Source organism: Lepisosteus platostomus, chromosome 21, assembly GCF_059453375.1.
Source record: "Lepisosteus platostomus isolate fLepPlt1 chromosome 21, fLepPlt1.hap1, whole genome shotgun sequence".
Taxonomy (NCBI): Eukaryota; Metazoa; Chordata; class Actinopteri; order Semionotiformes; family Lepisosteidae; genus Lepisosteus; species Lepisosteus platostomus.
In genome coordinates this window covers 6,024,600-6,168,778 of record NC_142631.1, presented here as the reverse complement: position 1 = coordinate 6,168,778, position 144,179 = coordinate 6,024,600, and the positions used below count along the sequence as shown (strand labels likewise).

Below are 144,179 nucleotides of genomic sequence, written 5' to 3'. Positions count from 1 at the left end.
AAAATTATTTAAACTGCGACACTGATCATTCATCTCTAAATAAACTTTATTTTATATAGCGTTTTAAGCGAATAGGTAATTAGATTGCTCATAAACTTAATCGCTTTTTCTACATAAACACAGCGTGATTGCTCTCTGAAAATGCTTTTCCTTTATATTTACAGTAGGCTCAGATTTCAACTATAGATCGTATTATTAGAAACTTTCTTGGAAAAATGTATTTATGTAAACCATGTTTGCTATTAATTCATTTAGGGCTAAAATACGTTCATTGTCTTCCAATCGAGTCGAGTTGACATTGGAAGCTTGCCACACCCGGACTGTTAAACCAACGCATTAGCACGTCAAAGACCATTGAGGGTATTGAGCCAGAATTGGCTTTAGTATTCCCCCCCTCTCCCCTCAATTCAATTCAATTCAAGGTGTTTTATTTGCATGACAGATGGGTACAAGCAGTGTTGGGTATGTATATTGTAACGCTTACTGCCGACAGTATTGTATTTCATTGCACTTTGAAAACCAAGTAATAACTTAACTATACAGTACGTGCAAACGTTTCCTATGTTGCTGTCGTGAATGCCTGTGTACCCATAAGTATCTTATTTGCCTTGAGTCCTGTCTATCTCTGTCCCCCCCCCCCCCTCTCCCTCAATTCAATTCAATTCAAGGTGTTTTATTTGCATGACAGATGGGTACAATTCTTGTTGGGAATGTATACTTTGATATTTACACCCGGCGCGGCACCGAGGGAGCGTCTGCATTTATAACTTAGTTTTTAAAATTAGTCAAGCAATATGAAGCATCTCCTTTTACTTTTAAGTCCCTTAAATACATTGAGCACAGCTTTCTCACCATCCTTACACAAAGCAGAAACTTTCCGATGACTCACAGTACAAGTGGAAAGATTACAGATTTTAATCGTCTTTAATTTTGTCTTTAATTTTGCCTGTGGAGTGTATCTTATTAAGCTCTAAATTGCATTTTGAGCGCGGTTTTTGACTTTTTTTAAATTGCATTTTGGGCGCGGACAGCACATACAAGGGTTAATGAACTGCGCCAAGAAATTTAAAATAGTATTCTTTAGGTGTGAGGGTAGGAGTGGACCGCAGCAGGCATAATCAGCAAACCAGGAAAACAAAGAACAGGACAGGTGAGATGTGTATCCAGAAAGCAAGTGATCAGAAAAAGGAAATGGAAAACGCAGAAAAAGGAAACGCTTTACAGGATAAAAACAATAACAACAGTAGTGGCTGGGCAAACGATTTTTTTGATCGAAATACAAAATGAGATACTGTATAATGATGTGCATGAACAAAGGTATACTGCAATTTTCCTTAGATACGCGATTAATGCTTCGTAGGAGGAGGCGCTCTTTTCCTCTAGTCTAACAGTCGATCATGTTGCGATATTTTGAAATATAAAAGTCAATTGGTTGTCCATAATATCGCTATTCTATTTTTTCGAAGAAATGTTTGTTAAAAGAAAAGTCCAGTACCAGCTGGATTCAAACACACAACCTGTGTTGTTAGTCACTCACCTAGACCAGTAGGCTACAAGACAGCTCGCATGAACAGGCAGGCGAAACAGCCCTACACAGCCCTGTCGCAGCACACGAATATAATCATACCGTTATTAAATTCTTTAGATACGCGATTCCATATTATATTAGCAGAAAAGCTTAAAACTACCACTTTTTCACACGTTATTTCACACGCTAGTTAAATACTTCGATGGTTAAAATCGTTAGGGAGAAATGGAATACCGGTGTGTATTTTTCCTTTAAAGTGTCGATTCCTGGAATCTGACTGGCTGACACCCCTCTGAAGTGGTTCCATAAAATCTGGTATACGGAAAAGAAAGCGTTGATAAATACAAGTGTCTTTTAATACACTCTTTGCTGTGCTCTTGAGGATCCTTGTGATATTTTAAGCTCTAGTTGAATGATAAGTGTCGCATTTTAAATCATTTTCGTAGTTAGAAATTATGAAACGCCCTGTTAAAAGCAAGGAAGTTTTTATGCCCGTTGAAGTAAAACAAAATGCCTGACAAAGTACGGCTTGGACAGATTCCAAGTGCTTGTACAAATGTGCTAAAGAAATTATACTTTGAGTATACAGCTTGTCCAAAGTCATCCATTATTAATACTATTAGTAATTCTTCAGTAAAGGCTTTGATGCGTAAATATTTCTGATAAAGGTAGGTTGTGTACTTTTGTCCAACTGAGCAATCTTGCTTTCATAAAATATACCAACATTTTAATGACTGATGATTAACATGCTGTAATACACAGTTCAGAATTAAAGGCTCAAATGCTGTACATGAGAGGTTAAGCTCCCCCTGGCGGTTTTACAAGGCGACGCCGGATAGTTTCCGGCAGAGCGTCAAATGACGCGTGATTAACCTCGTGACACCACGTGACACTGCATGATACCTTGTGATACCACAACACGCCCACCGGGGTATGCCGCGAAATACCTCACCCATTTTGAATGGCTGCATCTGTAGTTGCATTAGGATGCTCAAAATTGCCAGAATGCGTTAATCTCGGCTGAAAAACACGTTTTGACAACTTCTCCACAGTGGGGCTAAGAGCTGACTTAGTAATAATAATAATAATAATAATTGCTTACACTTATATAGCGCTTTTCTGGACACTCCACTCAAAGCGCTTTACAGGTCATGGGGACTCCCCTCCACCACCACCAATGTGCAGCATCCACCTGGATGATGCGACGGCAGCCATAGTGCGCCAGAACGCTCACCACACATCAGCTATTAGTGGGGAGGAGAGCAGAGAGTAATGAAGCCAATTCATAGATGGGGATTATTAGGAGGCCATGATTGGTTAGTGTTGATCTTTTGGCCACAGTAGTTGCATTGGGATTCTCAAGATTTCAAAAACGAGTTTATTTCGGCTGAAAACACGTTTTGACAACTTCTGCACAGTGGGCTAAGAGCTGACTCAGTGTGCTCATCTGGTCCCAGTACTTACATGGGGATGCTCATGTTGCCAAAACGCGTTTATTTCGGCTGAAAAACAGGTTTTGACAACTTCTGCGCAGTGGAGCTAAGAACTTACTCAGTGATCTCTTCTGGCCCCCGTAGTTGCATTGGGATGCTGAAAATTGCCAGAACACGTTAATCTCTGCTGAAAAACAGGTTTTGACAACTTCTGCACAGTGGGGCTAAGAGCTGACTCAGTGATCTCTTCTGGCCCAAGTAGTTACATGGGGATGCTCATTTTGCCAAAACGCGATTATTTCAGCTGAAAATAAGTTTTGACAACATCTGCACAGTGGGGCAAAGAGCTGACTCAGTGTGTTCTTCTGGCCCCAGTAGTTGCATTGGGATGCTCAAAATTGCCAGAATGCGTTAATCTCTGCTGAAAAACACGTTTTGACAACTTGTGCACAGTGGGGCTAAGACCTGACTCAGTGAGCTCTTCTGACCCCCGGTAGTTACATGGGGATGCTCATGTTTGGCAAAACGCGTTTATCTCGGCTGAAAAATACGTTTTAACAACTTCTGCATAGTGGGGCGTAGAGCTGACTCAGTGAGCTCTTCTGGCCCCAGTAGTAACATTGGAATGCTCAGATTTGCCAAAACTCGTTTATCTCGGCTGAAAAACATGTTTTTTGACAACTTCTGCACAGTGGGGTTAAGAGCTGATTCAGTGTTGATCTTTTGGCCACAGTAATTGCATTGGGATGCTCAAGATTTCGAGAACGCGTTTATTTCGGCTGAAAAACACGTTTTGACAACTTCTACACACTGGAGCAGAGAGCTCACTCAATTAGCTCTTCATGGCCCAAGTAGTTACATGGGGATGCTCATGTTGCCATAACGCGTTTATCTCGGCTGAAAAAAAACGTTTTGACAACTTCAGCACAGTGGGGCTAAGAACTGACTCAGTGAGCTCTTCTGGCCCTAGTAGTTACATGGGGATGCTCATTTTGCCAAAACGCGATTATTTCAGCTGAAAATAAGTTTTGACAAAATCTGCACAGTGGGGCAAAGAGCTGACTCAGTGTGCTCCTCTGGACCTAGTAGTTACATTGGGATGCTCAAGATTTCAAAAATGCATTTATCTAGGCTGAAAAACACGTTTTGATAACTTCTGCACAGTGGGGCTAAGAGCTGACTCAGTGAGCTCTTCTGGCCCCAGTAGTTGCATTGGGATGCTCAAAATTGCCAGAACATGTTAATCTCTGCTGAAAAACATGTTTTGACAACTTCTGCACAGTGGGACTAAGACCTGACTCATTGAACTCTTCTGGACCTAGTAGTTACATTGGGATGATCAAGATTTCAAAAATGCGTTTATCTCAGCTGAAAAACACTTTTTGACAACTTCTGCACAGTGGGGCTAAGAGCTGACTCAGTGAGCTCTTCTGGCCCCAGTAGTTACATGGGGATGCTCATGTATGGCAAAACGCGTTAATCTCAGCTGAAAAACACGTTTTTTGACAACTTCTGCACAGTGTGGCTAAGACCTGACTCAGTGAACTCTTCTGGCCCCAGAAGTTACATTGGGATGCTCAAGTTTAAAAAATGAGGTAATCTCGGCTGTAAAACAAGTTTTGACAACTTCTGTACAGTGGGGCTAAGACCTGTCTCAATGAGCTCTTCTGGCCCCAGTAGTTGCATTGGGATGCTCAAGATTTCAAAAATGAGTTTATCTCGGCTGTAAAACACGTTTTGACAACTTCTGCACTTCTGCTAAGAGCTGACTCAGTGAGCTCTTCTGGCCCCAGTACTTACATTGGAATACTCAGATATCCCAAAACGAGTTTATTTCGGCTGAAAAACACGTTTTGACAACTTCTACACAGTGGGGCTAAGATATGACTAAGTGTGCTCCTTTGGCCTCAGTAGTTGCTTTGGGACACTCAGATTTCAAAAACGCATTTATCTCGGCTGTAAAACGTGTTTTTTGACAACTTCTGCACAGTGGGGGAAAGAGCTGACTCAGTGTTGTACTCTGGACCCAGTAGTTACATTGGGATGCTCAATTTTCAAAAACACTTTTTTTTCAGCTGAAAAACACGTTTTGACAACATCTGCACAGTGGGGCTCAGAGCTGACTGAGTGAGCTCTTCTGAATCTAGAAGTTACATTGGGATGCTCAAGATTTCAAAAATGCGTTTATCTTGGCTGTAAAATTCGTTTTGACAACTTCTGCACAGTGGGGCTCAGAGCTGACTCAGTGAACTCTTTTGGCCCCAGTAGTTACATTGGGATGCTCAAGATTTCAAAAAAGCGTTTATTTTGGCTGAAAAACACGTTTTGACAACTTCTGTATAGTGGAGCTAAGAATTGACTCAGTGAGCTCTTCTGGCCCCAGTAGTTACATGGGGTTGCTCATGAATGGCAAAACGCATTTATCTCGGCTGAAAAACACGTTTTTTGACAACGTTTGAACAGTGGGACTAAGAGCTGACTCAGTGAGCTGTTCTGGCCCCAGTAGTTACATTGGAATGCTCAGATATCCCAAAACGAGTTTATCTCGGCTGAAAAACATGTTTTGACAACTTCTGCACAGTAGAGCTAAGAACTGACTCAGTGAGCTCTTCTGGACCCAGTAGTTTCATGGGGATGCTCATATTGCCAAAACACGTTAATCTCGACTGAAAAACACATTTTGAATACTTCTACACAGTGGAGCTGAGAGCTGTCTCAATTAGCTCTTCTGGCTCCAGTAGTTACATGGGGATGCTCATGTTGCCAAAACGCGTTTATTTCAGCTGAAAAACACGTTATGAAAATTTCTGCATAGTGGGGCTAAGATCTGACTCAGTGAGTCACAGTGAGGTCTTCTGGCCCCAGTAGTTGCATTGGGATGCTCAAGATTTCAAAAATGAGTTTATCTCGGCTGTAAAACACGTTTTGACAACTTCTGCACAGTGCGGCTAAGATCTGACTCAGTGAGCTCTTCTGGCCCAAGTAGTTACATGGGGATGCTCATGTATGGCAAAACGCGTTAATCTCGGCTAAAACACACATTTTTTTACAACATCTGCACAGTGGGGCAAAGACCTGACTCAATGAGCTCTTCTGGCCCCAGTAGATATATGGGGCTCCTCAAGTTTGCCAGAACGCGTTTATCTTTGCTGAAAAACACGTTTTGACAACTTCTGCTCAGTGGGGCTTAGAGCTGACTCAGTGAGCTCTTCTGGCCCCAGTAGTTACATTGGAATACTCAGATATCCCAAAACGAGTTTATTTCGGCTGAAAAACACGTTTTGACAACTTCTACACAGTGGGGCTAAGATATGACTAAGTGTGCTCTTTTGGCCTCAGTAGTTGCTTTGGGATGCTCAAGATTTCAAAAACATGTTTATCTCGGCTGAAAAACATGTTTTGTCAACTTCTACACAGTGGGGCTAAGACCTGACTCAGTGAGCTCTTCTGGCCCCAGTAGATATATGGGGCTCCTCAAGATTGCCAGAACGTGTTTATCTTTGCTGAAAAACACGTTTTGACAACTTCTGCTCAGTGGGGCTAAGAGCTGACTAAGTAAGCTCTTCTGGCCTCAGTAGTTACATTGGGATGCTCAAGATTTCAAAAAAGTGTTTATCTCGGTTTAAAATACGTTTTGACAACTTCTGCACAGTGGGGCTAAGACCTGACTCAGTGAACTCTTCTGGCCCCAGTAGTTACATTGGGATGCTCAAGATTTCAAAAAAGCGTTTATTTTGGCTGAAAAACACGTTTTGACAAATTCTGCAAAGAGGGGCTAAGCGCTGACTCAGTGAGCTCTTCTGGCCCCAGAAGTTACATTGGGATGCTCAAGATTTCAAAAATGCGTTTTTCTCTGCTGAAAAACACGTTTTGATAACTTCTGCACAGTGGGTCTAAGATCTCACTCAGTGAGCTCTTCTGGACCCAGTAGATACATGAGGATGCTAATGTTGCCAAAACGCGTTTATCTCTGCTGAAAAAGACGTTTCAACAACTTCTGCACAGTGGGGCTAAGAGCTGACTCAGTGTGCTCTTCTGGCCCCAGTACTTACATTGGAATGCTCATTTTGCCAAAACACTACTTTCGGCTGGAAAATACGTTTTGACAACTTCTGCACTGTGGGGCATAGATCTGACTCAGTGTGCTCTTTTGGCCTTAGTAGTTGCATTGGGATGCTCAAGATTTCAAAAACGTGTTTATCTCAGTTGAAAAACACGTTTTGACAAGTTCTGCGCAGTGGGGCTAAGAGCTGACTCAGTGAGCTCTTCTGGCCCTAGTAGTTGCACTGGGATGCTCAAAATTCCCAGAACGCGTTAATCTCGGCTGAAAAACATGTTTTGACAACTTCTGCAGAGTGGAGCTAAGAACTGACTCAGTGAGCTCTTCTGGCCCCAGTAGATACATGGGGATACTCAAGATTTCAAAAACACGTTTACTTCGGCTGAAAAACATGTTTTGACAACTTGTGCACAGTGGGGCTAAGAGCTGACTCAGTGTGCTCCTCAGGACCCTGTAATTACATTGGGATGCTCAAGATTTCAAAAACGCGTTTATTTCGGGTGAAAAACTTGTTTTGACAACTTCTACACAGAGGGGCTAAGAGCTAACTCGGTGAGCTCTTCTGGCCCCAGAAGTTACATTGGGATGCTCAAGATTTCAAAAATGCATTTATCTCGGCTGTAAAACACGTTTTGACAACTTCTGCACAATGGGGCTAAGACCTGACTCAGTGAGCTCTTCTGGCCCCACTAGTACATTGGAATGCTCAGATTTGCTAAAACGCGTTTATCTCGGCTAAAACACACGTTTTTTGACAACTTCTGCAAAGTGGGGCTGGGAGGTGACTCAGAGAGCTGTTCTGGCCCCAGTGGTAGCATTGGGATGCTCAAGATTTCAAAAATGAGTTTATCTCGGCTGTAAAACAAGTTTTGACAACTTCTGCACAGTGGGGCTAAGACCTGACGCAGTGAGCTCTTCTGGCCCCAGAAGTTACATTGGGATGCTCAAGATTTCAAGAATGCATTTATCTTTGCTGAAAAACATGTTTTGACAACTTGTGCACAGTGGGGCTAAGACCTGACTCAGTGAGCTCTTCTGGCCCCACTAGTACATTGGAATGCTCAGATTTGCTAAAACCCGTTTATCTCGGCTAAAACACACGTTTTTTGACAACTTCTGCAAAGCGGGGCTAAGACCTGACTCAGTGAGCTCTTCTGGCCCCAGTAGATACCTGGGGCTGCTCATTTTGCCAAAAATTATTTTGTTCGGCTGAAAAACAAGTTTTGACAATCTACTGCAGAGTGAGGCTAAGAGCTGAATCCGTGTGCTCTTCTGGCCCCAGTAGTTGCATTGGGATGCTCAAAATTGCAAGAACGCGTTAATCTCTGATGAAAAATACGTTTTTTGACAACTTTTGCACAGTGCGTCTAAGAGCTGGCTCAGTGTGCTCTTTTGGCCCCAATAGTTACATGGGGATGCTAATGTTGCCAAAACGCGTTTATTTGGGTGAAAAATATGTTTTGACAACTTCTACACATTGGGGCTGAGAGCTGACTCAGTGAACTCTTCTGGCCCAAGTACTTACATTGGTATGCTCAAGATTTCAAAAATGCTTTTATCTCGGCTGTAAAATACGTTTTGACAACTTCTGCACAGTGGGGCTAAGACCTGACTCAGTGAACTCTTCTGGCCCCAGTAGTTACATTGGGATGCTCAAGATTTCAAAAACGCGTTTATTTCGGCTGAAAAACACATTTTGATAACTTCTGCACAATGGGGCTAAGATCTCACTCAGTGAGCTCTTCTGTACCCAGTAGATACATGAGGATGCTAATGTTGCCAAAACGCATTTATCTCTGCTGAAAAACACCTTTTGACATCTTCTGCCCAGTGGGGCTATGAGCTGACTCAGTGTGCTCTTCTGGCCCCAGTACTTACATGGGGATGCTAATATTGCCAAAAGGTTATTATTTCAGCTGAAAAACATGTTTTGACAACTTCTATACAGCGGAGCTGAGAGCTGACTCAATTAGCTCTTCTGGCCCCAGTAGTTACATGGTGATGATCCTGTTGCAAAAACGCTTTAATTTCAGCAGAAAAAAACGTTTTGACAACTTCTGCATAGTGGGGCTAAGAGCTGATTCAGTGAGCTCTTCTGGCCCCAGTACTTACATTGGAATTCTCAGATATCCCAAAACGAGTTTATCTCGGCTGAAAAACACGTTTGGACAACTTCTGCACAGTGAGGCTAAGAGCTGACTCAGTGTGCTCTTAAGACCCCAGTAGTTGCATTGGGATGCTCAAAATTGCCAGAACGCATTAATCTCGGCTGAAAAACACGTTTTTTGACAACTTTTGCACAGTGGGTCTTAGAGCTGACTCAGTGTGCTCTTCTGGCCCCAATAGTTACATGGGGATACTCATGTTGCCAAAATGCGTTAATTTCAGCTGAAAAACATGTTTTGACAACTTCTGCATAGCGGGGCTAAGAGCTGACTCAGTGAGCTCTTCTGGCCCCAGTAGTTACATGGGGATGCTCATGTATGGCAAAACACGTTAATCTCGGCTGACAAACACGTTTTGACAACTTCTGCATAGTGGGTCTTAGACCTGACTCAGTGAGCTCTTCTGGCCCCAGTTCGAATGCTCAGATTTGCCAAAACGCGTTTATCTCGGCTAAAACACACATTTTTTGACAACTTCTGCACAGTGGGGCTAAGAGCTGACTCAATGAGCTGTTCTAGCCCCAGTAGTTGCATTGGGATGCTCAAGATTTCAAAAATGAGTTTATCTCGGCTGTAAAACACGTTTTGACAACTTCTGCACAGTGGGGCTAAGACCTGACTCAGTGAGCTCTTCTGGACCCAGTAGTTACATGGGGATGCTCATATTTCCAAAACACGTTAATCTCGGCTGAAAAACACGTTTTGACAATTCTACACAGTGGAGCTGAGAGCTGTCTCAATTAGCTCTTCTGGCTCCAGTAGTTACATGGGGATGCTCATGTTGCCAAAACGCGTTTATCTCTGCTGAAAAACACGTTGTGACAACTTCAGCACAGTGGGGCTAAGAGCTGACTCAGTGAGCTCTTCTGGCCCCAGTAGTTACATGGGGATGCTCAGATATCCCAAAACGAGTTTATCTCGGCTGAAAAACACGTTTTGACAACTTCTGCACAGTGAGGCTAAGAGCTGACTCAGTGACCTCTTCTGGCCCCAGTACTTACATTGGAATGCTCAGACATCCCAAAATGAGTTTATCTCGGCAGAAAAACACGTTTTGACAACTTCTGCACAGTGAGACTAAGAGGTAACTCAGTGTGCTCTTCTGGCCTCAGTAGTTACATTGGGATTCTCAAGATTTGAAAAACGCGTTTGACTAGGCTGAAAATCACGTTTTGACAACTTGTGCACAGTGGGGCTAAGAGCTGACTCAGTGAGCTCTTCTGTCCCCAGTAGTTGCGTTGGGATGCTCAAGATTTCAAAAATGAATTTATCTCGGCTGTAAAACAAGTTTGACAACTTCTGCACAGTGGGGCTAAGACCTGACTCAGTGAGCTCTTCTGGCCCCAGAAGTTACATTGGGATGCTCAAGATTTCAAAAATGAGGTAATCTCGGCTGAAAATCACGTTTTGACAACTTGTGCACAGTGGGGCTAAGACCTGACTCCGTGAGCTCTTCTGGCCCCAGTAGTTACATTGGAATGCTCAGATATCCCAAAACAAGTTTATCTCGGCTGAAAATCACGTTTTGACAACTTGTGCACAGTGGAGCTAAGAACTGACTCAGTGAGCTCTTCTGGACTCAATAGTTACATGGGGATGCTCATGTATGGCAAAACGCGTTTATCTCGGCTGATAAACTCGTTTTGACAACTTCTGCACAGTGGGGCTAAGAGCTGACTCAGAGAGCTCTTCTGACCCCAGTAGTTACATGGGGATGTTTAAAATTGACAGAACGCGTTAATCTCGGCTGAAAAACATGTTTTGACAACTTCTGCAGAGTGGAGATAAGAACTGACGCAGTGAGCTCTTCTGGCCCCTGTAGATACATGAGGATGCTCATATATGGCAAAACGCGTTTATCTCGGCTGAAAAACACGTTTTGCAAACTTCTGCACAGTGGGGCTTAGTGCTGACTCAGTGAACTCTTCTGGCCCCAGTAGTTACATTGGGATGCTCAAGATTTCAAAAACGCGTTTATTTCGGCTGAAAAACACATTTTGATAACTTCTGCACAGTGGGGCTAAGATCTCACTCAGTGAGCTCTTCTGTACCCAGTAGATACATGAGGATGCTAATGTTGCCAAAACGCATTTATCTCTGCTGAAAAACACGTTTTGACATCTTCTGCCCAGTGGGGCTATGAGCTGACTTAGTGTGCTCTTCTGGCCCCAGTACTTACATGGGGATGCTAATATTGCCAAAAGGTTATTATTTCAGCTGAAAAACATGTTTTGACAACTTCTATACAGCGGAGCTGAGAGCTGACTCAATTAGCTCTTCTGGCCCCAGTAGTTACATGGTGATGATCCTGTTGCAAAAACGCTTTAATTTCAGCAGAAAAAAACGTTTTGACAACTTCTGCATAGTGGGGCTAAGAGCTGATTCAGTGAGCTCTTCTGGCCCCAGTACTTACATTGGAATTCTCAGATATCCCAAAACGAGTTTATCTCGGCTGAAAAACACGTTTGGACAACTTCTGCACAGTGAGGCTAAGAGCTGACTCAGTGTGCTCTTAAGACCCCAGTAGTTGCATTGGGATGCTCAAAATTGCCAGAACGCATTAATCTCGGCTGAAAAACACGTTTTTTGACAACTTTTGCACAGTGGGTCTTAGAGCTGACTCAGTGTGCTCTTCTGGCCCCAGTAGTTACATGGGGATACTCATGTTGCCAAAATGCGTTAATTTCAGCTGAAAAACATGTTTTGACAACTTCTGCATAGCGGGGCTAAGAGCTGACTCAGTGAGCTCTTCTGGCCCCAGTAGTTACATGGGGATGCTCATGTATGGCAAAACACGTTAATCTCGGCTGACAAACACGTTTTGACAACTTCTGCATAGTGGGTCTTAGACCTGACTCAGTGAGCTCTTCTGGCCCCAGTTCGAATGCTCAGATTTGCCAAAACGCGTTTATCTCGGCTAAAACACACATTTTTTGACAACTTCTGCACAGTGGGGCTAAGAGCTGACTCAATGAGCTGTTCTAGCCCCAGTAGTTGCATTGGGATGCTCAAGATTTCAAAAATGAGTTTATCTCGGCTGTAAAACACGTTTTGACAACTTCTGCACAGTGGGGCTAAGACCTGACTCAGTGAGCTCTTCTGGACCCAGTAGTTACATGGGGATGCTCATATTTCCAAAACACGTTAATCTCGGCTGAAAAACATGTTTTGACAATTCTACACAGTGGAGCTGAGAGCTGTCTCAATTAGCTCTTCTGGCTCCAGTAGTTACATGGGGATGCTCATGTTGCCAAAACGCGTTTATCTCTGCTGAAAAACACGTTGTGACAACTTCAGCACAGTGGGGCTAAGAGCTGACTCAGTGAGCTCTTCTGGCCCCAGTAGTTACATGGGGATGCTCAGATATCCCAAAACGAGTTTATCTCGGCTGAAAAACACGTTTTGACAACTTCTGCACAGTGAGGCTAAGAGCTGACTCAGTGACCTCTTCTGGCCCCAGTACTTACATTGGAATGCTCAGATATCCCAAAATGAGTTTATCTCGGCAGAAAAACCCGTTTTGACAACTTCTGCACAGTGAGACTAAGAGGTAACTCAGTGTGCTCTTCTGGCCTCAGTAGTTACATTGGGATTCTCAAGATTTGAAAAACGCGTTTGACTAGGCTGAAAATCACGTTTTGACAACTTGTGCACAGTGGGGCTAAGAGCTGACTCAGTGAGCTCTTCTGTCCCCAGTTGTTGCGTTGGGATGCTCAAGATTTCAAAAATGAATTTATCTCGGCTGTAAAACAAGTTTGACAACTTCTGCACAGTGGGGCTAAGACCTGACTCAGTGAGCTGTTCTGGCCCCAGTAGTTACATTGGGATGTTCAAGATTTCAAAAATGAGTTTATCTCGGCTGTAAAACACATTTTGACAACTTCTGTACAGTGGGGCTAAGACCTGACTCAGTGAGCTCTTCTGGCCCCAGAAGATACATAGGGATACTCAAGCTTTCAAAAATGCGTTTATCTCGGCTGTAAAACACGTTTTGACAACTTCTGCACAGTGGGGCTAAGACCTGACTCAGTGACCTCTTCTGGCCCTAGTAGATATATGGGGTTCCTCAAGATTGCCAGAACGCGTTTATCTTTCCTGAAAAACACGTTTTGACAACTTCTGCACAGTGGGGCTTAGAGCTGACTCATTGAGCTCTTCTGGCCCCAGTAGTTGCATTGTGATGCTCAAGATTTCAAAAACGTGTTTATTTCAGTTGAAAAACACGTTTTGACAACTTCTATACAGTGGAGCTAAGAGCTGACTCAATTAGCTCTTCTGGCCCCAGTAGGTACATGGTGATGCTCATGTTGCCAAAACGTTTATTTCGGCTGAAAAACACATTTTGACAACTTCTGCATACTGGCGCTAATAGCTGACTCAGTGAGCTCTTCTGGCCCCAGTTGTTACATGGGGTTGCTCATGTTTGGCAAAACGCGTTTATCTCGGCTGAAACACACGTTTTGACAACTTCTGCACAGTGGGGCTTAGAGCTGACTCAGTGAGCTCTTCGGGCCCCAGTAGTAAATTGGAATGCTCAGATTTGCCAAAACGTGTTTATCTTGGCTGAAACACACTTTTTGACAACTTCTGCACAGTGGGGCTAAGAGCTGACTCAGTGATCTCTTCTGGCCCAAGTAGTTACATGGGGATACTCATGTATGGCAAAACGCGTTTATCAGGATAAAACACACGTTTTTTGACAACTTCTGTACAGTGGGGCTAAGATCTGACTCAGTGAGCTCTTCTGTCCCCAGAAGTTACACGGGGATACTCATGTTTGGCAAAACGCGTTTATCTCTACTGAAAAACATGATTTGACAACTGAGAGCTGACTCAGTGTGCTCTTCAGGTCCCAGTAGTTACATGAGGATGCTAATGTTGCCAAAACGCGTTTATTTCTGCTAAAAAAAATGTTTTGACGACTTCTGCACAGTGGGGCTAAGAGCTGACTCAGTGAGCTCTTCTGGCCCCAGTAGTTACATGAGGATGCTAATGTTGCCAAAACGCGTTTATTTCAGCTGAAAAACACGTTTTGACAACTTCTACACAGTGGAGCTGAGAGCTGACTCAATTAGCTCTTCTGGCCCCAGTACTTACATGGGGATGCTCAAGATTGCCAAAACGCATTTATCTCGGCTGAAAAGCACGTTTTGACAACTTCTGCAAAGTGTGGCAAAGAGCTGACTCAGTGTACTCTACTGGCCCCAGTAGTTACATTGGGATCCTCAAATTTGCAAAAACGCGTTTATTTCAACTGAAAAACACGTTTTGACAACTTCTTCATAGTGGGGCTTAGAGCTGACTCAGTGAACTCTTCTGGCCCAAGTACTTACATTGGTATGCTCAAGATTTCAAAAATGCTTTTATCTCGGCTGTAAAATACGTTTTGACAACTTCTGCACAGTGGGGCTAAGACCTGACTCAGTGAACTCTTCTGGCCCCAGTAGTTACATTGGGATGCTCAAGATTTCAAAAACGCGTTTATTTCGGCTGAAAAACACATTTTGATAACTTCTGCACAGTGGGGCTAAGATCTCACTCAGTGAGCTCTTCTGTACCCAGTAGATTCATGAGGATGCTAATGTTGCCAAAACGCATTTATCTCTGCTGAAAAACACGTTTTGACATCTTCTGCCTAGTGGGGCTAAGAGCTGACTCAGTGTGCTCTTCTGGCCCCAGTACTTACATGGGGATGCTAATATTGCCAAAAGGTGATTATTTCAGCTGAAAAACATGTTTTGACAACTTCTATACAGCGGAACTGAGAGCTGACTCAATTAGCTCTTCTGGCCCCAGTAGTTACATGGTGATGATCATGTTGCAAAAACGCTTTAATTTCAGCAGAAAAAAACGTTTTGACAACTTCTGCATAGTGGGGCTAAGAGCTGATTCAGTGAGCTCTTCTGGCCCCAGTACTTACATTGGAATTCTCAGATATCCCAAAACGAGTTTATCTCGGCTGAAAAACACGTTTGGACAACTTCTGCACAGTGAGGCTAAGAGCTGACTCAGTGTGCTCTTAAGACCCCAGTAGTTGCATTGGGATGCTCAAAATTGCCAGAACGCATTAATCTCGGCTGAAAAACACGTTTTTTGACAACTTTTGCACAGTGGGTCTTAGAGCTGACTCAGTGTGCTCTTCTGGCCCCAGTAGTTACATGGGGATACTCATGTTGCCAAAATGCGTTAATTTCAGCTGAAAAACATGTTTTGACAACTTCTGCATAGCGGGGCTAAGAGCTGACTCAGTGAGCTCTTCTGGCCCCAGTAGTTACATGGGGATGCTCATGTATGGCAAAACACGTTAATCTCGGCTGACAAACACGTTTTGACGACTTCTGCATAGTGGGTCTTAGACCTGACTCAGTGAGCTCTTCTGGCCCCAGTTCGAATGCTTAGATTTGCCAAAACGCGTTTATCTCGGCTAAAACACACATTTTTTGACAACTTCTGCACAGTGGGGCTAAGAGCTGACTCAATGAGCTGTTCTAGCCCCAGTAGTTGCATTGGGATGCTCAAGATTTCAAAAATGAGTTTATCTCGGCTGTAAAACACGTTTTGACAACTTCTGCACAGTGGGGCTAAGACCTGACTCAGTGAGCTCTTCTGGACCCAGTAGTTACATGGGGATGCTCATATTTCCAAAACACGTTAATCTCGGCTGAAAAACACGTTTTGACAACTTCTACACAGTGGAGCTGAGAGCTGTCTCAATTAGCTCTTCTGGCTCCAGTAGTTACATGGGGATGCTCATGTTGCCAAAACGCGTTTATCTCTGCTGAAAAACACGTTGTGACAACTTCAGCACAGTGGGGCTAAGAGCTGACTCAGTGAGCTCTTCTGGCCCCAGTAGTTACATGGGGATGCTCAGATATCCCAAAACGAGTTTATCTCGGCTGAAAAACACGTTTTGACAACTTCTGCACAGTGAGGCTAAGAGCTGACTCAGTGAGCTCTTCTGTCCCCAGTACTTACATTGGAATGCTCAGATATCCCAAAATGAGTTTATCTCGGCAGAAAAACACGTTTTGACAACTTCTGCACAGTGAGACTAAGAGGTAACTCAGTGTGCTCTTCTGGCCTCAGTAGTTACATTGGAATTCTCAAGATTTGAAAAACGCGTTTGACTAGGCTGAAAATCACGTTTTGACAACTTGTGCACAGTGGGGCTAAGAGCTGACTCAGTGAGCTCTTCTGGCCCCAGTAGTTACATGGGGATGCTCATGTTTGGCAAAACGCGTTTATCTCTGCTGAAAAACACGTTTTGACAACTTCTGCACAGTGAGGCTAACAGCTGTTTCAGTGTGCTCTTCTGTCCCCAGTAGTTGCGTTGGGATGCTCAAGATTTCAAAAATGAGTTTATCTCGGCTGTAAAACAAGTTTGACAACTTCTGCACAGTGGGGCTAAGACCTGACTCAGTGAGCTCTTCTGGCCCCAGAAGTTACATTGGGATGCTCAAGATTTCAAAAATGAGGTAATCTCGGCTGAAAAACACGTTTTGACAACTTCTGCACAGTGAGGCTAAGAGCTGACTCAGTGAGCTCTTCTGTCCCCAGTACTTACATTGGAATGCTCAGATATCCCAAAATGAGTTTATCTCGGCAGAAAAACACGTTTTGACAACTTCTGCACAGTGAGACTAAGAGGTAACTCAGTGTGCTCTTCTGGCCTCAGTAGTTACATTGGAATTCTCAAGATTTGAAAAACGCGTTTGACTAGGCTGAAAATCACGTTTTGACAACTTGTGCACAGTGGGGCTAAGAGCTGACTCAGTGAGCTCTTCTGGCCCCAGTAGTTACATGGGGATGCTCATGTTTGGCAAAACGCGTTTATCTCTGCTGAAAAACACGTTTTGACAACTTCTGCACAGTGAGGCTAACAGCTGTTTCAGTGTGCTCTTCTGTCCCCAGTAGTTGCGTTGGGATGCTCAAGATTTCAAAAATGAGTTTATCTCGGCTGTAAAACAAGTTTGACAACTTCTGCACAGTGGGGCTAAGACCTGACTCAGTGAGCTCTTCTGGCCCCAGAAGTTACATTGGGATGCTCAAGATTTCAAAAATGAGGTAATCTTGGCTGTAAAACAAGTTTTGACAACTTCTGCACAGTGGGGCTAAGACCTGACTCCGTGAGCTCTTCTGGCCCCAGTAGTTACATTGGAATGCTCAGATATCCCAAAACAAGTTTATCTCGGCTGAAAATCACGTTTTGACAACTTGTGCACAGTGGAGCTAAGAACTGACTCAGTGAGCTCTTCTGGACTCAATAGTTACATGGGGATGCTCATGTATGGCAAAACGCGTTTATCTCGGCTGATAAACTCGTTTTGACAACTTCTGCACAGTGGGGCTAAGAGCTGACTCAGAGAGCTCTTCTGACCCCAGTAGTTACATGGGGATGTTTAAAATTGACAGAACGCGTTAATCTCGGCTGAAAAACATGTTTTGACAACTTCTGCAGAGTGGAGATAAGAACTGACGCAGTGAGCTCTTCTGGCCCCTGTAGATACATGAGGATGCTCATATATGGCAAAACGCGTTTATCTCGGCTGAAAAACACGTTTTGCAAACTTCTGCACAGTGGGGCTTAGTGTTGACTCAGTGAGGTCTTCTACCCCAGTAGTACATTGGAATGCTCAGATTTGCCAAAACGTGTTTATCTCGCCTAAAACACACGTTTTTTGACAACTTCTGCACAGTTGGGCTAAGAGCTTACTCAGTGAGCTGTTCTGGCCCCAGTAGTTACATTGGGATGTTCAAGATTTCAAAAATGAGTTTATCTCGGCTGTAAAACACATTTTGACAACTTCTGTACAGTGGGGCTAAGACCTGACTCAGTGAGCTCTTCTGGCCCCAGAAGATACATAGGGATACTCAAGCTTTCAAAAATGCGTTTATCTCGGCTGTAAAACACGTTTTGACAACTTCTGCACAGTGGGGCTAAGACCTGACTCAGTGAGCTCTTCTGGCCCTAGTAGATATATGGGGTTCCTCAAGATTGCCAGAACGCGTTTATCTTGGCTGAAACACACTTTTTGACAACTTCTGCACAGTGGGGCTAAGAGCTGACTCAGTGATCTCTTCTGGCCCAAGTAGTTACATGGGGATACTCATGTATGGCAAAACGCGTTTATCAGGATAAAACACACGTTTTTTGACAACTTCTGTACAGTGGGGCTAAGATCTGACTCAGTGAGCTCTTCTGTCCCCAGAAGTTACACGGGGATACTCATGTTTTGCAAAACGCGTTTATCTCTACTGAAAAACATGATTTGACAACTGAGAGCTGACTCAGTGTGCTCTTCAGGTCCAAGTAGTTACATGAGGATGCTAATGTTGCCAAAACGCGTTTATTTCTGCTAAAAAAAATGTTTTGACGACTTCTGCACAGTGGGGCTAAGAGCTGACTCAGTGAGCTCTTCTGGCCCCAGTAGTTACATGAGGATGCTAATGTTGCCAAAACGCGTTTATTTCGGCTGAAAAACACGTTTTGACAACTTCTACACAGTGGAGCTGAGAGCTGACTCAATTAGCTCTTCTGGCCCCAGTACTTACATGGGGATGCTCAAGATTGCCAAAACGCATTTATCTCGGCTGAAAAGCACGTTTTGACAACTTCTGCACAGTGTGGCAAAGAGCTGACTCAGTGTACTCTACTGGCCCCAGTAGTTACATTGGGATCCTCAAATTTGCAAAAACGCGTTTATTTCAACTGAAAAACACGTTTTGACAACTTCTTCATAGTGGGGCTTAGAGCTGACTCAGTGTGCTCTTGTGGCCCCAGTACTTACACGGGGATGCTCATGTTGCCAAAACGCATTTATTTCGGCTGAAAAACACGTTTTGACAACTTCTGCACAGTGGGGCTAAGAGCTGAGTCAGTGTGCTCTTCTGGCACCAGTACTTACATGGGGATGCTCAAGATTTGAAAAACGCGTTTAACTCGGCTGAAAATCACGATTTGAAAACTTCTGCACAGTGGGGCTAAGAGCTGGCTCAGTGAGCTCTTCTACCTCAGTACTTACATGAGGATGCTAATGTTGCCAAAACGCCTTTATTTCGCCTGAAAAACACGTTTTGATAACTTCTGAACAGTGGGACTAAGAGCTGACTCAGTGAGCTCTTCTGGCCCCAGTAGTTACATTGGAATGCTCAGATTTCCCAAAACGAGTTTATCTTGGCTGAAAAACACGTTTTGACAACTTCTGCACAGTGGGGTTCAGAGATGACTCAGTGAGCTCTTCTGGCCCCAGTAGTTACATGAGGATGCTAATGTTGTCAAAACGCGTTTATTTCGGCTGAAAAACACGTTTTGACAACTTCTACACAGTGGAGCTGAGAGCTTACTCAATTAGCTCTTATGGCCCCAGTACTTACATGGGGATGCTGATGTTGCCAAAACGCATTTATCTCTGCTGGGACTCTGAAGCCCATGGAACTTTCAGCCAATGAATGAGCTGAAGTTCCTCCAGGTAAAACCAGGCAACACAGAGGGCCTGAGGGGATTCTGTGGACTTTTCTAAAGAGGATTCAAAGGAGAATTCCAGGGCAGGACGGCCCAGGAGCAGAAGGCTCCCAAGGGCAGGACATTCTCGCAGCGCGCCTCCTGACCATCCTGAGACTCAGCCCGGACAACCACGGAATGGCCAGTGTGTCCGAATGCCAGAACTTTCCTTTGTTCTAAGAGTTTAGAGTGGAGGTTGCCAGAGAGTAACCAGAGGATCCACCCGAGGTTAGCACCAGGAGCAGGCCTCTTGAACAGGTCGGAACTGTGGACAGCTGAATCACTATTCAGAACTAGCGCTTCATCAGGAATGAACCGGTCCTCTTCCTGACATGCTGGGATTCACAGTCATCTTTTCTCCTGTGCACAAAACTTTGCTAGTTAAAGCCAACACTAACTAGCTGGTCAATGAGCATCAGCAGCGCACCGTCGCAAGCAGCACAGCACAGCCTGGCATGCAGCCAGAAAGCGCGGATTGGACAGCAACAGCCTGCAACTGTTTCTTTGTGCCCGCAGGAGATCTGAATCCCCAGAGATTGGATGAGTATTCAACTTCACTGCATTACTGCTCGAGAATTCAATTGTTATCCCAACCAGTTGATATCAATTTAATTCCTAAGAGTTATGTACTTGTTTTGACTATCTAATGTAGAAGTTATAACCAAATTCATTTACGAAACGGTCTAAATGAATGATATACTGAACGTATGTCCTCTTGATATATGTAACTCTTCGTAACTGAATGAATATATATCTTTTGTATTCTGATAACCCTCATGATAAGATCGGTTAGGTTTACATGCATATTCTATGTATTAATAAATGTATCCTCGTGTATTAGTACCTGTGTGTGTGCGTTGTTTGAGTTATATCGCATGGTTGGATTCTAAAGCCATCAAAAGAATCAATTTTGTGATTAACTGCTACAATTAATAATTGTCCCAGTAAATGCCCTAACCTTACAGAACTGGTGCCTTCAGAGAGCACACTACACATGTCACACGCTGGGTGTTCAAATCCAGCTGGAGCCATGACTTCTTTTTTTAACAAACATTTCTTTGAAAAAATAAAACGTTTCCCTGGGTCAGAGATTAGATTAAATAAAACTTCACTCGCACCAAACAAATTTATATTTCTAAATATCACAATATGTTCGAATTTAAGTCTTAATAACAATGAATAGTCACCTATGTGTTACAATATAAATATTTATATTGATTTAAATTGTTTTTTGATTCAAATTGCAAATGCGTGTTTAAATATATGTGTTTTTTTATTCACAATCAGACAAATGCAACATAAATTGATATCTTTGTCTTCTAAGTATCTTAATAAACTTTCAGCATAGCTTTCTCCCCGTTTAGATTTATTTTTCTTGGGATCTTGGGATCAAACATGGAAAGATTAGATTGTAATCGTTTTCATTTTTTAAATACATTTTAGAAAAGTGTAATCTATACTAAAAAGCTGTACACCACCTGCTATAAAGATACATATTGTAATACTTTCGGGTTCAGATAGATCGGACACAAGAACTCAGACTTCAGAACTCAGAACTCAGACTTGCGGAGTTAAAGCAAGTTAAAGTTAAAGCACCTTGAATTGAATTGAGAGAGAGAGCACAGCCAGGACAGACAGGCAAATAACATACACTCCAAAGACATTCACAAAAGCGACATATCATAAAACGTTTGCACATATTGTTCAATTATTACTTGTTTTTCAGGAAGTTAAAAAAACACTTGAATTACTTATCCAGTCTCTCGAAATAAAATTATTTTTCAAGCAATGCAGCTAACGTTGGGCAATGTGTTTTTTTTAATCCGACATTGACAGACACATCTTAAATCTTGTCAGTCAGCTCTTTCCTTCCTTAGTTTTCCTGAAATTGTCAGATTATGAGTGAATAAAAGCATTTTATTAAAAACACGTTTGCGTTTGTTTGAGAGCTATATTATGTATTTTTCATATGTAAGATATAATGATGTGTTCCTGCTTACACATCGCACGACTTTAAAACCTAGAAAAACAGGTTTCGATTCAGGTTTCGCCCGGACTGTTACACCAACGCATTAGCATGTTAAAGCGATTTCATTGAGGAGCCTAGCCTAACTAGTAAGTACTGTACTTACTGGGTTTTGGAGGGGGGGAGGTGTCTTTCGCTGGAAATCTCGCCCCCTTCTACTTTGAAAATACCTGTGAAACTGGTTTAATTTGTCACAGCCAGCACTCTCGCAGAGAGGGGGGGTTGTACTTGCAGTGCATCAGTATAGATGGGAAAGCCAGAGCCGACCGCTACGCCGTTCCCGTGTTTGGGGATGCTTATCATTCTCAGTGCATAACAAGGAAGATTAATAAACATAAACATAATCTCATGGTTAAATAGTCAAGTCTAGCCATGTGTGAGTCTAGTCTCACAGAGCTTCAACAGCAGATGACAACTTGTGAGTTTGATTAAGAATGAATAAAAGCATTTCATTAATAACGCATTTGCGTTTGTCTGGGTGCTGACAAAGTAAAAAACAATTACTTTTTGACAATGAAGAACTGTGTGTGTCTCTCTCTCTCTGCTGGCGTTTGTAATCGGTTTTATTTTTAAATAAATTTTAGCAAAGTAATGTTCCATAAAAGTATTGTGAGACATATTTGGGTTAACATGTTCAGTGTTCAGTGTGTGGTAATTTGTTAGGTGCGTGTAAAGTTTTATTTAATCTCTGATTAAATCTCAGTTATTCTCAATTGTCATCTGTTGTTGAATCTCTGTGAGTTCGGTGACTTTGAGACCACTTGTTATCCCAAGTTGTTTGAATTGCCACAATTCAAATAGAGAAAAAAGAGCTGACTGACAGATTTAAGATGTGGCTGTCAATGTTGGATTAAAAAAAAACACGTTGCCCGACGTTAGTTGCATTGCTTGAAAAATAATTTTATTTCGAGAGACTGGATAAGTAATTCAAGTGTTTTTTTAACTTTCTGAAAAACAAATAATAATTTAACTACTGTATATGTGCAAACGTTTTATGATATGTCGCTGTTGTGAATGTCTTTGGAGTGTATGTTATTTGCCTGTCTGTCCTGGCTGTACTCTATCTCTCAATTCAAGGAGCTTTAACTTTAACTTGCTTTAACTCCGCAAGTCTGAGTTCTGAAGTCTGAGTTCTTGTGTCCGTCCTATCTGAACCTGAAAGTATTACAATATGTATCTTTATAGCAGGTGATGTACAGCTTTTTAGTATAGATTACACTTTTCTAAAATGTATTTAAAAAATAAAAACGATTACAATCTAATCTTTCCACGTTTGATCTCAAGATCCCAAGAAAAATAAATCTAAATGGGGAGAAAGCTATGCTGAAAGTTTATTAAGATACTTAGAAGACAAAGATATCAATTTAAGTTGCATTTGTCTGATTGTGAATCAAAAAACACATATATTTAAACACGTGTTTGCGATTTAAATCAAAACGCGATTTAAATCAATATAAATGTTTATATTGTAACGCATAGGTGACTATTCATTGTTATTAAAATAACTTAAATTCGATCATGTTGTGATATTTAGAAATATAAATTTGTTTGGTGCGAGTGAAGTTTTATTTAATCTCTGAGCCAGGGAAACATTTTATTTTTTCAAAGAAATGTTTGTTAAAAAAAAAGTCATGGCTCCAGCTGGATTCAAACACGCAACATGTGATGGAGGAGTCAGGAACCTAACCCACAGTGCCACCAGCAAGGTCACATAAGGAGGGTTGAAAAAGCCCTACAAACATTATTAACAGACATCGTACAACGTGTACTATTTTTGTGTTGCGGTACATGAATATAATTATATCGTTATTAATTTCTTTTGATACGCGATTCCATATTATATTTCCTTTTAATCAAATTCTAAAAGTATGCTTGTTGACTCCGGTATCACGTTAGTTAAAGACTTCGATGCTTAAAATGTTTAGGGAGAAATGGAATACTGGTGTGTATTTTTTCTTTAAAGTACCGAGACCAGCCATATACTGTATGTTTATGTTCCAAAATTAATATCGTTTATGGCCTTCACACGCGTTGCAGTATGCTCCTATTCTTTTTATGCTCAGCTACAAAGATTTCCCTTCAGTGGAAAAATTCCATATAAATATTCAATACTTAAACGGGCACAGTAAAGACATTAAATATACATATACATACTGTACACAGTACAGTTTGCATACAGTAATATGTTTATGATCCTAAATCAATCTCTTTTATGAGCATGTGAAAGGCATGGTGAATCGGAGATTCTCAAAAATTACTGTACTTTGCATGATTGGAAACAAATGCGTGATTGCGAAATGCTGTGGTGTTACTTTTACAAAGACGGTCAATAAAAAAAAGAATGTGGACCAGGGCAATACTTTGAGTTTACAGCTTGTCCAAGGTCATTCTTTATTAATACTATTAGTAATATCTTTGTTAAAGACTTTGATGGCGACAGCTCAAACATGAGAGGTTGAGCTTTATTAGCTCCACCTTGCGGAAATTCCGGATACTATTATTTTACTTGCGGTAGTATAGGAGAATTTACGGTAACTCGTGGTAGACTGCGTAAAGCGCACCGCAAAATAATGCGGTATCGTCCGCTTGTTTAGAATGGCTGCATCTGTACCAAACGTCCTTTTCAACTCAAATAAATGCTTTTCTGCATTTGAACGGCACAGTAGGTCAGCTGTTGTCAACAATGTTCAGAATGCTCCAAAACTTCGTTTTCACCTAATATAAACTCTTTTCGGAACCATCTTACATCCAACTGTAACTAGAGTTACCAGAACTTCATACAGAGTCAGCTACTATCAACAATGTTCAGAATGCTCCAAAACGTCATTTTCAGCTCATATAAACACTTTCTGGAACCATTTTACATCCAACTGTAACTAGAGTTACCAAAATTTCATAGAGTCAGCTACTATCAAAAATGTTCAGAATGCTACAAAATGTCGTTTCAACTGAAATAAATGCTTTTCTGCACCGTTTTACATCCGTTTTTAACTAGTTTTACCAGAACTTCATACAGAGTCAGCTATTATCAACAATATTTTACATCCAACTGTAAATAGTGTTACCAAAACTTCATTCACAGTCAGCTATTATCAACAATTTTCAGAACGTTACAAAATGTCATTTTCAGCTCAAATAAATGCTTTTCTGCACCTCTTTACATCCAATTGTAACTAGTGTTACCAGAACTTCATACAGAGTCAGCTTTTATTCTTAATGTTTTACATCCAACTGTAATTAGTGTGACTGGAACTGCATATAGTCTGATATTATCATCAATGTTCAGAATGATATAAACTACTTTGTTGACTCTCACACTCTAGGTCTGTTAGGAAATCAGTAACCCCTCTGATGACATTAAGATCAAAATCAAAGTTTTATAATTGCTTTGCTGCCTGTACTTGAGGTGGAATGCAATTGCATACAGAGGAGGAAGTATAGCACAACAAAAAGAACACAAAAAACAATAAAAAATCTCTTCTAAAACCACAGGAGTACACAAACACAACACAAACTAGAACGGCACATAGACAATAATCTGTAGCAGAATATCTGCATATGTTCTTTGTGAATGTTTTTGGATGTTGTATAGGCCTTGGCAACTCTGTGATTTAACAGTCATAGTAATAAAGCATTTTGAATCTCTATGTGAGTGGAACCTGTTGAATATTAGTTCAGATGGGTAGTTGCTTCAGCATGTGTAGGCTGCAAAGGATCAAGTAATAGTTTAATTCCATGCTGAAAAGAGAAGAAAGAAAACACAACATTTTGGCTGTGGAGTCTTCTTCAAGTGTCACAGCTGAAGAAGGCTCCACTGCCGAAATGTTGTGTTTTTTTTCTTCTCTTTTCAGCATGGAATAAACCTATTACCTGTTAAATATTAGTTACACTTGGATTTTGCAATATAATACAACCAAGAGGTATTGTTATTTTTAAAATACTTTTACAGCAATCAAGCTGGCATAATCTGATATCTGAGACACAGTTTAATACATAATTTTTCTCTTGAACTTTCAATCTGTCATGAACCAGATTCATCTATTTTTACCTCTCTACAAATCAGCCTTCAAAAGCTTAACTCATTTACAGTAGCTGTAATGTACAACATTAAAACGTTTTTGTTTCTCTGTGTGGCAGGTGGAGTGCTGAGAGTGCACGCGCCAAGCTGCTTGCTCCTGTAAGGAATTAACAATGTAAAGATTAAATTAAATGATAAATAGGCCTCACATGGTACATAGGGAGTTGTGGGACATGTTGTGTTTAGAAGGAATTTAAAAGTAAAAAGTAAAGCCTGAAATTAACAAACTGTGCCATGAGAGACCAAGGTAAGGCATGTTTGTTACTGTTTGTTTTGTCTGGTTATTTAAACCATTCTGTCTATTTCATACTTAACCAATATTGGATTGGGAAGACTACAAGCTGTGCAAATGTCCAAATCTGTAACATCATTTCAAGGGTGTATGATAGATCATTCACAAGAGCACACGGCTATATGTTATTATTGTAAGAAATGTAGTTCACAACTGTACTTTTGACTCTTGAGCTTGCATCATACAGCCATTGGGAGTGCATTTCGAACCTACTGTAAGAGATATCCAACTGATTCAACCTTTCTGAAAAATGTTAAAAAGGTTGTGACTTTTGGCAAAGTTTTTTGCAACATTATTAGTTTAATGAATACCATTCATCTCTATAACAACTTTCCTGTCCCCTGAACATATGTTTTAAGTTGCTCGATCCCATTGGGTGCAACCTTTACATTGTATTGTATTCGTAATGTGTTGTTTGCATTAGGAGTGTGTTAAATAAGCAGAAAAGAAGCCTGTTTCTTCTACTGCTTCTGATCTTATACAGTGGTCAGAATCTCTCATCCAAAAGCTGTTGAGGGGAAAACATTTTTAGTACAGATGCACAATCCATAAAAAACCATTAAAGAGCATAAGGGTTTTCATCACATGGACTTGTTCAACTGTTGAGGATTAACATTTTGGTGGCGGATAAATTAAAGGACAAAAACCAGAAACACCATCTTCGGTCTTTCCAGAGCTGTAAGCAGTCATTCCAAGTTTATTAACTTGTCTCTGTTTTTGTATGTACGTTTCAATAGCCACTGATGTTATTTACAACAGCTATTTAAAAAAAATGTTTGCATCTTTTTGGACTAATTTTAAAGAACTGGCACATTAGGCGGAACGGTGGCTCTGTGGCTAAGGATCTGTACCTATGGCTGGAAGGTTGCTGGTTCACATCCCATAGTCAGTAGAGGAGTCCTACTCCATTGGGCTCCTGAGCAAGGCCCTTAACCCCAACTGCTCCAGGGGTGCTGTATAAATGGCTGACCCTGTCTGTGTGTCTCATGGAAAGCAAGCTGGGGTATGCAAAATATGAATTCCTGAGGCAAGAAATTGTATATGGTCAATACAGTAATCATATCTTATTGGCACATGGTAATCTCCCAGAAACAAGTAATAGGTTTATTCCATGCTGAAAAGAGAAGAAAGAAAACACAACATTTTGACAACAGAGCCTTCTTCAGTTATGATTTGATTTTTTACAATCATACCCACACAAACTTTGCAATTTTTAAAAATCTTGCAAATACAACCCAGATATGTTGACTTAAAAAAAAAAAATGTGGGGGTATTTTTTTTAAGAAACACATACTTCTTTTCTAGTTTTTTTATGTGGTGACTGTCAGGAATCCTCAGTGAAAAGGTATGCAGATCCTGTGCAGACGCAGGAGCAAGTAGTTATTGAGACAGGCAAATAATCCAGAACGTCAGGCGAGGTCCAAGGTCAAGAGGCAAAAGGGAGTTCAGTAACCAGTAAGTGAGATTCAGAGTAAACGCGAGGTAGAGCTCTCAAAGAGAAGACTCAATACCAAGCAGCAGGAAGCGGTTTGGATGGATAAAATAGTGCTGCGAAGCACGGTAGAGCGTATGCTGATGGATTAAAATGAAAAAAAGCCTGAAGAGCACAGTGAATATTCCCGGGGGGCAAGCTTGTCTGGGACGTCACTTCAAGATAAAAGGGGATTAAGAAAGATTGTCTGTGCCTAAAACTTTCCAAGTATGTCTAAAGGTTGAACAATGGAGAAAAATAGCACCTCTAAAAGGTACAGATGCAGCCATTCAAAATGCGCGGGCGATACCGTATTATTTTGCGGTTTGCTTTACGCAGTCTAACGCGAATTACCGTAAATTCTCCTATAATACCGCAAGCAAAATAATAGTATCCGGAATTTCCGCAAGGTGGAGTTAATAAAACTCAACCTCTCATGTTTGAGCTGTCGCCATCAAAGTCTTTAACGAAGATATTAATAATAGTATTAATAATGAATGACCTTGGACAAGCTGTAAACTCAAAGTATTGCCCTGGTCCACATTCTTTTTTTTATTGACCGTCTTTGTAAAAGTAACACCACAGCATTTCGCAATTGTTTCCAATCATGCAAAGTACAGTAATTTTTGAGAATCGATTCACCATGCCTTTCACATGCTCATAAAAGAGATTGATTTAGGAACATAAACATATTACTGTATGCAAACTGTACTGTATACAGTATGTATATGTATATTTAATGTCTTAACTGTGCCCGTTTAAGTATTGAATATTTATATGGAATTTTACCACTGATTAGACATCTTAGTACCTGAGCATAAAACGAATAGGAGCATACTGTGTGAAGGCCATAAACAATATTAATTTTGGAACTTAAAAATACAGTATATGGCTGGTCTCGGTACTTTAAAGAAAACATACACACCAGTTTTCCATTTCTCCCTAACCATTTTAAGCATCGAAGTCTTTAACTAATGTGATACCGGAGTCAACAAGCATACTTTTAGAATTTGATTAAAAGGGAATATAATATGGAATCGCGTATCTAAAGAAATTAATAACTATATAATTATATTCCTGTAACGCAACACAAGAATAGTACACGCTGTACATTGTCTGTTGATAATGTTTCTGTAGTGCTTTTTCAGCACTCTCCATGTGACCTTGCCGGTGGCACAGTGGGTTAGGCTCCTGACTCCCACATCACACGGTCTGTGATCGAATCCTGCTGGAGCCATGAATTTCCTTTAACAAACATTTCTTTGAAAAAATGAAACGTTTCCCTGAGTCAGAGATGAAATAAAACCTCACTCGCACCAAACAAATTTATATTTCTAAATATCACAACATGATCAAATTTAAGTCATTTTAATAACAATGAATAGTCACCTAGGCGTTACAATATAAACATTTATATTGATTTAAATCGCAAACGTTTTGATTTAAATCGCAAATGCGGGTTTAAATATATGTGTTTTTTGATTCACAATCAGACAAATGCAACTTAAATTGATATCTTTGTCTTCTAAGTATCTTAATAAACTTTCAGCATAGCTTTCTCCCCATTTAGATTTATTTTTCTTGAGATCTTGGGATCAAATGTGGAAAGATTAGATTGTAATCGTTTTTATTTTTAAATACATTTTAGAAAAGTGTAATCTATACTAAAAAGCTGTACACCACCTGCTATAAAGATACATATTGTAATACTTTCGAGTTCGGATAGGACAGACACAAGAACTCAGACTTGGGGAGTTAAAGCCTTGATTTTATATATCACCTTTAAAAGTGGCATCTCAAAGTAAAGTAAATACCCAACACTGATTGTACCCATCTGTCATGCTAATAAAGCACCTTGAATTGAATTGAATTGAATTGAATTGAATTGAGGGGGGAGGGCAAGCGAGAGAGCCAGGACAGACAGGCAAATAAGATACACTCCACAGACATTCACAACAGCGACATATCATAAAACGTTTGCACATATAGTTAAGTTATTACTTGGTTTTCAAAGTGTAATGAAATACAATATTGTTGTTGTTGCTGTTATTGCTGTTTTTATCCTGTAAGGCGTTTTGAGAAGCCACCTTTAAAGGTGATATATAAAAGCGCTGATTCTTATGGAATGTGTTCCGCCGGGGATTCAAATTATTATTATTTTTTTCACGTATCTAAGGAAATAGCAGTATAACCTTGTTCATGCACAAACAGTGGCATGTTACATTATTAATTTGGGTGGCTCCTCTTGCCAGAAAGCTCTAAATTGCATTTTGAGTGCGGTTTTTGGCTTTTTTTAAGTTGCAACCCATAAATAAAGCTGATACTGTTTAGACTTTGAATTATTTTAAACTGTATTACAGCAACACAATGGACAATGCAACGTAAACTGCAAAAATGCACTTGGAATCTGTCCAAGCCCTATTTTGTCAGGCATTTTCTTTTACTGCAACAGACATAAAAACCCTTGCTTTTAACAGAGCGTTTCATAATTTCTAACTATGAAAATTATTTAAACTGTGACACTTATCATTCAACCAGAGCTCGAAATATCACAAGGATCCCCAAGAGCACAGCAAAGACTGTATTAAAAGTATACTAGTGACAAACTAGTATACTTTAGATATTTTTTTCTGAACCGGGGAAAATCTGATCCTGTTTCTCTATAACAATAATAAAAAAGATTATTTTACATATCACCTTTATGTGATATCACCTTAAGGACAGCACATACAAGGGTTAATTGCACAATGGACCGCGCAAAGAAATGTAAAATAGTCTTCTTTAGGTGTGAGGGCAGGAGTGGATCGCAGAAGGCATAATCAGCAAATTAGGAAAACAAAGAACAGGACAGGTGAGACGTTTATCCAGAGAGCGAGTGATCAGAAAAAGGAACAGCTGTTACGCCCGGGTTTTACGCTCTCTCTCTGCTGAATGAATAAAAGCATTTTATTAAAAACGCATTTGCATTTGTCTGGGTATTTACTTTGTAATCTGTGGTTTACATCTACTGTATTGCTTTGAGATGCCACTTTTAAAGGTGATATGTAAAATAAAGTTTTTTATTATTGTTATAGAGAAAAATGATCAGATTTTCCCTGATTCCGAAAAAAGACGATTAAAATCTGTCATCTTTCCACTTGTATGTCATCGGAAAATACAAGAAGTTTCTGCTTTGTGTAAGGATGGTATCAAAAAGTAATCTAAGTGGTGAGAAAGCTGTGCTCCTCAAAGCGCTTTACAGGATAAAAACAATAACAACAATAGTGTTAGGCTAGGCAAACGATTTTTTTATAGAAATACAAAATTAGATATAATGATGTGTTCCGGCTAAGACATTAACGAGTACAACCCCCCTCTCTGCGGGAGTGCTGGCTGTGACGAATTAAACCTGGTTTCACAGGTATTTTCAAAGTAGAAGGGGGCGAGATTTCCAGCGAAAGACACCTCCCCCCTCCAAAACCAAGGAAGTACAGTACTTACTAGTTAAGAAAGCTAGGCTCCTCAATGAAATCACTTTAACATGCTAATGCGTTGGTGTAACAGTCCGGGTGTGGCAAGCTTCTAATGTCAACTCGACTCGATTGGAAGACAATGAACATATTCTAGCCCTAAATGAATTAATAGCAAACATGGTTTACATAAAATACATTTTTTCCAAGAAGGTTTATAATAATACGATCTATAGTTGAAATCTGAGCCTAAATAAAAAGAAAAAGCATTTTCAGAGAGCAATTACGCTGTGTTTATGTAGAAAAAGTGATTAGGTTTATGAGCAATCCAATTACTTATTCGTTTAAAACGCTATATAAAATAAAGTTTATTATTAATTTGCTGGACAGAGCGGTGAACATTATTATGGATAAGACAAAGAAAACGATCCTGATCAGTTTAGAAAGCTGTGTACACTGTAAGGTTTTTACTTCTTAAACTTTTAAAATACACTTTTCAAATAGAAAGAAATCATCTTCCTGGTACAGTATGTATAGCAAACCAGCATGTCTTTTTTCTCCAATCAGAGGGGTTAGAAGCTCTGTTAAAAGCAAAGGAGATTGTCTGTTATAGTGGACATAAAAACAAGAGTTCGCTGGCATTATATCCTAGAAGACACAGACCAGCGCCAGACCGGGAGAATGCCCGCAGCGTAAAAGAAAATGCCTGATGAACTAGGGATTGGACAGTTTCCAAGTGCTTGTACAATCGATGGAAATGTTCAAATAAATGTGCAAAAGAAATAAACAAGGTAATAATTTATTTCTTTATCATATTGGCTAGCTAATGTCCTCTCTTTGCTAGTTAGTGGCTGTGTTTCTGCGTTGGGTAGCAACGGGTAACTGTTCTCAGGCGGAAGATGTAAACAGCTTAATTTTCATGTTAAATAATTTTTTTAAATTAAAATTAATTCTATACAGCAATCGCATATTTGGGTACCGTTTCATAAAACTTTCATGCTTAAAATGTTTAGGGAGAAATGGAAGACTGGTGTGTATTTTTTCTTTAAACTACCAAGACCAGCCATACACAGTACAGTTTACATACATACAGTAATGTTTATGTTCCTAAATTAATATCGTTTATGACCTTCAGATGCGTTATGCTCCTCTTCTTTTTATGCTCAGCTACTAAAATTTCCCTTTAGTGGTAAAATTCCATATAAATATTCAAAACTAAGCGGATTAAAATGTGCACAGTAAAGACATTAAATGACTAAATCTTGTCACTACCAACCAATGTACCACGTGTGCCCCTGTCAGTCATTTTGGCCAGCCAATCACTTAGGGCACCGCGGTGGCTTGTGAGTAGATTACCGTACCGTGGGTTTGTACCGCGCATTTTGAATGGCTGCATCTGTACATCTAAACTAAGATGACCATGGACCCAGATCTTATATAGTGAGTTCAGGAAGATAAATCCTTGCTGCCTAATAGCCTTCAACTACCAATACATCAGGAAAGAGAACAGCAGAAAAAAAAAATTCTGGTGATAAAAGCAGTCTGTACCTTCAGTGCCTGTAATGCAAAATACAACAAGACACAAACCAATGGGCAATGATGACATCACAATTGATGTTGTACGAGTAGGGCAAATACAGCACAGTGAAAGGGAAACAAAATTTCGACAAGCATGTCAGCCTTATCGTCGAAAGATTGCCCATGCCCTCACAAAAGGAATCAGCAATGTGTACTACAGGCAGCTGAGCAGAACTCCGTTTGCCGAAATTGCAGCAGGCAATTTATCCAAGCCACTAACATGGGATGTCCTGAAAGTCATCTCATCAGAGTTCAGGAGCAGTAAACGCCTTCACTATGATACGGTGATTGAATTACATATGACACCAAAATTACTGAAAGAATGCGACTTCCACACTGTCCATTTTCCAGGATATGTACAGAGTTTGCAGTTAGACACATTTGCTGCCTATCGTTACACAGAACAGAGTGCGAATTCTTATTGCCCATCTAAAGATGAAGGAGAAAGTCAGCCTTTATGTTATGGGTTCGGTAATAGGGACCGAACCAGTGAGTGAACCCACTTGCAGGAGCGAACAAAGCCAAGTCGTAGTCCGAAAGCAAACCGTAGTCGTAGGAACGAGCCGAGAGTCCAGGGGAAGCAAGATATCCGAAAGGGAACGAGTACCGAAGCTGAAGCGTGATCCGAAGTCGTAGTCCGTAGAGCAATCCGAGAATCCAGAGGTAGCCAGTGATCCAAAATAGAGCGAAAGTACCAATCCAAGCCGAGATCCGAAAAGCCGAAGTCAAAAGGGAAAAACCGCAAACCGAAATCCAAGACAAACACAGAGTAGATGAAGCGCAACCAGGAAGCTCGAAAGGGAAAACCAATACTGAGCAACGAGGTAGGGAAGGACAGGTGTTTAAGTAGGATGAGACGGGGGTGTGGTGGTGAATGGGAAAACTGATAGGTGAACTGATGGATAGGGGCTACACCTACTTCTGCCTCCTCCGTTGCCGAGAGGCAGGGATCGTAACATTACCCCCCCCTCTACGGGCGGCTCCTGACGCCCTAACGGGACGATCCAGGAAGTTAAGGTGGAAGTCTTTGATGAGATTGGGGTCCAGAATATCCTTCTCCGAAACCCACGAGCGCTCCTCCGGACCGTAGCCTTCCCAATCGACAAGATATTGTAGGGCTCCACGAGACCATCGGGAATCCAGGATTTTATTGACCGTGTAAGCAGGGAGTCCATCAATCACTCGAGGCGGTGGGGGTTTTTGTTGCGGTTTAGACAGGGTGGATCTGTGAAAGGGTTTAAGGAGGGAAACATGGAAAGTAGGATGGATCCGAAGGGTAGGAGGCAAGGCCAGTCTGTAAGTTACAGGGGTAATCTGGGCGAGGACACGAAAAGGACCAATGTACCTGGGAGCAAGCTTGCCAGAAGGTTGCTTAAGAGAAAGGTTACGAGTGGATAACCAAACAAACTGACCGCGTCGAAGTCTGGGTGGGATCCGACGGCGCCGATCAGTTACCTTCTTCTGCTGAGCTGAGGTTCGAAGAAGGGTGGCTTTGGCCTTCCTCCAGAAGGTCTTCAGGTTAGAGATATAGTCCTGAACCGAAGGGACCTCTGTGTTGGGGTGGGAGTCAGGGATCAGAGGAGGCTGATAACCTAAGGCACACTTAAAGGGAGACATGCCAGTAGATGTAGTATACAATGAATTGTGTGCATACTCAGCCCATGGGAGCAAGGACACCCAATTATCATGGGTAGAGGAGATATAAGTCTGTAAATAGGTCAGCAGTTCCTGATTTATGCGTTCTGTCTGACCGTTGGCCTGAGGGTGGTAAGCTGAGGTAAGTGAGACTGAGGCGCCCAGTGACTTACAGAAGGCCCTCCAAAACCGGGAGACAAACTGAGGGCCCCTATCTGAAACAATATCCTTAGGGATGCCATGCAATAGGAAGATATGCTGTACAAACAATTCTGCTAGTTCTCGAGCTGTAGGTAAAGATGGTAGGGGAATAAAATGAGCAGATTTGGAGAAACGGTCTACCACTACCATAATAGTTGTGTGTCCATGGCTGGGTGGAAGGTCAGTAACAAAATCTACTGAGAGGTGGGTCCAAGGACGATCCGGGATGGGTAAGGGTTGAAGTAGGCCCGCTGCCTTCATTCGGGAAGACTTCATTTGGGAACAGATAGCGCAGGCCTGGACATACTCCTTGATATCCTTAGCCATAGTTGGCCACCAGAAGTCTCTGGAGATGAAATCCAAGGTACGGTGGACTCCAGGGTGTCCAGCGAAGCGGGAGTCATGACCCCATTGTAAAACTGCCGATCGGACGGGATGAGAGACAAATAACTTGTCCTGAGGACACTGAGGAGGTACCGTCTGCCCAACCAAGGCTCGTCGGACAATCACCTCAATGTCCCATCTTACCGCAGCCAGGAACTTACCAGATGGAATGATGGGTTCTGGGGTCAATTCGGCCTCAGGGGGGTCATGGATCCGTGAGAGGGCATCTGCTTTGACGTTCTTAGAACCTGGAGTATAGGTGATCAAAAAATTAAACCTGGAAAAAAAAAGGGACCACCTAGCCTGGCGAGGACAAAGACGTTTGGCCGACTGCAGGTACTCCAGGTTTTTGTGATCTGTGTAAATCAAAAAAGGGTGATGAGCACCCTCTAACCAGTGCCTCCATTCCTCCAATGCCAGCTTAATGGCCAAGAGCTCACGGTTACCCACGTCATAGTTCATTTGGGCAGGGGATAACTTCTTGGAGAAGAAGGCGCAGGGGTGAAGAATCTGTTTTTCTCCATGACGTTGAGAGAGAACAGCCCCCACACCATGGCCAGAGGCATCCACTTCGACTACAAAAGGCAAAGTTGGATCAGGGTGTTTTAGGATGGGGGCTGTTGTGAACAGGTGTTTCAGACGCTGAAATGCTTCTTCGGCTTGAGGGGTCCATTTGCCTTGTCTTGGTCCTTTACGGGTCAAGGAGGTTATGGGAGTGACCACCGAGCTGAAGTTTCGAATAAACTTCCTGTAAAAATTAGCAAAGCCGAGAAATCGTTGAATGTGTTTGAGGTTCTTGGGTGTGGGCCAATCAGTAATCGCCGAGACTTTACTTGAATCCATTTCCACACCCTCTGGAGAGATGACATAACCTAAAAAATGAATCCTCGAAGCATGGAAGGTACACTTCTCCAGTTTGACATATAGTTTATTCTTGATGAGCCGGGAGAGTACTTCTCTGACATGGAGAACATGATCCTGGAAGGAATCAGAAAAAATTAGAATGTCATCTAGATAGACCAAGACAAATCTTTGTAGTAGATCACGAAAGATGTCATTAATAAAAGACTGAAACACCGCTGGGGCATTAACCAAACCAAAGGGCATGGCCAAATATTCGTAATGTCCATGGGTAGTCATGATAGCCGTCTTCCACTCGTCCCCTTCCCGAATGCGGATTAGATTATAGGCCCCTCGTAAATCCAGTTTGGTGAAGACTTTGGCTCCATGCACCGACTCAAGTGCTGCTGGAATTAGAGGCAAAGGGTACCGATTCTTGATTGTGATCTCATTGAGACCATGATAGTCGATGCAGGGACGAAGCCCACCATCCTTCTTTTCCACGAAAAAAAAACTGGCACATGCTGGTGAAGTGGATGGACGTATAAGTCCAGCTTTCAGAGAATCCTGTATGTAGACTTTCAGGGCCTCAGACTCAGAACTGGAGAGCGGAAAAATACGACCTTTAGGAGGGATAGTACCTGGCAAAAGGTCAATGGCACAATCATAAGGTCGATGAGGTGGGAGGCTCAAGGCCTCCTGCTCATTAAAGGCTTCCTGTAGATCGGAATATTGAGGGGGTATGGTAGGAACCCCTGAAGGGGACGTCGCCGTGAGTGCAATTCGTACTGGTAGACGACAGCAGTCTTTAATACATCTGGGTCCCCATGCTAAAATTTCTTTTCGGGACCAAGAAATGTTAGGGTCATGCTGTTGTAGCCAAGGAAAGCCCAACACCAGAGGATGTGTTGGGGTCTCAAGGAGATAAAACCAGATGTCTTCCACATGGGTGGCGCCAATCTACAAACTTATAATTTCAGTTTGCCATCTAATGAGTCCTGGAGATACGGGGGAGCCGTCGATCGATTGAACACGAAGTGGTGTAGTCACCGGGGTCAAGGGTAATTTCCAAGTTTGAGCGATGGAGGCATCAATAAAGTTTCCTGCCGCCCCTGAGTCTATAAAAGCTAGAAGAGGTCTCCTTTCATTACCCCAGAATAGTGTAGAACGAATAAAAAATCCAGAGGAAAACTGAGGGGATTGAGAAATCTCACTCACCTTAGGAACTTGAGAAGGTGGGCTGCGCCTCAAGGACGAGTATGAGGCAGGGCAGGCCGCTTTAAAGTGTCCTAATTTCCCACAGTACATGCAGCGACCCTCTCGTTGGCGCCTCTCTCGTTCTTCAGGGGTTAACTGGGTTCGGGCTACTTCCCTAGGTTGATCTGAGTCGAAAGATCTAATAGGAGAAAGCCGAGGAGCCTTTAATATTGAGGTCCGAGATCTTTCAGCACTCCTTTGACGAATTCTGATATCTAATTCCAACACTCGTGAAATTACTTCTTCCAAGGTACTGCCCAATTGCGGCATATTTACCAGACGATCCTTTATTTCTTCACTGAGTCCTTGACGGAAAAAAAAAATAAGGACCTCGTCGTTCCAGTGAGTCTCCGCTGCTGCTACTTGAAAATCTATAGCATAGTCTTGTACAGACCGGCGGCCCTGGCGGATGGAGGAGAGGCGGAAGGCAGAGTCTTGACCAACTACAGGATAACAAAAAACCCCCTTAAATTTTCCTAAAAAGAGATCATAATCCTGAATTTCAGGAGCCTCGTGATCAAGCAGAGCAGTAGCCCATTCCAAAGCGCGGCCGGTTAGCAGTGAAACTATGAAGGCGATCTTGTCCTGAGGAGAAAAAAAAGTTTCCGGATGGAGCCTGAAAACCAGCGCACACTGTGCTAAGAAGCCCCGACATTTCGTAGGGTTGCCGTCAAACCTGTCAAGGTGGAGTTAGTGGAAGAGGTCGAGGGGCAGGTGTAGAAGCTGGCGGGGGTGGAGCCGAAGCGGCAGCTCCAGCGTTGCTTCCTAGATTGCCGATGGGCGGCATTGCAGACAGGTGCGCAGAGATCTGTTGGACAGAAGCCTTGAGCTGGAGTAAGGCTTGTCCGTGCTGATCCAAAGCCGTGCGAATCTCCTGTTGCTCCGCTGGGTCCATGTTAAATGGCTCAGTATTCTCTTATGGGTTCGGTAATAGGGACCGAACCAGTGAGTGAACCCACTTGCAGGAGCGAACAAAGCCAAGTCGTAGTCCGAAAGCAAACCGTAGTCGTAGGAACGAGCCGAGAGTCCAGGGGAAGCAAGATATCCGAAAGGGAACGAGTACCGAAGCCGAAGCGTGATCCGAAGTCGTAGTCCGTAGAGCAATCCGAGAATCCAGAGGTAGCCAGTGATCCAAAATAGAGCGAAAGTACCAATCCAAGCCGAGATCCGAAAAGCCGAAGTCAAAAGGGAAAAACCGCAAACCTAAATCCAAGACAAACACAGAGTAGATGAAGCGCAACCAGGAAGCTCGAAAGGGAAAACCAATACTGAGCAACGAGGTAGGGAAGGACAGGTGTTTAAGTAGGATGAGACGGGGGTGTGGTGGTGAATGGGAAAACTGATAGGTGAACTGATGGATAAGGGCTACACCTACTTCTGCCTCCTCCGTTGCCGAGAGGCAGGGATCGTAACACTTTACCTGGATGCGACAGGAGGGGTAGTCAGAAAAATTCCATTGGAGAACAAAATAATTCTGTACAACAGTCTTACGTTACCTGGAGGTGGAAAAAAAAGCCTCAATTACCAGTGTCTCTACTACCAAGAGAGTGCAGCATGTCGAAACTGACTACAGCAGGGCCCTGATTCACAGTGTTCTTTTTGCCTTCAATGGGGACACCATCCATGCATACTTAAATTGTGCAATGAAAGTCTGCCAAGGCAAACTTAAGTTCACAAAACTTCAGATGTTCACTGTTCTGCACCTTTGCTCTGCCCATGTCATAAAGGCTGTCTCTCAAGCAATTAGGAAACAAACAAGAGACAAAGGACTGCAAGACTTTGCAACATTTTCCTTTGCCATCCTGCAAAACAGCACAACTTTGAGTGTCGCCAAAAATGTTTTCAAATACATCTGCATTGTGCTCTCAACCAGGAGGTTCACAACTGAAGTCTAATGTAGTGTCTGCCTCCTTAATGCTTATATTTCTCAAACAACGATACCAGACCAGATGGAAAAGGAAGCAGAAGTCAAAATCACAGACGAGGTACTGTACCCAAAAATGAGAGGCAGCCTAGGCCACTCTCGTTTCGCTGTGGAGTTTAAAGGTATTTATGAAGACAGCATATCATCTTAAGGACATGATGACTATGGAACAAAACACAATGTGAACCCCTGTTTCTGTGAAGACATAATTAGATTTCTGTTGCAAAGATACATGGCATTATTTCCTCTGTGGAGTGGAATTTTGTTGCGTGACCTGGCAAGATATGCTTCAGACAGCAAAAAAGACATATCAATGTCAGAGGTAGCACAAACAAGAGCCACTAATTGTCATGTTGAGACCTGGTTTGGTATTGTCAAGGATTAAATTACTTCAGCACTGGTGGAAACTGAGGCCAGCAGAGTTTATTATGATAATGAGAAAATCCATCCAAGGCCAGTACAGAACATATAATCCAAAGTGCTCTCCCCAAAAAGGTTTTGACTGCAGCATTGATCACCACTGTAGTTTGCTCTCTGAAGGCACCAGTTCTGTAGGGTTTGGGCATTTACTGGGACAATTATTAATTGTAGCAGTAAATCACAAAATTGATTCTTTTGATGGCTTTAGAATCCAACCATGCGATATAACTCAAACAACGCACACACACAGGTACTAATACACCAGGATACATTTATTAATACATAGAATATGCATATAAACCAAACAGGTCTTATTGAGAGGGTTATCAGAATACAAAAGGTATATATTCAGTCAGTTACAAAGTGTTACACATATCAAGAGGACATACGTTCAGTATATCATTCATAAAGACCGTTTCATAAATGAACTTGGTTATAACTTCTACATTAGATACTGAAAACAAGTACATAACTCTTAGGCATTAAATTGATATCAACTGGTTGGGATAACAATTGAATTCTCGAGCTGTAATGCATTGAAGTTGAATACTCATCCAATCTCTGGGGATTCAGATCTCCTGCGGACTCAAAGAAGCAGTTGCAGGCTTGTTGCTGTCCAATCCGCGCTGTCCATCTGGCACTCCCTAGACAGATAGGCGCCAATGGATGACCATTGATCATGATAGCCAGGCTTAGCTAAGTGCATCCCCCTTTGGGAGCTGTCCCTTATCAAAAGAAAACATCTTTAAATCAGGCTGCTTGAATAGTTTCTCTGTGGCTGCACCACAGAGATGAACAGAGAGATGAGGCCTCATTTGGGAAAGCACCGCAACACTTAATTCTGTCTTATTAATAAGCCTCGCCGCTACACCACTAAAACACGTCATGAACATGCACAGTAACAATGGGCAAACAGAGCACGAGATGTAGGCAAAGAAACAAAAAATAAATTCTACAGCGCACCACAGAAAATTCAAATTCCCCCCAAAACATTCCCCAATAAATGAGAGAACAAGAAAAAAAGGTCAGCAATAGAAATATTGAAACAAGTGAAAAATCACCAGATGAAAGCAACGGCATGCAAGTACAGCAGGGGAAAACAGGAACCACAGAATGTAAAGAATGGCAGCACAAAGAAGAAGGGAAAGTGTCACCCAACCAAGCTGCTGTGGGCATGGCTGAAGTGATCACACCACACTGTGATGCACACCCCATTTCAAAACTTATAAGACAGAAAACAGATTTCAGAAAGAAGGTAGGATTTGTATTTAGAATATTTTGCTGTGTGGACATTTACTTCTTTTTCAAAGCTTATGAATGTCATCTTCAAATGTTTCAATAAAAACAAGTACGGATAACTTTTCTAGGACTGTGGGTGTTCTTTGTCATTTCTCTCTAACTTGTTATACTTGTTGACAGTGGTGTGTAATCTCAATTTTCATTATGTTAGCTCCAGTGATCTCTTGTGTATGCTTTTGGCTTGGTAAATCTTTTTTAGGTTCACACCCTTTGGATAATCAATCCGATTGAATTAGTGGTTGCAGTTTTGCCATCCATGCACAGTGCAGACACATATATTCTCAGACACTCTGAGTTTGTGTCTCTGAAACCAGATGAGTGGCTCATAGGCGAGGTAAAATGAAAATGTTTGATTGCATGCATTTGTTAAGGTTTCTGAGCTTTTGTGTAATCAAATGTGTGTGAGTGCGTGAAATCACATCTTCTTCAATTGTGTTTGCTTTTTCCATAAGACTATTGAGTGTTACTTTCAAGTAGTGAAAGAATCCATGGACTTGGGAAATAAGGTTTTCCTAATGAACCACAACACAACTAGTGAAATCATGTGTGGGAATAGAGAGCTCATGGCTAGACAATGTTTGTCCAAGGTAAGGACATCAAACACAAATGTTGATGGATTATATTAGTGAGGGGCAAACATGGTTTTTCACTAACTGATGATTGTTTTATCAATAGAGGAACAAGGAGAGCTACAATCAATCAAAACAGGTCACAACTGTGCCCATGATGCTGCCTAAAGAAACTACCTTTAAAGTCAGAAATCAAAATTCATGCGAGGCAGCCTGTTGTGCTAATCTTGTCATTCTTTTCATAACAGATCAATTTTGAAAACTATGAAGCCATAATTAGCTTTTTTAACACTGGTGTCCATTGGAAATTGTTGGTAAGTGTGGTGCAGGTAATCCTAAACAGCGTAGGTTTATAATTAGACTTGGAACCATTACACAGTTCAAGTGATTATTCCTGTTGCATCTAAAAAAATTACAAAGTCACAATGTATGTGTTCCTCTCCTGTTAAAAAAGGCGGACATGGATAGTGAGTATCCAAGACAATGGTGACAGTGCACTTTTCCTAAAATATTATTGTGAATACTGCTGTGTAATGAACAGACAACCAAGCAGGTCAAAGTGTCATTTAGGAAAAAAAGTACTGTAAGGTCATTTCCCGACTGTCTTTGCCGAGGGTTGCAAAATATTAAATGTTAAATAATATATACATATAAATATTATATGTAAATAAAATATTAAAATATTAAAAACATTTGTTTTTACAACATAAAACTCCTGAAACTGCCTGTGTGTCTGGCCCCACATTAACTGCAACTTCATGTCTAATGTTGGGCCATTTATTTCTTGAAGTATCTGTATGCTCCATCCCAGAAAGTCTTTGTGGTCGATCTATGGGGAGTGATGAGATGGCAGACTCCACTGCAGCGGCAAAAAGGTTCAGGTAAGAAATCAAGCATTGAAAATGGGCACACATACATTTCAGGTTTAAATTCAGCATGACAAATATTTCCTCATTTATCAATAACCTATTGTTTTGATTCACAGGGACTTTTCAAGATGTGAAGGAACGTCCTAGGAAAGGAAGACTGGTTGAAAATCAACTGGCTACCAAGCGTGATTGGTCACACCAGGCAAGCAGATGCCTCAAGCTGTGGGGTCTTTGTGATGCAGGTCAGCATAACCTTTCCACGCAGAAATTTTGGACTGTCTCAAAACTATTGTATGAGATAATTTAGTGAAAAAATAATTGTGACAAACTTTTGTCTGTTAGATGGGCGCAGACATCATGAACAATTTCCCGGATATTCCAACATACATCGAGATGAACAGCAGCGCCAAAGAAATAAGAAAGTTGTGGGAAGACCTGTCAATCAGAATTCTTGAAGCCTCAGGTATTGTACCATTTGATCCTCATTGCCTTAGTGTATTGGTGTATGTTGTTTTCCTGAAGCATGTTCTGTCTGTATAACAAGTCTAAATGAAAAAAGATCCTCTATTTATTTATATGCAGAACGATTTGGGTATTATTTTAGTACTATCTAACACAGTGATGAAAAGTTAATTAAATCACATTTCGCACAGTTAAAATTAAATGACACTTTGGCCTTCGTCGTGGTTGACACAACCATTGTCTGGGAAAAGTGTGGGTCTTGATTGCCCATAGTGAAACAAGCTGGTTGAACAAAAAAGGGTAACAGGTGTTGACAGGAGTATTCTGAGACATGACAATGTGCAGTTCAAGAAGCACTAGAACACAAAATCAGGAAAGTGCATACGAAAAGGTCTCTATCAAACTGTCTTCAATTATGCAACAATGGTCTGTAGATTACAACATTGGAAAAATCAATCTATTTGGCATGTTTATTATACTGTAGCTCCTCTCCCGGACATGTGTCTGATGTGTGGAGAAACACCGGTGCGGTAGACAAACTGGGTAAGTGAACATAATCTCTATCTGTAAGTGTAATGTATGTGTAATGTACGCACATAATAACAAAACATGCCAGTGAAATGTGATAGATGAACTGATATAAGGTTTACTGTCTGTGTAGATTCAGTGTGACAATTGTGAAAACCGGTTCCATGAATTGTGTATTTCAAAAGAAGAGTATGAAAACGCAAAGAATTAAGTAACATGGATATGTAAATTTTGCCAACCCCAGTTTGGTGAGTATGCTCTGCATGCAAACTATCACTCTGAAAGGGTTTTTTAAGCAGGACATGTAGTGTTAGATTCAACAGAAACATAGGATTACATATTTCAGTGGACGTTATAATTGTTTATTATTGTTAGGAAGTTTGGATTGCAGGGCATCTTCTGGTGTTACTGGTTCTAGATAACTTTTCAAAAAACACACCAAAGAAGGCACACATAAAAGATTACTGATAATCAGTCTAACTTATTATATGACATAGGCATCTCAAAGATAGAATTACTGTGTGTCAGACTGATGATTAGATATGGATGCATCAGATCAATCACTAGGTTTCTTTCCAATAATATAGAAATAAAGGCACGACCATGAACTCCTAAAACAGCTTGCCATTTAACACAGAAACAATACAATACAATACAATACAGTACAATACAATACAATACAATACAATGTCTTGCTGTAAAAACACAAAATAAGAAAAAAGGAGTTTGATTAAGAGAGATCTGGCAAATTCTGCAAATACTTAGATCTTGATCTGTGACCCGTTTATACTCTTTGAATCCTTTGCAGTTTGTAAACCTTCTTATGGTTTCATATTTCAGGCACTGTTGATGAGTGAGCAACCACCCCCTACTCCCAAGCATTACATAATAGACATGTTAGAAACTCAAGAAGACTGTCAACGTGTTTTCAGCAGAATTCGCCTCCAAAAGACACTTAAGTACAAGTTTCAATATCTCCCCAAAGAATTATCTTTGGTAAGAGTCAACTTTCAGACTTTGCGGAAAAAAAAATGAAAAACACTAGAACACAAAAGATCACTAGAAACCATTTGTTATCTATTGCCAGAAACCAAACAAAGTCTGTATGAAAACAGTAAAAAAGTTCATCATAACACAACACAGTCCCTTTTAAATATGATCACTATGCACTGTTAACATCACAGAAGTAGTGTCAAGAATTGGTAATCAACAGTACGTCAACATGACATGATTTATTGAAAGATTTCCAGATTAAATCCATCCTAGAAAGATAGATTAATCAAGAAATTCCACTATCTACCTTCAGACAGGGCACAGTGCTAAAATAATTCAAACTGGAACAATAAAACATAATCACATCATCGAAGTCCAAACCCCACTGGCTTTTCATTTCATACCATGTACATCTCCAGGCTTGGAGACTCACAAAAAAGAACAGCCTAGACACCAAAGTGATCCTTTTCTTCCAGTAAGATTGTGGCATTTGCAGGATGCTGTCTAGATCAATGAACAGATTACATTAACAATAGCGTGCAGGTAGCAGAGCATTTACTGTAGGCACACAGCCCCTAAATTGTGGAAATATATGTCAGACCTTATTAAAGATGCCCCATACCTACAAGCATATATAACAATGCTGTAGTGTTCTAAATCTTCTCTGTAGTCTTCTTTATCCTGAGTGATCTAATTCTTTAGGAGATGCAGAAACATAGATATTAAGTGGGTAGATAGACTACCACGTTGCAATTGTTTTTTCTGTGTCTAACTGCGTCTATTTTTTTTCTCCACACCATGCCTTCCCCTGTTCTCGCTTTGGTGCCTTTGGTTGATATCGAGCTCTGTCCCCCATTACAAGGGATCCTCCTGGATTTCTGAAGCAAGGAACCCAGCCGACATGAGTCCCTACAAAACTCAAGATCCTGTACTGCTCAAGACACACTCAACATTAACATCTAGTCTCACATAATATATGAAGTAGAATTCACAGTGTCAATCTGCAGTGTATTACCTGTAGTGTTATCTTAAAAAAATAAAAAAACAATAAAGAACAGTTTCACAACCCAAAGCAAAGTTGTATGAGGTGAGGGAGCTGTCTGGTGTGTAAGACACATGGCTGTAGTATTGTGAATGTTGTGTTCGAAACGCTATTGAGTCATGAAGAAGACCCCCCTATCCCAGTGTATTATCTGTAGTGTTATCTTAAAAAAATCATTAAAAAAATAAAGAACAGTTTCACAACCCAAAGCAAGGTTGTATGAGGTGAGGAGGCTGTCTGGTGTGTACAACACTTGATTACAGCATTGTGAATGTTGTGCTTGAAAAGCTATTGACTCGTAAATAGCACCCCCCTATCCCCATGTACTGCCTCTCTAATGGTGCCATATTGAAAAATCATAAAAAATAACGAAATGTTTCACAACCCAAAACAAAGATGGGAAAGGTCAGAGGACCTGCCTAGTATGTGAAACACTTAGTTGTAGCATTGTGGGTGTTGTACTTCAAAAGCTATTGAATCATGAAGAAGATCCCACTATCCCAGTGTATTGCATGTCTAATGGTGCCAAATTAAAAAAATAAATAAAAAAGGTTTGACAAGCCAAAGCAAGGCTTGAAACAGTCAGAGGACCTGCTTAGTGTGTAAAACACTTACTTGCAGCATTTTGGGTGCTGTGGTTTAAATGCTATTGGCTTGTGAACAGCATTCCCCTACGCATCGAGAAACCGGACGTTTAAAAAAAGATAAGTAGCTCACTGATAGTTTGATGTAGAGGCTATGAGCATTTTCACAAGTTGTGGTCCTTAAAATGTATTTGGTTTAAAGGTGTTCTGTTTTTCCATTGCAAAGATATGGACAAAAGAATACTCCTGTGTGGTAAAAAAAACAAATGTCATAAAAATGACAAAGAGAAGGCTGAGGAAACATTCACAATGTACTTTATACACAAAGCAAGTGTTGTCGCAACTCTAGGAGGTTTCGAGAAAACACTACAGGTGTGCCAAAATCGTTTTTGAACTTCAAGCTAACTTTACCCCGGTTAGCTTGACTGCGTCCTGCTGCTCGGCTTTTGTTCTGAAGTTTGAGCGAGCGCCCCGTTCAGTGTTTCTTGTGAAGTAAACATGACTCTCTCTAGCTTTGTCACTGTGGTTAGAAAGCATTCTTGATTCTGTACTAGTTCAGGTGGGTAGCTGCGTCAGCATGCGTAGGCTGCAAAGGAACAAGTAATAGGTCTATTCCATGCTGAAAAAAGAAGAAAGAGAACACAACGTTTCGGCCGTGGAGCCTTCTTCAGGTGTCAAGGAAACGTAGTGTTCTCTTTCTTTTTTTTTCAGCATGGAATAAACCTATTACTTGTTCCTTTGCATTCTTGATTCTGCTTGAGCTGCTTCATGAATTTTAGCAACTGAAAGAGCTCTTTCTAAAGTCAGTCCTTCCTCATGCAACAAATTATCATGCAGTCTCTTATGTGCACCTTTTCCCACAAGTTGATCTCTTAACATCTCAGCTTCCAATACTCTAAAGTCACACGATTTAGCCAGTTCTCTTAGTGCAGTGGTTCTCAAACTGTGGTATGCGTACCTGCAGTGGTACGCGGAGTGCCGCCAGGTGGTACTCCAAATGACCCTGGAAATGTGTTGTGTGCGCTGAAAAATCGGGACAGGTTTTCAAATTTTCTATTTTAATACGTGTCAAATACGCAGCCTACGTACTACGGTACAGCGCGCGCTAATACTTGAATGAACACAGAGCTACAATGTAATTCTATACCACTCTATAGGAATGCAGGCTATGAAGTAAGTGACCATTTGTATTTAAAAAAAGCTATCTCCAGCAAATAGGGAGGTAGGAGAACGTGCGTGATCTTGGAACACCGCCAATCTTGTAAGCGTGGGAAAGTATAGAAATGCATGCTATGAACTTAAGTGACCAATTGAATTTAAGAAAAGCTATCTCCAGCAAAGAGGAAGGTGGGAGAACGTGCGTGATCTTGGAACACGCCAATCTTGTTAGCATGGGAAAGCTTGATAGATAACAGAAAAATATTTAAGGACTGTTCTGGGTTAGTTTGAGAAAAATACATCAAGTATCTCTGTTTCGCATCCATGCGCATGAAATAAAAACTTCTGAGATAGACTTCTGACTGCCTTTATAGGGGAAACAGGAAATATTTCTCCAACAGCACCACATTCGTCAACAATTTATTGAAAATGAATACCTCGCAAAAATCAAGTATTATGTCCTGGCTGAAAGGAATAGACACCAAGAGTAATGAGGCCAGCTCCGACAGATCATGCACACCTGTTGAGATTGAGGAGGATTATACAGATGCAGCCATTCAAAATGGGTGGGGTATTTCAAGGTATACCCCGGTGGGCGTGTCGCATCAAATCACGCAGTATCATGCGGTGTATCGCGTCATTTGACGTCATGCCGGAAAGTATCCGGAATCACCTTGTAAAACCGCCAGGAGGAGCCAATTAAGCTTAACCTCTTATGTTCAGCATTTGAGCTTTTAAATTTAAACTGTGTATTACACCATGTTAATCATCAGTCATTAAAAAGTTGGTATATTTTATGAAAGCAAGATTGCTCAGTTGGACAAAAGTACACAACCTACCTTTATCAGAAATATTTATGCATTACCAAATATATTACTAATAGTATTAATAATGAATGACTTTGGACAAGCTGTAAACTCAAAGTATTACGCTGGTCCACATTCTTTCTAACCGTCATTTTAAACAAAAATACTTTTAGTTTTTCTTTGACAAACACCACAGCATTTCGTGGATCTAACTAACAAAGACAGGACATTAGCTAGCCAATACAATAAAGGAATGACTTTTTTTGCTAATTTCTTTAGCACATTTGTACAAACGTTATATGTTTTAGGAATGTTTCTTCAAGGGAATTTTTATATCCGTTGCAGTAAAAGAAAATGCCTGACAAAGTAGGGTTTGGACAGATTCCAAGTGCTTGTACAAATGTGCTAAAGAAATTATACTTTGAGTTTACAGCTTGTCCAAAGTCATTCATTATTAATACTATTAGTAATATATTTGTGTCTAAGCCGGAACACATCATTATATCTCATTTTGTATTTCTTTTAAAAAAAATAATTAAAATCATTTGCCCAGCCTTACAGTATTGTTGTTATTGTTTTTATCCTGTAAAGCGCTTTGAGGAGCCACCTTTAAAGGTGCCATATACAGATGCAGCCATTCAAAATGCACGGTACAAACCTGCGGTACGGGAAAGCCACCGCAGGGCACTGCGGTAAGTGATTGGCTGGCCAAAATGACCGACGGGCACTCGTGGTGCATTGGTCGGTAGTGAAAAGATTTAATCATTTAATCTCTTTACTGTGCACATTTTAATCCGCTTAGTATTGAATATTTATATGAAATTTTACCACGAAAGGGAAATTTTAGTAGCTGAGCATAAAAAGAAGAGGAGCATAACGCATCTGAAGGTCATAAACGATATTAATTTAGGAAGATATACATTACTGTATGTAAACTGTACTGTGTATGGCTGGTCTTGGTAGTTTAAAGAAAAAATACACACCAGTCTTCCATTTCTCCCTAAACATTTTAAGCATGAAAGTTTTATGAAACGGTACCCAAATATGCGATTGCTGTATAGAATGAATTTTAATTTAAAAAAATTATTTAACATGAAAATTAAGCTGTTTACATCTTCCGCCTGACCTGAGAACATAGTCACCCGTTGCTATCCAACGCAGAAACACAGCCACTAACTAGCAAAGAGAGGAGATTAGCTAGCCAATATGATAAAGAAATAAATGTTTATTTTGTTTATTTCTTTTGCACATTCATTTGAACATTTACATCGATTGTACAAGCACTTGGAAACGCCCGTTTTCCATGTAAATAGTTCCCTGGTTCCGCACCCCGCACCCCTGGGTCAGAGATTAAATAAAACTTCACTCGCACCAAACAAATTTATATTTCTAAATATCACAACATGATCGAATTTAAGTCATTTTAATAACAATGAATAGTCAGCTATGCATTACAATATAAACATTTATATTGATTTAAATCGCGTTTAAACCGCCTTTATTTAAAAACCATAAATAAAGCTGATACTGTTTAGACTTTTAATTATTTAAAACTGTATTACAGCAGCACAATGCACAATGCAACATAAATCGCTATCTTTGTCTTCTGCGTAATAATGTTCACCTCTCTGTCCAGCAAATTAACAATAATAATAATAATGAACTTTATTGAAAAGATGCAGCCATTCAAAATGGGTGAGGTTTTTCGCGGCATACCGCGACACGCCCACCGGGGTATCACGCAGTTCACGTGTGTCACGTGACTAACTATCCGGTTTCACCTTGTAAAACCGCCAGGGGGAGCTTAACCTCTCATGTACAGCATTTGAGCCTTTAGTATTGAACTGTGTATTACAGCATGTTAATCATCAGTCATTAAAATGTTGGTATATTTTATGAAAGCAAGATTGCTCAGTTGGACAAAAGTACACAACCTACCTTTATCAGAAATATTTATGCATCAAAGCCTTTACTGAAGATATTACTAATAGTATTAATAATGGATGACTTTGGACAAGCTGTATACTCAAAGTATAATTTCTTTAGCACATTTGTACAAGCACTTCGAATCTGTCCAAGCCATACTTTGTCAGGCATTATGTTTTACTTCAACGGGCATAAAAACTTCCTTGCTTTTAACAGGGCGTTTCATAATTTCTAACTACGAAAATGATTTAAAATGCGACACCTATCATTCAACTAGAGCTTAAAATATCACAAGGATCCTCAAGAGAACAGCAAAGAGTGTATTAAAAGACACTTGTATTTATCAACGCTTTCTTTTCCGTATACCAGATTTTATGGAACCACTTCAGAGGGGTGTTCCAGGAATCGGCACTTTAAAGAAAAAAATACACACCAGTATTCCATTTCTCCCTAAACATTGTAAGCTTCGAAGTCTTTAACTAACGTGATACCGGAGTCAACAAGCATACTTTTAGAATTTGATTAAAAGGGAATATAATATGGAATCGCGTATCTCAAGAATTTAATAACAGTATGATTATATCCGTGTACTGCGGCAGGGCTGTTTCACCTGCCTGTTCATGCGAGCTGTCTTGTAGCCTACTGGTCTAGGTGTGTGACTACCAACTGGCAGGTTGTGTGTTTGAATCCAGCTGGTGCTGGACTTTTCATTTTTATTTATTTATTTTTTAATCACGTAACATAAACATATTACCGTATGCAAACTGTACTGTATACAGTATGTATATGTATATTTAATGTCTTAACTGTGCCCGTTTAAGTATTGAATATTCATATCTAATTTTACCACTGAAGGGAAATCTTAGTAGCTGAGCATAAAAAAATAGGAGCATACTGTAACGCGTGTGAAGGCCATAAACGATATTAATTTTGGAACATAAACATACAGTATATGGCTGGTCTCGGTACTTTAAAGAAAACATACACGAAACATGGTTTCATTATGACCAGAATCGGTCTTGAGACATTTTTAACTTGATTTACAGTATTTGAGAGGTATGTCTTAACACCGATACTACAGTGCTTAAGTACTGCTCACGTATATGTTTCTAGGTTTATATTATGCATTTCATACGGTCAAATTACTTTTGAGCAACTAATAAGAAGCGCGAAACGGTATGCGTTTTAGTTTCGTTTTGTGCTGGGACCCGTGGATTGATTAGAGATATCAAGTACATACAAGTCATTTTTTAAATGTTGTAGTTCGTCTTGAAAAAATGTTACGAGTACATCATCTATCAACAATTACACAGGTTCTGTTTCCATATTGCGGATTTTGGTTACGTAATATTATTTTCTAGATTTCACGTTGTGAATATGATGGGATGTCTGATGGGATGTTTCTAAAAATCCATCCTCTGTAAAACGTCTTCTCTAGTTGTCCTGCATATGTATTCGCTAATGAAGCTGTGTGTTCTGAGCCTGGATCTCTACATTTCTGTATGAACCAGCTTAGAGGGCTAAAGACAGCTTGTGTTTAAATTGAGTGTAAGGCAATTTATGCTTCTAAAGTCATGGTCAGCATTTATTTTTGTACTGTGCTGTAAACTTGTTCTGTGCCAAGTCACATTATTTTATAGCGTTTTTATAGCGTTATCAAATCCGGTGTGTTTCTGTAGTCTCCTGACTCCCATGTCACATGGTCTGTGATTGAAACCTGTAAAACAGGTTTAATTCGTCACAGCCAGCACTCTTCAGGTGTGAGGGTCTTCTGCTCAGAATGAAACGCTAAAATGTTTGTGTATATTCTAATGGTAGTGGGGGCAGGGTGTGTGGGAACAGGTTTGGTTGAAATTGCATTGGAGATCTATGTTCTTCACACCTGAAACATTTTCTCTGAAAGCATTTTCTTCGCAGTTTAACCGATCTTGTTACAGCATGTTACAGTTTACTATTATTAACCATATTAATTTTAAGTGCTTAATGTAAAATCTTGTAAAAATATATTTTCATTGTTCAAATATACATTAAGTCTGACTATCATATAATAAGTTAAATACAAAACTAAAGAAAAAATAGGGTTAAATATAATTCAAAATATTTTGCTAACAATGTTAACTGTTTATGAATAATAAAATGTATTAACTAAGGAGTAGGATGGCAAAGTTGTAAGTATGTTTTTTGTTTTGTTTCTTTTTCATAAATACAACAGTAGTACCTGATGTCTCAGTGGCTTTCAAAATTAAATTATGCATGCAAACCTGTGAACTAGAAAGATAACTAAGATATCCATCCATTATATTCCATAATATCCATGAAATATATGGCGCTGAAATATGTGTAACGCAGTGGTGGCCTGACACGGTGAGGTGCCCTGGCAGCTGTATGATGCAGTGGTGGCCTGGCACGGTGAGGTGCGCTGACAGCTGTGTGGTGTGACGCAGTGGTGGCCTGCCACGGTGAAGTGCGCTGGCAGCTGTGTGGTGTGACGCAGTGGTGGCCTGGTACGGTGAGGTGCGCTGGCAGCTGTGTGGTGTGACGCTGTGGTGGCCTGGCACGGTGAGGTGCGCTGGCAGCTGTGTGATGCAGTGGTGGCCGGGCACGGTGAGTTGCGCTGGCAGCTGTGTGGTTTGACGCAGCTGGTGGCATGGCACGGTGAGGTGCGCTGGCATCTGTGTGATGCAGTGGTGGCCTGGCACGGTGAGGTGCGCTGGCAGCTGTGTGATGCAGTGGTGGTCGGGTATGTAGAGGTGCACTGGCAGCTGTGTGGTGTGACGCTGTGGTGGCCTGGCGTTTTGATTTAAATCGCAAATGCGGGTTTAAATATATGTGTTTTTTGATTCACAATCAGACAAATGCAACATAAATTGATATCTTTGTCTTCTAAGTATCTTAATGAACTTTCAGCATAGCTTTCTCCCCGTTTAGATTTATTTTGGGATCAAACGTGGAAAGATTAGATTGTAATCGTTTTTATTTTTTAAATACATTTTAGAAAAGTGTAATCTATACTAAAAAGCTGTACACCACCTGCTATAAAGATACATATTGTAATACTTTCGGGTTCGGATAGGACAGACACAAGAACCCAGACTTGCGGAGTTAAAGCAAGTTAAAGCCTTGATTTTATATATCACCTTTAAAAGTGGCATCTCAAAGCAAAGTAAATACCCAACACTGATTGTACCCATCTGTCATGCTAATAAAGCAGCTTGAATTGAATTGAGAGAGGGGGGGGGGTATATTTGCTTTGTGTATAAAGTACATTGTGAATGTTTTCACAGCCTTCACTTTGTCGTTTTTATGCCATTTTTTGACCACGCACGAATATTCCTATGTCAGTATCTTCGCAAGGGAATCAGTGTGAATTTTAATACTAATTAAATGACCGCGGGCACTTTCCACCCCCTCTACATTCTCAGAGTAGAACAGACTAACCTTCTAATGAAAGACGGTCCACCCCCCACGGACAGGAAAAGTGCCCACAGGCACTTAAACTTAATATGGTCAGTAACAGTAAACAGTAACATGGTCAGAAGGAGCACGTACAAACGTTTCCGAAATAACCACATGTAAGACTCTGATGCTTAAAATGTTTAGGGAGAAAGTGGAATACTGGTGTGTATTTTTTCTTTAAACTACCAATACCAGCCATATACAGTCTGTAACGCAGGGATTTCTCTATGTCTTTATTTAGTGGTTACATTAGTGACAAAGGCTAAACTTTTAGCTTCAGTAATGTGTACATATCTCCCCTTTTTATAAAACGACTTGGTTGAAAACTGTTCCAGAGCCACTGTTGTTTCATCAGTGAAAAGTACATCATGAAATGCCTCTCCCTGTTCAATCCACTGGAAAAAAGAAAAGGAGCATAAAGCTTATAATGGTCATAAACGATATTCATTTAGGAGCAGCATCAGAGGTATGTTTTTAACTGCACTGCATTGGAGAGAATACCATAGTGTGTTTTTTTTTTTACTCCCTGGTGGAAACTGGCTTCCAGAAGAATCAGTATGGCTCAGAGATTAAATAAAACTTCACAGACATTAACGAAGAGCATAACGCCTGTACTGTATACACTGCAAGTACAACCCCCCCTCTCTGCAGGAGTGCTGGCTGTGACGAATTGAACCGGTTTCACGGGTATTTTCAAAGTAGGAGGCGAGATTTCCAGCGAAAGACACCTCCCCCCCCTCAAAAACCCAGTAACTACAGTACTTACTAGTTAAAGGCTAGGCTCCCGACTACGGCGAAAGGAACCCTTCTTTCATTAGAAGACAATGAACATATTTTAGCCCTGAATGAATTAATAGCAAACATGGTTTACATAAAAGACATTTTTCCAAGAAAGTTTAGCCTTTGTCACTAATGAAACCACTAAATAAAGACATAAATATAAAAATCTTAAGATTTTTAAAATACATGACTTTGCTAAAATTTATTTGAAAATAAAAACAATTACAACCGCCAGGGGAGAGAGAGAACAGGGGAGGGATGTTGGTTTTGCATAAGGGGCGGGGCTATGGAAATTAGGTCTGTTTGGGAATGTGTAGTTACATGTTCTGGCTGTTTGTGAATTATCGTTGTTGAGTATGGAGTGTTGAGGTATTGATTTTGTGTAATGCTTTATGTTGAAAATTGAGGTGGATTTTGTTTATGATAAACAGGATAAACTGGGATGGGAGGAAGGTTTGGTTTTGCATAAGGGGCAGGATTATGATAATTGGAGGACTTTGCGAGAGTAAAATGGTTTGATTATTTGATTTTGTATTGTGGTTGTTAGCTATGTTTTTGGTTGGTATTATGTTTATATGGTTGTTTTTGTTGGTTGGTTGTTATTATGGTTATTAATAATACGATCTATAGTTGAAATCTGAGCCTAAATAAAAAGAAAAAGCAAGTGATTAGGTTTATGAGCAATCTAATTACTTATTCGTTTAAAACGCTATATAAAATAAAGTTTATTATTAATTTGCTGGACAGAGTGGTGAACATTATTATGCATAAGACAAAGATAATGATCCTGATCAGTTTAGAAATCTGTGTACGCTGTAAGGTTTTTACTTCTTAAACTTTTAAAATACACGTTTTGAATAGAAAGAAATCCTCTTCCTGGTACAGTATGTATAGCAAACCAGCACGTCTTTTTTCTCCAATCAGAGGGGTGTCAGATGGTGTCAGCCAATCACCATTCTGAAGCCCTACCATAATCTCTGGTATGGGGAGACCCCAGAATTCTGTCCCATAGTTTAGACAGATGATAGATACTTTTATTGAGCCCGTGAGGGAAATAAAGTAAATCATTTTCATTTTAGGAAATTATAAAACGCTCGGTTAAAAGCAAAGGAGATTGTCTGTTATAGTGGACATAAAAACAAGAGTTCGCTGGCATTATATCCTGGAAGACACAGACCGGCGCCAGACCGGTAAAATGCCTGATGAACTAGGGATTGGACAGTTTCCAAGTGCTTGTACAATCGATGGAAATGTTCAAATAAATGTGCAAAAGAAATAAACAAAATAATCATTTATTTCTTTATCATATTGGGTAGCTAATGTCCTCTCTTTGCTAGTTAGTGGCTGTGTTTCTGCGTTGGGTAGCAACGGGTGACTGTTCTCAGGCGGAAGATGTAAACAGCTTAATGTTCGTGTTAAATAATTTTTTTAAATTCAATTAAACGGGCACAGTTAAGACATTAAATATACATATACATACTGTATACAGTACAGTTTGCATACGGTAATATGTTTATGTTACGCGATTAAAAAATAAATAAATAAAAATGAAAAGTCCAGCACCAGCTGGATTCGAACACACAACCTGCCAGTTGTTAGTCACACACCTAGACCAGTAGGCTACAAGACAGCTTGCATGAACAGCCAGGCGAAACAGCCCTACACAGCCCTGCAACAGTACACGGATATAATCATACCGTTATTAAATTCTTGAGATACGCGATTCCATATTATATTCCGTTTTAATCAAATTCTAAAAGTATGCTTGTTGACTCCAGTATCATGTTAGTTAAAGACTTCGAAGCTTACAATGTTTAGGGAGAAATGGAATACTGGTGTGTATTTTTTTCTTTAAAGTACCGAGACCAGCTATATACTGTATGTTTACGTTCCAAAATTAATATCGTTTATGGCCTTCACACGCGTTACAGTATGCTCCTATTCTTTTTATGCTCAGCTACTAAGATTTCCCTTCAGTGGTAAAATTCAATATCTACAACGGGCACAGTAAAGATGTTTACAGTAAGTCTTTCTACGACAGACCAACGGACCACGAGTGCCCCTGTCGGTCAACCAATCACGTACCGCGGTATTTTGCGTCATCGCGCGTCACGATGCACGACGCCGTAGCCAATTACCTCCGGTACGTGTCTGTACCGCGCACTTTGAATGGCTGCATCTGTATATGGCGCCTTTAAAGGTGGCTCCTCAAAGCGCTTTACAGGATAAAAACAATAACAACAATAGTGTTAGACTGGGCAAACGATTTTTTTTTATAGAAATACAAAATGAGATATAATGATGTGTTCCGGCTTAGACATTAACGAAGAGCATAACACGTGGGCAGCGTAGCGGTCGGCTCTGGCTTTCCCATCTATACCGATGCACTGCAAGTACAACCCCCCTCTCTGCGGGAGTGCTGGCTGTGACGAATTAAACCGGTTTCACAGGTATTTTCAAAGTAGAAGAGGGCGAGATTTCCAGCGAAAGACACCTCCCCCCCTCCAAAACCACCCAGTAAGTACTTACTAGTTAAGAAAGCTAGGCTCCTCAATGAAATTGCTTTAACATGCTAATGCATTGGTGTAACAGTCCGGGCGTGGCAAGCTTCTAATGTCAACCCGACTACGGTGAAAGGAACCCTTCTTTCATTGGAAGACAATGAACATATTCTAGCCCTAAATGACTTAATAGCAAACATGGTTTACATAAAAGACATTTTTCCAAGAAAGTTTAGCCTTTGTCACTAATGAAACCACTAAATAAAGACATAAATATAGAAATCTTTAGATTTTTTAAATACATGACTTTGCTAAAATTTATTTAAAAATAAAAACGATTACAAACGCCAGTGGAGAGAGAGAACAGGGGAGGGATGTTGGTTTTGCATAAGGGGCGGGGAAATGGAAATTAGGTCTATTTGGGAATGTGGAGTTACATGTTCTAGCTGTTTGTGAATTATCGTTGTTGAGAATAGAGTGTTGAGGTATTGATTTTGTGTAATGCTTGATGTTGAAAATTGAGGTGGATTTTGTTTATGATTAAGAGGATAAACTCGGATGGGAGGAGGGTTTGGTTTTGCATAAGGGGCGGGATTATGATAATTGGGGGAATTTGAGAGAGTTTGTGGGCTATTTATGGTTTGTATTACGAATAATTTGTACAAGATATTGAGATTTGTTGTTGTTTTGTTGAGATTTAACTCCGCAAGTCTGAGTTCTTGTGTCCGTCCTATCCGAGCCCAAAAGTATTATCATATGTATCTTTATAGCAGGTGGTGTACAGCTTTTTAGTATAGATTACACTTTTCTAAAATGTATTTAAAAAATAAAAACAATCTAATCTTTTCACGTTTGATCCCAAGATCCCAAGAAAAATAAATCTAAACGGGAAGAAAGCTATGCTGAAAGTTTATTAAGATACTTAGAAGACAAAGATATCAATTTATGTTGCATTTGTCTGATTGTGAATCAAAAAACACATATATTTAAACACGCGTTTGCGATTTAAATCAAAACGTGATTTAAATCAATTGTAAGAGGACCCGGGGAAGGGTCATTTATAACCGGTATTTCCGTAACGAAACACTGAAAATACTCGATATAGACCTGGGCAAGATGGCCACCCAGGATAACCAGCTGACCCGCTATTGGAAAAAGCCCATGCAGCGAAACAAGGAGACACAGCTGAAGTACATAAGGAAACAGGATATAAATGCCCCAGAAGCGATGAGCCGGTGCCGAAGCTGATAAGGTGAAAGCGTTTTGGAGGAAGAAGAGATATTAGGAGTGTGCTAGAAGAGAATTAAGAATAACGGACTATTGGATACGGATTTTGACTAGGATCTTGGATACGACGCAGAGCAGTGTGGACATACGGATTTGGGAGCTTGGATTGTTTAAGGATACTGACTACGGATTGCGGAACAGATTTGGAGAGACACATGGACGAAGAGCACAGAAGAACAGTGTGATGTGAGTTAAAACTCTTTTATGCCTATTTTCCCCCGGCGACATCACAATTGGTGGAGGATGCGGGCAGCTCCCGCTCGGGTTTGAGAATCAAAGAAAGCAAGTTTTTTTTTTGTGTGCGTGCGGGTTTCGCTTTGCGTGTGTGAAGAAAAACCATGGAACAATTAATACAGCAGTTGTCCCAGGCCACCCTTGCCCAATTTCAGGCATTAAAGGGACAGCAAGAAGCTATTGAAGCGCAATGGGAGGCGAACCAAATCCAAAGCGAAACTAACGAACGAATTATAGAGGAGCAAAAATTAGTATCCGCAGAATTGCACAGATTAGGGGAAGAAATCCGGCAGGCCCCGGTAGCAGGGAGAGACACCGCTCCGGCGGAACAAATTGCGCTACAAAAGATGACAGAGCTTGATGATGTGGAAGCGTATTTAACCACCTTTGAAAGAACTGCATCTCGAAATGCATGGCCCAGAGAGCAATGGGCCGGGAGAGTAGCCCCTTATTTAATTGGAGAAGCCCAAAAAGCATATTATGATTTAAAAGAGGAAGATGCAGAGAATTATGAGACTCTGAAAAAGGAGATATTGGCAAGACTAGGGGTAACCATGGCGATACAAGCAGTCCGGTTTCACAATTGGAGATACCAGGTGAACAAGCCTACGAGGTCTCAGATGTTTGACCTGGTACATCTCGCAAAGTAATGGCTCCAGCCAGAAGAATTAAACCCAGGACAGGTGGTAGAAAGGGTGGTGTTGGATCACTTTGTGAGGAGTCTGCCTGTTCACCTGAAAAGGAAAGTAAGTGAAGGGGATCCCCAGACACTAGATCAGGCCGTGGACTTGGTGGACAGACACCATGCCACAGAGGCCCTGATTAGGGAGGAAAAAGGGGACTTTCGGAAGGAGGAGAGAAGAAGCCCCAAGAGTCTGGAAACTGAAGTAAAGTATCGGCCAATAAAGCATACTGATTATAGGGAACCTATACAATTTAAAAAACCCCTTCGGGAGAGGTCTGACTCAAGGCCCCGACCATGGAAAGAAACCCGGTGAAGTTTTAATTGTCAGGAAGAAGGGCATTTAGCCAGCTATTGCCCCGGCCTGCCCGAACCCATGCAGGTAGACCCCAGAGGTGAAGCCAAATGTAACTACCTTACAGCACGGGTCCCGACCTGCGAGGATCCCCATCTTACGAAAGCTGAGATAGGGGGAGAACCCGTCGAGGCCTTGTTGGACTCTGGCAGTACTGTGACCCTGGTGACCCCTACAATACTTCCGGGAGAACTGGAGATTCCGAGAACAGAGGGAATACCTATTACTTGCATTCACGGGGACACCAAGATCTATCCGACGGTAGAATTGAGCATCTCTACAGAACAGGGGACCTACCATTCAATGGTAGGAGTGGTTGAGCAGTTGCCATACCCTGTCGTACTGGGACGAGACTGTCCCCATTTCCTCCAGATTTGGAACACGGTCCAAACAGCTAGGCTAAGACCAATCCCCTGCCCGGAAGACTGGAGGGACGCCCCTACCGATGACCCTGATGAGACGGACCCACAAGAAGGCGGAGCTGAACTTGGAGTTGAGTTTGAAAATATGGATTTACCGGACTGGGAACCCCCAGAACGTCGTGGTAAGTTTGGGCGGCCCAATTAGAAGATGGAAACTTGAGACATGCGTGGGGGCATTTCAAGATAATTGATGGAAAGTGGTGTACTGATCCTAATACGGTGAGTTACCCATATTTTATGACAAAGAATAATCTCCTCTATCAGGTGCAGCAGAAGGGACAGGATGAAGTGGAACAACTCCTTATTCCCTGGGCCTACCAGATGAAGCTCCTCAACTTGGCCCATAGCAACCTCCTGGACGGACACCTGGGGGTAAAGAAGACGTCCGAGAGGCTCCTCTCTAGGTTCTTTTGGCCAGGGATCTATAAAGCCATCGAGAAATATTGTTGGGAACGCCCTGAGTGTCAGAAAAGTGCACCACAACCCTACTATAGAAATCCTTTGATTCCCCTCCCAATTATTGAAACCCCCTTCGAACGGATTGGGATGGATTTGGTGGGGCTTCTGATCAGAACCACCAAAGGTCACCAGTATATTTTAGTAATAGTGGACTATGCTACCAGGTACCCCGAAGCCATTCCGTTGAGAGCTGCCACCGCCAAAAACATAGCTAGGGAGCTGTTCGCTCGAGTCGGAATACCTAAAGAGATCCTAACTGATCAAGGAACACCTTTTATGTCTAAAGTCATGCAAGACTTATGTAAGCTACTGGGTATGCAGCAGATCCGAACCTCAGTCTATCACCCTCAAACTGATGGTCTAGTAGAACGTTTTAATAAGACCCTGAAAAGCATGCTTAGGAAGACTATGCAAAAGGATGGGAAAAATTGGGATCAGCTGCTCCCGTATCTCATGTTCGCGGTTCGAGAAGTACCGCATGTCTCGACCGGATTTTCCCCATTTGAATTATTATACTCGCGGATACCACGGGGCCTATTGGACGTGGACTGGTTCTAGTTCCAACCCCAGAGTGTAAGTTCCTGGCATCCTGGCAGGGGCCTTATGAAGTGGTGGAAAAGGTGGGGCCAGTCAACTATAAGGTCAAGCAACATGACAGAAGGCAGCATCAAATCTACCACGTCAATTTGCTGAAGAAATGGCATGGTTCCGAAGTTCTGCTCACCCACTTTTCCCCAGACCCTCTGGAAGAAGAAACGGGTGCGGTAGCCATGGGAGACCTGGCTCCGGCACAGAAACAGGAACTACAAGAATTCCTAACCCAAAACAAAGATGTTTTTTCCCGGACACCTGGTCGAACCCATCTTATACAACATAAGATCGTCACGGAATCAGGGAAAAAGGTAAGGCTACCCCCGTATCAAGTACCAGAAGCCAAAAGGAAATTGTTTAAAGAAGAGGTGGGAAAAATGCTGGAGATGGGAATAATCGAGGAATCCCATAGTGAGTGGGCTAGCCCGATAGTTCTGATCCCCAAGCCGGATGGAACTATTAGATTTTGCAACAATTTCAAAAGGTTAAATGAGATTTCGCTGTTTGATGCATACCCCATGACCGTATAGATTAACTAATCGAGCGATTAGGTAACGCTCGATACATTGGCACCCTTGATCTTACAAAGGGATATTGGCAAGTGCAACTGCTTTTGCCACACCTGAGGGACTATATCAGTATAGGGTCCTACCCTTCGGTTTGCATGGCGCTCCCGCAACTTTTCAAAGATTGATGGATCGAATTCTGAGACTGTATCGGGATTTTGCAGCCGCCTACTTGGATGACGTCGTAATCCACAGCACGACCTGGGAACAACATCTACAGCACCTGGAAGCAGTGACTGGAGCATTGCGAGCAGCAGGATTAACAGCCAACCCAAATAAATGTTGTCTGGGGGCTAGGGAAGCCAATTATCTGGGTTATACGATTGGGAGAGGATTGATCATGCCCCAAGATCAGAAGGTACAGTTAATTAAGAACTGGCCCAAACCAGCTACCAAGAAGCAAATTTGAACGTTTTTGGGACTGGCAAGTTACTATTGACGTTTCATTCCAGGGTTTGCCTCCATGGCCGCCCCTCTACACGACCTGACGAAGATGAGCTGTCTGGAGAAAATAAAATGGACCGACTTGGAAGAGAGGGCCTTCTGAGACTTAAAAGCAACTCTCTCTTCTCAACCCGTCTTACAGGTACCAGATTTCAATAAGCCTTTCATGGTACAAACTGATGCTTCGGACACTGGAATTGGAGCCATACTCTCGCAAGAAATTGAAGGACTGGAGCATCCTATTCTATATATCATCCGTAAGTTGAATCTGGCCGAAAAGCAATATTCTATGATAGAGAAAGAATGTCTAGCAATCAAATGGGCCCTAAACTATTTGAGGTATTATTTATTGGGAAGACGATTTATATTATACACAGATCATGCGCCATTAACATGAATAAAAATGATAGAATTACACGATGGGGTCTTAGTCTGCAAAGATTTCAATTCCAAACAGTATATTGACCCGGAAGGAAACAAGGAAATGTAGACGCCCTCTCCTGAATGCACTGTTTATTTTTTTCTAGATCGCCCGAGGTCGGGGCTGATCTCAGGGGGAGGGAATGTAAGAGGACCCGGGGAAGGGTAATTTATAACCGGTATTTCCAGAACGAAACACTGAAAATACTCGATATTGACCTGGTCAAGATGGCCACCCAGGATAACCAGCTGACCCGCTATTGGAAAAAGCCCATGCAGCGAAACAAGGAGACACAGCTGAAGTACATCAGGAAACAGGATATAAATGCCCCAGAAGCAATGAGCCGGCGTGGAAGCCGATAAGGTGAAAGCGTTTCGGAGGAAGGAGAGATATTAGGAGTGTGCTAGAAGAGAATTAAGAATAACGGACTATTGGATACAGATTTTGACTAGGATTACGGCTTGGATACGACACAGAGGAGTGTGGACATACAGATTTTGGAACTTGGATTGTTTAAGGATACTGACTACGGATTGCGGAACGGATTTGGGGAGACAGACGGACGAAGAGCACAGAAGAACAGTGTGGTGTGAGTTAAAACTCTTTTACGCCTATTTTCCCCCGGCGACACCACACAATATAAATGTTTATATTGTAATGCGTAGGTGACTATTCATTGTTATTAAAATGACTTAAATTTGATCATGTTGTGATATTTAGAAATATAAAAGTCAATTAATTGTCCATAATATTGCTATTCTATTTTTTCAAAGAAATGTCACAGTACACGAATATAATCATGCTATTCCACATGTTAGTTAAAGACTTCAATGCTTAAAATGTTTAGGGTGAAATGGAATACCGATGTGGTTGTACAAATGTGCTAAAGAAATTAGCAAAAAAAGTCATTCCTTTATCATTCCTTTATCATATTGGCTAGCTAATGTCCTGTTTGTCAAAGAAAAAACTAAAAGTATTTTCGTTTAAAATGACGGCTAGAAAGAATGTGGACCAGCGTAATACTTTGAGTTTACAGCTTGTCCAAAGTCATTCATTATTAATACTATAAGTAATATCTTCCGTAAAGGCTTTGATGCATAAATATTTCTGATAAAGGTAGGTTGTGTCCTGTTGTCCAACTGAGCAATCTTGCTTTCATAAAATATACCAACTTTTTAATGACTGATGACTAACATGCTGTAATACACAGTTTAAATTTAAAGGCTCAAATGCTGTACATGAGAGGTTAAGCTTTATTGGCTCCTCCTGGCGGTTTTACAAGGTGATTCCGGATACTTTCCGGCATGATGTCAAATGACGCGATACACCACATGATGCTGCGTTTTGATGCAACACGCCCACCGGGGTATACCGCGAAATACCCCACCCATTTTGAATGGCTGCATCTGTACAATAAAGTTAATTATTATTACTATTGTTAATTTGCTGGACAGAGAGGTGAACATTATTACGCAGAAGACAAAGATAGTGATTTACGTTGCATTGTGCATTGTGCTGCTGTAATACAGTTTTAAATAATTAAAAGTCTAAACGGTATCAGCTTTATTTATGGGTTTTAAATAAAGGTGATTTAAATGTTGTGATATTTAGAAATATACATTTGTTTGGTGCAAGTGAAGTTTTATTTAATCTCTGACCCAGGGAAACGTTTTATTTTTTCAAAGAAATGTTTGTTAAAAAAAAAGTCATGGCTTCGGCTGTATTCGAACACACAACGTGTGATGTAGGAGTCAGGAACCTAACCCACAGTGCCACTGGCAAGGTCACATTAGGAGTGTTGAAAATGCCCTACAAACATTATCAACAGACATCGTACTATTCTTGTGTTGTGGTACATGAATATAATTATATTGTTATTAATTTCTTTAGATACGTGATTCCATATTTTATTCCCTAAGTATAATATAAGATTCCATAAGTACCGAGACCAGCCATATACTGTATGTTTATGTTCCAAAATTAATATCGTTTATGGCCTTCACACGCGTTACAGTATGCTCCTATTCTTTTTATGCTCAGCTACTAAGATTTCCCTTCAGTGGTAAAATTCCATATAAATATTCAATACTAAAATGGGCACAGTAAAGACATTTAAATCTTTCTACGACCGACCAACAGACCATGAGTGCCATGAGTCAACCAATCACGTACTGCGGTATTTTGTGCGAGGCTGTAGCCAATTACCTCTGGTACGCGTCTGTACCGTGCACTTTGAATGGCTGCATCTGTACTTTGGCCACCAACACAAACTCTGCTGCTGAACCTGCTAGTGTCAGCAAGCGTCGGAAAAAGGCTAAAAAGCGGTACGATCCAAATGATCTAAATTTGGGATTTACTAACACCGGGATAGAGGAAGAGCCAAGACCACAGTGTGTCATGTGCTGTGAGATTCTCAGCAATGAAAGCATGAAGCCAGCACATTTAAGGCGGCACTTTACCACGAAACATCCACTCTTGAAGTCCTACTTACCTTTGTGAGAAAGGCTTCTCTGCTCTCACTGCAATCAAGACAAAGTACCGCAGCAAAATGGATGCTGAGCCAGATCTGCGTTTGAAGCTCACTGTCCTCATTGCTGACATTGCAAGGCTTTACTCAACTAAACAAGCTCACCCCCCTCACTGAAATGGTAAGTGCTCAGTGTTATTTTTAAAAGTGTTTCTATTTTTATTATATGTGTATGTGAGAGTGTGAGCGTGCGCTCATGTTGGTCATTGGGATTTTCTGTGGTTCCTATGGGAAGATGAATTGTAGGTGGTACTTGGATGCTAAGGATTGATCAAGGGTGGTACTTGGTCCAAAAAGTTTGAGAACCACTGCATTAGGGTAATTGAGATGCTTCTTCCATTTGCTTTGTTATGCATTACTAACTTCCTCCCCTGTACTCTCAGTGACAATCAGATTTGAGTGGTCTTTTCAGAAGCTATTAATGGGATGTGGATAATGTGGTAAATCTAAAGAGAAATATAACAGATAACCTCACCAACTCTTACAATACTGATATCCACACCTAGTTTAATATACTGTAGCATTTCTTCAGCTGAGGGAAAGGGCAGAACTGTGACATGAAACATTTTACAAGGGTTGTCTTGGGTGATATTTATTTTTTATAGCTTAGTTATAATGAAGAGACTTCATTATCCCTTTAATGGCTTGAATAGCTAATATTTTTCTCCAATTGCCCTGTGAAGTCCATTCTAATAGAAAGTCTCTAAGCTTTCAAACTTTTTAAACAGTTTATGATGTTCCTAGCAGAATTAATACTGGAAATATTAGCAAGTTCAATGTGCCACCATATAATATTTTACAAATGTGGTACTGTACCTATATTTTACTCTCTATATTTAATTTTATTCTCATTGCTAAGAAAATAATCAGAAAATGGAAAAGACTGTGTTAAAATATAGGAACAGTCATTTAAAAAGAAATATGAAAGTGTATATGAAAAGTACTGTGTGCATATCTGTATGTGTATCTTTTATATATGTGTATCTTTTATAGACTGCAAAGGAACAAGTAATAGGTTTATTTCATGCTGAAAAAAAGAAGAAAGAGAACACAACCACACCTGAAGAAGGCTCCACGGCCGAAACGTTGTGTTCTCTTTCTTCTTTTTTTCAGCATGGAATAAACCTATTACTTGTTCCTTTGCAGCCTACGCATGCTGACGCAGCTACCCACCTGAACTACTACCTTTTATAGACTTACTTCCAGTATGTAATGTTTTTTATATGTTAGAATCCTTAGGCTACCTCTGTTTGTATTAATGGAGTGAAGACTAATATACATATCTTATATTCTTATATTTTTTCTCCTGAAACAGTTGGGGAAACTATTTTTGGGCTGGAAGAGAAACTGATGTTACCGTGAATAACTTTTAATATATGACCATTATGTGAGTTTTTTTAATAAAACTTTAATCCTCTCTTCTTTATCACTTCAGCTCAAAGTCCATTTAATGTCATCTAAAGTCAAATAGATTTAATGGAGGTGTTTTTGACTTTTTGTTCTACATTAATGGCTTTTTAGGAGCTGCTCCCATTTCACTCATGCAAAGAAATTATATATACTTCTAGTGGACTGAAAAAAGGGCTAAGTATATTAATTGTTGAACCATCTTGTTTTAAAGGCATAACATAATTGTAACCTTGTTAACATCTCTGATTAATACGAAGACAAGAGAAATTATCTAATAATCTTGCAGAGAACAAAAAATGGAATAGACACAAGTTTATTGTATGGGATTATATTAATCGAATTGGACTGTACTGCATATGTATTTGAAAAGCACTAAATGTCCTAAATATTTAATAATATTTCAAATTAAATGTTAATACATCTGAGATCACTTTTCACACCTCTTTGATTTTAACAGTTTTTAATTGTTTCAGGTAATTTAGATCTGGGTCCTGATACCTGATGTTCCCATTAATAATGACTAAATGTTTTAGAAATGATAAAGAAAAAAAAACTTTGTTTTCTATTTCCTTGTCTATGTAAACAAGGAATCTCCAGGAAAATAAAATTCCTGAAAGACAGAAATAACTTATATTAACTTCCACACGCTCATGAACTGCAATTTGTTTATTTTTTCTTCTTTGAAATGATTTTTGGACAGGTACTGTAGCCTTCAGAGCATTAGCTACAAAAGTCAGATAAATGACTTATTTTATTAATGTTAAGTGACATATTATTCCTATTTTGGAACAGACCTGATGATTTTGTGAACAGATTCCTTGAGTTTCATTAATGAACTTTAAGTTATGCGGTCCAAGTTGCCAAGCAAGATACTAGTTCTCTAAAGTGTATCAGATTTTTCTTTCTAGGCCTGAGCATGTATGAGATAAGCATGCATGAGAGATAAGCTAAGGGCGGCGCAGGTGGACACTCACCTGCTGTCCTTATAGACTATTTGACCTGCAGGCCACAGTATGTACGGCTACAGAGCTGTGTGTTCAAACAGGCCATTAGCAGTACTGGGGCTCTACAGGGGACTGTCCTTGCTCCATTCCTATTCAATATAGAATATAGAAGCTTCATTACCAACTTTGTGGAGTGGTGTCATCTTAACGATCTCCAGCTAAACACCAGCAAGACTAAAGAAACGGTCATGGACTTCCAAAGGAATAAGTCTCTGCTGAACCCTGTTTACATCCAGGGTTAGGACATAAAGGGGGTACAGTCCTACAAGTACTTAGGGGTAACCTGGATGATAAGCTGGAGTGGTCTGTTAACACTGACACCCTGCACAAGAAAAGTCAGAGCCGACTCTATTTTCTTAGGAGGCTCAGGTCCTTTGGTGTGTGGAACACTGCTACACATTTCTTATGAATCAGTGGTGGCAGCAGCCATCTTCTACACTGTTGTATGCTGGGGCAGCAGCATCATGAAAAGAGATGCAAATATGCTTAATAAACTTATCAAGAAGGCTGGCTCTATGTTGGGGCTGAGCCTTTACCCCCTGGAGGTGGTGGCTGAGAGGAGAATGCTGACCTAGCTCACAGCCATCATGAACAATGCCTCTCATCCGTTTCATGGGACTGTACTTAGGCAGCGGAGCACTTTTAGCAACAGACTGCTCCAGCTACGGTGTTCAAGGGAACGTTTACGCAGGTCCTTCCTCCCGGCGGCTGTCAGGGTGTATAATGCTGCCCTAGGCTAGGACTGTTAGCCCTTCATTTTCTCGTCTTTGGACGGCATGTTGCACCATTGTACTTTTTTTGAACACTCAATCTGTATATACCTATACACATTTTGCACATATTTTTATTGTTTTTACAGTGACTATGAGCATATTTTGCACACACCTATGTATTAATTTTATATTTATTTTGTATTACTGTACGTATTTTAATTTTTCGTATGTTTTGATGTATGTTTTTGCTTGTCTTGGGCTGGGCTGCTGTAATCAATTTCCCTTCGGGATCAATAATGTCTTATCTATCTATTACTATTGTTAATTTGCTGGACAGAGAGGTGAACATTATTACGCAGAAGACAAAGATAGTGATTTACGTTGCATTGTGCATTGTGCTGCTGTAATACAGTTTTAAATAATTAAAAGTCTAAACGGTATCAGCTTTATTTATGGGTTTTAAATAAAGGTGATTTAAATGTTGTGATATTTAGAAATATACATTTGTTTGGTGCAAGTGAAGTTTTATTTAATCTCTGACCCAGGGAAACGTTTTATTTTTTCAAAGAAATGTTTGTTAAAAAAAAAGTCATGGCTTCGGCTGTATTCGAACACACAACGTGTGATGTAGGAGTCAGGAACCTAACCCACAGTGCCACTGGCAAGGTCACATTAGGAGTGTTGAAAATGCCCTACAAACATTATCAACAGACATCGTACTATTCTTGTGTTGTGGTACATGAATATAATTATATTGTTATTAATTTCTTTAGATACGTGATTCCATATTTTATTCCCTAAGTATAATATAAGATTCCATAAGTACCGAGACCAGCCATATACTGTATGTTTATGTTCCAAAATTAATATCGTTTATGGCCTTCACACGCGTTACAGTATGCTCCTATTCTTTTTATGCTCAGCTACTAAGATTTCCCTTCAGTGGTAAAATTCCATATAAATATTCAATACTAAAATGGGCACAGTAAAGACATTTAAATCTTTCTACGACCGACCAACAGACCATGAGTGCCATGAGTCAACCAATCACGTACTGCGGTATTTTGTGCGAGGCTGTAGCCAATTACCTCTGGTACGCGTCTGTACCGTGCACTTTGAATGGCTGCATCTGTACTTTGGCCACCAACACAAACTCTGCTGCTGAACCTGCTAGTGTCAGCAAGCGTCGGAAAAAGGCTAAAAAGCGGTACGATCCAAATGATCTAAATTTGGGATTTACTAACACCGGGATAGAGGAAGAGCCAAGACCACAGTGTGTCATGTGCTGTGAGATTCTCAGCAATGAAAGCATGAAGCCAGCACATTTAAGGCGGCACTTTACCACGAAACATCCACTCTTGAAGTCCTACTTACCTTTGTGAGAAAGGCTTCTCTGCTCTCACTGCAATCAAGACAAAGTACCGCAGCAAAATGGATGCTGAGCCAGATCTGCGTTTGAAGCTCACTGTCCTCATTGCTGACATTGCAAGGCTTTACTCAACTAAACAAGCTCACCCCCCTCACTGAAATGGTAAGTGCTCAGTGTTATTTTTAAAAGTGTTTCTATTTTTATTATATGTGTATGTGAGAGTGTGAGCGTGCGCTCATGTTGGTCATTGGGATTTTCTGTGGTTCCTATGGGAAGATGAATTGTAGGTGGTACTTGGATGCTAAGGATTGATCAAGGGTGGTACTTGGTCCAAAAAGTTTGAGAACCACTGCATTAGGGTAATTGAGATGCTTCTTCCATTTGCTTTGTTATGCATTACTAACTTCCTCCCCTGTACTCTCAGTGACAATCAGATTTGAGTGGTCTTTTCAGAAGCTATTAATGGGATGTGGATAATGTGGTAAATCTAAAGAGAAATATAACAGATAACCTCACCAACTCTTACAATACTGATATCCACACCTAGTTTAATATACTGTAGCATTTCTTCAGCTGAGGGAAAGGGCAGAACTGTGACATGAAACATTTTACAAGGGTTGTCTTGGGTGATATTTATTTTTTATAGCTTAGTTATAATGAAGAGACTTCATTATCCCTTTAATGGCTTGAATAGCTAATATTTTTCTCCAATTGCCCTGTGAAGTCCATTCTAATAGAAAGTCTCTAAGCTTTCAAACTTTTTAAACAGTTTATGATGTTCCTAGCAGAATTAATACTGGAAATATTAGCAAGTTCAATGTGCCACCATATAATATTTTACAAATGTGGTACTGTACCTATATTTTACTCTCTATATTTAATTTTATTCTCATTGCTAAGAAAATAATCAGAAAATGGAAAAGACTGTGTTAAAATATAGGAACAGTCATTTAAAAAGAAATATGAAAGTGTATATGAAAAGTACTGTGTGCATATCTGTATGTGTATCTTTTATATATGTGTATCTTTTATAGACTGCAAAGGAACAAGTAATAGGTTTATTTCATGCTGAAAAAAAGAAGAAAGAGAACACAACCACACCTGAAGAAGGCTCCACGGCCGAAACGTTGTGTTCTCTTTCTTCTTTTTTTCAGCATGGAATAAACCTATTACTTGTTCCTTTGCAGCCTACGCATGCTGACGCAGCTACCCACCTGAACTACTACCTTTTATAGACTTACTTCCAGTATGTAATGTTTTTTATATGTTAGAATCCTTAGGCTACCTCTGTTTGTATTAATGGAGTGAAGACTAATATACATATCTTATATTCTTATATTTTTTCTCCTGAAACAGTTGGGGAAACTATTTTTGGGCTGGAAGAGAAACTGATGTTACCGTGAATAACTTTTAATATATGACCATTATGTGAGTTTTTTTAATAAAACTTTAATCCTCTCTTCTTTATCACTTCAGCTCAAAGTCCATTTAATGTCATCTAAAGTCAAATAGATTTAATGGAGGTGTTTTTGACTTTTTGTTCTACATTAATGGCTTTTTAGGAGCTGCTCCCATTTCACTCATGCAAAGAAATTATATATACTTCTAGTGGACTGAAAAAAGGGCTAAGTATATTAATTGTTGAACCATCTTGTTTTAAAGGCATAACATAATTGTAACCTTGTTAACATCTCTGATTAATACGAAGACAAGAGAAATTATCTAATAATCTTGCAGAGAACAAAAAATGGAATAGACACAAGTTTATTGTATGGGATTATATTAATCGAATTGGACTGTACTGCATATGTATTTGAAAAGCACTAAATGTCCTAAATATTTAATAATATTTCAAATTAAATGTTAATACATCTGAGATCACTTTTCACACCTCTTTGATTTTAACAGTTTTTAATTGTTTCAGGTAATTTAGATCTGGGTCCTGATACCTGATGTTCCCATTAATAATGACTAAATGTTTTAGAAATGATAAAGAAAAAAAAACTTTGTTTTCTATTTCCTTGTCTATGTAAACAAGGAATCTCCAGGAAAATAAAATTCCTGAAAGACAGAAATAACTTATATTAACTTCCACACGCTCATGAACTGCAATTTGTTTATTTTTTCTTCTTTGAAATGATTTTTGGACAGGTACTGTAGCCTTCAGAGCATTAGCTACAAAAGTCAGATAAATGACTTATTTTATTAATGTTAAGTGACATATTATTCCTATTTTGGAACAGACCTGATGATTTTGTGAACAGATTCCTTGAGTTTCATTAATGAACTTTAAGTTATGCGGTCCAAGTTGCCAAGCAAGATACTAGTTCTCTAAAGTGTATCAGATTTTTCTTTCTAGGCCTGAGCATGTATGAGATAAGCATGCATGAGAGATAAGCTAAGGGCGGCGCAGGTGGACACTCACCTGCTGTCCTTATAGACTATTTGACCTGCAGGCCACAGTATGTACGGCTACAGAGCTGTGTGTTCAAACAGGCCATTAGCAGTACTGGGGCTCTACAGGGGACTGTCCTTGCTCCATTCCTATTCAATATAGAATATAGAAGCTTCATTACCAACTTTGTGGAGTGGTGTCATCTTAACGATCTCCAGCTAAACACCAGCAAGACTAAAGAAACGGTCATGGACTTCCAAAGGAATAAGTCTCTGCTGAACCCTGTTTACATCCAGGGTTAGGACATAAAGGGGGTACAGTCCTACAAGTACTTAGGGGTAACCTGGATGATAAGCTGGAGTGGTCTGTTAACACTGACACCCTGCACAAGAAAAGTCAGAGCCGACTCTATTTTCTTAGGAGGCTCAGGTCCTTTGGTGTGTGGAACACTGCTACACATTTCTTATGAATCAGTGGTGGCAGCAGCCATCTTCTACACTGTTGTATGCTGGGGCAGCAGCATCATGAAAAGAGATGCAAATATGCTTAATAAACTTATCAAGAAGGCTGGCTCTATGTTGGGGCTGAGCCTTTACCCCCTGGAGGTGGTGGCTGAGAGGAGAATGCTGACCTAGCTCACAGCCATCATGAACAATGCCTCTCATCCGTTTCATGGGACTGTACTTAGGCAGCGGAGCACTTTTAGCAACAGACTGCTCCAGCTACGGTGTTCAAGGGAACGTTTACGCAGGTCCTTCCTCCCGGCGGCTGTCAGGGTGTATAATGCTGCCCTAGGCTAGGACTGTTAGCCCTTCATTTTCTCGTCTTTGGACGGCATGTTGCACCATTGTACTTTTTTTGAACACTCAATCTGTATATACCTATACACATTTTGCACATATTTTTATTGTTTTTACAGTGACTATGAGCATATTTTGCACACACCTATGTATTAATTTTATATTTATTTTGTATTACTGTACGTATTTTAATTTTTCGTATGTTTTGATGTATGTTTTTGCTTGTCTTGGGCTGGGCTGCTGTAATCAATTTCCCTTCGGGATCAATAATGTCTTATCTATCTATCTACTTGTAAAGTATAGTACTTTGCAGCCAATCGGCAATAAATTCCCATTTCAGCCTGGACTAATTTTACTATTCAGTGTCATAATTAATTTATCAAAAGCATATGCTGAAAGGTTTGTTGACATCTGCCACTCATTAAAAAGGCCCAGATTTCACTTTAATTTTTGCATGGAAAAAAAGGTGGATGGATTAGATGCCCAAATATCAGATCAAACATACCATAATAAATTGGCCTGAACAACTGTCAGAAGAAATACTGAGTTGAAGGCCATGTGGTTGAAAGCAAGTTGTCTATTCCTTTTGTGTGTGTGGAGGGGTGTCGAACATCATTCATTTTAAATTTACTGTCACTTGCCTCCGCTGCCTAAGATACATATAGACATTAAATCTCTGTGCATTGTTCCGAGGAAAGACGACTCTTAACATCAATTGTCCATCGTTTGAGATCATCGCAGTCATTACACGTTCTATTTATTAGGAAAGACAGAGAACAGGCTCAGACCATTAAGTGTAATTTTTGGACTATATATTTCCTATTTTAAACAGGTAATCTCAGCGATAAAGTAAAAATAAATAAACTGTCTTTAGTTTGAGCATAGCCACATAAAGACCACAGAAACCCTATAATGATCAATAACAACAGGAAGACAACTCTAATTTGAATTGATTCTTTTTCAAACAGGGTCAGAAGATTGGAAGAAAACATTGTTTTGTGTGAGGGATGATGGTAATCCATGCATAATGTTACAGCTTTAGGTGACTGAGAAGTGTCTCTTAGATTTTACATAACAATTGTGACACGTGGAAAAGTAAACACTTCTATCTTCAAAGCAGAGTGCCTGGATTGTTGCTCTTTTCACCAAAGCTATCACCAAACCAGAGAGAAAAAAAGTAATAATCCAGGGACACTTGGCTTAATATTAATTACAATGACAAGACACAAACTACACTACACACAACAAAACATAAAACACACAAGTTACTCTATGTACAGTATTTACAAACAAAGCCTTTCAGAGGCCTAACATTCTAATCACCCAGAAAAAAATCCAGACTTCTATATAAGTATGAAACTCTTAATGCCTACAGAGGCCAAATAAGAGATAAGCTGCCTTCTAAATAAATAAATGTGATACAATATACAGTTAAATCTCTCTCTCTGCACCCCGGATGTGACAAAATAAATAGGAGTCTATCTCCCATTCTAAAAAATACATCATAAGTCTTCTGAGAGGGCAGGTTAATGCCAAGCGGATGTGAGAGCCCACAGGTAAGTGACCTGAGAAGGCAGAACTCTCAAGGATACCCGACTGATTGAGGGCTAGGATGCTCTGGCAGAAAGGGAGAGTGATAACAGAAAAATAGAAAGAACCCAGGTGCAGTGCAACGGTCCAGGACGTGCTCGCTGTCTGTATCCCTGGCAACCAGAGAGAGGCTGACACAGCTAACTGCCAGCCCCTATCTAGCCTGCCCATCCCAGCAAACTGAGCAGAATCTGGAACCCTCAGCTCCAGGATGGGACCGGACACCAAGTCCCCAGTGGATACTGAGCCCCCATCTGGGAGGCAGCCCTTCAAGTAGCCAGGGATGCAGGCCAGCAAACCCACAGGCCACTCCCAGGGACTTTACTGAGAGGTCTCACAGACCTGGCGAGGCAGGAAACCCGCACACAATGGTCCAGTCAGAGGGCTCAGGAGCCGGTGATTCAAAACGCACACCCTTAATAGGGGGTCTCCTCTGAGACCAGGCCAGGTATGCGCTGTCAGCATGATCACCCAGGTGCACTCTCTGACGGAGGCGCCTTTGTGCAAACGGAATCGGATACCCAGGTGAGTCCCTCTCAGCTCTCACAACTATGAGTCAACACTGTCCCAGTCAGAGCACGGAAACAAGAATCCTCAGGGAGACCAGGCTAATGGGGAAATGCTCCCCAGGACAGAACAGAAAGCTCTGCTGGGACACAGAGGGGACTGGGAAAACAGGAAGAACAGGACAGAACAGAACCAGACAGCCCGAGAAGCACGAATATGAGGAAAAGGAAAGAGCCCTGAACCAAGAGTGGAAGCTACCCTGAAGAGAAGCCAGGAGGGTGACCAGGAAGAGGACAGAGAACAGAAAAAGGTGAAAAGAGACAGGGCAAAAAGGAACAGCTGGGCTACAGGCAAGGAGGTGAGGGGACTGCACAGAGAGAGCCCTGGGGTCCTGGACAGCAGGAGCTGCTTCCTGAATGTGGGAAGGAACTGCCAGAAAAGGAGGCCAGCCACGTCCAGGGGTTCCAAGACAGAGGCCAGGAACCTATGTACAGTCCAGTTCAGGAAGTTGCCGTAATAAGCAAATCCCAGAACCAGAGTATTCTGGAATAGGTCTGGCAAGATGGCCAGTCAAAAGATTTAGGAAGCCTCAGCTATGGAATCGGATTCTGTGCAAAGCTCCCAGGGCAGAACAGGACATTCGACTTCAGAGTAGTAACCTGGCGTCAAAAACCAGAGACAGGAATGGAGACAGGCTTTGGGATCCAGGGAGAGGCTGCTGACACATCTGTTGGGGAAACGGACGGCAGACCACAACAAGCAGAACAGGGAGAAAATAAAACCTGGACAATGGAAAAACAAGTGTAGATGGCGAAACAGGATGGTAGTATGAACGATATTAATTTAGGAACATAAACATATTACTGTATGTAATCTGTACTGTATATGGCTGGTCTTGGAAAAAATACACACCAGTCTTTCATTTCTCCCTAAACATTTTAAGCATCAAAGTTTTATGAAACGGTCCCCAAATATGTGATTGCTGTATAGAATGAATTTTAATTTAAAAAAAATTATTTAACACGAAAATTAAGCTGTTTACGTTCCTCCGCCTGAGAATATAGTCACTCATTGCTACGCAATGCAGAGAAACAGCCACATGTAACTAGCAAAGAGAGGACATTAGCTAGCCAATATGATAAAGGAATAAATTGTTTTTTTATTTCTTTTGCACATTTATTTGAACATTTCCATCGATTGTACAAGCACTTGTAAACTGTCCAATCCCTAGTTCGTCTGCATTTTCTTTTACGCTCTAGGCATTCTCCCAGTCTGGCACCAGTCTGTGTCTTCTAGGATATAATGCCGGGGATTTGTGTTAAAATTGGGTTTTCAATAACGCTGCAGCAAACTCTTGTTTTTATGTCCACTATAACAGACAATCTCCCTTGCTTTTAACCGAGCGTTTCATAATTTCCTAAAATGAAAACGCGACAGAATTCCGGGGTGTCCCTATACCAGAGATTACGGTACGGCTTCAGAATGGTGATTGGCTGACACCATCTGACACCCCTCTGATTGGAGAAAAAATTTTTTTTATTGATTCACAATCTGGCAATGCAACGTAAATCATTATCTTTGTCTTCTGCATAATAATGTTCACCTCTCTGTCTAGCAAATTAATAATAAACTTTATTTTCGTCATCTCCGCTTTAAAGGTACCCCCGTCACGGAAGAATTTGACCTCAGAACGTTTACCCAGTGTAATATTGTATTTCATTTAACTTTGACATATTGTCTTTAAATCAATTGTCAGAATATCCCCACCTCCAAACAAGAACAATATTGCAACAATTTTATTAACTGGCTGTTTCAGTAACTTAAAGTATATATTTAAAGTAGTAATTTAACAATATATATAATTTTTTTAAGATATGTTTATGTTGTGAATGTCTGTAGATTGTATATTATTTTTAGTTTTTGTTTTGTTTCACGTTAAATTTATAAGGGAGAGTGCCATAGAGAAGACTCCTTTACCCCCCATCTTGATTAAAATACTTTTATTTTTTCACAATCTGGCAATGCCAGACAGAATTCACATTCGCTGCTGCCAAATGGCCTTGCAGATCAGAAAATTAAGGAACAAAATAATTATTGCTCCCGGCTCCTCAATTAAATCGCTTTAACATGCTAATGCATTGGTGTAACAGTCCGGGTGTGGCAAGCTTCTAATGTCTCCCGACTTCGGCGAAAGGAACCCGTCTTTCATTGGAAGACAATGAACACATATAATGCTGGCACACGGGCGCGGTGGGGTGCTGTACCAGCTGTCAAAAAAAAGTTTTTTTTAAAAAAAGTCAGTTGAGTGTCCATATATTGCTATTTTGCTATTGCTACAGTAATTGCTATTGCTACTGAGTCTCTGTGTCTACAGTACATTGTGAACAAACCGGTTTCACAGGTATTTTCAACCCCCAGCCACTGTTGTTCCATCGGTTGTTATCCTGTAAAGCACTTTGAGGAGCCACCTTTAAAGGCGCTATATAAAATAAAGTTTATTATTATTATTATTATTATTATTATTATTATTATTATTATTATTATTATTAATATTGATCATATTTTTCTTCCCAGAACATGTAAATTGTTGTTGTCATTGTTGTAGTTATCCTGTAAAGCGCTTTGAGAAGCATACTGTACAGCTTGTCAGGTGCGTTCTCTTGTAAAATAAGAAGTAGAGCTTTGGGGTTATTAGTGCTCCACTTACAGCAACCCAGTGCACTGTAAATACATTTTGTCTCCAAATCCACCACTTGTATGAATCATAGCCCTGCCAAACGATGCAAATTCCGCTGCAATGGTTGTGTGCAGGAAATATTCAGTATGGCATCTCCATGTTCAAGTAAACAGTGCTCTGTGTGCAAATGCAAATGCATTTAAAAAAAGTTTTTAAAAAAAAAGCCAGCTTTAAAGTAGCTATATAAAATAAAGTTTATTATTATTATTAATATTGATGATATTCTTCCTCCCAGGACTTGTAAAATTGTTGTTGTTATTGTTGTTATCCTGTAAAGCACTTTGAGAAGCATACTGTCCAGCATATTGTATTTCATTGCACTTTGACAGATCGCCTTATAATCACTTGTTGTTAGAATATCCCCCAACAGGTATCCAGGTAACAGTGAAACGGGTGTACAGTCTGGGGAGATCCCCCATTTTCCATGTAAATAGTTCCCTGGTTCCGCACCCCTTGGTCTTGGTCTTGGTCTTGGTCTCTCTCTCTCTTTCTCTCTCTCTCTTTCTCTCTCGTCTGTGCACGGGAGTGCTGCTGGCGGGTGATGACGGAGAAGAAATAAAGCGCAATTTTTAACTCCACAAGTTTGAGTCTCTGTGTTCGTCCTTAACGAACCCAAATTCATTACATTGGTGTCAGAAGCGGGAGGATGGACAGTGAATGGCCGATGATGTCGGACTCAGAGAAGTGCCGGTTCCCCAAGCAGCCGAGTGACCCCCTAAAGCGCCTTCTGGGGGCGAGCAGCAGCCGCCAGGGGCCGGGATGACCTCTCAGCACGGCCAGTGGCCACAGCCCTTATCAGTGCTACCCCATGGTGACCTACTCAGCGGAAGGGGGCCCTTTCCCTATTTTAACCTAATATTTATGATAAAGGTAGGTTGTGTACTTTTGCCCAACTGAGCAATCTTGCTTTCATAAAATATACACACTTTTTTATGACTGATGATTAACATGCTGTAATACACAGTTTAAATTTAAAAGGTCAAATGCTGTACATGAGAGTTTTAGTTTTATTGGCTCCTTCTGGCAGTTTTACAAGGTGTTTCCGGATACTTTCCACTGCATCATACCGCGTTAGGATGCGACAGACCCACCACATGGTACCGTGGTGTACCTCATTCGTTTTGAATGGCTGCATCTGTAGCTTCTCACTATTTAGATTTATTTTTCATACCATCGTTAAACAAAGCAGGAGCATATACTCCTTCCTCTTGGGATCAAAAGTGGAAAGATTAGAGTGTAATCATTTTTATTTTTGTAATAAATTTTAGAAAAGTGTCTTTTCTACAAAAATGTTGCATTTAATACTACTCGATAGTTATATTAATAGAGATAAGCTCTCTATTAAAGCTCAGATCAAACAGCAATATCTCATACACTGGGACTGATCTGTGATCTGTGATGTGGTTGAGTGCGAATTGTGGCGCTTTAGTAGGCTAGCTGGTGTCTGTGTGGTTCGGTCCGGCTGGCTGTGCCGAAAAATAAAAACCGGTTTAACAACTCTTAAGCATACTGTAGTTTTTGTTAGACCATTAGACATGCAATACACTTCCTCATGATAATCTTAGAATCTTTGAGTAAGCTGCAAGTTTTTTTTTATTTTTAATTATACATTTTAAACACTTTAATTTTGAAGACGGAACACACATTCCATACAGATACAGTATAGTCACATTCTCCTGTCTTCCCATGGTGTAAAACAAATTAGCAGGTGATTGAGATAACAATGCCGTACCCACACTGGGGTAAAGTTAGTTTGAAGTTTGAAAAAGTTTCCTCCTAGAGTTACGAAAACACTTGCTGTGTGTACACAGGTAAGGGTCAACTATATACACAATACTGCTGTCAGCAGGAAAATTCCTATACTTTACTCAGCAGCGTCTTAAAAACAGCACCCATGGTGCTCAAACCGATTTTTTTTACACAGAAGACTGAGACAGGTTCGCGTTGTGAATCTGTTTTTCTAAGAAAACATGTATCCGTGGGGGGAAAGTGGAGTGTCTTTCATTGGAAGACTTGCCCTATTCTACTTTGAAAATACCTGTGAAACCGGTTTGTTTACAAACAATGTAGACACAGACTTTGTGGAGTGAAATTCGGCACAGCCAGCACTCCCAGAGAGATAGAGAGATGCGAAAACCGCGCAGACCCAGGCGAATGCACAACATTAATGTAGGGCTTTCGGGCTCACATGGATTTGCACCCTACACCATGCGGTACCGCTGTGTACATACAGGATGAACATGTTGTGATATATAGAAATGTAAAAAATGTCAATATAAATAATATTTGCTATTTTAGTTTTTCAAAGAAATGTTTATTTGTTAAAAGAAAACACATGGCGACAGCTGGGTTTGAACCCAATATAAATCAGTCACTTAGGCTACTTTTGCATTTTCTCACTTGCATTTTCTCCATAAAATCGAGAAATACATTTCACAAATTGCATTGTAGGTCTTGAGAAAGTGTTCCTCTGAGCATTCAGTAATTTTCGGTGATGAGCTGTAGATCTGTGTCTTGACTCTGTTGATTAAGTAGGGCTATGGTAAAAGTCAACTTAGTCAATGCTGTCTGCAGACACAATAATGTGAACATTATGCTTTCATTAAGTAAAGGAATTGAAAATTGTTTAATGATTAACATGCTGTAATACACAGTTTAAATTTAAAAGTCTAAAGAGTATACAACTTAAATTCTTAATTGAATAAAGACTGTCCCTCAGCATTGATCGGGATTCGAAACCAGGTGTTTTCTGGTGACAGCTCAAATGCTGTACATGAGAGATTAAGCTTTATTAACTGAAAAAAACATTGTGAACATTATGCTTTCATTAAGTAAAGGAATTGAAAACACTGGAAAGCCTTTAGTGCTAACATGGGAACAATAAAAACACAAAACTACTTCCATGGTATGTTACAACATGTAGGGTTTATAGCTGAAGAATGTCATTATATTTCTCTGCATTTCAGTAATATGTCTAAGTAGAATAATTAATTATTTAATCAATTAATATTATTTATGTATAGTTTTTTTTATTCTCAAGGTGTACTAATAAGGGGGACTCACTTCACCTACCACTGAAGAGTAGTGCAGTTCCACAACATAAAACAGATGCAGCCATTCAAAATGCATGGTACAAACCCATACCGCATGCAACAACCCACAAGCCACCGCAGCGTACTGCGGTATGTGATTGGCTGGCCAAAATGACCTACATTGGTCGGTAGTGAAAAGATTTAATCATTTAATCTCTTTACTGTGCACATTTTAATCCACTTAGTATTGAATATTTATACTGAATTTTACCACTAAAGGGAAATTTTAGTAGCTGAGCATAAAAAGAAGAGGAGCATAACACATCTGAAGGTCATACGCGATATTCAGGAATAAACATATTATGTAAACTGTATATGGCTGGTCTTGGTAGTTTAAAGAAAAAAATACACACCAGTATTCCACTTTCTCCCTAAACATTTTAAGCACCCAAGTCTTACATGTGGTTATTTCGGAAACATTTTTACGTGTTCCTTCTGACCATATTACGTTTATATACTTTGTGAAAAGTGATAGTTTTAACCTTTTCTGCGAATATGCTCATTATCGGAGTAAACAAAAGCATACTTTTAGAATATGATAAATAGGGAATAGAATATGGAATTGGGTATCTAAAGAAATTAATAAGGATAGAATTATATTAATGTACTGTAGCACAAACAGTAGTATAAGACTTTCTACCGATATGTGTATGGCTGTTTCACTGCTTTCTCTATGACTGTGTCTGTGGCATGATGACTGACTTATAAGCCTGAGGTTGGGTGTTCAAATCAAGACACAAGAAGAGTATTATTGGACAATGTTTTGAGGGTCTGGCAGAATTTCTCTGTAGAGTAAAGCTGTTATAGAGTGAAGCTGTTATAAACTGAAGACACGTTTCACCTCTTTTTACACTTGTAAAAAAATAATGCATTAATAATGCATTATCTCAATCACTTGCTAATTTGTTTTACACCACGGGAAGACAGGAGAATGGGATTGTACTGTACAGAATGTATGTTGCATTAACAAAATTAAAGTGTTTAAAATGTATAATTAAAAAGTAAAAAAAAAATTGGAGCTTACACAAAAAGATTCTAAGATGATCACGAGGAAGTGTATTGCATGTCTAATGGTCTAACCCCATTACCCCCGTTTTGATTAAAATCACAAACGCGTGTTTAATGTAATGCCTTTATTGATTCACAATCTGACAAAGATGGTGCGTAATTGCACGTCAATTGAAACCCAGAGCTTCCCCGAGTGTCAGAAAAAAATAATTAGCTCACTGATACGTTTATGTAGGGTTGTGAAAATTTTCACAAGTCATGGTCTTTAAAATGCATTTGGTCTGAAGGCTTTCTATGTTTCCCTTGCGAAGATATGGACATAAGAATATTTGTGTGTGGTCAACAAAATGGCATAAAAATGACAAAATGAAGGCTGTGAAAACATTCACAATGTACTTTATGCACAAAGCAAGTGTTTTCACAACTCTAGGAGGTTTTGTGAGAACGCTACCATTATGCCAAAATCGTTTTTGAAACTTCAAGCTTAACATAAATCTAAATGGTGAGAAAGCCATGCTTTAAGTTAATTAAGATACTTGGAAGACAAAGATAACGATTTACATTGCATTGTCAGATTGTGAATCAATAAAGGCATATGTTTCACAGAAGTACTATGTTAGTCTGCAAAACACCTGATCATCTACTCTAAAGATTTCAATGTTTTGTATATATTCTAATCGCAGGGTGTGTGGGGACAGATTAAGGCTGAAATTGAATTGGTGATCTGTATTCTTCACACCTGAAACATTTTCTCTGAAAGCATTTTCTTCCCTGTTTAGCTGATCTTTTGCTGCCTACGCATGCTTACACATCTCCCTAGGTAAATTATCATACTTGACTGAGAAAGCTTTAGAGAACTTAACATTTTTACTATCAACAATTTGTAAATATGACGTTTACATTGGTGTTATTAATTTTTCACTTAAGTGTATGGAGGAGTGTCAGCTGTCAATGAGAGCTGTCAACATTTCGGCTGTGAAGCCCTCTCCAGGTTTGAGGGTCTTCAGCTCAAAATGAAACGCTTAGAGTTTGTAATGTAGGGTGCTCTGAACAAAGAAGCAAATAACTTCCAAATAACCACATGTAAGACTTTGATGCTTAAAATGTTTAGGGAGAAAGTGGAATACTGGTTTGTATTTTTTCTTTAAACTACCAATACCAGCCATATACAGTTTACATAATATGTTTATGTTCCTAAATTAATATAATTTATGAGCATGTAAAAGGCATGGTGAATCGGAGATTCTCAAAACTTACTTTGTATGATTGGAAACAAATACGTGATCGGATCAACTAAATGCTGTGGTGTTACTTTTGGTCAATGAAAAACTAAAGTATTTTCGTTTAAAGAAAGTGGACCAGGGTAATACTTTCAGTTTACAGCCTGTCCAAGGTCATTCATTATTAATACTATTAGTAATATCTTCGGTCAAGACTTTGATGAATAAAATATTTCTGCATAATTAAAATATTTAATTATAAAGGTGGTAGGTTGTGTACTTTTGTCCAACTGAGCAATCTTGCTTTTATAAAATATACCAGCTTTTTAATGTTTAATGATTAACATGCTGTAATACACAGTTTAAATTTAAAAGTCTAAAGAGTATACAACTTAAATTCTTAATTGAATAAAGACTGTCCCTCAGCATTGATCGGGATTCGAAACCAGGTGTTTTCTGGTGACAGCTCAAATGCTGTACATGAGAGGTTAAGCTTTATTAGCTCCACCTGGTGGTTTTACAGTTGATTCCGGATACTATTTACATAATCTAATTTTCATGCGGTAAAATGGGGTATGACACGAAATGCGTGTTATGGCACTTTTTGATGCGACGCCCTCCGCGTTGTACTGCAGCGTACCCAGCTCCTTTTGAATGGCTGCATCTGTATTTGAATTAAAGGGAAGTTTTAAACTATTTAGTATGTACTCAAATAATCAGATATACTGTATATGCATGTTCTCCAAAACTTGTACTTCTGATTTCTCAAAATAGATTACTTTTAAGTGTAATATTAAATGTTTAGGCTATATTTAATACATACCATATGCAGTACTCGTGTAACTGAAAAAAAATGAGTTACAATTTAACATGACTAATTTTTTGAATTACTGGAAATGTCTGACATATCAGTCTGCAAGATGCTTTGCAAAGAAGTCAGCATTGTAAATCAGTTTATCTCTCATTCATTTGAAGTTGGTCTCTCTTTCAGGTCATTTTGTGTTAAGAACTACAAACGGGGTGTGCCTCTGGAAGCATTTCCCACAACTTCGGCTTCAGATTTTTTTTTAACACTGATAAAATTTCCCCAGGAGAGGCCACTCAGAGAATGTAATCTTTTAGCCGGGAAGGGGAAAAAATCAGATTTCACAAGACATCAATAGTACCTTAAAAAAAATGGCAAAGACCAAAGCAGTTGCCTTGGCAGCCTTCGTAAATTCTGATCCTTTTTAAATTTAATCAGAGAGCAATTCTTGCCAGTTGATGGAGCTCTAAAGTGTTGAGACATTGATGAATGGCTGGGTAGCATTGACCCGAAGTGTGCTGTAAGAGCTCATAATTTCATTTCCCTCTGTGTGATTTATTAGATCAGGAACTTCATGGATGTGTTTATTCTGGATCAATAAACAGGATCACAAATTATTCAGTTGGGGGTAATTTGTACATTTTTAACAAAGGCAAGTGAGGCCATGAAACACAAAATGGTCATTTCTGTATAACCCCTTTTGCTTGTCTATCTATATTTTTACATCCAACGTTTGGGAAATGCAAAATAAAATATTTTGGAACAAATGGATACCATGTACTCTGGAGTTTAAATGGAAAAAAGGCATATCGTAGCATTGATTTACCCTCTCATAGCACAACAGCTAGTCTGTCCAGCCTTTACAAGCCTGGACAAAATATTTTAAATTATTGTGCAAGTCAACTATAGCACAGAAAAGCTGTCCAGAAAGCCAGAAAGCTAACAAATAGTGTTAGCTGACAGTGGAATATATTTGATTTACCAAATCACTAACAGTCCTTACATAGTCTTGGTAGATCCTATATACTGTAGTTGGATATGCTCATGTTAATTTTATTTCTATACCTTTGATGTGTTGTTTATCTTTGTCCATGTACACATTCTCCATCTTTCACCTACATGTGATGGATATTGTTATGAATAATTAACCTTTGAAAATCTTTTTGATTTACTAGAATATTCATCATTTGTAAATAACATTCCTTTATGTAAATAGTGTTATCTTGAATTTTCTTGAGCAGAATTTACTAGAATGATTGTGTAAATTGTTTAAAGGGAACACGAAAAAAAAAAGGTCTAGAACTTCGGGGGGGAGTTTGAATTCACCAGAGAAAGTAAAGAACGGAGTCTGAGCAGAGAGGGATTCAGCCTGTTTTAAAGTCGTTTTATACTTACGAACAGAATTTATACAATATATATATATATTGGGATTTATTGTTTATCTAGGGATATTGAACTTTGCCTCTTGTTTATCTTTTGGACACGAATTGAAAGGAAAATCCTAGAAACAACAATCTACAGAACAGTGACGGAATCGCTTTGACAGACAGGGACTTTTAGATGAGTGTTTTTCTTTACTCATTATAAGTTACTGTAATTAAAATTATAGTTTTGTTTTGTTATTGTAAATACATTTGCAAATATAATATAAAAAATCACTGACTGCTTTTATTTATCTGTATCATAACAATATACAGTGCATGGTACTAGGATAATCTCTCTGTTGCTGTAATTTATGTTACTTCTATTTACATTTTTTGAATACTTTTATTTTGTTATACTAGTCACTGTAATGACTAATGTAATGCACTGTATTAGTGAATAAGTACAGGTAGTGCTGCGGACATTTCACCACAAAAACGTTCCAACATGATCTATATGCAGAGTTAACGTATTATTTTGTTGGCAAAACCATCACAAAGTCAACAGCAATATTTCTATTGGATTAAGAGCTTGTTTGCGATGTTATAGGACCTTTTCCCATTACTGGACATTTAGTTGCTTTAGTCTGAATCGCAGAACATGACACTGCAAACCATGTTAATGTTTACATTTTACTTTAATCGGTGTTTGAAATTCACTTATCAATGCCAATTCTTTCTAACCCCAAAATATAAAAATTAACCTTGCAGTTCCCCTTTATATGAAGAATATACAGTTCCAAACAGATAAGAATGAAGTTAGTGCTGCATTTTGATAGTTCTCCGATAGTTTCAGATTTCGTAAAACAAAAACTAAAACAAGCTTTTCTGCTAGTGCATTTCACTCTAAAGAAGATACTCACAATATTTAAAGTATTTACCATCTTTACCAATGTAGCGGCGAGGCTTAATAATAAGAAAGAATTAAGTGTTTCTGAGCTTTCCCAAATTACGCCCCATTTCTCTGTTCATCTCTGTGGTGCAGCCACAGAGAGACTATTCATGCAGGGTGATTTAAGGTCCTAGGACAGCTCCCAAAAGGGGATGCACTTAGCTAAGCCTGGCTATCATGATCAATGGTCATCCATTGGTGCCTATCTGTCTAGGGAGTGCCAGTTGGACATCTGGACTGCATTCCTAAGTGTCAGGAGTAAGTGACTCATATCTCACCTTGATCAACCAATCAGGGACTGGTAGGGCCGAGTAACCCACGTGGGACTCTGATGCCCATGGAACTTTCAGCCAATCAATGAGCTGAAGTTCCTCCTGGTAAAAACAGGCAACACAGAGATTCAGATTCAGTAAGATTCAGTAAGATTCTGGAGAGGATTCTGTGGACTGTTCTAAAGGGAATTCAAAGGAGAATTCCAGGACAGGACGGCCCAGGAGCAGAAGGCTCCCAAGGGCAGGACATTCTCGCAGCGTGACTCCTGACCATCCTGAGACTCAGCCTGGACAACCACGGAACGGCCAGTGTGTCCGAGTGCCAGAACTTTCCTTTGTTCTAAGAGTCTAGAGTGGAGGTTGCCAGAGAGTAACCAGCAGCAGGCCTCGTGAACAGGTCAGAACTGTGGACAGCTGAATCACTATTCAGAACTAGCTCTTCATCAGTAACGAACCGGTCCTCTTCCTGACTTGCTGGGACCCACAGTCATCTTTTCTCCTGTGCACAAACTTTGCTAGTTAAAGCCAACAGTGAGCATCAGCAGCGCACCGTCGCAAGCCGCACAGCACAGCCTGGCACGGAGCCAGAGAGCGCGGATGGGACAGCAACAGCCTGCAACTGTTTCTTTGTGCCCGCAGGAGATCTGAATCCCCAGAGATTGGATGAGTATTCAACTTCAATGCATTACAGCTCGAGAATTCAATTGTTATCCAAACCAGTTGATATCAATTTAATTCCTAAGAGTTATGTACTTGTTTTGAGTATCTAATGTAGAAGTTATAACCAAGTTCATTTACGAAACGGTCTTAATGAATGATATACTGAACGTATGTCCTCTTGATATGTGTAACTCTTTGTAACTGATTGAATATATATCTTTTGTATTCTGATAACCCTCTCGATAAGATATGTTAGGTTTATATGCATATTCTATGTATTAATAAATGTATCCTCGTGTATTAGTACCTGTGTGTGTGCGTTGTTTGAGTTATGTCGCATGGTTGGATTCTAAAGCCATCAAAAGAATCAACTTTGTGATTTACTGCTACAATTAATAATTGTCTCAGTAAATGCCCAAACCCTACAGAACTGGTGCCTTCAGAGAGCCACTACATTTAATTTTGCTACGGCTATGATTACATATTTGGCGTCCCTGAGCCGGTTTTCTTACATATTTGGCGTCCCTGGGTGGGCGTGGGAAGATTGAAATGAGTCAACCAAGCGGAATAGTTCAATATAAAACGCCGCGGGTTTCATACACGACAATACAGTGTGCTGAAAGCCGAAAGAAAAAAAGTTCCCCTTGCTCTTTAAGCAGTGCTTGATTGTTTTGTGATCTTTTGCGATCTACCGGGTTGATTGCATACTTGATCTTGTGGTTTTCTGTGGTAAAACTGTGATTTCGTACTTAAAAGTAATACTTTTTAAGTTTAACGATGGTTGCTAAAAGGTCTGAATTCGAGTCGCTATTAAGCACTCTCTCTAGCAGCGACAGGTCTGACCACGATCTCTGCCATATCTCCGTCAGCGGAGACGCTAGAATAAATCTCCATTCTCTGAGAGAGCTATCGAAGGACATAGAGAGATTTGACCCCGCAGTGTCAGAGAATAATATCGAGAGTTATATTCAAGACCTCAGGTATAACCTGCAGTACCTGCCAAACGCCACAGAACAGGAGAAAGTGTTTCTGGTCAGGAAAACTACCAGCAGAGCTGTACATGAGTGGATGGCTAGGCAGATGAAAGAAGTCTGTAATGACTTTGAGCAGCTTTGTCATGCACTTATCGAAGAATACAGTGCGTTTATTGACCCGACTGTCGCGATAGCCGCCACCCTTAACATTAAGCACGAGAGAGCAGAGTCCCCTCGCGAATATTACGAGAGACTTAGACGAACTTATTTTGCAGGGCAAAATGATGAGGGTTGCGAAGAGAACACACATTTCAAGGGTTTATTCATTGCGAATCTCCACCCGTCAGTCAGAAGGATGATCTTAATGCATACAGATGCACAGAGCATGAGAATGACTGATATTAAGAGATTCGTGCAGAAAGATTGGGAGTATGATGTCCAAAGTCGCTCTGAGCAAAAAGCTGTTAAAGTGACTGTGTTCGCCGTCAGAGCCAGCAGGGTTAACTCCCTCCTGCTCGAAGGAGCACAGGCTAAGCCCCATTCCAAAGCACTCACACAGGACCGCACCCAGCGTCCTAAGTGCCATGAGAACACCGGGGGAGGGAAAGGGCTAGAAAAAGCTGAACAAAAGGATTCAGTAGCCGCCTGCCTGGCAAGGCTTGAACAAGCTTTATTAGGACAGGGACAACCGCTCCCCAAGGCTGCAGGAAGCGTGAATGAGCTGATACTCTCCACTGGAGGAGGCGGAGACCCGCCCCCTCTCCCTCCCTCAGTCTATCTGATTGAGCGGAAGGGTTCCTGCCTGGATAAGGTCAGCCACTCCCAAGCGAGTGCTGACTCCAACCCTGAAGTCACAGAGCAGGCAGTAAAACACAGAGGAAAAGCAGGAAGCTTTTACCTCAAGGCTGCCATGGGAGATGTCTTACCCAGTGAGACACTGATTGACACTGAGATTGAAAGGTGTTTGATGTCACACGGCAAGCTCAAACGGGTAGAAAAAGAAAAGGGCATGCGACTCAGAGAGGAACCTTTGGTGGATCACCAGAAAGGCAAAGTGTGGAAACAGGTCAAGGCTCCTAAGCCTTTTGTACAGAAGGAAAGGGGGGCCAAGAGGCAGACTGTGCTCACAAAGTGCCCACCGAACACAGAAGCCCATGCGGAGATTCCATCTGTTCCCTCTGGACAAGAAATAAAAATATTTTCTTGTTCCCCAAATATACAGGGAAGTCGTGTCCCGGCTGAGGTCCCAACAGCCTCCATGCCACAGGAGCGGTGCTCCAAGCAGCCGCCTGATCCACCAGGTAAAGCACACACCTTTTACATCCCTAAAGAGGAGCAGATCTCCCCACCTGGCGATGAAAAGGAGCTTTCCCTGGGCACCCTGGCACCCAAGAGGGGTCAGGACCACCACCCCGCAGTGGTGGAAGGGATCCAGATGGCAGGAGAGCAGGTTGGTGATGTAGCCCTCACCCTTAGCTCTAAGAGGTCCTCTATTAGTGATGATCTACTTGAGCAGCTGTCACAGGGCCACCGCCAGGTGCCTCTGGTGCAACATTCACAGGTTAGACAGGAGGTCCAGCTGGACGCTGAGACTACTGCGCTGTGGACACACCTGATCCCAGATGCCGATTCCCTCTGCTGTGACCCAGGGAACCTGCAGTCAGGTAACATTATTTCTCACAACTACCAGGTAGTGAGTGAGACTGACCTGATTGTTCCTGCCTCAACGGCAGGGTTGCCAACACACCCAGTCCCCCAGAAGGGACAGGGAATGAAAGCCGAGCCGGTTTTCTTACAGCCACCAGCTCAGTCTGTCAGTCTGAGTCTGACCAACAGTGGTTCAGCCAGACTGGAGCTGGATGGTCAAGTCACCCGCCTGCCAGTGCAGGACATCGCAAAGAGGGGTGTCAGAATCCCCGCCTGCACTGACATGGGCCTGGTGAGTGATAGTGAGTTCAAAGACAGTGAACTAACTATCCCACTGCTGGGGCAGCTCCCTGAACCCCTAGCGAGGGAAGGGGAGAGCGAGCAGATGTCCTATACCCAAGCCCAGCGAACGACTGTAAACATGCCGATAGAGGGATTCCTCAATCAGGAGGTGTGCAGGGTGGACCTGAACAGTGAGAATGGAATAACAATCCCAGATCACTCAGGTGCTCCAGATGACCACTCAGCCGAGGGTCAGGCATGCTCCACCGCTGCACCACCCCCTGCAGGGTTCCTAGAGCACAGGCATGAACAAATTGAAAAAGCAGATGCCCTGGAAAAGGAGGAGCAGCATCAGCAGCTGCGTAAGATCTCCCCAGATTTCCAGGATGTTGGTGCCCAAGATGCCACATGGCATACTGAGAAAGACACCATGTACAAGCTGCGCCAGCTTAGAAAGGCAACAGTCACTCAGAAGGAGATGACTGGGATCAGCCACCTGAAAAGACTTTTGGGAGGACTGATTGCTGCCGCCATTGTTGCACGTTTGCTTTTTCTGGTAGGTTTGTGTGCTACTGGCACTCTCACCCTGACTGCCCCAAGAAGGCAGGTGTCAGAGATGCCAGAGGGTAGTGACAGACTGTATCGACAGCAGCAAAAGTTGGAAAGCTTAGGGAAAACCCTACAGGCAACTTCCTATGCAACAGGGTTAAATCTTATTCCCCAACCAGTGGACATGATTGTTGGTGTTATACAGTGGGTTTATGCTTGTGTGCAACAGGCCAGAATGTTGACACAAGACCTGTTAAGGGAGTTTAGTGCCACTGTAGCCAGTCTAGCCATGGCACAATTCCCAACCCACTTGATTCCACTCTTCTCAGTAGAGGAGTATGTGACATTAACCCCATCGCTCATAGCTCACCCAGAAGGAAATCCAAGATTGAATTTGGTTCCAAATCTTGAGATGGGTATGGCTACCTAAGCTATCCATTGGCTGTGTCTAAATGATTCACCAATGAAGGGTGTAAAGCTACTAACGAGCAGAGGGAGGTTAATGAACCCCATGAAGAGCAGGTGGGAAGTAAATGGCTGGTCAGCACACCACATTTAACAGACACTGTGACTTGTGACAGGTATGATACAGCTACCACAATGCAGCTACCTAACCAATAGTTTTCCTGTAAGTTCCCGAGGAGGCTATAGTACAGCTTGGTGACTTAATACTGTACGGTCTGGAACCAGACAACATAAGACCAAACTTGAGGTCATGGATGCCTTCAGGTGCCACACTATTGAATTGGATAGAAATCCAAGAAACAGTAAGCCCTGAAGAGGTACAGGTAGTTAATTTGCTTTAATGGAACAACCCTCTAAACCACCCTAGCAGATACCCAACACAGGTGTTGTGGTTTATCGGGGGCTGGGAACAGGAACTGTTGTTATTGTAACACTACTGCCAGGTAGCTGGATCATGACTGACAGTGTACTCTGAATGATGTACTCTCACATCAAGATGTACTCCGGGTAGCACGAATGAGTCAAAGGTAGCATGTCAAAAGAAAGGAAGTGACTTCTCCCCAAATATCTACTACAGAGGTATCAGATATTGACAGTGAGCTTCCTGATGTGTAATTCCTAGACTGAGATAATGTCTCTTACCATGTTTATACATACTACAGATGTTATTCATCCTGTTTGTTCCCAATGCTGGTTCCGGTATGAATTCTCGAGGAGTAATGTGGACATTTAAGGTTAATGTTCTAATGGCAAGGGACATCACTTAACTCTGTTTTGTTTTGAAGGCAACAACGCCTCAGGACCTCGTGACCTTCAAAAAAGGGGGGATATGTAGCGGCGAGGCTTAATAATAAGAAAGAATTAAGTGTTTCTGAGCTTTCCCAAATTAGGCCCCATTTCTCTGTTCATCTCTGTGGTGCAGCCACAGAGAGACTATTCATGCAGGGTGATTTAAGGTCCTAGGACAGCTCCCAAAGGGGGATGCACTTAGCTAAGCCTGGCTATCATGATCAATGGTCATCCATTGGTGCCTATCTGTCTAGGGAGTGCCAGTTGGACATCTGGACTGCATTCCTAAGTGTCAGGAGTAAGTGACTCATATCTCACCTTGATCAACCAATCAGGGACTGGTAGGGCCGAGTAACCCACGTGGGACTCTGATGCCCATGGAACTTTCAGCCAATCAATGAGCTGAAGTTCCTCCAGGTAAAAACAGGCAACACAGAGATTCAGATTCAGTAAGATTCAGTAAGATTCTGGAGAGGATTCTGTGGACTGTTCTAAAGGGAATTCAAAGGAGAATTCCAGGGCAGGACGGCCCAGGAGCAGAAGGCTCCCAAGGGCAGGACATTCTCGCAGCGTGACTCCTGACCATCCTGAGACTCAGCCCGGACAACCACGGAACGGCCAGTGTGTCCGAGTGCCAGAACTTTCCTTTGTTCTAAGAGTCTAGAGTGGAGGTTGCCAGAGAGTAACCAGCAGCAGGCCTCGTGAACAGGTCAGAACTGTGGACAGCTGAATCACTATTCAGAACTAGCTCTTCATCAGGAACGAACCGGTCCTCTTCCTGACTTGCTGGGACCCACAGTCATCTTTTCTCCTGTGCACAAACTTTGCTAGTTAAAGCCAACAGTGAGCATCAGCAGCGCACTGTCGCAAGCCGCACAGCACAGCCTGGCACGGAGCCAGAGAGCGCGGATGGGATAGCAACAGCCTGCAACTGTTTTTTGTGCCCGCAGGAGATCTGAATCCCCAGAGATTGGATGAGTATTCAACTTCAATGCATTACAGCTCGAGAATTCAATTGTTATTCAAACCAGTTGATATCAATTTAATTCCTAAGAGTTATGTACTTGTTTTCAGTATCTAATGTAGAAGTTATAACCAAGTTCATTTACGAAACGGTCTTAATGAATGATATACTGAACATATGTCCTCTTGATATGTGTAACTCTTTGTAACTGATTGAATATATATCTTTTGTATTCTGATAACCCTCTCGATAAGATATGTTAGGTTTATACGCATATTCTATGTATTAATAAATGTATCCTCGTGTATTAGTACCTGTGTGTGTGCGTTGTTTGAGTTATGTCTCATGGTTGGATTCTAAAGCCATCAAAAGAATCAACTTTGTGATTTACTGCTACAATTAATAATTGTCTCAGTAAATGCCCAAACCCTACAAAACTGGTGCCTTCAGAGAGCCACTACATTTAATTTTGCTACGGCTATGATTACATATTTGGCGTCCCTGAGCCGGTTTTCTTACACCAATTTGCCAATGCATTAAAGAAAAATAATTTTTCCTCAAAATGTGAATGGCTTACCTTTTAAGATTTTCAGCGCTGTTTTTTCCATACCGCGTTTTCTCTATTGTAGAGGGTGCTGATTGTTGAAGATAACAATATTTCCAACTTTGTTTCCTCTGTTAAGAGGTCCTTTTTCTTTTGACTAGGGGTGCAGAGGTTGAAGGCCATTTTGACTCCATAATAACAGCGGCAATTATAGCAGGAACAGACATAAACGGTAAACCCAATGCACAAGTAGCACAGACCCACAAACCACAGTGGCAAGTACGTAACTGAAAGCAGAGCAATGTGTTTGGGCGGGAAGAGGTGCGTCTGTTTTTTGTGTGGTGCTTGGCGTTTGGCGGTAATTTGCTCAACTGCCACAGATAGCATAAAAACTTTTTTTTTTCGCATAAAGGGGTCAGTCGCGTAAAAGCCTACGTGTATTACCATAGACTGAAGCCGCATAACGCTGGGGACGCTAAAGAATACTAAAAAATTCTTATGGAAGCTAATAAACTCGTAATCATAAGAAAAAGGCCTATTAACACTAGAACTATTGACATTTCACTCACTCCTAGAACTACTGATAGGGGTCAGTTTGACCCATTCAATATTTATATAAATAGTGTATCTCAGAAAGGAGAATATTGTTGCTTATTTACTAAGACTACATAAAACCAAACGGACCTGTATTGAAGAAATGATTTTAAAAAACATCTTAATAAAGAAAGTTGATAAGAAGCACAAAAATACAAATGTGAAGGTATGCAAATGTTAACAGAATTAAAAGTTTTCACTTTATTTTTATCACAAACTTGCAAAAATCTAAAATAAAGATGTAGCAAAACATTTAATTAAATAGCTTAATATAAAAATTACATTTTGAAGGAGACTCCTGGACAAACTGCTTATACAAGATGCATAGTGCTTTTCGGCTGTTTGTCATTACTGTAGTATCTAGTGTTTCTGTATTAAAACCATCTCACTGTGGTGTTAAAGTGCTGTATTGTCCAGTCAATCTGTCCATACTAACCTCTTTCTCGGTGCAGTGTTAAAGTACCAAGGTGTCCAGTCAGTCTGTGTGTCTTTATGAACCGCCCTCTGTCACTGCAGTGTTAATTATACTGCACTCTCCTGTCAGTGTGTCTGTATTCACCCCCCTCTCTCTGTTTCTCTCGAGACTGAGTGAGTGGGCGGAGTCATCAAAGCGTTTGAAGAATGTGGTGGTGTTTCTTCTCTGGGTTCTGTTTTCTTTTCTTTTTGGACAAAAATGGGATTTTTAGTTTTTGTCTTACTTATACACCAAGGTAAGTTCTGGGACTTCTGATCCTCCAAACTTCTCAATTGAGAAGCTTAAATGATGCCACGTGTTGAACATTTTTCCTGAATAATTTTGTCCTCTAGGCAGTGGTTCTCAAAGTGTGGTCTGTGAACCACCAATGATCCAGGAGCGTGTGCTGGGTGGTCCGTGGGGTGACCTAATAATTTTTCTTAAAACAAGTCTATGCTGTTTAAATCAGAGGAAAGAATATTGTAGTGTTTGCTATGAAGGGGCTCCCCCTAGGAGCACTGTTAAGAACTGCAAGCTGTAAAAAGTGGGAGGGGTAACTTGTGTGTTGGTTATAGATAATCGGGGTTTCACCAGCTGTTAAGGGGACTGTGTGTGTTAGTAATGGGGCGAGCACCAGCGTAGTTGTAGGCTTGGCTGGCTTGAGGGTCTGCTGAAAGGGCAAAGTTTCCATTCATTCTGCTTAGCTGTTCCCTTCTGTTGCCTTTGTGTTTTAATAAAGCTTGAGTTATTGCGGACCACCTCACCTCTTCATTCTCCCCATCAGCACCTATCGCTTCAGTGTTTTAGTTTTATGCACTGAAGTAAGATGTGAAGACGGGGTTAATTTTAAGTCCTTTCTGCATGAAGATTAGACTTCTACGGCTGGAGTTTATGGCAGGAAGGGGGTTAACTGATAAGGATTCCAGATGCGAGCTAGGAGAGCTAGGGAACCCCCTGGAGACTAATCCCTGACCATTTGGCCAAAAAACTGTAAACTGGTCAAACACGTGTAGCGGCAATGCTTGTTAATACGACGGAATTAAGTGTTGCTGTGCTTTCCCAAATGAGGCCCCATCTCTCTCTTCATCTCTGTGGTGCAGCCATAGAGAAACTATTTATGCAGGCTGATTTAAAGATGTTTTCTTTTGATAATAACAGCTCCCAAATGGGGATGCACTTAGCTAAGCCTGGCTATCATGATCAATGGTCATCCATTGGCGCCTATCTGTCTAGGGAGTGCCAGATGGACATCTGGACTGCATTCCTAAGTGTCAGGAGTAAGTGACTCATATCTCACCTTGATCAACCAATCAGGGACTGGTAGGGCCGAGTAACGAACGAGCTGAAGTTCCTCCAGGTAAAAACAGGCAACACAGAGAGCCTGTAGTGGACTTTTCTGAAGGGAGAATCTCAAAGGAGAATTCCAGGGCAGGACGGCCCAGGAGCAGAAAGGCTCCCAAGGGCAGGACATTCTCGCAGCGCGCCTCCTGACCATCCTGAGAGTCAGCTCGGACCACCACAGAACGGCCAGTGTGTCAGAGTGCCAGAACTTTGCTTTGTTCTAAGAGTCGAGAGCGGAGGTTGCCAGAGAGTAACCAGAGGATCCACCCGAGGTTAGCATCAGCAGCAAGCCTCATGAACAGGTCGGAACTGTGGACAGCTGAATCACTATTCAGAACTAGCTCTTCATCAGGAACGAACCGGTCTTCTTCCTGACTTGCTGGGACCCACAGTCATCTTTTATCCTGAGCACAAACATTGCTAGTTAAAGCCAACACTAGTTAAAGCCGGTCAGTGAGCATCAGCAGCGCACCGTCGCAAGCCGCACAGCACAGCCTGGCACGGAGCCAGAGAGCCCGCAGGAGATCCGAATCCCCAGAAAGGCACCAGTTCTGTAGGGTTTGGGCATTTACTGGGACAATTATTAATAAAGCAGTAAATCACAAAATGATTCTTTTGATGGCTTTAGAATCCAACCTTGCGATATAACTCAAACAACACACACACATAGGTACTAATACACGAGGATACATTTATTTATACATAGAATATGCATGTAAACCTAACAGATCTTATCATGAGGGTTATCAGAATACAAGAGATATATATTCAGTCAGTTACGAAGTGTTACACATATCAAGAGGACATACGTTCGGTATATCATTCATTTAGACCGTTTCGTAAATGAACTTGGTTATAACTTCTACATTGATACTGAAAACAAGTACATAACTCTTAGGAATTAAATTGATATCAACTGGTTGGGATAACAATTGAATTCTCGAGCTGTAATGCATTGAAGTTGAATACTCATCCAATCTCTGGGGATTCAGATCTCCTGCGGGCACAAAGAAACAGTTGCAGGCTTGTTGCTATCCAATTCGCGCTCTCTGGCTCGGTGCCAGGCTGTGCTGTGCGACTTGGTGGAGACTCCTGCGGCACTGCTCTCTGAAGACTGGCTAGTTAGTGTTGGCTTTAACTAGCAAAGTTGTGCTCAGGAGAAAAGATGACTGTGTGTCCCAGCAGGTCAGGAAGAGGACCGGTTCGTCCCTGATGAAGCTAGTTCTGAATAGTGACTCAGCTGTCCACAGTTCCGACCTGTTCACGAGGCTTGCTGCTGATGCTAACCTCGGGCGGATCCTTTGGTTACTCTCTGGCAACCTCCGCTCTCGACTCTTAGAACAAAGGAAAGTTCTGGCACTCGGACACACTGGCCGTTACATGGTTGTCCGGGCTGAGTCTCAGGATGGTCAGGAGGCGCGCTGCGAGAATGTCCTGCCCTTGGGAGCCTTTCTGCTCCTGGGCCGTCCTGCCCTGGAATTGTTTCGCACCCCTGGAATTCTCCTTAGAGATTCTTCTACTGGAATTTTCCTATTGGCTCTCTGTGTTGCCTGTTTTTACCTGGATGAACTGCAGGTTGTTCATTAGCTGAAAGTGTCATGGGCATCAGAGACCCACGTGGGTTACTCAGCCCTACCAGTCCCTGATTGGTTGATCAAGGTGAGATATGAGCCACTTACTCCTGACACCTAGGAATGCAGTCCAGATGTCCATCTGGCACTCCCTAGACAGATAGACACCAATGGATGACCATTGATCATGATAGCCAGGCTTAGCTAAGTGCACCCCCATTTGGGAGCTTTCCCTTATCAAAAGAAAACATCTTTAAATCAGCCTGCATGAACAGCTTGGTGCAGCCACAGAGATGAAGAGAGAGATGGGGCCTCATTTGGGAAAGCACAGCAACACTTAATTCTGTCTTATTAACAAGCATTGCCGCTTCACCTGATCACACCGTATTTATGTTCTGGTGTCTTGCTGCTGTGCTGACAATAAAGAGTATAGTACTTTCCACTCTAAAAGAACCTGAATTTCTCTTATAAGGTGGATGCAGGTGGTTACATTACCTGTAAAGCACTTTGAGTGGAATGTCAAGGAAAGAGCTATATAAGTATAAGCAATTATTATTTTTTATTATAATGTCTTACTTTGAGTTTGAAAGTTCTGAGTGTAATTTAAAGAAGCAGAAGAGTTATTATGAAACTCTGAAATGCAAATATAGAGACAATAGTGATAGCACAAGTGCAAGTAAGATTCAGAATAGAAGTGAAAATGTGAGTGAGGTAATTTGTGAACCATACTAGCAATGCTGTAATTCTAATTCCAACAGCTTGATAAATGTGATGTGATGTCTTCGTCTGCTTCCAGATATGAGACTAAAGTTGTCCATCTTGGATCCAGATATCACTTCTCTGATTGTTCAACAAAAGCAGCTCCATACTTCACATTACCTTTTTAAGTAATAAAAACATTTGCAAAATATCCAGCTTTGTTTGTAAAATATGTTAGTACTTTTCATAATATTTAATTCAATATTAGTTATTTTTAGTACATTAATAAGTGATGATTTTTACAAGGGAAGAAGTGGTCGTAGGCATAGGTAGTCCACCACATCTGACTTGGTGTAAGTGGTCCATGGAGCGGCCCCACTATGGGGCCTCACTAAACTCAGTAAATAATTGAAAAAAATATACAGAAAATCCTTAAATCGCTAAAAATCAAGCTACAGAAACTAATGGATGAAGGAAAATAAACACTTATAAGTTTATATCTAGTATAAAAAAACTTTTTAGACAACATGTAGCCTCACTTCATATTTCTTACTCTGATGAAAAATTAGGAACGTTAAATGCCTTGCAGAGCTCTCACTTGGACCAAATTTTTCACTTCAGCACGTAACCTTGGCAACGTTTCTATCAAACAAAATGGACACATTTTTAATTTGTCCACAAAAATAACTTCCAGCCGATCTAGAGCAACTGAGCCCATCTGTACTGCCTCTGTGGCTGTCTCTCCATCTTCAATCCCAGTGTCACTTCTAAAATCTCTATGTCCATTAATTTTACTGTAGTGTTCATCTGACGATCCAGTCAGTGCACCTGTATTAAACCCAGTCTCTCTCAGTGCAGTGTTAATGTACTGAAGGGTCCAGTCAGCGTGTCTGTATTAACTCCTCTTTCTCAGTGCAGTCTTAACATAACCTCTCACTGCCTCAGTGGAATTTTAACGTACTGTTGTGTCTAGTAAATGTATCCGTATTAACCCCCCCTATCTCTCAGTGCAGTGTTAATGTACCATAGTTTCCAGTCAGTGTGTTTTAAGTGTATTAATTCACCTCTCTCTTAAATACAGTCTTAAAATATTGTAGTCTCCAGTCAGGAAATGTGGTCGCATTCACCTCTTCTCTCTCAATGCAGTGTTGAGGTACTGGAGTATCTATTCACTGTTTCTGTATTAACGTCTCTGTCACACAGTGTAGGGTTAATTTAATTAGCGACCTATCAGTTGGTGCTTTGTATTAACTTCCTTCTATTTCGGTATAGTGTTAATGTTCTGAAGATCCAGTCAGTCACTGTGTCTGTATTAACATCTTTCTCATCAGTTTTAATGTGTTGTAGTGTCCAGAAAGTCAGTAATGACAGCTCTCTCTCACTGCAGTGCAGGACTGATGTACTAATGTATCCAAATAATAAATGTGATTATTTTCACTCCTCTGTCTCTTGGTTCTGCCTCTATGTCTGAGTGTCTCCCAGGCCAGATTAAAGGGTTTAGTCTGAGCTCTAAACCCTTAATTTTCTTCAGTACTGCCTCTGTGTCTCTCCACAACCAGCTTTGAGCTTCAAACCCTTCATACACATCATACTGATTCTCTCTCTCTCTCTCTCTCTCTCTCTCTCTCTCTCTCTCTCTCTCTCTCTCTCTCTCTCTCTCTCTCTCTCTCTCTCTCTAGTCTACTATCAGCTATGGAGCCCTTCATGTCCAATAGTACAGCCTCTTGTCTGTATCTCCCAGCCCCCTCTTAAGGACAAGCCCTCCTTTCCATCAGTATTGCCTCTGTTTCTCTCTCCCCAGCCAAGTATCAACTCCACATCCCTCATTTCCATCAGTATGGCCTCTGTGTCTCTATCTCAGAACCCAGTAGATGGGATTAGGGAGTACAGTAGGAGCAGAGGGGTAAAGAAAAAAACAGTCAAATAAAGGTTCTTATAAAGAAGAAGGTTTTGAGTCTAGATTTGAAGGAGTTTAGAGAAGTTGACTGATATCTTTAGGGATAGAGTTTTTGGGCACTATCACACATAGAGTGTAGATGGGCTTGGGGGACAGATAGGAGACTAGAAGTAGAAGAGAGAAGGTTGAGAGGTGGGGAGAAGCACGATAGTAGCTTTGGCAGGGATGAGGTGCCAAGCCATGCGCAGCCTTAGAGGTCAGCATGAGGATTTTGAAGTTGACACGAAACTTGACAGGAAGCCAGTGCAAGGACTCCAGGATAGGAATAATATGCAGCAGACCTGGTCAGGATTCTGGCAACTGAATTTTGGACATATTGGAGTTTGTTCAATGTGGTTTTAGAAACCTCAGTGAGTAGAGTGTTACAGTGGTCATTTTGATATGGAAAAGAAGGTCACATACATGAAAATGGACTGGGAGAGAAACACAGAGAAAGTATGTATTATGGCTATGAAGGGTATGGAGTAGATGCTGGCCTGGGAGAATGAGACAGGGGCAGTACAGATGAACATGAAGATCGTGTAGAGCTGACACTGGGGAAGACAGAGAGAAGCAGATCTAAACTACACAAAATATTTAGTGTAGAGGAGGGAGTTTGAGATTCAGCTTGAGCTTAAGGAGGGAGAGTCACAGATGTAGTACAATGGCCGAAGGGTTTAAATCAAGGCTGGGAAAGAGAGACACAAAGGTAATTCTGGACATTGATAGTTCAGAGCTGACACTTGGCAGGGAGAGAGAGAAATATGGAAGTAGTACTGATGGGCATGTCAGCACACTGTAGCTCACACTGCATGGGTGAGAGGAAATAAAAGCCTTGATGTTAATACTAGGCTGGGAGATATAGACACATAGGCCAATGGAAATTAAGTGCTTGTCATTGACACTGGGCTTGGACATACAGGCCATAACGATAGACATAAAGGCAGTGGAGCTGACAGTAGGCTAGGGAGAGAGACACAGAAGCAGTTTGATGAGCATGGAGGCTTTGGAGCTCACAGGGTTTTGGGGAGAAAGAGGCAGTACTAATGGAAACGAAGGGTGTGTAGTCGTGTAGTTGACACTCGACAGGGGACGAAACAGAAAGGATGTACTGTAGTCATTGTGGTTGTGAGGGGTATGGAGCAGACACTGAGCTGGGTGACTGAAACTGAGGCAGTACAGAGGATATGATGGGTTTAGAGCTGACAATGGGCTTGAGGAAGAAGAGTCACACTGGGCTGGGACATACAAACCCAAAGGTCACACTCATAGACATGAAAGGTATAGAGCTCACATTAAGTTGGAAGAGAAAGAAACACCAGGCAGTACTGATGGGTGTGAAGAATTGATTAAACAGAGCTCAAAGAGAGACATAGAGAAAGTATAGATGGAAATGAAGGGCTTGGCATTTACACTGGTCTGGGAAATACAAACAGAGGCCATGCTAAGGGATGAATATAGTCTGTGGAGAGAGAGACAGCAACATGTATTGGAGGTAGTTCTAATTGCTCATGTTGTTTTCTTGGGGGAAAAGGAGTTAGTGGGTAAAAGTGTCTATCCTAGAATAGGGTTGTAGTTCCAATGTGCTTACCAGCATTCAAGGCAGATGGAAAAAAAAATCATCAATACTGTCTCTGTGTCTCTTTGCCCTAGTCGACTGTGAGTACTGCTTCTCTCTTCTCTTAACCAGAGTTCCAAATCCCTCCTGCGCATCTGTTAAGTTAAAACCTTCATGTCCATTAGTACTGTTCATTAGTAAGATTAATAAAGACACTGTCTGAACAATACTTACATTAACACTGCACAGTGAGAGAGAGCAGTTAATACAGTAACATTTTTTGAACACTACAATACATTACAAACTGAGAGGGGAGTTAATACAGACACACTGACTGGACACTACAGTACATTAATAGTGTACTGAGAAAGGGGAATTTAATACAGACATACTGACTGAATCCTTCAGTACATTCACATTGCACTGAGAGAGAGTAGTAAAGAAAGACACTCTGACAGGACACTGCAGTACAGTAACACTGCTAATACAGACACAGTGACTGACTGTGCACTAAAGTATATTAAGAACTGCACAGAGAGAGATGGGTTTATAAAGACACGGAGTGACTGAATCCCTTAGTAAGTTAACACTGCACTGAGAGAAAGAGAGAAATTAATAAAGACACATTATCTGGATACAACAATTCCAAAATTCCGTGGACACAGAGAGAAATTAATAAAGATCACCGACCCAGCACTACAGTATGTTAACACTGCACTGAGAGAGAGGGGTTAACAGAGACGCATTATTACACTCTTACTTTACTGCTCTAGAGGACAAAATACTTCAGGGGAACACATAGCACCGTTTAAGGTTCTCAAATGAGAAGTTTGGAGGATCAGAAGTCCCAGAACTTGCCGTGGTGTATAAGCAAGACAAAAACTAACAATTCAATTTTTGTCCAAAAAGAAAGGAAAACAGAACCCAGAGAAGATACACCACCACATTCATCAAACGCTTTGAGGACTCCCCCCACTCAAGTCTCGAAAGAGGGGTAAATACAGACACACTGAGAGGACAGTGCAGTATGCAATATAATTAACACTGCACCGACAGAGAGGGATTCATAAAGACACACAGACTGACTAGACACCGTGGTACTTTAACACTGCACCGAGAGAGAGGTTAGAATGGGCAGACTGACTGGACAATACAGCACTTTAACACCCCAGTAGGATGATTTTAATACAGAAACACTGGACGTTACAGTACAGTGACAAACAGTCGAAAAACACTAATTGCATCTGGGCTAGGGTAGACAAAGAAACAGAGATAGTACTGAGAGCTCAGAGCTTACACTGGGCTGGAAGAGAGAGAGAAAACTACTGGAAGACGTGAAGGGTTTGGAACTCATAATGTGTGGGGGAAAACAGTCACAGAGGCAATAATAATATTCATGAAGCTAAAATGTTATTGGGGAAGAGAGAAAAACAAGTCTATAATGATGGACATAAAGATTCTTTCAGCTAACACTCAGTGGGAGAGAGAGACACACAGAGGCAGTACTGATGGACATAGAGGGTGTGGACATTACACTGGGCTGTGGGAGAGAGTTAAGCATGCACAGAACTGAAGGGAATTAAGGCTTTTGGCATTCACACTGGTGTAGGGGAAAGAGAAACAATGAAACAGTACTTATGGAAATCTAGGGATTTAAGTTGACACTATGTTGGAATAGAGACAATATCACACAATGAGATCATTGATGGGCATGGTAGGTTTAGAGCTCACAGTGGGGTAAGAGAGAGAGAGACAGACATTGTAGTTCAGATGCATATCTTTCATTTGCATGTCAAGGCCCTGCAGAGACACAAGTTGAGCCCAAAAAAGGCCCCTTTGAGCCAGCTGGTCCTGAGGCTCACTGGCCCAAGCCACACCAACACCAGCTAGCCGCAGGACAGCACTGCTAGAGCACCACAAATCAGAATCAACCACACCGCAACAGAGATTAAACAACAATATCTCACACACTGGGACATACACACACACAACATAAACTGGAATGCTACAGAACCCTAAACAGACAAGACAAACTAGCCAGATATTTGATCAATATAAGAAACAGCGAAAAGAAACTGACCATGGCAAAGTACAGGCCCAGTAACCACAGCCTGGCCATAGAAACTGGGCGACATAGACAGACCTGGCTGCCCAGAGAGGACAGGCTGTGCTCCCACTGCCAGTGGGAAACAACAGAGACAGAGATGCACGCCCTTACTGCATTGTGACAAATATTCTTGGACTGACAAACATTCTTCCCAAAATTTACAAATCCAGTTCCAGAACTCCCACACCTCCCAGAATCGCAACAACTCCCAACCCTACTGGGAGAGGGGGGAGGGAGCTCAGTTCAACTGGCAGCCCAGTATGTGATCTCCTGTCACAGCCAGAGGAACAGTGAGCCTTTCTCTCAAAAATGCTCCATGTTTTTATGTAAAGCTATTATGTTGTGTCTGTATTGTAAATGTCTGTCGATCTAATGTAAATTGTACATACTTTGACAATACTGATTTATTCATTGCTCATGCCAATGAAGTTTCTTGAATTGAATTGACACAGACTATGTACTGATGGTAAGGAAGGTTTTGGAGCTCACACTGGCCTGTGTAAGAAAGAGACAAAGATGCAGTATTGATGGATATGAAGGGTTTGAAGCTGACACTGGCCTGAGAGAGACATAGAGGCAATACTGATGGGCATGAAGGGTGTAGAGCTCAGACTGAGCTTGGAGAGATAAACACAGATGTACTTCTGAAGGACGTGAAAAGTGTGGTGCTGTCACTGGGTTGGGTGAGACAAAAAAGGCATGATGGACATGATTTTTTTGGAGCAGACATTCTTTATTTTATTTTTAGTCTCAGAATATTAGGATATTAAGTTGAGTCCTTTTCAGTCTACAGTTAAGACTGTTCTGATTGGATAGGTTTATAACTGTGTGGCAACTTTTAACTAATTGTACCACAATTAAGCAACAATCAAGTGGATAACAGATTAGAAAGCTTAACTGTTACTCCAAGGAAATATTTCACACATCTGATAACAGTCTACCAAAAAAGTACTTTATATTACTTTATTGAGTAATCTAAAGTACATTGACTCCCAGAGAGTTAAAAAAATCAAGTGCAGTAAAGGATACAGATAAGTAATCTCATACAGACACATTACATGAGTCTTTAATAATAACAAAATCTATTTTGGTGCTGTTAATACTAATTCCTTCTTTTATATAATGTTTGTAAAAGTACTGTAGCGTTCCACTTCCCCCTTCCCCGACACATCGCCCTTTGTCCCTTCCCAGCAGCAGTTTTCCTTTCCTTCAAGAATAGCTATATAAGGAGGAACCCTCAGGAATTCACACTCGCTCCACTCGTGGTATGCTTGGGGTTATCTCGCAACTGAGCTCTTTTTCCACCTTCCACCTGCCAGCGGCTAGCGTGCTCTGTATTTTGCTGCTGTAAATCGTCTTGTGTCTGTTGATTATCTCCCCCTCTTCCCTCCGAGCTGACCGATTCGCCACATTGGTGTCAGAGCGGGACGAACTGAACCCAAGCAGTCGATTTACTTGGACGGAATAATGGAGACAAGCCCAGACGAGACACCACAGGCCCAGGGGCACTGGGCTGGGACAGCGGAGCTACAGGCACGGACCGACAGAGAAGCAGGGCTGTGCTGCAGAAAGAAGCAGAGAGCATGGTAGGAACAGCAGGGCAGCTAGAGAGTGCAAGTCAGGACAGCGGCTGGGCAATACTTCCACCAGTAGGCCGGTTTCAATTCAACTTTATTGTTATTATACTTACACAGGTGCATAGTATAATGAAAAGTGTTTCTCATTAGTCACTCAGGTGCAGTATATAAATAGAACAGAAGATAAGACAATAGACAGTAACACAATAACAATAACAGTAACGTGTAATAACATAACGCAATCAAAACTGTGCAAAATCCGCAAGCAGAGAAATTATAACAGGACAAAAACAATGCAAGGTAATTCAGGGAACAGTTCAAAAATAGTATGGTGATTAATAAATATTACAACTAATACAGTTTTACTGAGGTATCGAAGGGACAGTACAATTCCGGCTTACATGTTGTGTGTGTGTAGTGGTGTTGGAGTACAGTCCTTGTTGGTATAGGAAGAAGTGGGGAGAGATTATAGTATGATGGGAGGGAGTGGGGGTGTCACCAGCTTGACGGCTCTGGGGAAGAAGCTATTTTGGAGTCTAGTTGTGTGCGACTGGAGTGACCGGAACCTTCTGCCAGATGGTAGGGGAACAAACAAGTTATGACTGGGGTGAGTGGGGTCAGACATAATTTTGGTGGCTTTTTTTAGACTCCTGCCGATGATGTGTTGGGCAGTTTTGACCACCCGCTGCTGTGCTTTATGGTGTTGAGTGTCCACGTAAGGTCCTTAGAGATGTGAACACCTAGGAATTTGAAGTTATTCACCATCTCCACCGCAGACCCTTCAATGTAGATGGGGAGTGGACTTTTCCTTGTCTCCTGAAGTCAACAATCAACTCCTTGGTTTTGCTGATGTTTAGACATACTGTAGGTTGTTGGTTTGGCACCAGTCTGCAAGTTGTTTTATCTCCTCCCTGTAGGGAGTCTCATTGTTGTCAGTGATCAGGCCCACGACTGTGGTATCATCAGCATACTTGATGGTGTTTGTGCTGAACTTGGCAGTACAGTCGTAGGTGAACAGGGAGTAAAGCAGTAGGCTGAGCACACAACCTTGAGGGGCACAAGTGTTAAGGGTGAATGTGTTGGAGGTGAGGTTGCCAATCCTGACAGTGTGGGGTCTGCTGGTGAGGAAGTCTAGGATCCAGCTACTGTACATAGGGTTGTATCTAAACCTAGAGCCCTGAGTTGGGTAGAAAGTTTTATGGGTATGATGGTGTTAAATGCTGAGATAAAGTCATTGAATAACATTCTTGTATAGGTGTTCCTTTTATCCAGTTGGGTTAGTGTGGTGTGTAAAGCTATTGAGATAGCATCCTCCGTGGAGCGGTTTGTGCGATGGGCCAACTGGAGAGGATCCAGTGTTTTTGGAATGCTGGCTTTTATTTGTGGAATAAGTAGTTTTTCAAAACACTTCATTATGATGGGGGTGAGTGCAATAGGGCGGTAGTTGTTCAGGCATGTGGGGGCTGATTTTTTCGGTACTGGCACGATGGTGATCGTCTTGAAGCAGCTAGGTACAGTGGCCTGGGCCAAGGATAGGTTGAAGATGTCGGTGCAGACATTGGCTATCTGCCAGGCATGTTCTGAGTACCAGGCCAGGGATACCATCAGGTCCAGCAGCTTTATGTGTGTTCACTCTACTTAGTGATTTCCAAACACCTAGCTTGGATAGTGTGGGGGTTGGGGTGGCAGGGGAGTCAGTTGTCCAGGTGGTTGGTTCAGAGTTATGAGCTTCAAAGCGTGCGTAGAAGTTAAGCTTGTTTGGGAGAGAGGGGTCAGTAGCGCTTACAGGGCTTGTTTTGTTCTTGTAGCTTGTGATTGTATTTATTTCTTGCCACATGCGTCGTGGGTTAGCGTTGGTGTTGTAGTGGTGTTCTATCTGGGATTTTTACTGTTTCTTGGCAGATTTTATGCCAGCTCTTAATTTTTTCCTAGCCACTCTCAATTCTTCCTCATTGCCAGATTTGAAAGCTGCATCACAGGCTTTGACCAGGGAGCGGATCTCAGTGTTCATCCAAGGTTTTTGATTTGGGAGTATTTGCGTATCTTTTTAACACTCGGCACATCATCAGCACATTTGCTGATGTAGCTGGTGACTGATGATGCATACATGTCAATATCAGTGTGGGATCCGTGGGAGGCTGCATCTTTGAACACACTCCAGTCTGTGCACTCAAAACAGTCCTGAAGCATTGATTCTGCCTCTTTGGTCCATGTTTTTACAGTTATAACTGGAGCTTTGGTGCGTTTGAGAAGTCGTCTGTAGGCTGGGAGTAGGAACAGGGAGATGTGGTCAGATCATCCAAGAGGGGAGTGAGGTACTGCTTTGTAAGCACCGGGTACATTAGTATAAACAAGGTCTAGTGTGTTGTTTCCTCTGGTGGGGCAGTCAACGTGTTGGTGGTAGCTAGGCAGGACTGATTTAAGATTTCCCTGATTAAAATCACCTGCAATAATAAAAACACCAGGGTGTGCTGATTCTTGTTTACTAATAGCTTTGGATAGCGTTTTGACTGCTTCCTTAGCATTAGCGTTAGGAGGTATGTATACAGCGGTAATAATGACCGACATGAATTCCCTTGGTAGATAAAAGGGTCTGCATTTTACCATGAAATATTTTAAGTCGGGTGAGCAGTGGATCGCGATTTCTGTAGTATCTCTACACCATGCTTGGTTGACATAAATACACAGACCTCCTCTTTTATTTTTACCAGAGGAAGCTGTTCTGTCCGATCGGAGAGTTAAAAAGCCAGCTGAATTGCGGAGTATGTTGTTGTGAAGCCATGTTTCCATGAACACAAGAGTGCAGCAGTCTTTTGTTTCCTGGCGAGTAGTGAGCCTGAGTTTTATTTCGTCCAGTTTGTTGTCTAGGGACCGTACATTAGCGAGGAACAGGCTGGGTATAGGTGGTCTGTTCCACTGTTCTTTTAGTCTTATTTGCAGCCCAGCTCTCTTACCGCGTTTCTGTTTGCGCTCACACCACTTGCGCCATCTCCTCTCCCGGCGGTCACGGTCAGGTGGCTCCGCAGTTCCAGGTCCGCGGTGTAGAGGATGGACGAGCTGATGTAATCCAGGTCAAGTGAACTAAAGGAGAAATCCCTGCAGTTGTTTCTGATGTCCAGTAATGTTTTCCGGTCATAGGAGAAGTAAGCTTCAGTGTTTTGATAAATAACGTGACAAAAAAACATAAAAATAACGAATAAAATGCACCATTGTTTGAGAGCTAATGAAGCCGCTGAGTCCATGCACACCGCCATCTTGAACTTACGGGAGAAGCGCCGTGGGAAGCATTTAGGCGGTGTTACGGGAGCCTGGTCAGACTGGGAAATGCGTTGTTAAAGACCCTATGCGTGATGGTATAATCTGGAATTGTCTGGAGAAAGACATCAGGAGATGACACAGCAAGGTTAGGTTGGTAGACAGACAAGGGGCAGGACTGAAGTGCTCTGGTGCATGGTAGGAACGAGCGCAAATCCAGGAAAATCCAAAATCCAAAAGCCAGAAGATCCATCTGAGACGAAGATATTTTAAAAACCAAGGAACGGGAAACCCAGCTGTACTATCACCTGTTGTGATCGAAGGGACACCCTGCCAAGCGCTAGTGGATACAGGGTCATTGGTCTCCACCTTGCACCCCGACCTAGCCCTGCCAGGGGTACCACTGAGATCCACCGACCTGAAGCTGAGTACAGCGATGGGCGAGGAGACCTCCATGCTGGGGCGGGCCGTGGCATTAGTGGAAGTGGGGAGTCAGTGCTTCTGGGGGCTAGTCTGGTTCGCCACTATACAGGAGAACTGCATACTGAGGCTAGATTTTCTCCGAGGTGCACAGGCTCAGCTCGACCTACGGCACAGCACCCTCTGTCTCTCTCTCTATCCTAGTGCAGTGTCAGATCGAAACCCATCATGTCCATTAGTACTGCTCCTGCTTTTCTCTTCGCCAGACCAGAGTTCCAAATCCCTCCTGCACATTGGTTAAATTAAAACCTTCATGTCCGTTAGTACTGCCTATGAGTCTCTCTCCCAGCCTACTGTCAGCTCAAGAACCCTGTATTCCATTGTTACTGCCTCTATGTCTCTATACCAGTCCATTGTGAGCTTCTTGTCTTTCATTTGCATCAGTCCAGTCTCAGTGTCCACCTAGTGTCAGCTCCATGCATCTGATTGATTGACCTGACTGGATTGATTGAAATAAAAGACATGAAGCTCACAATGGACTGGTAGAGAGACATAGGGACAGTAACAATGGAATACAGGGTTCTTAAGCTGAAATTAGGTTAAGAGAGAGAGCTTGAAATAACAGAAGTACTGAAAGACATGCAGGTCTCAGAGTTTACACTGGGCTGAAGGATTATTCATGCAGTTCCGATTTAAAGTGTTTTTTCACCAATAAGGAGCAGCTGCCAAATGGAGATGCGCCCAGCAATGCCTGCCTATCATGATCAATGGCCATTCCTGAAGCCATATCTGGACTGCAGTCCTATGTGTTAGAGGTCATGGTTACTTATCCCTAGAATTGAGCAAACAATCAGGAACCTGCAATGCGAGGTAACCCCTCATGGGTCTCAAATACGTGCTAAGATATTGACCAATCATCACCTGTCTTGGTTCTGATTTAAAAGACACTGCACAACTCAGAACTTCACTTCTCCCACCATTTCTGCGCACCCTCAGAGACAATTATGTAACGGCCAGTGTTGTCTGTATAGGGCCTGGAACCTTGTTTCAGCAAAGCGGCCCAGGGAATGCCCGTACGTATGAATTCAAATTGCTAGCCACCAACCTGAACGCTTCGCTTGATCACCGAAGTATACATTTGGACTCTTGTCGTTAGTCTGAATACATTTTTATTCAGCAGCAGCGCTACATCAGAAGCAAACCAAGTTTCTTCCATCCTAAAGAGTGACCTGCTCAGACCCACAGTCACCCTTGGTGCATAGAGAATTTCTATTAGTCAGCTGGACTACTAGAAGGTCCGTGAGAGAGACACTGTCGGGCGAGTCGCCACAGCAGAAATCTTTCCCTCTTTTACTTCGTCCAACTCCGAGCTGCACCACGACTGGTTGGCCGGTAACCAGAGGATTGGACGCAGCCACCAGGCAGGTTTTGTTGCCTAAACAAAATGACAGTACCGATGGACGTGATTGTTTTGGAGCAGACATTCTTTAATTTATTTTAAGTCTTAGAATATTAGGAAATTAAGTTTAGTCCTTTTCAATCTACTTTAGGTTTATAACTGTGTGGCAACTTTTAACTTACTGTACCACATTAAGCAACAAACAAGTGGATAACAGATTAGAAAGCTTATTAGAAACTGTTACTCCAAAGATATATTTCATACATCTGATAACATTCTACCAAAAAGTTCCAGTCTTTATTGTGCAATCTAAAGTACATTGACTTCCAGAGAGTTCAAAAATCAAATACAATAAAGGATACAAATAAGTAATCTCATACAGACACATTACATGAGTCTTTCATAATAAGAAAATCTTTTTTGGTGCCGTTAATACTAATTCCTTCTTTTATATAACGATTGTAAAAGTACGTTTTTCAGATATTTTTTTTTCAATATTTCAAGCAAGACTGTGATTAATTTCTCAAGTAGAGGTTTTAGTATAGTGAGTAGACATTGCGAGACAACAGAACGAGAGAGTAGAAGGCGGGAATATATGACGTAAGACTGTGATTTGTGTAGTTAATAAAACAGTCAAAAGTATATAAGACCGGCTCTTTGCTTTTGGAGCTTTCTCCACCGCTTCAACTTAACCTTGGAGCTCCAGATTTGTATATGGAATACAAGATATGGAAGGAGTCGTAGAGATTTTTTAAAATAGCCAGTGGATCTACAGAAGCTCCGGACATACAGATGCAGCCATTCAAAATGCATGATACAAACCCGTACCGCGGGCATCTACGCGTGCGCCACCACGCCCTACTGCAGTACGTAATTGACTGGCCAAAATGACCGACAGGGGCACTCGTGGTGCATTGGTCGGTATTGAAAAGATTTAATCATTTAATCTCTTTACTGTGCACATTTTAATCAGCTTAGTATCGAATATTTATATGGAATTTTACCATTAAAGGGAAATTTTAGTAGCTAAGCATAAAAAGAATAAAAGGATAACGCATCTGAAGGTCATAAACAATATTAATTTAGGAACATAAACATATTATGTAAACTGTTTATTGCTGGTCTTGGTATTCTAATAGTGCTATTTTAGTTTTTCAAAGAAATGTTTGTTAAAAGAAAACCCGACCTCTCGCTTATAAGTCGGGCACTTGACCATCACACCACCGATACGGTCACATGAAACAGCCGTACACATGTCAATAGATATGATAAATTTAAAAGTCTAAAGAGTATACAACTTAAATTGTTAATTGAATAAAGATTGTCCCTCAGCAGTGATCAGGAGTCGAAACTGGGTATTTTCTGGCGACAGCTCAAACGCTGTACATGAGAGGTTGAGCTTTATTAGCTCCACGTGGCAGTAATTCAGGATACTATTATCAGACTTGCGATATTATGTGGTATTATACGGTATGACGAGTTATGACGCGTTTTACCGTGGTATACCCCGCTCATTTTGAATGGCTGCATCTGTACTGTATGAACAGACTGTAGGTGCCTTAGACACTTACTTTACACCACGGAGAAATGTGGTTTTGGAACGGCATAAATTTAGACAGAGAACACAGTCTCAGGACAAATCTATTGATGCTTTTGTGAATGCACTACGACAGTGGTTCTCAAACTTTTTGGACCAAGTACCACCCCTGATCAAACCTTAGCATCCAAGTACCACCTACAAGTCATCTTCCCATAGGAACCACAGAAAATCTCAATGACCAACATTAGCGCACTCGCACACTCTCACATACACATATAATAAAAATTGAAACACTAATAAAAATAACACTGAGCACTTACCATTTCAGTGAGAGGGGTGAGCTTGTTTAGTTGAGCAAAGCCTTGCAATGTCAGGAATGAGGGCAGTGAGCTTCAAACGCAGATCTGGCTCAGCATCCATTTTGCTGCGGTACTTTGTCTTGATTGCAGTGAGAGCAGAGAAGCCTTTCTCACAAAGGTAGGTAGTAGCAAAAGGCATCAAAAATTGCACAGCCTTCAATGAGAGGGCTGGGTATTCACTCCATCTTTGGATCCAGAAATGCAACAGTGACTGTCATTTCAATTCTGACATCAGAGTCGCATCAGATGATAACCCGAGCAACTTCTCTTGCTCAGCACAGGAGAGATTCTTGGGTATTCCTTGGGCATCAACAGTAAAGGGGTTCCTGATCCACTCTGATGTGGCCTCAACTGGAAAATACTCGGAGAACTGTTCTTTCAATGACAAGAGGTACACAATCACATCTAGAACAGCAGCATCATGTTCCACATTATATGTGTGCAGATGGTTCTCCAGAGTTGGGAAAGCAGACACATCACCTGCGTTGAGTTTATTAACAAAAAGTTGCAGCTTTTTCTTCATAGCAGTGATTTTGTCAGACACATCAAAAATTGTTAAAGAGAGCCCCTGCAGTCCCATATTCAGCTCATTCAAACGTGTGAATATATCAGCCAGGTAGGCCAATTTTACCAGCCACAGCGGATCATCAAATAGACTTGCCAAGGGAGATTGCTGGTCATGCACAAACATCTGTACCTCAGAGTGCAGTTTAAAGAGCCTCATGAGCACTCTGCCCCTTGATAACCATCTCACTTCAGTATGTAGCAAAAGCTGCACGTTCGCTGCCTATTTCATTACAAAGCACACTGAACAGACGTGAATTCATTGGTTGAGCCTTGATAAAATTCACAACTTTGACAGCAGAGTCTAACACGGATTTCAAATCCTCAGACATTTTCTTGGCTGCCAAGGCCTCCTGGTGGATGCTGCAGTGGATCCACTTAATATCTGGAGCAACTTCTCTAATTCGTGCAACAACACCGCTGTGTCTGCTTGTCATCGCTCTAGCACCGTCTGTACAAACTCCGACGCATTTTTTCCAGTCAATGCCATTCTCTTCAATAAATTCATTCAGAAGCTGAAATATGTGCTCTCCTTTAGTTCTTGTTGGTAGCGGCTTGCAGAACAGAAAGTCCTCATGCGACATTCCCTCAAACTTATATCTAACGTAAACAAGCAAATTTGCCAAATTGATCACATTTACAAACTCATCTAATTGCAGTGAAAAGCATCTGTTCATGTTAACATGCTCTATCAGTGTACTTTTGACATCGTCCGCCATATCAATAATTCTGCGAGTCATTTGACTGTGTCATTCGAAAGGGCCACCAGGTCGAGCTGTTTAGCAGCTTTTTCTCCACACACAATAAGTATCAGCTCTTTTGCCAACGGTAAACAAAGTTCTTCACCGATAGTGTGGGGCTTACCTGCTTTAGCAATCCGCAAGCTTGCATAGTAAGATGCTTCTTGGGCTTTGGAAATTGGAGTGCCACTGTTCCTTATGGTGGACTTCAGATCTTTAAGTTTCCTTCGAAAGATATCAACAGACTTATCCTTTAAGAGCGCATGTTTCGTGGTAAAGTGCCACCTTAAATGTGCTGGCTTCATGCTTTCATTGCTTAGAATCTCACAGCACACGACACACTGTGGTCTTGGCTCTTCCTCTGTGTAAGTAAATCCCAAATTTAGATAATTTGGATCGTACCGCCTTGTAGCCTTTTTCCGACGCTTGCTGACACTAGCAGGTTCAGCAGCAGAGTTTGTGTCGGTGGCCGATGTATAATCCTCCTCAATCTCAACAGGTGTGCTTGATCTTTCAGCAGTAGCAGAAAGAAAGTGGGACAACAATAAGATGAAGCTTGAATTGAAGACAGGCCAGTAGAAGATTCATTTTGGAGGCCATCTAGAAGGTAATAAACACAAAGCCGGGGGGGTCTAAATGATTATGAAGGGCATGTTTCTGGGTATGAGCACAGATGGGTGTATGAACTTGGAATAGAGTAGTTAGTCATTTTGGAGCAGTGGGACAGATGAGTCTAGAGTGGGCTTCACTGCGGAAATCACAAATGTGCAGATAGCAGGAAGATCAATAATATAGTACATGTAGTGGTCAAACTCCTGGCACCTGAGAGTGTAGACAGAACAGATGATGTGAAAATTGAGAAAGCCTAAATACATTTGCCAAGAGTTAAGCTTCTGAGAAGACATGGATCCCGATATATAGAGTAACGGCAAGATCTCGACAATCCACTACTCTGTGATCAATAAATTCAGAACTGGCCTACTGTACCTTTGAGAATCTGGTGGTGCAAATGAAGAGCGAGAGTATGATGATAGACTGTAGCTGCAGCCTATGAGCCTGAGGCAGTAGCCTGAGCAGTAGTAGAGGGAGTTTCTCACTCCTTGCAGGGTCACCCATGGCAAACAGACAAACAGTTTGGGTAGAGGCTCCAGACAAACAGCGATCCAACACCTAAGTCCTCAACAGCAAATCAGGCTGAAGAATGACATACTCTGTCTCAACGGCTATGATGGCGGAAGAAGGCTGCAGCAGGACAGCGCTCCCCGGTCGTAATGGCCCCCCATTCCACTGGATCAAGGACACTCACCTGTCAAGACCTGTGCATGTCGTCTGCACCCCGGCTTCCCTTCAATAATAGGTTTCATGCACAGGGTCTCATCAGCGCTCCCACCATCTACTAAGTCCTGCGGCAATCTGGAAGTTCCAAGTCATGAATCTGCACTTAACGGCAGCTGCTAGAAGGTCGCCTGGCATTGGGACCAAAACAGGATTTCTGTTCGACAGCTGTGTTCACAACTGAGCAGTCCTATTCAGGATCATCTCTACTCACCCAGAAAGGGGAAGGCACTAGAAAAGGTGCCCTAAACCTGGGCTGTCTCTCCACCCTGTCTAGAAAATCGCATCCGGCCAGATCACCTTTCTGTGGTCAAAACCAAAGAACTAACCGATTAGACCCATGAAATTTGCCACTTGGAACGTTCGCTCCCTTATGGATAACAAAAACAGTGATTGTCCTGAGTGAAAGACTACCATCGTCGACAGGGAATTCGCAAGATAAGTCATCGACATTGCAGCCCTGAGCGAGACGCGTCTTCCCAACGAGGGACAGCTTAGAGAGGGTGGCGGTAGCTACACCTTCTTTTGGAAAGGACTACCGGCTAATAACCAACATATCCATGGAGTTGGCTTTGCTTTTAAGCAAAATTAGCCAACTTACTTGCCCTCCCATCGTTATTAACAAACGCCTGATGACCCTCCATCTCCTGTCTACCAACAATCAGTTGGCCGCCATTATTAGGGCTTATGCTCCAACCTTGGCTGCTGTGTCCCTAAGGAGGACAAGCTGATCTTGCTGGAGGATGTCAATGCTAGGGTTGGACGTGACTCCAGTGTATGGAATGGTGCCATTGGCAAAAAAGGTGTGGAAAGGCCAACTCCAGTGGTATCCTTCTCCTAAATAAATGTGCAGAACATTAACTTCTTATCACCAATACCCTATTCCGCCAGAAAAACAGATACAAGATTACCTGTATGCATCCCCCGGACTAAACACTGGCAACTCTTCCACTCTATTATTGTCTACTCCCACGACCTGAAGGACGCCCATACCACATCGATCGATGACCTCTTGCTGGACAGACCACTGTCTGGTTTGTACAATTATGAACATTTGGTTTGTCTCTAAACACCGAAAAGACAAGTAGGAAGAAACTCAAAGTCAGAGCCCTCCAAGACCCTATAAAAAGGTCAAATTTCAGGATAGCCTCTCTGCTCAACTCGAAGGTCTGAAATCCTCCACAGCAAGTGTTGTACAGCATTGGAGAGCTCTCACAACCGCAAGAGGAAAGCGTTCTGTGCATGGCAAAATGATGGCACATCACAACAGAAATGCGAGGAATATCAACACCTCAAAGCTGAGACCCAGAGGAAGATCCGTGACATTAAGAACAAAAGGTGGGAGAAGAAAGTTAAAGAGACACAACATTTTGCCGATCGCCATGATATGTGAAGTTTCTTTCAGATGACGAAAACCCTCTATAGATCGAGCTTAAATGGCCCCACTCCTCTCCGATCCCAAGATGGAACCCTCTTGAAAGACAGTTGGAAGGAGCACTTTCACTCAACAGTGAATCCGTAGTGCCTGATACTATTACTAATACAATTTAAGCCATTGTCCAACACCCAGAAAACACATCTCTGGGTGAGCCGCCAAATCTAGAAGAGATCCTTTGTGCCATTAAGAAAATGAAGGATAACAAGGCCTTCGGTGCGGGTGGCATTCCTGCAGAGATATTTAAGGCTGGTGGCAAGGGACTCGCTCACTCTCAAGCTTCAAAAGATCTTTAGCAAGATTTGGAATGATTGCGAAATCCCACCAGACCTCAGAAATGCTAACATTGTTGCCATCTTAAAGAAGGGCAATAAATTGGAGTGTGGAAACTACTGTACCTTGGCATTGCCCTGCTCTCCACCGTAGAAAAAAATCCTTACCCATGTGCTCCTAAATCGTATTCCCCCACTTGCCAAGGAAATCCTCCCCAAGTCCCAGTGTGGCTTCAGACCATCCCGGAGCATTATATGATATTTGTGGCCTGGCAAATCCAAGAGAAATGCTGCGAGCAACAACAAAAGCTGTATGTAGCCTTGAATGACCTGATTGACTCGGATGCCCTAACAATTTAATCAATATCCTCAGGCTGCTACACAGATGACTGCAACTCTCCTCTACAATGGGATGGAAATGGATCCCTTCACATTCAAACAGGGTCAAACAGGGCCAAAAAGGGTTGTGTCATAGCGCCAACCCTCTTCACCTTCTACCTCCTCGTTATTCTGCTATTGATCTCTGACCACTCTCCTTGTGTCGTTGAGATTGAATACCAGCTTGATGGGGGAACTTGTAATGGAAAGTTACTGAAGAAAAGTGTTTTATCCTAAAAATGACGTTTACGGGCAGAGCTGTGTTGTAAAAGCAGCTGGATTCTATGAACAAGGTGTGATTGTACCCAGCAAGTCAAGGGCACGGGATTTCTAAGAATATGTTTATCTCTGCCCCAGCAAAAAAGGCAGATACAAAACTGCTGTTTTTCCCTATTGCGCAATATAAATAAATGCCTTACTGAGTGAATGAGAACACCTTTCCTGGCTCTTCTTTGATAAAGATTCCATGACAACTTTGGCGACGAGGATGGTCACAAACCTAATGGCAGACGACTATTAGAACTACATCCGGACCCAGACAATTTTTGTGAACTGGACAAACCTCAGGGGATAAATTCTTATCCTTTGAGAGAAGCGTCTGGAGAAATCCACGGCCGTCTTACATCAGTAAGTGATCCTTTAATAGAACTGATCGTTTGAAAAGCAAGCCACAGGGGCATCCTCTTGGATAGGTTAGGGACTTAGAACGGGTCTGGGACCCAGTGAGTCCGGGACTCGTGAAACGAACATATCTTAACACAGACGTGGTTTTTGCTCTGCGGAGTAGTTAATATGATATTGTTCTAGAAACAGTAAGGCATTGTCGACAATGGGTAACGAGAGCTCTAAAGGCAAAGCTGGGCCAAGTGTCCCAGCCATGTACATGTATGATAAATTTGGCGATGCGGCAATAAAGTGTCTGGAATGAACTGCCTAAGGAGAAGATGCAGGACAGGGAAAGAAAGTAGACTGGAAATGTTTTGAGCTGTTGAGAAACGAGGTGCAGGCTAGGAAAAAAAAAAGAAGCACGGAAGAAAAAGATGACCAAACTCTGGGCCTTCAGTTTCCTATGATAGAATGTCCAAACCCCCAGTGCGGTAACCCTGTTTTAGTTTTTCGTCCATAGAAATTAGCAGAACTGGCAGCCGTAATCAGCTAACTACTAAACACCAAGACAAACGGGCGAAAATGCACCATCGCCTTGCAGCATCTAGTCACTCAATGTAAGCCCACGAGCAGGGAACTAGAGACTGTTTATTTAAAAAAGACCCTGGCTCTTGACTACGGCAAAGTGCGCGACACGTTCAACCCAGACGTGGTGTATGACGCTGCCATCGGCAGTGGCTATCAGAACCAGCTAAGCAGCATTTGCCAGAGAATAGAAGCAAAGTATCCCCCTAAAATGAACTGGTTCACCTTGAGACATACCAAGCCAAAACCTGGAGAAATATGTAATTATTTCTTGGAGATATTGACCCCCATCTTCAGTAACCTCAGTGGCCTGCCCCCTCCTGCCCCTAACGACAACAGCTCAGAATACGAAACTCAACTTACCCGTCTTTTTGTGGATGGCCTGCTCCCTGAAATAGGGAGCATGGTAAAAAAAAACAACTCATGCATCGGCTGGTACACCGCCCGGTTGACGGAGGTGTGCAGCCATGCTTATCATGCTGAGAGAAAATTAGCATCAAAGAACGAGAGAAAGGCATGAAAAGACAGCCATTAGCTACACCAGCTCCAGATGGCCCAGCTCCAGTTCTATCAAGGAGGAAGAGGAAGGGGCCGGGGGAGGGGACAAGGAGGCTGTGGCCGACGAGGAGGCTACTGAGGAAGAGGTAGAGACCAAGGAGAAGGAGACCGCGATGCATATTTTCACTGCAGAAAAACAGGACATTGGGCAAGAGAATGCCCCAACAAGGAGGGGGGGAGAGGAAGATGATGGGGGCTGGGACTTGGGGGCCCCCGGCTGGAGTAACAGTCAGCACACCATGGCAATGGGAAAAGAAAGATTGACTGTCCCTGCCAGGAGAGGTAGGGCCTGAGAGTACTGCTTTCATGGTACCTGCTGTCTCCACCCCTTCCCAGCTCCGAGCTTCCCAGCTTGTTGTGGTTGGTTGCTGAAAAGATTCTCTTCCCCTGCCCAACGTCTCCATGTAGCTCTCCAGTTTTTCCTGTGTAAAAGGCTGATGGGGAATCTTGGCGTCCGGTCCAGGACCGTGCAGTAAATGCCGCTGTCCATGCTCAGGCTCCATTGGTCCCCTACCCCCCCACCATTCTGTTTTTTGTCCCAAGGGACTCACAGTTTTTTCTGTCTTGATTTGGCAAGTGTTTTTTTCAGCATTCCGGTTCATTCTGAGTCTCAGTTTTGCTTTTACTTTTAAAGTAAAAACTTTTTATCATTCATTAAGACCGTTTCATAAATGAACTTGGTTATAACTTCTACATTAGATACTCAAAACAAGTACATAACTCTTAGGAATTAAATTGATATCAACTGGTTGGGATAACAATTGAATTCTCGAGCTGTAATGCATTGAAGTTGAATACTCATCCAATCTCTGGGGATTCAGATCTCCTGCGGACTCAAAGAAACAGTTGCAGGCTTGTTGCTGTCCAATCCGCGCTCTCTGGTTAGGTGCCAGGCTGTGCTGTGCGGTTTGCGATGGTGCGCTGCAGATGCTCACTGACCGGCTAGCTAGTGTTGGCTTTAACTAGCACAGTTTGTGCACAGGAGAAAAGATGACTGTGGGTCCCAGCAAGTCAGGAAGAAGACCAGTTCGTTCCTGGTGAAGCGCTAGTTCTGAATAGTGATTCAGCTGTCCACAGTTCTGACCTGTTCACGAGGCTTGCTGCTGGTGCTAACCTCGGGTGGATCCTCTGGTTACTCTCTGGCAACCTCCGCTCTAGACTCTTAGAACAAAGGAAAGTTCTGGCACTCGGACACACTGGCCGTTCCGTGGTTGTCCGGGCTGAGTCTCAGGATGGTCAGGAGGCGCGCTGCGAGAATGTCCTGCCCTTGGGAACCTTCTGCTCCTGGGCCGTCCTGCCCTGGAATTCTCCTTTGAATTCCCTTTAGAATAGTCCACAGAATCCTCTCCAGAATCTCTGTGTTGCCTGTTTTTACCTGAAGGAACTTCAGCTTGTTGATTGGCTGAAAGTTCCATGGGCATCAGAGTCCCACGTGGGTTACTCGGCCCTACCAGTCCCTGATTGGTTGATCAAGGTAAGATATGAGTCACTTACTCCTGACACTTAGGAATGCAGTCCAGATGTCCACCTGGCACTCCCTAGACAGATAGGCGCCAATGGATGACCATTGATCATGATAGCCAGGCTTAGCTAGGTTTATCCCCCTTTGGGAGCTGTCCTAGGAAACCTTATCAAAGGAAACCTTAAATCAGCCTGCATGAATAGTTTCTCTGTGGCTGCACCACAGAGATGAACAGAGAGATGAGGCCTAATTTGGGAAAGCTCAGAAACACTTAATTCTGCCTTATTAATAAGCCTCGCCGCTACAATTCATTTAGTGAGGAAGCCTGCGCTCTAGACACCAGAGATCTCTTAATCTTTTTAGCTGAAACCGGTAACGAGGCCTTGCTTTCTAAAGTACAGCTTGTTAAAGAATGTGTGCGTTAATTAGGCCACAAGATCTCCACCAATTCTTGTTCGATTGGCACTGAACGAGTGGCAGCCATTCAAAAAGGTCTTTCCTTGGTTGTATGGGATACTGCAGATCCTGGATTCCTGGCTATGCTTGACTGGCACAACCCCTTTCTGACATGACTCATGCTCTAGGTCTAACCATGACTGACTGCTTGACGTGGACACCCGATGGAGAAAAAGCTTTCGTCGACCTTAAAAGAGCCCTGATATCAGCCCCTGCCTTGGGCCTTCCTGACATGACTAAGGGTTTCACGTTGACTGTTGACGACAGACATGGGTTCTACAGTGCTGTACTTCTCCAGGCCCATGGCGATCGTTTTAAGCCTGTGGCCTATTACTCTCAGTGCCTCACTTCTGTGGCCCGCGGCCTGCCGGTCTGCCTTTGTGCTGTTGCAGCAGCAGCTGCAGCCGTTATGGCCTCTGCTTCCCTGGTGTGCTAGCACCCTCTTATGGTCCTTGTACCTCATGTGGTGGCCTCCATCCTCCTCCAGAGTAAGACCTCGTACTTTTCTCCCACATCCTCCCCCCATTACCACTACATCCTTCTGTCCCTTCCTCACGTCACAATCAAATGGTGTAAGGTGCTGAATCCAGCCACCCTATTGCCCACAGAGGATGAGGGAGAGCCATATGATTGCACGGCGGCCATCACCTCTCAGGTAACCCCCAGACAGGAACCCTTACTCCCGCGTCAGAAAGGGGTAAGTGGAAAACTACTGGATGTTCTTTCACCAACGGGGTGTGGCTGGGGCCCACAGGTAAACCCTACTTACCCGCCCATTTTTCTTTTCCCTACATTGCAAAGTTGACACATGGAAAGGACCATGTGTCAAAAGGAGGGATGGTGAGTATGGTAAGTACGCAGTGGGATACAAAGGGGTTCATGACCTTTGCCAAAAAATTCCGGTAGGCCTTTCAAACCCTCAGGGTATGCCCACAGACCTCACGCAACTTGATAAGTGTCTGGTGGCATAATACTGTCGGAAAATGTCTAAACTTGTCAGTAATATTCACAAACAGGTTAGAGCCACCCTACCTACACCAGACCAAGACTACTACCGGGCTCTCCAGCCAGGGGATTGGATCCTGGTGAAAGACTTCAGGAGCAAAAAGTAGTGTTCGCCCAGGTGGAGAGGTCCATACCAGGTGCTACTGACCACAACCACTGCCATGAAGGTTGCTGAAAGAGTACCATGCTTCCCACTGCAAGAATATGCCCGGCGATCTACAAGTAGCCGACCTATCAGAGCAATGATGATGTCTCAGTGTCTTTGGCACCCATTCCGAAGCTTGGGGTGGTCTCTCGGTAGAAGCCTGTGTGGACTTGTCTCCCTCAGTCTGTTCACCATTGTCTCTATTCTGTTGACAACTGACTCTGTGACTACTGGAGGCCCAAACAGGACTTCTCCAGTTCCGAAAAGCAGACAGAAGAGAGAGATTGTTTCCCCACTGGACTGGCTGAATGAGACTGATCATGCTGATTTTCAGGACAATTTGTGGTATCGTTACATGAACTATACTGTGAAAAGTACTCAACCAAATGCATCCTGTTTTGTGTGTAGCTTGATGCCCAATTCTACTGCCTTTCCTGGTAAGTGGAGCCCGCAACCTGTGGTGGGACTCTTCTCGAAATGTATGGGTCTAAGTCTCCAATCTGTAGCTAATGCTCGCTGGCTGCAAATAACCTGCTATGAAATGTACACCTTTATTAATATAATGCTGGATGGCCTCGACGCAATTTGCGCTAAACCTCCAGAATGCAGCCTCTGGCAGAGTGTGTGCTCTGATAGGCGATTCAAGCTGTACCTATATCCCTGCTAATGATGCTGAGCATGGCCCTCGCAATACACCAGCTGAAAGAACTTAAGGACAGAGTAAATCAAGAGTGGGGGCATAGACAGGGCCCCCCTTCTTTTCATGGTTAAAATCGTTATTCGGGTCATGGGGAATGTTTTTCTTGAAACTATTCATGCCTGTTATTGTAGTGTTACTGTTGCTGTTGTTGTATGACTTGTATTATCCCTATGCTTCGATCTATGGTAATGAAAATGTTTACTCATCAATATGCACTGCTTAGAATGGACTCTGAGGAGCCTTGGGATCCACCAGGTGACCCCTATGAGGACTCTCTAGTGTAAAAGCATTTTTAAAGATAAAAAGGAGGTTATGTAATGGAAAGTTACTGAAGAAAAGTGTTTTATCCTAAAAATGTCATTTATGGGCAGAGCTGTGTTGTAAAAGCAGCTGAATTCTATGAACAAACTGTGATTGTACCCAGCGAGTCAAGGGCACGGAATGTTCTAAGAATATGTTTATCTCTGCCCCAGCAAAAAAGACAGATACAAAACTGCATCTAGCTGTCTTCTCTGTCCTTCAAGGCTAAGACCTATAAGGACAGGAAAATTACTGTCTTGCCTGTCTTTGTATTACTAACCAACCATAATGAAGTAAACAGGTTGAGGTGTTGCATTAGCTAAGTCTATAAAATAAGGGACCTTTCTCTATTTTACTTTGGAAACCAGCTCGCACTTGCTGCACAGACTGGTGGTTGCTGTTTTTCCCTTTTGCGCAATATGAATAAATGCCTTAATGAGTGAATGAGAAAACCTTTCCTGGCTCTTCTTTGATAAAGATTCCACGTCAAATGCCATACCACTCTGAACCTCTTCGCCGAGGCCTACCAGAGCCTAATTCTGTCCCTTAAAATCAGGAAAACCAAGATCCTCTTCCAAGATGTCCCTGACCAGATAACTGAGCCCTCCGCAATCACCATTGCTGGCGAAATGGTGGAGGTTGTTGACCACTTCCCATACCTTGGCAGCCATCTGTCCCAAAAGGCAACCATTGAGGAGGAAGTTCAGCACCGCATTAGCTATGCCAGCACCTCCTTCGGGAAACTGCGCCATTGGGTCTTTGAGAACTGTGACCTCAAGATGGAAACTAGGATCATGGTCTATAAGGCCGTCTGCATCATTGCTCTCCTGTATGGCAATGAGGCCTGGGTTACCTACTGTTGTCACTTGAAGACTCTGGAGAGATTCCATCAGTGCTGCTTCTAGAGGACTGGGAGGATAGCCGCACCAATTCTAGTGTCCTCATAGAAGAAAAGACGAGAAGTATCGAAGCCATGATTCCCCAAAACCAACTCTGCTGGACAGGTTACTACATTAGAATGCCCAACTCCCATCTCCCCAAGCAAGTATTCTACTTCCAACTGAGCCGAGGCCAGAGAATCTGTGGTGGCCATCAGTTTTCCCTCTAATTTGATTACATTTGATAAACATTGATAGCTGCCAAGGAGAAGACTATTACAACACGACACATCAACGGGGGTTCTTCATTAATTTAATCATTTTCATTTCCAGTAATAATGTTTATGAAATCACACATAACTATAATACAGTGGTCAGACAGGCCCTTGATGAAATTGTCCCGTTAAAGACTAAGGTAGTCAAAATGACTAGGCACTCTCCATGGTATAATGATCACACACCATCCCTTAAACAGGGGTGCTGCAAACTAGAGCGCAAATGGAGGTCTACTGGTTTGCACGTATTCCAGTCAGCATGGACTGATAGACTGCAACAATATAAGAAAGCCCTATATAGAGTTAATTCAGCTTCATACTCTGAAATTATTGAAAGCAATAAAAATTACCCTCACCACCTTTTTAAGACAATAGCCAATGTTACAAATAAGACCGATTCTATAGCACCATCTAACTTTAGTTGTGACGATTTCATTAATTTCTTTAACGATAAAATTAAGATCATCAGACTTCAAACACAATCAAATAAGCCGCAAAGCAGTCTGGTACAAAAACAATATGAGCACCACTTAAGTGTTTTTCAATTAGTTATTGAACAAGAACTCAAGAAATTAATTATTAAGACAAAGTCAACCACCTGTCCACTAGATCCCATCCCCACTCAGCCAGTTAAAGATTCCCTTGAAGTACTGGCAGGACCTATAATTAGTATGATGAACACGTCCCTTGCATCAGGCGTTGTATCTGATCAATTTAAGGTAGCGGCTGTTAGACTGCTTCTTAAGAATCCAAATTTGGGTCCACTAGTTCTTAACAACTACAGCCCTATCTCAATCGACCCTTTTCTATCTTAAATTCATAAAGGAATAGTTGTGGCCCAACTTCAGTCCTATCTGGACTCAAATAATATACTTCAGAAATCCCAGTCTGGTTTCTGCCCAGGCCACAGCACTGAAACTGCATTAACAAGAGTCGTAAATGATATTCTGTTAGCTACCGATGCAGGGAATGCAACAGTGCTTGTGCTTCTATATCTTAGTGCTGCCTTTGACACGGTTGACCACTCTGTTTCGTTACACAGGCTTGAGTTTGAGGTTGGCTTATGTGCAACTGTCCTTAAGTGGTTTACTTCATATTTAACAATGGAACAATAAAAGAACAATAAAGGGGCTCAAATCCTTTTTTTCCCCTAACACAGTAGGACGTCTCTCTTTGGCAGGCTATTTTGTCTATGTTTCATTGTCAGCTTGTCAAGAATGAGGCCTGCCGTTGTCACAGCGCCACATAGTGAACCGGCTAAACACAGTTGCGTACTCAAGTTACGGTGGTGCAGAGATGATCAACTTTGTTGTACTGGGACCAATGTTGGTCCCAGTAATTGTTGTAATTGTACTGGGATTGTTGTAATTGTACTGGGACCAATGTTGTTCCCTCTCTACATGCTGCCGCTAGGTAGGATAATAAACATAATATTAACTTTCATTCATATGCTGATGACACTCAAATATACATTTCGTTATCACCTAGCGACAACTCTTCTATTATCACTTCAGTTAATTGCATGAATGAAGTAAAGACTTGGATGTGTGAAATCTTTTTGTTACTTAACTCTGATAAAACTGAGGTTCTGTTGTTTGGGGGCAGCTATACTGATAGGACTACAAGAGCATACAATTCTGATTCACAAAATGTATGGTTACTTGCATTGTTAAGCGCCTTGGGGCAACCTTGTTGTGAAAAGTGTAATATAAAAATACATTGAATTGAAATGAATTGAATTAATTTTTAATGGTGTGTGTGAGCAAAAAATTCAAATTGTGCAAATGTTTTCCCCCGTGAAAAAAACTTGTGTGCACTAAATTGAGTGTATGTAAAATTGTAAACCTGAAATTATATTTTATTAATACTGTATAGTCATTCTCATAGAAGGATAGAGATCCAAAAGACCGGGACAGCAATTCAACAAACCCAGTCAAAGAGACTGAGTATCGAGCGAGCATTTGCAGTGAGGTATGAGACAAGTAGAGCATAGATATAGATTGTCAAGTAGCAATAATAATGCACACAGCCAAGTTGGGCCTCTCGTTGCCAGTCTCATGTGGTCAATTTAGCATTTTTCAATTGACAACCGCGTTTGTTTTATCATTATCATATTTTTTTAAATTAAACTTTTTGTGCGCAGTTCAATTTGCTAATTTCATAACCTGTGTGTGCGCAGACACGCGCACAGTTTAGAGAGAAAAGGGCAGATCAACATAACTATCTGGGAAGTCCTAGCCACGGAACGTCGCCTTTGGCACCGGATGACCCGTCAGGCAGCAACTCACTTTGAGACAAACCGCTTTTCTGATGAAGCAGACAAAAGACGACGACGGAAGGAGAAGGAGGAGAATCCAGATTTGCGGAAGCCACTCCCAAATGGGATTTATTGCCCCCACTTTTCCAAGAGTTGTGGCTTGAGGATTGGACTCAGCCATTTAAGGATGCACAAGTAACCCTGACGGGCGTCATACTTATTACGAGTGACCACCGATAATGATGATGAGAGGGGGACTGGAGACGGACGGACCTGAAGCGGGAGGGAACTTTCAGGCCTAAGCAGACGGGAATTAATGTTGGCTACAGAACGAGAAAGGGGTTCGAGAATCTGAGAAGCATTATCAACTAGAGCGCTCAGTGGCTGTGCAGCAGGATGAGAAGGTGGAATCTGAGAGCCTAGAGTAGGAGGAGGAGCTGTACATTTTGCAGAAGGTGGAGGTGAAGAAACTGCAGTGAAGAGAGAAGGAGGGAAACGTGGTTCAGATGAGATGAAATCACATAAAAGTAAAAAAAGACCTTAACTGAGGTGGAATAGGAATAGGTCTGTCGAAGAGCAATTTGAGGAGCTTTGAGAAAAGCCAGTCCTATAAAAAAGACCAGTCAACGTATCTATGGTAGTGCAGTGGTGTTCAGAGTGGCGTGATCTGGGAGGTTGGATAGGAAAAGCAGAAATGTTGGTGACTGGCAAGAGAGGTGGACTAAGTAGAATGCCCAGAGGCCATCATGATTATATGTATCTAATCAGGTGGAGTGGTGGCTCTGTGGCTAAGGATCTGTGCCTGTGGCTGGAAGGTTGCCAGTTCAAATCCTGTGACTGGCAGAGGAATCCTACTCTGTTGGATCTCTGAGCAAGGCCCTTAACCCCAGCTGCTCCAGGGGTGCTGTATAAATGGCTGACCCTGCGCTCTAACCCCAAGCTTCTCTCTCCGTGTCTCATGGCTAATAAAGTGATCTGTATCTTGTATTGACCACATATCGGATCTAACAAAATCACCTAAAATTTAGCTATTAAAGATAGAATATAATTGCCCAGGGTGATCTCATTTTCATTTAAGTTATCCATTTCAGCGTACCTACTGTAATCTGTTGGGGCAGCATCACAGCATATCAGTTACATTTTAAAACTGCAATTAAAATGCTGTTCTGACAGTATGAAATTGTAACATAGCTACAGATGCAGCCATTCAAAATGGGTGAGGTATTTCGCGGCATACCCCGGTGGGCGTGTCACAGTATCACGCGGTATCACGCATTTCACGTGTGTCACGTGACTAACTATCCGGCGTCGCCTTGTAAAACCGCCAGGGGGAGCTTAACCTCTCATGTACAGCATTTGAGCCTTTAATTTTGAACTGTGTATTACAGCATGTTAATCATCAGTCATTAAAATGTTGGTATATATTATGAAAGCAAGATTGCTCAGTTGGACAGAAGTACACAACCTACCTTTATCAGAAATATTTATGCATCAAAGCCTTTACTGAAGATATTACTAATAGTATTAATAATGGATGACTTTGGACAAGCTGTATACTCAAAGTATAATTTCTTTAGCACATTTGTACAAGCACTTGGAATCTGTCCAAGCCATACTTTGTCAGGCATTTTGTTTTACTTCAACGGGGCATAAAAACTTCCTTGCTTTTAACAGGGCGTTTCATAATTTCTAGCTACGAAAATGATTTAAAATGCGACACCTATCATTCAACTAGAGCTTAAAATATCACAAGGAAAAATACACACCGGTATTCCATTTCTCCCTAAACATTGTAAGCTTCGAAGTCTTTAACTAACGTGATACCGGAGTCAACAAGCATACTTTTAGAATTTGATTAAAAGGGAATATAATATGGAATCGCGTATCTAAAGAATTTAATAACGGTATGATTATATCCGTGTACTGCGGCAGGACTGTGTAAGGCTGTTTCGCCTACCTGAACATGCGAGCTGTCTTGTAGCCTACTGGTCTAGGTGCGTGACTTCCAACTGGTAGGTTGTGTGTTCGAATCCAGCTGGTGCTGGACTTTTATTTTAACAAACATTTCTTCGAAAAAATAGGTAAGCGATATTATGGACAATCAATTGACTTTTATATTTCAAAATATCGCAACATGATCGATATTTGCGATATTTTGAATATATCTTCCCTTCTGACAGTGGTTCCTGCTTCTATTGTGTGTGTGTGTGCAACAGTAAATTTTTATAGAGAAATGGAGGCGGGACAGTATGCGTTACAATATAAACATTTATATTGATTTAAATCGTGTTCTGATTTAAATCGCAAACGCGTGTTTAATTATGTGTTTTTTAATCATGATCAGGCTAATGCATTTCTACATTTTCTGTATGAACCAGCTTAGAGGTTCATACAGAAAGACAGCTTGTGTTTAAATTGAGTGTAAGGTAATTTATGCTTCTAAAGTCATGGTCAGTATTGTTGTACTGTGCTGTACTGTGTCACATTATTTTATAGCGTTTTTATTGCGTTATTAAATCCGGTGGCGCTGTGTTAGTTTCCTGACTCACATTATTTAAACTGCGACACTGATCATTCATCTCTAAATAAACTTTATTTTATATAGCATTTTAAGCGAATAGGTAATTAGATTGCTCATAAACCTAATCACTTTTTCTACATAAACACAGCGTGATTGCTCTCTGAAAATGCTTTTCCTTTATTTTTAAAGTAGGCTCAGATTTCAACTATAGATCGTATTATTATAAACTTTCTTGGAAAAATGTATTTTATGTAAACCATGTTTGCTATTAATTCATTTAGGGCTAAAATACGTTCATTGTCTTCTAATCGAGTCGAGTTGACATTGGAAGCCTGCCACACCCGGACCGTTAACGCATTAGCACGTCAAAGCCCATTGAGCCAGTATTGGCTTTAGTATCCCCCCCTTCTCCCCTCAATTCAATTCAATTCAAGGTGTTTTATTTACATGACAGATGGGTACAAGCAGTGTTGGGTACTGTATGTATATTGTAACGCTTACGGCAGACAGGCACTGTGTAGGAGCCGACGCACCAGAGCAGCGCCTGCAATTTTTATATTTATAACTTAGTTTTTAAAATTAGTCAAGCAATACGAAGCATCTCCTTTTACTTAGTGCCTGAGCATACTGCAACGCGTGTGAAGCCCATAAACGATATTAATTTTGGAACTTAAACATACAGTATATGGCTGGTCTCGGTACTTTAAAGAAAACATACACACCAGTATTCCATTTCTCCCTAAACATTTTAAGCATCGAAGTCTTTAACTAACGCGATACCGGAGTCAACAAGCATACTTTTAGAATTTGATTAAAAGGGAATATAATATGGAATCGCGTATCTACAGAATTTAAAGACCAGACAATCGCAAACTCGTTTTCAATAAAATTATTTTATTCATTCAGCAGTTTGTGAGAGGGACATCCAGCAGGGAGAGACACACACACCGGTTTTCATTGACAACATTGTTTTTTTTTCAATTCCTCTTGTCTAACAGAAATGTTTTGTTTGTGGACAGACTGTTAGACAAGAGGAAAAGACTGCCTCCTCCTACGAAGCATTTCGTTGATCCGATCACGAATTCTTTTCCAGTCGTACGCAGCAAGGGTTGAGAATCTCCGATTCACCATCGTACTAATGGTTTCCCGGAGATTGGGTTAAAAAAAAACAAAAAACATACTAACAACTGTGCCATCCTACTCCTTAGTTAATACATTTTATTATTCATAAACAGTTAACATTGTTAGCAAAATATTTTGAATTATATTTAACCCTATTTTTTCTTTAGTTTTGTATTTAACTTATTATATGATAGTCAGACTTAATGTATATTTGAACAATGAAAATATATTTTTACAAGATTTTACATTAAGCACTTAAAATTAATATGGTTAATAATAGTAAACTGTAACATGCTGTAACAAGATCGGTTACAAGAAGAAAATGCTTTCAGAGAAAATGTTTCAACCAAACTTGTTCCCACACACCCCGCCCCCACTACCATTAGAATATACACAAACATTTTAGCGTTTCATTCTGAGCAGAAGACCCTCACACCTGAAGAGTGCTGGCTGTGATGAATTAAACCGGTTTTACAGGTTTCAATCACAGACCATGTGACATGGGACTCAGTAAACTACAGTAACACCGTATTTGATAACGCTTTAAAAACGCTATAAAATAATGTGACTTGGCACAGAACAAGTTTACAACACAGTACAAAGATAAATGCTGACCATGACTTTAGAAGCATAAATTGCCTTACACTCAATTTAAACACAAGCTGTCTTTAGCCCTCTAAGCTGGTTCATACAGAAATGTAGAGATCTAGGCTCAGAACACACAGCTTCATTAGCGAATACATATGCAGGACAACTAGAGAAGACGTTTTACAGAGGGTGGATTTTTAGAAACATCCCATCAGACATCCCATCATATTCACAACGTGAAATCTAGAAAATAATATTACGTAACCAAAATCCGCAATATGGAAACAGAACCTGTGTAATTGTTGATAGATGATGTACTCGTAACATTTTTTCAAGACGAACTACAACATTTAAAAAATGACTTGTATGTACTTGATATCTCTAATCAATCCACGGGTCCCAGCACAAAACGAAAGTAAAACGCATACCGTTTCTCGCTTCTTATTGCTCAAAAGTAATTTGACCGTATGAAATGCATAATATAAACCTAGAAACATATACGTGAGCAGTACTTAAGCACTGTAGTATCGGTGTTAAGACATACCTCTCAAATACTGTAAATCAAGTTAAAAATATCTCAAGACCGATTCTGGTCGTAATGAAACCATGCAAGGGAGTTTTTATGTCCGTTGCAGTTCTTTTGCAACATGAATATAATTATATCGTTATTAATTTCTTGAGATACGCGATTCCATATTATATTCCCTTTTAATCAAATTCTAAAAGTATGCTTGTTGACTCCGGTATCACGTTAGTTAAAGACTTCGAAGCTTACAATGTTTAGGGAGAAATGGAATACCGGTGTGTATTTTTTTCTTTAAAGTACCGAGACCAGCCATATACTGTATGTTTATGTTAAGATTTCCCTTCAGTGGTAAAATTAGATATTAATATTCAATACTTAAACGGGCACAGTTAAGACATTAAATATACATGTACATATTGTATACAGTACAGTTTGCATACGGTAATATGTTTATGTTACGCGATTAAAAAATAAATAAATAAAACTGGAAGGTCCAGCACCACCATTATGTTTATATGGTTGTTTTTGTTGGTTGGTTGTTATTATGGTTATTAATAATTCGATCTATAGTTGTAATCTGAGCCTAAATAAAAAGAAAAAGCAAGTGATTAGGTTTATGAGCAATCTAATTACTTATTCGTTTAAAACGCTATATAAAATAAAGTTTATTATTAATTTGCTGGACAGAGCGGTGAACATTATTATGCATAAGACAAAGATAACGATCCTGATCAGTTTAGAAATCTGTGTACGCTGTAAGGTTTTTACTTCTTAAACTTTTAAAATACACGTTTTGAATAGAAAGAAATCCTCTTCCTGGTAGTGTGTATAGCACGCCAGCACGTCTTTTTTCTCCAATCAGAGGGGTGTCAGATAGTGTCAGCCAATCACCATTCTGCGTTGGGTAGCAACGGGTGACTGTTCTCAGGCGGAAGATGTAAACAGCTTAATGTTCGTGTTAAATATTTTTTTTTTTAATTCAATTAAACGGGCACAGTTAAGACATCAAATATACATATACATACTGTATACAGTACAGTTTGCATACGGTAATATGTTTATGTTACGCGATTAAAAAATAAATAAATAAAAATGAAGAGTCCAGCACCAGCTGGATTCGAACACACAGCCTGCCAGCTGGTAGTCACGCACCTAGACCAGTAGGCTACAGGAGAGCTCGCATGATCAGGCAGGCGAAACAGCCCTACATAGCTCTGCCGCAGTACACGGATATAATCATACCGTTATTAAATTCTTTAGATACGCGATTCCATATTATATTCCCTTTTAATCAAATTCTAAAAGTATGCTTGTTGACTCCGGTATCACATTAGTTAAAGACTTCGAAGCTTACAATGTTTAGGGAGAAATGGAATACTGGTGTGTATTTTTTTCTTTAAAGTACCAAGACCAGCCATATACTGTATGTTTACGTTCCAAAATTAATATCGTTTATGGCCTTCACACGCGTTACAGTATGCTCCTATTCTTTTTATGCTCAGCTACTAAGATTTCCCTTCAGTGGTAAAATTCAATATCTACAACGGGCACAGTAAAGACGTTTACAGTACAGTAAGTCTTTCTACGACAGACCAACGGACCACGAGTGCCCCTGTCGGTCAACCAATCACGCACCGCGGTATCGCGTGTCATCATACCTGCGGTATCTGTACTGCGGTGTCTGTACCGCGCACTTTGAATGGCTGCATCTGTACAATGTTTAAGAGAATCAATCTAAGCACTATTAGCGATTGTAAATCCTTCATCAAACAAAGATTGGCTCAATATCTCACTAGTTTGGAAGTTCAAGAACAACATAATGTGTGTAACTCACAATTAGACAATACCTATTTGCTGTGATGTATAACATTTTAAAAAACAAGACAGTTAAGGAATGATTATATAATATGAGCAATACCCTCCTGTTTGCAGGTCATACCATTGCTCTAAAATATAATTTTGGATTTATGAGCAACAAAATGATTACATTAAATTAAATATTAGTAGGCATCAAAAAAGTATGTGATGTACAGTATTACTACCCTTTTAAATGTTCATATATTTTTGTGATACTGTATTCATAAGAGTTTCCATTTTGAACTGCAGTCATTCATATGATGATATATAAATCTATAGAGCATTATAAAAGCTCATCCATTCATCCATGTCGAACAAATTCATAAGGGTGTATTATTCTATCCAGTGCACCTTGGTTTTTGGAATTGTTCTCACAAAGGCATGTTGTTTCCAAAACATCTACACAGAAAATGTCTTTTCTTGGCTTATTTATATATTCATTTTATCTCTTCATTTATTGTCTGACTTTTTGTAAAATGCTTTAGAGTTAGTCTATTATGTTTTTTTTGGCACAGAGAGTTATGATTTTACAACTAAAGAATTGCAGACAAATTGTTCTGGCCAAAAAAGAGAATATTTTTTTTTAAGATGAAAAAAATATATAAAATTATTCCCAAACAAAACTATCAAAGAAAATGTTTTTTTTGGTTAAGCAGAATGTCTATTGTGTCTGATTAAAATATTATTGTACAGCACAAATAAAAATTACAGAAGAGCTCATTAGGTTGAATGCATAATGGCAAACATAGTTCCAGATAACTTTTATTGGGGTCTTGAAGAACTAATGCTTTGCTTAAAGGGCAACTCGCCGGTGGTTTAAAAGATGGCAATCACAGCTGAAATTACACTTGATAGCCTAAAACGTATCCCATTTTAATGCTTTCTTTAACGTTACTGTATTAATGTAGTGGTCCCAATTTAATCTGTATATGATCTTCATGTCACTCCCCTGCTGTCACACACAATTAGAGCTGTGTCTGTGACAGATTAGGAGGATTCAGATACAGCTGAATATGATATATTTTAAACTGTTCTTGGAGTTTAGTGCCAGCAGTTATGCAATATCAACTGCAAAGTGACTACCAGATACCTTTCACCCTTTTGCAAGTGAGGAGTAAGATGGACCAAAAGCAAATTGTAACACATAATTCACGCATTTCTAGCTACTTCTACCGTTCTTGTTTAAAAGTCACCTTGGCATACACAAAGAATTCTTTTAAAGCTTCAGAATTTTTTTAATGCTTTATTTACATTTACTGCACTGTAGTCAAAAAATGTTTCTTCATAAAAAGGTGGCAGCTCAGTTTCTTCCATTAGCACACAGGAGAGTTATGATAATAAAATGTTTTATTTCCAAGCACTTCTCAAAAACCCAATGCATATAAAACACATGACAAATGCAACAAAAATAATATTAAGAACATATTCACCAAGCAAAATAGTAAACAAAAGTTATTTAAAGAACAAACATAAGTAAATAAGAGTTTTAAAATATTCATAGCTGTAGAATCATTTGAGCAATTAATTCTTCCATCTTGGTTTCACACAAGAATATAAATTAATTTTATATTTCACAGGGAACAAATGCACTTTACACAGAGCAGGAGGTACATGCTGAAGCAGAGGAGTTTAATTAGAAAGCACCAAAGAAAGTCTAGTTTCTTCTTCAGTGTTCCTATGAGCCATTGGGGCTTGACTATAGTGTTCATGCCTCAGTGCTTAATGAACAACCATTAAACACATTTAAAATCCATTTCATGTCATCTGTGAAAATTCTGTCCCGAAAACCACAGGGATTGTCATGTTGTAACTTAACACCTGTGCTCTTTTTTGGTAGAAATAAGGCAGAATTTGTATTTTCATTAAGTAAACAAACGTCATTTGGTTGACCATTTAGAAGGTCTTATGTTAATGTACAGGAGAAAGGTGTTTGGCTTTTAATATTTGATTTCTTACTTTTCTTACTTGATTACAGCAATCTTATTTTCTGCACTCATTGTGAATCTTTTTTATTCCACAATTTCCACAATGATGTAGCTTTTTATAGCTACAGCTGTTCTTTATGGAAATGCAAATAACATTTATCTTTGTTTTATTTTACATAATCTCTAAATAGTTCAATATGTCTTCATTGCTTCACTTTAAATATTCCTCTTTCTGTGATGCAAAACAAAAATAATTACCACACTACACTTCATCTAGCAGCACACTAGCAGCCATATCACCCTGCAACTCACAACTGGCAACCAACTGAAACTAAGCAGGCGTGAGCCTGGTCAGTACCTGGATGGGAGACCTCCTGGGAAAAACTAAGGTTGCTGCTGGAAGAGGTGTTAGTGGGGCCACCAGGGGGTGCTCACCCTGCGGTCCATGTGGATCCTAATGGCCCAGTATAGTGATGAGGACACTATACTGTAAACAGGCGCTGTCCTTTGGATGAGACGTAAAACTGAGGTCCTGACTCTCTGTGGTCTTTAAAAATTCCAGGATGTTTCTTGAAAAGAGTAGGGGTGTAAATTTCCCATTGGCCCTTACCAATCATGGCCTCCTAATAATCCCATCTATGAATTGGCTTCATTACTCTGCTCTCCTCCTCGCTGATAGCTGATGTGTGGTGAGTGTTCTGGCGCACTATGGCTGCCGTCGCATCATCCAGGTGGATGCTGCACATTGGTGGTGGTGGAGGGGATCCCCATTACCTGTAAAGTGCTTTGAGTGGAGTGTCCAGAAAATGTGGATAAGTGTAAGCAATTATTATTATTATAATCTCCACGGGCACTACGTATGATTCCATTATCATGTCTTTGATTTTTCAATCAACAGTACAGCAGGTCATTTTCTATTGAGAAACATCACACTATACTGCAATACTGCATGAGTTATTCCCATTTTGAAAACAGGAAGTTGTTGAAATATTATTTCCTGCTGAGGTAAAAACCAGTATGTTTCATAAAAAGAAATACTTTCTAAACTGTCTTTTTTCAACAATATTTTCTTTTAAAAGAGGCAATTCAAGTGCAAAATAAAATAATTTGGCCAGTCTTAAAATGAAGCAAGATGCAATTTCTCTTTTCTGTATTTAACTGACTATTTTATATATGAAAATCAATTGCAGGTTATCATATGAATCATGTGTACAGAAAGAGCAACAACTGAGTAATACAAATTCTGAAATGCTTAATTTGTATTTTTACAAAGTGACTTTGTAATAATCTCAAAACTGATTTTTGCAATAGTTTGCTTGTGCTCTATAATGGACTCCCCCACCACCCTGAATTGGAGGATGTAGTTTGAGAATGGATGAATAACTGGATGCTTGCTTGTGTGAAAAAACAACAGGAGCTGAAAATAAATTCAAGAACAAATTACCTCTGTGAACAAGTATCCTACTATATAAGAATTTCCATCTGTGAATGCAGAGAAAGACTTCACATAAGGTTTTTCAATAATATACGTGCTGTATGACAATTCTAGAGCAAATGGTAAAATATTTGAAGTCACTTGTGGCTATACAAAATATACAAAAGAGTAGTATGCATGCTACCATAGAACTCCATCTTCTTCTAATTCTCTGCCAATTCTTTAGATGCCATTTGACCACGATAAATTAAAACAAAACACATGCACATCCTGAGCAGGAAGCTGTCTCTTGATGCCAATATCTTATGTAATAAATCTGTATTCTAATTTGTATCTCTAATTTTACCCATTATAGTGAATCTATTATATTGTAACTGGTACAGATTCTTGCACGTCTCCTTCAATGTAGCTTAAGGACTCCGGGGCACTCAATGTGCAGATGGTGCTAAATGCTTTCCCATTAGCTGTCTGGGAAGTAGCAAAAGGGCCATTTTAATGCTTAAGATCCCTCAGAAGGCTGCTTCAGTGGTGCATTTTTCACATTGTTTGCCTCTCAAGATTTCTACATACTGTAAGAGTTGTGTTGTGCTTTCTTTTATGTAAAACGTGGGTGGTTTTCTTGTTTCTCTTGTATTACCAGTGTCTCCCAGAAGGCGTTATTTACTAAAGTATATTTGCAAACACACATTCATGCCCAACTAAAGACAATTTGTAACATTTCTACTCCAAAATCTTTGATGATTCCATTCATTTTCCTTCAACAAATGTCTAGCTTTCTTAACCATTTTTAATCAAAGGCATTCACACTTCTTGAATATCTGTTGAAATGTTAATGTCTGTATAGATAGATGTCCAGAAAAAACTGGGAACATTCAAGACAACCCCTTCATACTTAAATTATTAGGCTAATAAAATATGAGAAAGATGGGCCATACTTTTAAAACAAGGATATTTGTCAGTTTGAAGTTCTTTTCCTGCTACTTATGAGTGGTAAATTACATGGACTAGATCTTTAGAACTCAAAACCAATCTAATGGACAAAAGCTTCTTTATTTGAATCCCCTGCGTGTTCACTTACAGCAGGAAATAAATGTCAGGTTATATTACACAGGCTTCTTTACAGAGTTGTCAGCTAAAGCGATTGCAAACTTTTATGTTGTTTTTTTCAGTTATCATTGCTGATTTGCAACAACAAGCAAAGGATTGTTTGCCCCCTCACCTGGGGCGTTGACTGGTGATAAAACAGTGCCAATTAACTGTTGAAATGCAGTTTACAATTACAATTCAATTCTCTTTCTGTGCTTTGACAGGGGCTGACACTCATGTATCCTTGCAGCTTTAAAGAATTTCTTCCTTGTGCTGAATGCAATAATTATTTTATTCAAGCTGGGCTTCAGACATCCCTCTCCGCCCATTTTTCTTCATTTTTAACCGCAACAGCACACGATATAGTGCTGAAGTCACAACAATATTGCTGACCTTGAACGAGATCTCTTCTGATGCAACATCAAGATTGGAAGGAGAAAAAAAACTGCTTCAATTTTTCTTTCAAAATACCTCCTCAGGCTTCTCTTTAACTTTATCTTCCTGTCAAACGCTGTAGCCATCCCCATTTTTTGCACTTTATCCACCTGAAATGTCAATTGTACAAAGGGTTGTTTACATTGATTGATTTATTGCACGAAAACAATGGCAGGTTGGAACACTATTTTTCTTTGCATTGCCAAAAAGAAAAAAACATAGAAGGCATTTGGTTTTTGAAAGTGAAACTGGGCAAAAAGTTTCTAAACTAGTCTGAATAGAAGGACATTCCAACAAAGTGTTGAAACAGTAAACTGGTAAGTTGTCATCCAGACTTAAAAGCTAAATGCATTGCTAATGCAAATCAGTAAAGTAAAAATGTCAAATTACTGCATGAGACTGCGATGAATCTTGCAGCTCCAACTGTATAGTTTGTCCCAATTTGTGTTGTTTCTTCTTTAAAAAATTCTACTTTCACTCAAATGAACAGAATTAAGGCAACACTTAGAGCTCTGATGTAAGTGAAGAAATTTTCACTAATCTTAGTATATGTGCAGCCTTTTAGGCCCAGATAGAAAATAGCAAAGGTTTTCTTTCGTTTTTTGTTAATGAATAACTCTAATACAGGTGTTTCGTCCCAGTGTGTGTTCTGTGTGTGTTCCACACTGCTGACCCTTGATTGTTCTCCCTTCCCCATTGGCCCACCATCACTCCACTGTTTCAGTATGATGTCATCATTAATTAGCCTCAGCCAATCAGAACACATCTTATTCAGCATATAACATGGAGGTTTTCGCTTCTTGTTATTGCTTCGGCTTCGTTTGTTGGTTTGTTGTGCTTTGTGTGTGTTTATTTTCGTATAGCGTCGGCTTTGTTGTTTTGTTGGTTTTTCGTTAGTTTCTTTGTACTTTCGTTTGTTTGTGTGTTCATCCTTGTTTTGTCATTACCTTGCCCAAGTGTTACATGTTCAACTTTTGTGTTCTTTTGTACCCTGCTCCTGTTGATTACTCTTGTTTTCCCTTATTTGTATTCCTGGTTCACTTGTGTTTTTGTGTGAACTTTTGTATATAAGGTTAGTTTAGGTTGTTGGGTACACTTACACACTTAACTGATTTTGTATTAGTACACTAGTTTAGTACGGGTGAGTGCCGTTTGTCTTGTATGGTTTTGGGTAGTCAGTGCAGGTTAGCTAGGGTGTTGAAGACGCCGAAGACCGTGTGTTTCGGGTTTTCTTTTGTAGTCAGATTAGCTTTCCCTCACTGTCCTAGCCAGCTCCATTTTGTTTGTTATTTTCTTTTCTTTGGCACCACTCTAGTTCCTTACCCTTATCACGCTTCCTAGTCCCTCACCAACCCCCCCCCCCCTGCTTCCAAAAGAATTACCCTAAATGTTACACCCCTTTTCCCCTAGACACCTGGGGTCGTAACAACAGGGTCAGCATGAGCTCCAAACAAAAATGCCAGCAATGAATATCCTAAACACATCCGCACTTTAAACCCAAATTAAATCTTATGAAATTTTAGAAATATTCTTTTTAAATATGCTCTGACAGTTCTGCTTGAATTTTAGATGATACCAGGTTTTTGTTCTGAATATTATTTTCATATTTGCCAGAACGTTTGTCATTTGTAATAAATATAACTTTATGTAAATAATTAGTATTGACTAAAATGTACTAGAACGGTTACGTAAATCTTTGAATGTGGACATGTCACGTGAGGTTTCTAGAAGTTTCTAGACTTATTCAGGTATATAAAAAAGGGGATTGACTGAGTTGGCGGGAAGAGTAAAAAGTAGAGAGTAGAGAAGGAGAGAGAGGGATTCAGCACTCTTTATGATCACCTCACTTATAGATTGCATTTATATTTGGATTTACCGTTTGTTGAGGGACCTTGGACATTGAACCTTGCCACTTGTTTTACTTAGTTTTGGTGGTCACACAAATTGAAACAGTAATCCTAAGAACAGCTTAATCTACAGAAAAGTGACAGAAGTGCATTTATGGAAAAAGCCTTAGATACTGTAACTGAACTTTTGTTTTTTTGGTTATTTGTGTTAAGTAATTGTTATTCTAATAATTGTATTCTTCTTTCGTGGTTATTGTAAATCAATTTGTAAATACAAGGAAAAGAAATCACTGACTACCTTTAAATTACAATATACTAGTGAGACAATAATGGTCACGTTTACCAAATATATAGAGCTACTGTAGCCAGCATTAGAAAAAATTGTTTAATAGGAAAGCCTTTATGACACATTGAAAGGGGGGATGTATTTATGTATTATCCATCTAGTAATCCCATCATGCAATTTTCACTGTTCAGTTGATTTAGATGTGGTTAAAGAGGCCACATTGAAGTCACTTTTTCAGGTCTAGCACTAAAAATTGACAGAGAATGTAATATTTTTGTAGTCCAGCCCATAGTAAATCTGCCCAGAAGAGGTAACTACAATCTATTTCTCCTTCATTTGGGACTTATTAAAGATTCCTTTTAAGGTGTGTGGCATTACGTGGGGGGGTGTCCAGTGTGGAGGCGGAGCCCTGGTAGAAGGGCGACACCTCGCCTTTGTAGTCCCTGTGGGTCCTATAAAGGCACACTGGAAACCCTCTGAAGGGGGAGGAGTTTTACACCGACAGTCCTGGAAGGGATTGCAACTGTGTAAGTTTTCTTTTCTATTCATTTTACTTTTTGCCTGTCCCATCACACACTTTCACGGGGGCAGGCATACAGTACACATGCATTTTTGTTAACAACTAAGTTCTGGTTTTGTTTTTACCTTACGCTCCCTGCTCCTCAGGGTAAATAGGGTCCAGTATGGAGTCCAGTATGGAGGTAACACAGCACAGCGGTACTCTCTTTTTGTCTTTTTGTTATTTTGTTTCCACTCTTTTTGTATTATTTTTGGTCCTTGCTAACTTCACACCGGTGCTTCCGTCCTCTTACCTGGGGCGTTGACTTTTTACCGGTGCTCGCTGCGGCACCTCCCACTACACACTGTCACAGGTGTTTTTCTGGTATCAAATACTAGAATAACTGTGTGGACCTAATTGTCATTAAAAATGCTATTTGCTAAGTGGAAGCTGAGCTAGGAGACAAATGGAACAAAATTTGCAGCATCCCTATCTAGTTACAGTCATTTTTGAATCAGATCATTTTGCAGGAATAATTTTTCCACTCTTCTCCCTTGTTATCCTGGAATACCTTTTGATGGCTCAGATACTGTACTTGAAATATGAGCAAATAAGGTGCAGTTTAGCTGTTAGTGAATGTGAAACTAGGTTGTCAAAGCTGATACTGGAAAGCTTGCTCTTGTAAGGCATATTATTTGCAGTTTTTACTGCAGTGGTGCAGAGGGACAGGGGTGGGGGATGGGTGTTTTCATAAAATCAGACATATACTGTACTTGGATGCCTGAGTAGGTCAAATATATTCTGTATGCAAGTGTGAAGCTCAGCCTATAAAAATAGATATAAAAAATGAAATAAAATCTGTACAGCTAAGCAAATGGATGTATTCAGTAATCCCACAGGAAACAATTTTTTTGTGTGCCAGCTGAAATCAAAGGTGGTAGGGATTGTTACTGCATGTGCAAGCTGTTTTGGAGGCTTGAAAAGGCTTACATGCTAGGATGGCTCTGTGGAGCATTGCCAGCTGTTATAATTTTACTAGCTCTTTTAATTAGATTTCTGTATTTACAGCTTAAAAGTACTTTACATATTTTTGCAGAATTTGGTTTCTAATGCTTGGAGAGCTCCTATCCTCGATTAATTATCTACAGTGCATCTGTAATGGGGTAAATAAGCATACAGTGCAATTAATTGTATAATTAATCCTCACTCCCCATATGTAACTATAGCTTGCTCACATGGAACACAGCTAAATTATAGTTTAAATACTCTTTATTTAATGTTTTTGTTTTTATTTCTAAAACATGAAACATAGTAATAATAATAATTAATAATTGCTTACACTTATATAGCACTCTTCTGGACATTCCACTCAAAGTGCTTTACAGGTAATGGGGACTCCCCTCCACCACCAATGTGCAGCATCCACCTGGAACGCCAGAACGCTCACCACACATCAGCTATCAGTGGGGAGGAGAACAGAGTAATGAAGCCAATTCATAGATGGGGATTATTGGGAGGCCATGATTGGTAAGGGCCAATGGGAAATTTGCCCAGGACACCGGGGTTACACCCCTACTCTTTTCGAGAGATGCCCTGGGATTTTTAATGACCACAGAGAGTCAGGACCTCGGTTTTACGTCTCATCCGAAGGACAGCACCTGTTTACAGTATAGTGTCCTCATCACTATACTGGGCCATTAGGACCCACATGGACCACAGGGTGAGCACCCCCTGGTGGCCCCACTAACACCTCTTCCAGCAGCAACCTTAGTTTGTCCCAGGAGGTCTCCCATCCAGGTACTGACCAGGCTCACACTTGCTTAGCTTCAGGGAGTTGCCAGTTGTGAGTTTCAGGGTGATATGGCTGCTGGCTAGTGGTGGAGCATTTTGTTTCCCTATGACACTCATGTTAGAACAGTTCTAAGACATACAGTATCTGTTTTTCACTTTTATTTTAATTAACAGAGTATAATTTAAAAACAAATCCCAAACCTTATTGCAGACCTTCCACCATTGAACATTAATTTTAAACAACACTGAAAATGGCATGATGTCATGAATAGGGTGGTATGAAAGAAGGCAGCTGTATGTTGTGCAAAATCATCAAATACAGTAAGTATGGCCACACATAGATGAGATAGCATTAAAAATGGGGATAGAATAAAGAAGTCAACTGTAACTATTTACTTGGGTTGTTTACTTAAACAATGTTTTTGGACTTTGCTTGGCAATTAGTCAACAACAGAATTGGACTTTGCTTCACAAAGAAAATGTTAAGCACTATAACACCAGCTATTATCCATGTTGACTGACCTGTCTAACTGCACTGTACCAATAAACCATACCTTTTCAACAACAGTATAAAGAATTTATTATTTTTTTATAAAGAATCAGAAAAATAGAAAGAATCTCAGTCATTTTTAAATTTGATTGTTCCATCTGTAGTTGCATAATGTGGTGGCTGTTTTCTAAGGACTGCCATTTGAGCAATTTTTGCAACCTGCAGAGATTGGAAAGAGGAGTTACCAGTCTGAGCAAATGCATTATCATGCAGCAGTCACCATGACACTTCCCGAATCTGTACATTTTCTATCTCTCTTTTCTTAAAAACATAATTATCAGCTGAACATTAATAAACTTTTTAATGGTCACAGTTTCTGCATGGTGTAGTGGAGAATAAACATTCACAAACTGGCTATCCGAGCACATGGTGGAGGATTTTAAAAACAAATTCTTAAATATTTATGATTGGGTTACTGCTGAGAATGATGCATCTACAAAAAACAAAAATAATAGCTGAAAAATATTCTAAATGAGTACCAGTTCTAAAGTGCCTGAAGTTGGTTTGCATAATCTAACTACCTCTTTTGTGGTCTTGCAATGATTTCCTGGATCTTTTGCGTGATGATTGATTAAATTTTTCCAAAGTGAACAATGTGACTGGAGCCAAAACATCCAAGTACTGGGAAAAAGAATTTTGAATGCTATTGCATGCTGTCTTAAGTGCTTACCAATTTCCCCCATTTACATTTCAAGTATAAATCAGCTAACATTTTATACATTATGCCATGTACCTTCAGCTTAAACATGATGAATAGAAACATTTTTGTAATCCCATTCAATTTTTTTACATGGGAATTGTTCCAAACATCTCCAGTTCTTTCTATTGCATAGTTTATAAATCATTCTGCATAAATGTGTTCAATAACAATAACAGCTGATCTAGTACTTGCCAAGGTTGCTGTACAAAAAGAGGTTTGTGGTTAAAAGACTGAAGAAAACTGCCATTTACTGCACAGACCTCTTAATCATGCCCTTAGTCTCCCTTTTTGCCTTTCATCAAACAGACAGTTGCCTCCAATCCAAAATTATTCAAACAGTGGTCAACATTATGGTCCACTATAAAGGTATTGTTAATGCTCGTTTAGAGATAATGTTAATTTAGAGATATACTGTACTGTAACTACAATTAACCACTTTACAGTATTGCAGTTTTTTCCCACATAATGGTTAAACCATCTACTGTAATTTGCTGAAGGACGATATATGGTATACAGTATATGTGTACAGTATAGTGTACAAAACAGCAGCTTGTGAAAATTCTATGTCATTAAGTTTTGCTATCACAGAAACAACATTCAACTTAACATAAAATTTGCCTTAACAACCAGTACAACAGGAATATAAAAATGTTCTCTTTTTTACAACCATCTATGAAATAAAGTGCCAACTGAAACCCTTGATTTCTTAGTACATCCTTCTTTTTTTGGGCACTTGACATGTTTGCTGCAAATCAGGTCAGCAGATGAAATAGATAGTTCTGTTTATACAGAGGGTGGATGGGTGGGGGACCTCTCTCGGCTTTGATGAAATGAAAATCAATGCTTCCCACCTCTTAATGGGTCTGTTTGATAGTGTATAATGACATGGAAATAGTGTTCTAAATAAGGCTGTGATGAGATATTCAGAAATTAAATTGACAGAAACATGGAGAAAAATAACACCTTGATTGCTTGAAAACCTAATCAATGATTTTTTTCCCCACATTTCAAATGGGTTTCAACATAAAAGATAATATCACTATTGCACAATATAGCACGGAAGCAGGGATCTTTTGAAGCTCAGCAATATGTTGAGCAGTTGCCCGTTTTATGCAAATCAACTATTCAACAGCAATTTTGAAAATCCTGTAAAACAGGATAAAATACTTAATCTGCTATCCTTTAAACTGGCCTAATATAAATAAATCCACTAAGATGAACAAGTGAGCTGTTTCCAAAAATATTATGAAACTATATTAAAAACACTGTCCATTCCCATTCTATCTTCCCTAAGTAAAAAAATCAAGGTCAAAAGTACAACCTTTTATTTTAAGAACAGTCCACAGCCATATCAGTATTTTGACCTTATAAATTTGAAAAAGATCCAAACTATTGAAAGTGCAGTGATCTGCATAGGCCTTTGTCAATAATGCACCCAGTGAGCATTAAAAGACGTACAGTATACTGAGCCCATTGTCATGGATGTTGGAAAGGACGAACCGTGGAATGGCAGGAGAGTGAAAATAGAACCTATGTGTAGCAGCAAGACGGTGGTTAGCCCAGCCTCAGCTGTTCAGGAAATGCCTATAGAAACCTATGCCCTCAGGCTATGGACAGGAGTGACCTGGTGATAGGCGGGTCTCAGAACATCCAAACCTCAATGCTGAGCGAGAAGCAGAGCAGAAGCAGGAAGTAAATAGGCTACACAACAAGACACACTAGAAAGACATGAATAATCACAGGGAACTAGGAACAGGAGAGAAGTAGAGCATCCTCTAGGAGTACTGGGTGTGACATCCATAGCATTTTTGGGCAAAAACAGAATATACAACTTTCATTGAATTTTCAATACTTAGACATACAGTACGTCCTTGTGTAATTGTTGTTTTTAAGAAACATTGTACTTCTAACTGTATATCTTTAACAGAAATCAAAAGA

At 40.9% G+C, this 144,179-nt stretch overlaps 1 pseudogene; it reads left to right on the top strand.

Annotated features, from left to right (window-relative positions):
- The first annotated feature begins 59,218 nt into the window (after nucleotides 1-59,218).
- On the top strand, nucleotides 59,219-117,859 carry LOC148643977 (uncharacterized; annotated as a pseudogene).
- Nucleotides 117,860-144,179: the final 26,320 nt, after the last annotated feature.